The sequence below is a fragment of the Nannobrachium achirus genome (genome assembly GCF_963921795.1).
Source record: "Nannobrachium achirus genome assembly, chromosome: 10".
In the NCBI taxonomy this organism is placed as follows: domain Eukaryota; kingdom Metazoa; phylum Chordata; class Actinopteri; order Myctophiformes; family Myctophidae; genus Nannobrachium; species Nannobrachium achirus.
Window position 1 is genome coordinate 56,080,799 of NC_137819.1, and position 130,369 is coordinate 56,211,167.

General features: G+C 42.3%; 8 protein-coding genes across 14 annotated transcripts; 5 read left to right on the forward strand and 3 right to left on the reverse strand.

Moving 5' to 3' along the window:
* Positions 1-1,829: 1,829 nt before the first annotated feature.
* vars2 (valyl-tRNA synthetase 2, mitochondrial) lies at positions 1,830-23,691 on the reverse strand. Of its 3 annotated transcripts, XM_080734922.1 has the most exons (30): positions 23,554-23,691; positions 22,683-22,890; positions 22,491-22,572; positions 21,802-21,902; positions 21,512-21,633; positions 20,960-21,026; positions 20,711-20,808; positions 20,537-20,618; positions 19,338-19,457; positions 18,551-18,659; positions 17,545-17,633; positions 17,319-17,409; positions 17,006-17,133; positions 16,315-16,418; positions 14,401-14,482; positions 14,195-14,271; positions 13,392-13,479; positions 11,594-11,687; positions 10,084-10,154; positions 9,057-9,182; positions 8,360-8,464; positions 7,243-7,311; positions 7,037-7,115; positions 5,958-6,088; positions 5,571-5,723; positions 4,747-5,004; positions 4,409-4,520; positions 3,803-3,993; positions 2,332-2,481; positions 1,830-2,094 (listed from the first exon to the last, which is right to left on the reverse strand). In XM_080734922.1, the coding sequence occupies exons 2-30, from the start codon at positions 22,863-22,865 to the stop codon at positions 2,020-2,022; spliced, it is 3,237 nt and encodes a 1,078-aa protein (XP_080591048.1). In that variant the 5' UTR covers positions 22,866-22,890; positions 23,554-23,691; the 3' UTR covers positions 1,830-2,019. The 3 variants fall into 3 exon arrangements, with proteins under 3 accessions (XP_080591048.1, XP_080591047.1, XP_080591046.1); XM_080734921.1 differs by having other exon boundaries at positions 14,195-14,482; positions 22,683-22,868; XM_080734920.1 differs by having other exon boundaries at positions 14,195-14,482.
* Positions 23,692-23,892: 201 nt separating this feature from the next.
* On the forward strand, positions 23,893-27,531 carry ppp1r11 (protein phosphatase 1, regulatory (inhibitor) subunit 11). The gene is made up of 3 exons (XM_080735116.1): positions 23,893-24,209; positions 25,070-25,178; positions 25,963-27,531. The coding sequence occupies exons 1-3, from the start codon at positions 24,120-24,122 to the stop codon at positions 26,154-26,156; spliced, it is 393 nt and encodes a 130-aa protein (XP_080591242.1). The 5' UTR covers positions 23,893-24,119; the 3' UTR covers positions 26,157-27,531.
* A 2,680-nt stretch (positions 27,532-30,211) lies between these two features.
* On the reverse strand, positions 30,212-32,190 carry cUnh6orf47 (chromosome Un C6orf47 homolog; the record flags this gene model as incomplete). The annotated part of the gene is made up of 2 exons (XM_080735614.1): positions 31,992-32,190; positions 30,212-31,698 (listed from the first exon to the last, which is right to left on the reverse strand). The coding sequence occupies exon 2, from the start codon at positions 31,148-31,150 to the stop codon at positions 30,212-30,214; it is 939 nt and encodes a 312-aa protein (XP_080591740.1). The 5' UTR covers positions 31,151-31,698; positions 31,992-32,190.
* Positions 32,191-32,896: 706 nt separating this feature from the next.
* Positions 32,897-36,987, reverse strand: LOC308292186 (uncharacterized protein). Of its 2 annotated transcripts, XM_080734475.1 has the most exons (12): positions 36,636-36,987; positions 36,490-36,550; positions 35,694-35,749; positions 35,463-35,514; positions 35,206-35,264; positions 34,952-35,001; positions 34,723-34,773; positions 34,472-34,530; positions 34,226-34,272; positions 33,995-34,046; positions 33,740-33,797; positions 32,897-33,146 (listed from the first exon to the last, which is right to left on the reverse strand). In XM_080734475.1, the coding sequence occupies exons 4-11, from the start codon at positions 35,473-35,475 to the stop codon at positions 33,763-33,765; spliced, it is 366 nt and encodes a 121-aa protein (XP_080590601.1). In that variant the 5' UTR covers positions 35,476-35,514; positions 35,694-35,749; positions 36,490-36,550; positions 36,636-36,987; the 3' UTR covers positions 32,897-33,146; positions 33,740-33,762. The 2 variants fall into 2 exon arrangements, with proteins under 2 accessions (XP_080590601.1, XP_080590600.1); XM_080734474.1 differs by lacking the exons at positions 32,897-33,146; positions 33,740-33,797 and having other exon boundaries at positions 33,832-34,046.
* A 652-nt stretch (positions 36,988-37,639) lies between these two features.
* On the forward strand, positions 37,640-67,810 carry sacm1la (SAC1 like phosphatidylinositide phosphatase a). Of its 2 annotated transcripts, none has more exons than XM_080735032.1 (20): positions 37,640-37,678; positions 39,621-39,718; positions 40,244-40,318; positions 40,652-40,779; positions 42,190-42,339; positions 45,125-45,184; positions 45,273-45,306; positions 46,251-46,352; positions 46,458-46,543; positions 46,747-46,833; positions 46,942-47,010; positions 47,174-47,253; positions 47,772-47,870; positions 49,048-49,186; positions 50,356-50,425; positions 63,294-63,366; positions 63,865-63,958; positions 65,037-65,129; positions 65,456-65,513; positions 66,704-67,810. In XM_080735032.1, exons 1-20 carry the CDS (start codon positions 37,650-37,652, stop codon positions 66,838-66,840), a joined length of 1,761 nt encoding a protein of 586 aa, XP_080591158.1. In that variant the 5' UTR covers positions 37,640-37,649; the 3' UTR covers positions 66,841-67,810. The 2 variants fall into 2 exon arrangements, with proteins under 2 accessions (XP_080591158.1, XP_080591157.1); XM_080735031.1 differs by lacking the exons at positions 63,294-63,366; positions 63,865-63,958; positions 65,037-65,129; positions 65,456-65,513; positions 66,704-67,810 and adding exons at positions 50,562-50,634; positions 51,112-51,205; positions 52,284-52,376; positions 53,126-53,183; positions 54,365-56,317.
* LOC308293394 (tRNA selenocysteine 1-associated protein 1-like) lies at positions 60,398-62,513 on the forward strand (the record flags this gene model as incomplete). The annotated part of the gene is made up of 5 exons (XM_080735882.1): positions 60,398-60,538; positions 61,401-61,498; positions 61,624-61,723; positions 61,831-61,883; positions 62,378-62,513. Exons 1-5 carry the CDS (start codon positions 60,515-60,517, stop codon positions 62,511-62,513), a joined length of 411 nt encoding a protein of 136 aa, XP_080592008.1. The 5' UTR covers positions 60,398-60,514.
* Positions 67,811-71,797: 3,987 nt separating the features above from the next.
* LOC308292160 (tRNA selenocysteine 1-associated protein 1-like) lies at positions 71,798-78,604 on the forward strand. Of its 2 annotated transcripts, none has more exons than XM_080734437.1 (9): positions 71,798-71,942; positions 73,142-73,239; positions 73,365-73,464; positions 73,572-73,624; positions 73,841-73,972; positions 74,616-74,732; positions 75,391-75,595; positions 76,094-76,124; positions 76,933-78,604. In XM_080734437.1, the coding sequence occupies exons 1-9, from the start codon at positions 71,919-71,921 to the stop codon at positions 77,094-77,096; spliced, it is 924 nt and encodes a 307-aa protein (XP_080590563.1). In that variant the 5' UTR covers positions 71,798-71,918; the 3' UTR covers positions 77,097-78,604. The 2 variants fall into 2 exon arrangements, with proteins under 2 accessions (XP_080590563.1, XP_080590564.1); XM_080734438.1 differs by having other exon boundaries at positions 75,397-75,595.
* A 429-nt stretch (positions 78,605-79,033) lies between these two features.
* Positions 79,034-87,102, forward strand: stx12 (syntaxin 12). Of its 2 annotated transcripts, none has more exons than XM_080734725.1 (10): positions 79,034-79,126; positions 80,550-80,742; positions 80,877-80,946; positions 81,047-81,146; positions 82,563-82,700; positions 82,845-82,888; positions 83,842-83,950; positions 85,275-85,347; positions 85,498-85,580; positions 86,212-87,102. In XM_080734725.1, exons 2-10 carry the CDS (start codon positions 80,640-80,642, stop codon positions 86,302-86,304), a joined length of 813 nt encoding a protein of 270 aa, XP_080590851.1. In that variant the 5' UTR covers positions 79,034-79,126; positions 80,550-80,639; the 3' UTR covers positions 86,305-87,102. The 2 variants fall into 2 exon arrangements, with proteins under 2 accessions (XP_080590851.1, XP_080590852.1); XM_080734726.1 differs by having other exon boundaries at positions 82,572-82,700.
* Positions 87,103-130,369: the final 43,267 nt, after the last annotated feature.

Sequence of the window (130,369 nt, forward strand, 5' to 3'; positions counted from 1 at the left end):
GATTCTCTCATCAAATGTGTATCTCCATAGATAAGCCTGTTCCACCGGTCCGTGACGCGTATTTGGAATTGACACCAGGCCTCCAGGGAAACCCCGCCCACCGAAGCTTTTGATTGGCTGAAGCGGAGCTAGGGAGCGCTCAATTGTAGTCGCTTGGACAGGGCGTTTATCGTGGGCTTGCCCAGGCCTTACGGCCTGGGCATAAACGTGACACTTTGTTTGGAACTGCAGACGTGTCGTTAGCAATGTGATGTTCCTCGGTCTCCATACACCAAGTGGCTGGGATTCTTTAGTCTCGTGATGATGCAGGTTGACGGCGGCATTTTTTTCATTTGACACACTGTTGTCCACACTTCCGGATTGATTTATTAATTAATCCAAACTGTAGTGTTCATCTCCTCTGTCCTCATCCTCCTTTATTTACTTTAACATTATGACTAATCGCGGCTTGCAGCGATTCCAGTAAGATAATCAAATACGAGTTAATTACCTATACTTGATGATGGTATCGTCATCTGTTGCTATGGGAAACCGTAACGCAGCATAATATACACCAGTACGTGCTGTCGTTATACTTCCTCAATCCTCCTCCTAGTTGGTGAGCTGAAGCCCAGCGGGTATCTGTTAGTGCTGACGCACCACCACCACAGTCGGATTCTAATGGACTGAAAGAAGCGCAGCTGGACAGAAAACTGCTGCAGAGGAGCCAGCCATGCATACAAGTTAACTACACTGTAATACGCAACACACACAGCTCCACACAGAGCCAGTTCGGGATTAGTTATTACACTAGCTGGTGCAGTCCGAAGAAAGAGAGATTTGGAGAAAAACATAGAAGACAAAGAAGACTAGACTAGCCAGGACAACAAGGACAGTCACACACTGTCAGTCAGTCTCAACAGGAGGGAGTGGAAAACTAAACCGTAAACAACTAAATTACAAAAACAGCTGCACATGGGCCCCTACACAAAATATTAATTTGTTGAAGGGTAGGCTACACCTGGGCCTACTTGCCAATAAGGCACACATATTGCTGGCATATTAGGCGATAATAAATCTTAGTTTATAGTAAGTGAATATAAATTCCCACTGTTTTTTTGTTGTTTTTTTCTACACAGCTTGCCTTTTATTTATTTCTCCAACTGCCAGATCAGGTTTATTTCCCTCTTTCATGTTAATGGCTTATTTTTTTCCAGCACACGTCATTTCTGGTGTCCAACATCATTTGGTAGAGGCATCCAGCTACATACTGTCTTCTTGAACATTTTCAAACAGCTCAAACATGTTCATGTCAAGGACCCCCAAATGGGTATGTAATAGGCCACAGACCCCTATTTGAAAATGCTTTATGCCAAGGACCACCATAAGAGAGGACTGTCTATTACAGAATTTTTCAATCGTCTTCTAGGTGGTGAGATAACCGTGGAGAGTGATCATAATTGGTATTCTTTCATTGGGCAACATCTATCCGGTTAAATAGTGAAATTAAAGCTACAATCCAAGACTTAACCAATCTGTATGGTAATTGTAATACAATATAATTAGCACGTATCCCTACTCTTCCATTGAGACTGCAGTGCCACCTTTACTGTAGAATGGACATTGTTTCAATTAACACTGTTCTTGAAGACATTCGTTGTAATGTTCAAGCTGCTTTGGCTCTGTGATTGCTGAACACCACATTTATATCAGTAATTGATCACATGCCTCACTTCAAAGCATTTATCCTGCACATGAAGCGTGCATGATGTAACATAAGAAAGAAAACCCTAAACTACTCAGAAACGGTTCCAACATTTCACTTTTCTTCATCAAGTGCTGGATTTTGGAATTATTTGCCATGACTTCTCCATCACTGTATTCAAACATTTCACTGGTGACGGAAAAAAAAATGTTCACCCCGTGACCATAAGGTCAAAAAGTTCCATTGTCTTGTTCACTTTAGTGGTCCAATCTCTTCATCAGTTTCAGCTCTGATATGATCTAGTCAGTGAAATCCGGTGAATGTCTGTTTCTAAATTACTGCTGTCTGAGTCCCTGCAGTGCCATCAGCTGGTCCTCAATAGTCTTCAACTCCTGCTCCAAAGCTGCAATCTGAAAAGGCACAAGTTTAGAATGAGAAAATATCCTAGGTTTTATGTATCAATTTATCTAGCAATTTTAAACAACTTTTAGAAACTTAAGTGTTTGTAAGCTCGCTGGCTGCAACACAACATGTGTTCTGTTTGTTGTGATTGTTGTAAGTACAGTATGTGAGGATAATGATAATGTTAATAAGGCCTTGGAGAGTTGATCCCCAGACGCCGCTCCAGGCCAGTCCCCTTTGTTCACCTTGTTATCTGTGTCCTGCCTCACACGCTCTGGGACATTCTCCAAGTATCTTGGGACTCGGGTTCGAGAGAGGAATTCCTCCAGCTTGGGAAGGAGCCTCTCTTTGCGCTGGGACAGCCGAAGGATGTGTTTGTCAACATTCATTACCGTCTAGTGGAGGACAGACAGTACAGTACAGACAAAAAACATTCAATTCAATTCAATGGGCTTTATTGTGAGAGAAACATGAGAAAACATACGTTTACATTGCCGAAGCAGAAGTGTACACAGTACAATACAATCAATCAAAATATTACAATCAAAATAAAATATGTACAATTTGAAGGGATGGAACAGTTTTCATGTATGGAGATTACTCGATGCAGACACTGCAAGGATGATCGGTAGTCTAAGGTGGTTGTGTTCCATTTGATATCCTTCTCCTATCACAGCAGCTCACAAATCTTGCTGCTGTGTTTGCACATTGTCGTACTTCACCCAGTAGATAAGGGAGTTTTTCATCATTGGTCATGTTTTCAAACTCTCCTTGTGTGGTTATGATCTGTGGGAAGTATGTGTCTCTGATGTCTTGGTACAGTGGGCAGGCCAAGACAAAAACATTCAACTCACCCTCATTGTTGTTGTACTGATTATCAATCTCCCATCTCTCTCAAATCTCAGATAACATTCCAGACAATCACAGAGAGCATTGTACAACACAATCAGTGACTTCAACCCCCAGCTAGCCCAATCTATATACAGTATGTGTTGAAGTGTCCCTGGACCCTGAGCTAGACACTTAACCCCTAACCGCTCCCTGAGTGGGTGCTGTATTAATAGAATTCATGTATTATTAGTATCCTCTGCTCCTAATACAAGGGTGCCTGACTTTCATCAAACATGGAGGGGCAAACGTTTAGGTTGGAGGTATAACCCGTTATTAACCCCCTACCCAAAACAAGGTTTCAATGATATACAACAGAAACCTACAATGCTTGAAGGCAAACAAAGTGCACATCAGCAATAAAATAACTTGCCTGTGCGCTGCCGAACTGCACAGTACAGGAGCAACTATTTATTGATGACCTTCTTCATGGTCATCAGTGACAGAAACGTTGCTTCTTTAAATGAATCGTTGCTCCTGTACCATGCAGTTTGGCAGTGTGCAAGCGTATTTTCTAATGTTGAGATGAAAATAAAACACAAATGTAGGTCTGAAATAGGAAAAACTGGATCATCCAAAAGCCAAGGGTAAACATACTTTCAAGTATCAGCTGCTGATTCACTAGGGTAACCTTTTGTATCTATAATTATAGTTTCTAGTGAGTTTGATTATCCATTTGATAAGAACATAAACGGTTGGAGTTAGTTTGCGCCAGACCAATTGGCTACTTCTCTATGTGGTGAAATGCCTCTACAGCCGTTCACTGACCTACTTCCATGTTACTTTGCATTGAAGCAATAGTAATTGAACTGCATTTGTGAGCGTTACCTGAACGTTAAGGTGTAGCTGACATGAGTGGTCCACCACACCCACTAGGCTTCCTTTAGTGGGAGGAGAGGTGGTGCCGTCAGCCTCCTGTGGACAGTGGAGGTGGAGGCTGGAGGTACGACTTAAGGTCTGAACAGCTGAGCCAAAGTGACGGAGAGTCTGTGCTTGGCTGGGGGAACAGACTGCCCACACTGAGGCACAGAGCAAAGAAAAAAGGACCAATAAGACATTAGAATTTGTTAGAAATGACCTTTTCATGTCTGAAATATATTACGTAAACCAGAAATATATAAGACATGCTCAACTCTTTATATTAATAGCTACAGGGTGCCCCATCCTACCAAAAATGCTAGAATTACACAGTAGAAGAAAGTACAAGAAAAAGGGTTTACTACGTCTACTTAGTCTTGTTATTGAAAATGCTATAACACAAAATGTTTTCGGCTGTAAGGCACACACTGATGAATGGCCGAATGGCAAACATTTTACTTTTGTGTTATGGCATATTGAATAGTTAAACTCACTAAAAAGACCTTTTTGAGTTTGCACCTTTTCCTTATATAGCTGTGTTTTGTTACCCGTGCAGATTTCAAAGGACAAACTTACTATCAGGCTTTTCTTTGGTCATGCCACACTGGGCCCTCAGGGACCTGGCCACTCTGACCACTTCCTGTATGAGGGTAAAATCTGTTTCCTCTTCTGGGAAGTGCCAGTGTGCCTGGAACGATGGAGTGGTTGGAAAACAGAGTCAGACAAAGGAATGGAGGAAGGGAGGGGAAATAACTTGTTTTTTAAATATAAAAATAATAATCCCAGGACCAGGACTCACATTACCAATAACAATGACTGTAAAGATGATGCAAACATGGCCAAAACTATAAACCTCTCTCATATCTGATTATTGTCTTTTATTTCTAAAGTAAGCACACTTTACTATCTCCTACCAGTTGAGAGGACGTTGGGTAAGGCTGCAAACACAAGCTGTCCTTGGCGTTGTCGCCAGCCTTGCTTATGAACGGGCGAAGCCTCTGCCATAGCTCCTCGGTGAGGAAGGGCATGAACGGCGAGAGCAGGGCCAAAGAGACGGACAAACAGTGATACAGAACGCTCCGGGCCACCTGCCTCTCACGCTCGCTGTGCCCTGTACACATCTGGCCGGCTGCCCCGGAGTCCTGCTGACTCAGCACCGGCTTTATGCACTCCTACAACACAAATATGCAGAGAGAGAGAGAGAGAGAGAGAGAGAGAGAGAGAGATGTGGGGGGTTGAGTACAAGATTGTAAATAAATTGCATTTGTTTAGCGTTTTACCAAAAGTCCTTCATGAAGAATGCCTCGCATTCACACTTCACACACAGGGCAGAGGCAGCCATGCAAGGCGCCAACCTGCTCGTCAGGAGCAGTCTGGGGACCGGAGTCTTGCTCAAGGACAAGGACACGTTGCAATATGTAGTGCCAGGGGTTGAGACAGGAACCTTCCGGTTCCCACTTGACCTCTCATTACCTCCTGAGCCACTTCCACACAGAAAGGCTACTAAACTTTGTGAGAGAAAAACCAAAAAACAAGACACGCACGCACGCGCACACACGCACACACGCACACGCACACACACACACACACACATAACCTTTATGCATTTATACTTTGTTGCGTCTCAAAAAACAGCTGATCTACAAGCTGAAGAGGTTGTAAGTCGGCTATTTTCACCAGCAACAAAGTATACCTATGGCTTTACAAAGCCATGTTCTGCGGCAGCAGTTCCTCTCACCAAGTAAACATCGCAGAGATTGTGCACCCAGAAAGAATAGACGGCGGACGTGACTGTATGGAGCTCGTATGCCTCGAAGCCTTGCTCACACTGACGGACAGTGCTGTAGAGTCTGGAACACACCCAGCGGTCCATGCTGCTCATAGGAGACGTCTGGAAGCAAGTGAAAGTAAAAAGGCTACAGTAAACACTTTATGTCTGGCATGCTAAGTGGTCCTCACTGGCAGGTGAATCAGTAGGATACTTTTTACTTTTGAGCCGAACGCGAATGAAAAGAAAAACCTGGAAAAGAAAAACAACAGAAACACACAATTGTGTGTGGGGAGGAATTATTTGGCATAATGACATAAATTGGAAAAAAAAGGGGGGGGGGGGGACCTCCATTACCTCTGCCAGCACCGTCAGCTCTGTCCCGTTGTTAGCCAACACTCCCAGTGTGAATCTCACTGTCTGCCACATCTTATTGCAGAAGTGCCTGCAGCTCAGCACCTGGGACACAGACAGACTGATGTCCTCTCCTGGTGATGAGGCAGACAGATAAATGAACCCACCAACAGTTCCACGCATGGTTCACAATCATATGGCAATTGTTCCAAGCAGATAACATCCCTGATATACTGTATACTGTATATTTGCCGGTGTTATGAAGTTATTTGAAATGAACCAGTAAGACTCCCTAATCGGGAGATAAGCGACCGTCACGTCGCATACACAAACTTTAGAAGGCAATCGTAGCCAATAAGGAGGGACTATGGGAAATGGGTCAGATCCATGTTGATGACATGACTTTAGAGATACTGTGTACCACTTTGCGAGATTTTAGGCCAAAATCTGTAGGAGCAGTGTCAAAAAATATGTTTTGCAAAAATCGGCCTGATGGTGGCGCGAGAAGAGGGCCATGTGATTGTGGAGGTTGTGATTTGCCATCCAAGGAGTGTGTGTGCAAAGTTTGGCATGGATAGGGGCAATGGTGCCGGAGATAAGAGTAGGGGCAAAAGTGTGACGTTACGTGACGGACAGCCGGTGTAGCTTTTCATAGTAACTTGCGACCTGACGGTTGCAATTAAATTACATTCTGGCTTAAGGTTAGAGCACGGGTTCTCACAGTGGGGCCCAGGGACCCCCAGGGGTCCTTGAGAGGTTTCCAGCTAATTTTTTAAGTGTATAGAGGGTATCTGCACATTTCTATAGTGACAATTTAAGGATTTTTTAAATGCCAATGAAATTACAAATTAAACATTGGCCAAATGGCCAAATTGTCAAATATTAGAAGTAAAAATTGTGAAAATAGACGATCTACATGCTCACAACGCCTCGCAACATGCTCACAATAGAACTGTCCTATACAAAATGTAATGCCTCAACTCTTAGTGCTCGTCAGGGTGGGAGGGTCCCCCGTTAAAATATGATTATTTTGGGGGTCGCGCCCAGAAAAGGTTGAGAACCACTGGGTTAGAGTCACTCACCCTGTGCCTTGTAAGAGCATAGAGCAAAGCGCAGGGCATCTGTCCCACACTCTGGTATCCCCTTGGGGAAGTCTTTCCTCTGTCAACAGGGAGATGAGGCAGAGAGAGAGATGGGAGTGGATGTAATGAGTACACTCAGTCAGGCAGAACCACCACAAATTACTGATGGGACAGAGAGAGATAGCAGCAGAAAGCAAGGGGCTAACCTGCGCTTCCATGGCAACTGTGGTCTCCCTTGGGTCAATGTTTCCCTGTCTGACTTTCTCCTGAAGACTCTGGGCCGAGACAGGAAAATAAGCAGACACGTTTTATGAGCAGGTGGTATTTATCTTCTCCTTGAGCGGGGGGCTGAATCACAGCGGATGAGGGCATCAAACGCAGCGTTTCCCTGAGAGCTTTTCTTGTTAGATTTGCTGTAAAGTTCAAGGCACTGATGCATGCTTACCTCCTGCTCTATCCTAGAACAAAGACATTGTCGCTGTCGGGTGGAAACCTTGTATGTCCAAAAACCATTACTTTTCAGGATATGGAGAAAATAACCGGTGTTCATATGGATCCAATGTAGTTAGCTGCTATTGTTAGGTAACATGTCATTGGGTCGAACACCCTTTGGATCGACCACCAAACTCTAACACAACCCCTAATCCTAACCTCAGTAAAACTATGCCTAACTCTAACCCTAACCCTAAACCTAACCTCAGTAACCGTGACGCGGGTGATTATCTAACCTGCCGACGCTCGCGGGTGATTATCTATCCTGCTGTTCAACCCAACGGGAGTTCGACCTATTAATACTTTTCATTGGTTAAATATTTATAGAACCCCCAGACAGACTTAGCCATTCTCACTTTCAAATTAGTTTTCAAAAACATCTAAAACAGATCTATAAGTTCAAAACACATCACACCACATTTTGAGCTTGAGGATCGGCTATTTTAGCTACCGCGCAACACTCGAAAAAGGTCAATCATTTAAATAAAAAATATTTAAATTCAAAAGTAAAAAGTTGTAATATGGAGATACAAGGTTTCTGCCCGACAGCAGCGACATGAAGGATAGGACATTGAAGTCTCAAACAATCCTTAGTGTGTGTTCAGCCTGTAGTTCCATACGGCCCTATCTAAGATATGTCATTTCTGTTGAGCCAAAGTGTTGTGCAACGAACCATAAATCAGCCTTAACGTGAAGCCACCAGCCAGAACAAGCTGATCAATTCACTGACAGTAGCCTCCTTCCAGCAGTCCAACAGGATTTAGTGGCTTGGCCCTTCAATGTGATAAATAATAGTGAGTCATAAAAAGGATGAGCCCACAGGCCACGTACCTCCAGAGAGACGCCAGAAATGATGTCCAAAGGGTCAATGACATTCCCCAACGACTTGCTCATCTTCCTCCCGTGTTTATCTCTCACCAGGGAGTGGAGGAGCACCTGAGAAAGATAAAGAGGCCAAGAGAGAGAGAGAGAGACAAACACAGATGACAGGGAAAGTTTACGATTCAGCGTGTGTGACCTGACCATGTCTGTGTTTCATGTTCTGCTTCAGTGATTTGAATTTGCCATTAAGGCTATGTTCAAAAACAGCCCATTTTTTTTTGACAATCCAGATTGGAATCAGATTGTTTATTCAAGTCTGTACAGAAAAACTAAAAACAAACAAACTTGATTTTGCTAAACTAATTTTAATCACTTTCTTAGCTTGAAATGCAATTCTGATTTCTAAAGATGTGTCTCAGTCGGACAATGTAGCCGATTGATACTCCATGCTACGTACAACGTTTAGTAAGCAGATCTACAACCTCACAAAGCTTTGCCACATATTGTGAACTTTTAGACATGCTATTAGCGAGCAATACTGTTATACGACGAGTTGCATTACTCACGCCTATGTCGTAACCACACCAACCAAAGCAAAGAGATCGCCAATATGTCTGAATACACAATTCCGAGTTCAGATAACTTGTAAATAACAGTGTGTGCGCAGTCAGTCCTAAAGATGATGTATATGATGAGACAAATGTACCTGTTTAAAGGGCAACTGGCCAGTCAGCTCTGTGCCCAGCATAACCATCCGCGCCACCCAGAAGAAAATGAGGTCACTTCCCGTCTCCAAAACAGAGTTAGGGTAGTACATCTGTAGGTCGCTAGTCTATGGGAAATCAAAGTGTAGTTATACAGTGAGCAACATACTCAATGTCAGTCCTTAAGTCAAAGTATAGATCAACGTTTTCAGGCCAAGGACCCCTTAGTCGAGAGAGAGATGAAGCAGGGACCCCCACAACCTTTTCATAGATTCCATATAGTTTCATCGTTTGACAGCACGATCATCAGTGTATTTTGGATTCATGTCAATTTGCGTTTTCAGATATTTAACCACTTGAACTGTCAATACTTAATAAACGTGACCTTTCACCCCGTAATTAGTCGTCTCTTTTCCCCCTCTACACCAAAGCTCTTTGCCAAAAATAGCTGATCTACAAGCTCACAACGCCTCGTAGATCTGCTATTTTTGGCTAAGGTTCTCAGAATATTAACACAGTTAAAGGATATGGTTCAAGTTGTTAATATAAAAAAGGGTAAAATGTTTCTATCACACAAAGATTTGGAGGACCACCTATAGTAACTCTGAGGACCCCCTAGGGGTCCTGGACCCCTTGTTGAAGACCCCTGGTATAGATACTCCTGGTCAAATATTACTCAACTGAAAGTTGCTCTGTCAAGTTTGTACTTGAATTAAAGTACTGGAGAAGGGGAAAAATGTATTCAAAAGTACAAATTGCAAAGTGAAATTTATTTTGAATAATATTCAATAAAAATAAAAATTGCAGATCTACAATAGATCTGTTATTTTCCACCACATCTGAAATAGGTGGAGTAATTTCAAAAGTACAATGTTTGTCTTTGAAATGTAGCAGAGTTAGGTATCCAAAAACTCAAGTAAAGTACACAATCTACTTTGTTACTGTCCACCACAGACGAAGAGACACTCTACAGTATATCTGCGAGGGCTCTTCAGCTGATGAAATGACAACCTGGAGAAAGGCCATTACCTGCTGTGGCCAGCCCAGCATGGCAAAAGGGAAAAGGCCGGATGAGAACCACGTGTCCAACACATCTGAGTCTGGGAGGAGACATAACATAACGAGATGCAACATAATGTCAATGTTCATTTGTGTAATCAATTTTGTACATTTATTTTATCCATCCGTTTTCTTCCTGTTTCTTACTGTAAATGCCTGTTTTATCTTTTGGTAACAGTTAACAAACAGCAAAGCAAATTGTATGAAAACCTTACAAAAATACATGTGTCAGATCATATGAACTGGGAGCTTCTCCCCACCTCAGCAATCCATCTCCCAGAGGTTTTCAACTGGTTGTTCATTTTGTTTTGTTTCATTTTGGAGAAACGTTGGCATTTGTGTGATATGAGAACAGTGAAATTAAAAACATTATCATCTGTAATTGGAGGAGGTTTGTGTTTCAATAACGAAAGTACTTCAAGCTTACAAGAAGAAGATAAGCTCGATGTCCACAGACTCTTTCAAGAGACGACTGTATGAAACAGTCCCTTGTAGTTCTGGATGATGACAGAAAAAGCTAAATGTAATGTACTTTTAGTAAGGATGTATCTCTGTGAAAGTGGTATTGCCACAATGGAATACCTGAAGAATATTAGTATTACATAACAGTATTATGTACAGGACAAGGTTGGAGACAGAAAATGACATGAGACTGTCCCTGACCACTACATAATAGCCAAGAAAAGACAAATATGGACCACCTGTAATCATGCAATGGACCATTTGTGGGCCATGGAAAACGGGGAAATCTCGCTCTTTCGATGGGTCATTCTTTCAACAATGAGAGTCGGCAGGTTAGCTACTCTCCCGCGTCACGGTTACTGTGCTTAGGGTTAGGGTTTGGGTTAGGTTTAGTCATAGAGGTTAACATTCACCCACGTTGGCAGGTTAGCTTTTCACCAGGTCAACATTCACCCGTGTCGAAAGAATGAACCGTCGAACAGATGCTATGTCGCAATATCGACACGCTCCCATGGACAACTACTTGAGAAGCAGCGTACTAAATGACCTGGTGACCTACGATGAGTCAGTTACTGAGAAGTCTCAGGTCAAGAAGTTTCACACAGAAAAGGGAGTTAGAATCTCAAGGAGGGAAAGTGTCATCATTATTAGGAAATGTGGCCTTTTAATGGCATGTGTTTGCTCACTCATAAATGTTACAAATCAGTGGTTTGTTGTCAACCTTTTCTGAGCTTTTGGGGCACTAGCATGTTTAGAGCAATCTTCAATGGCCACCTCAACCCACCTTTAACTAATCTTAGCCTACATATCCCCACCCAATACAACACTGGTCCCCATGTTGAATCTTTAATCAGGGTGGTGGTCCCTGGGATAGACTCCCGCACTCTGGCTGATACCGACAATAAGCCTCTATGACCTACTTACTTAATCACTCACACTCACCTATATAAGACATTATTAAACATAATCAAGGGTAAAATAAGCAATTGGTGGTGACAGGTTCAGATGAGGAACCCACCCTGAGTCAAGGTCACAGAGTCGGCCGGAACTCCATATTTGACAGCAGCTCTCTGTCTGGCCTCCTCCTGGCTCCGGCCCCACACCCAGCGCTCCTACCAGGGACAACACAACACAGACACAGTGTGGGTTATCAGTTATCACACCCACCGCTCCAAGCAGGGCCAACACACAGGGGTGTCGCACCAAATTCTGGGCCCTGGGTACAAGGATTCACTGCGGGCCCCCCATGAATGTTCTTCATTGGGGGAAGGGGTTTAACCCATTATTTACACTGGGAACGCATTATTTTGTGCTTTAACTATTGGAAAATAGCAGATCTACAAGCTCACAGCGTGGCACCGAGTGCCGCTCTGCAAGCTTGTAAATCTGCTATTTTTCTTCTTTGAATATTTCAAATCCTTCTATGGTTTTTTGAAAAACCTATGTTTGTGGTGCTCAAACCTTTTCATGTGAAGGACCTCCAAAATGATAAGTATTTGGCCACGGACCCCCATCTCAAAACATTTAGTTCCAGGGACCCCCCAGAAGCAGAATTTGAGTTACAAACGTTCGCTTAAAAAAACACATATATTCAAAGATTTGCACACATTTTCACGACTTTTCAAAAAATAGCAGATCTACAAGCTCGCAGCGCGGCACTCGGTGCCGCAATGTGAGCTTGTATATCTGCTATTTTTCAATAGCTAAAGTATAATTAAGGCCCCTCCACCTTGGGCCCTAGTAACTCAGTCCCACTCCCCCCACCCCCTTGTGAGTGACGCCCCTGCCAACACAAAACAGACGCAGTGTGGGTTATCACACCCGGCGCTGCTACCAGGGACAACACTAAACAGACACAATGTGGGTTATCACACCCGCTCCGCTCCTGCCAGGGAGAACACACAACAGAGACCGTGTGTGGGTTATGCCATTATAACAACAGTGGAAGACTGAACCAGCTCTTCAGAGAACGTGTTCTCTTTCAAGACAGAGGCTTTTCAATACAGAAATGAACAGTAACATAATATCAAAGCTCTTTTGTAGTTTTATATTATGTGTTATCCTTTACCTTAGGGTGACCATATTTTCAGCCGCTCAAACTGGTACGCAAACCACTGTTGCTTAAAACCGGGACCCTCAAAGCAATGCGCACGTTACCGCGCACGCCCATTCTCTAACGTTTGTGCACGCGCACACATGCACCACAGGGTTGCATGCAGGCAGTGAGTGATTGACAAAAAGCCTCAGTGTTGAATTCAGACACGCAATGAATTTGTTCATGTTTTCTGATTGGTTAGGTGAGCATGTTTTCGTGAGAAGAACATGATAAATGCCTATGCAACCACTAAAAACAGCTACTATTATTTTATTTCTGGCGAAAACCGGGACAATTTTGCAGTGAATGTTGAAAACCGGGACATATTAGTGTTTTAGAGATATTTGTCGGGACACTGGGACACGCAGCTTGAAAACGGGACTGTCCCGGGTAAAACGGGACTGTCCTGGGTAAACCGGGACGTCTGGTCACCCTACTTTACCTAGATATATTTTTGGGTGACCTAAGGGTGAATATTATTTTGTAGCTACTTGTCTGTCTGTCTATTACAACGCAACGATAATTGGTTCTAACAAGTCACAATCCTCATTCTGTAGGTGTGAATGTATTTGGCAAAATAAAGAATTCCGGATTCTATCCTTCAGGGCATTTTTATTCAAGAGAACCGTCAACAAATGGTGTCTGTGTTTTGAAAGTTTACAAACCTAACTGTCCATTTGTGGATCGATTAAAGTACATTCTTGATACACACAAGCCTGACCTCTTGGCTGTTAGGAGAGTTGGGAAGTGTCACTTGATAAGCAGGAATCTGATGGCCCCACCAAAGCTGCCTGGAAATGCACCAATCGCTGAGAGGGGGGAGAACAAACAGAGGTGCATTGTTGACATCCCATAAGTCATAACAACGAGTCTTTTATCTCATCTTGACACCAGGCAAATAAAAGAAAACAGAGACACCGATAACGATAGATGGCTGCTGTCCCAAATCTCAGAGCCTGTCAGTGTCACTCAGTACTGATGTCAGTCAAGCTAGGATGAGAACACAAGACATCACTGTTTGCGACCGAAGGTCGCAGTTTACCATGAGAAATGTCATAGCTTGTCCGCGTGTAGACGTGTGTGTACACATTTTTACAGTCTATCACAGGTGATATCACAGGTGGCATCACCGATGTGAAAGTCCATATATGGGTTTTCCCCAGAATCCCCTTTTATGCCCATATATGAAGATCCCTGATGTCATCGATCACTGGCCAGATGTCCAAGACATGGCCCATATCTGTGTGGCTGATTCAGATAGGAATCTCCATGTATGGGCAATAAAATATTAAATATATTGAATGTTGTGATGTCATGGGAACCACTCTAACAGAATCCATTTTATAGATAACATTTCTCGAAGCTGTATTTCAATTGTACACAACCTTTGCTGCCTAACTCTGTCTCTCATTACTGCCAGAAGTTATGGCTTTGGGGGGTCTTTATCATGATAACGTTTGGAAACCGCAGTCACAGAGGATCCAGTGTATTTCTTCAAGAATCGTGTGAAGCATAACAGGGTACCTGATGTTGGACAGCCAGTTCTTCCAGGTTTTAGTGTAGAAGTGGGGGATGATCTCCAACTGGCCGTCCTCCACTGCCTGAGGCAGAGAAAGTGAGAGTTGAGCATGGTATTCGAGTCCACAATCCACATCATTCACAACTTCAATGGCTACATAGATAAAGGCTGACCTAGAAAGCACAACGTCACAATGATCAACTCCAATTACCTGGATGGCCCGTTTAGCCATTTGATCACAGCGCACAAACCACTGCTTCTTCAACAGAGGCTCAATGATGTCCCCCGAACGACTGAAAGGATGGATGGATGGATGGATGGATGGAAGGGAGGGAGGAAGGGAAAGTAGGTTATTAGAAAATAAAAGACAAAGAGCTTTATGGGGATATAGTGGGTGTGGCCACTATTGTCAAGTATCAGGAAGGGACAGAGGAGCCAAATACTGTATAACAAAGAACATGACAATCGTCAGCTGATATTGGGAACACGAAGACCAGGTCTATTGTCAACTGAAATTCGCAACATGATCACATTTCTTGTGACATCATTAGAAAGGTCACTTGAGAGCTTCCTCAGTGAATAATGGCATACATGAAATAATACAACATTTCTCTTTTCCATTCACTGTTTGTCTTTTTGAATTTCCCTTCAGGGGAAGGTGTAGTCACCTTAGCTGGAGTCCATGGACCAGCAATGGTGACTACATTACCCATGATGCAACTTGGCACCACCGTGCAGCTGGAAGCCCCTTTCCCAATAATGAGGTGTAAAGAAGCTACAAATTCCCAGCAGCACAGAAGATGTATACTGTATACATATAATCTCCACAGTACCCCCTTCTGTTCCTGAGTTCCATGGTGTTAAAAAAGAAAGAAAGGTGTTTCTGATAAACATTGTCACACCGAAGTTGACCTTTCGGATATAATTAGCTTATGAATTCTTTAGTTATGGCCTAAAACGTATTTTGTGAGATCACCTTTGACCACCAAAATCAAATCAAATCATTCAGGAGTCCAGCTGGACATTTGTGCCAGTTGTAATGAAATTCCCTTCAGGCGGCCGTGAGGTTATACAGTGACCTTGACCTTTCAATAATTTACAGCTTGATAAATGTACATTGAAAGGCTCTTTTAAAAGATGGGCTGCCTTTCTTTGGCTACAGTATGCAGAGAGAATGACCTTCCTGGTTGTCCCCAAATAGAATTCAATTATATTTACTTATTTGTATTTATTTATTTTTATTCTGACCTGAAGGTTGAGGCTATTGTGTCAAATATAAACCAAGCAGAATGTTTGTGTTCCTTGTCTCGACATGTTGTTTTTTCTACTGCACAATTATAATATACTGTATGACAGTGTCACTGCCAGTGTGCTTAAATGCCCCTTAACTGGAAAAGCATTAACAGGCCGAATACTGGCCAATGGCTGAGAGAAATGTCATCTTCTCTAACAACGGAAAGGATCACTTGTACTCAGGCACGTGCACACATAGACATCAAATGGGGCTTTAGCCCTTTTATCTGCCTGTAAAAAGTGCCATCTCCAGACAATGAATGCAGTTTTTACTGTGGTGAAAGAAATGCAAATGTCCTCTTTCCATGCCATAAGGCAGCATTCATGAGAATTACCTTGTCCAAACTGACCTGAACTTGATGCAGCATCTTATTTGCCCTCTCTGTATATAAATCCATGCCGTTAGGTCACATCTCCGGTATTCACTCGCTTATGCTAAGTTCAGTGTGGTATCAAGCACCGAAAATAGCCGACCTCCAAGCTTAGCGCGATGCGTTGTGAGCTTGGAGGTCTGCTATTTCCGATATTATAATAATCTCAGCCCCTGCCTCTCTAACATTCTCTGCACGTCCCTGCTTGTACTGTCAGGGGAAAATAAGATATCTTTAAAGAGTTTGTCGACCATTTGTGGAATATGTTGAGCAAAGTGATGTGGGTGATAATACGGGTATATATTGGTCACAGGCCGGTGTCGGTATTTGTATTTTTGAGTGTTGTTGGAGAGCTTTTGCTTGCTTTTTTAATTTGAATTAATACACAAAATGCATTGAAAAATTACTAGCAATTTTATATTAGCACATGTACATGTAAGTGGAATGACACTTTGCCATACCTGCAGACAGGCAAAGACATGGCATGATCCTGCTTCCCCCTGAATAACTTTTTCTCTACAAGGGCATTCAGGACTCGTTCTCTGGCATCAAAGCGCTTCAACCCCTGAAAAAAAGAGAACACATTTATGAATAAGCCATTGGATATATTGGACAACATTGGTAAATTAAACCCTATTAAGCCATCAGTCGTTCTTAACGCCCTTCAAGTCAAGCCAAATTTAGTCATAAAGCACATTTAAAAACATCTGTCACTGACCAAAGTGCTGCACAAAATCACAGAATACAGAAGTCAATGACAAACAAGGACTTACTGCTCAAGTACTGCAATAGTAAATTCCCAAATCCTTATGCTGACCAAACACGTCTAAATGTATTATAACAGTATACTGCCAAGAGTGCAAAACCAGCTGCAAGCAATAACTATGTAATGTTATGTTATGTAAGAATATATAAGTAAGAGCTTAAAAAAGAGGTGGCTCTGTATTGTGAAATGAGTGCACATAGTACTGATATAGTCAATTAAAAAGATAATTGCACTAATGGTTTGTCTTTGTCACAAAATCCCACGGCACACCACCTGGGAACCACTGCACTACATAACTGTAATGAATCACAGATCAATCATTTTCTTAAGTAAACGTCTGTCAGATCAGAGACAATGGTACATTTCTCTGGGATTGCAGCATGCACCTCCAACCACTGGCCACAAAGAGGGGTCATTGTCCCATCTCCTCCAATCACAGTAAGACGTGGTAGCGAGTGCCTCTGGGAGAGCAGGAAGTCAGTGTGGTCATGAGCTGGAGTAACCTTTACTGCCCCTGTGACCATACACACACAGAGCCAAAATAAGAAAAGGACACAGGCTAAACAGCTAGGTCTATCTCTCAAGATATACATGTTTTTAAACCATGTAAAAAGAACAATAACATATTTATTACAAATGATAATCAGCTCATGGGTATGCAGTGATATTATGTTAAAATATCTCCTTTAGTTATATTACCCGTGCCAAGCTCCATGTTCACCACTGGATCAGTGACAATAGGTATGAGTCTGTCGATGAAAGGGTGTCTACACTGCTTGCCATGAATATCCTAGAAGAAAATGATGACAGGAGAAAATAAGTAATAGGGCATATGATTCTAGACACAACATATGAGCTTGTTCTTCTCAGTGAGTAAAAAAACAAACAATCATGAATGCAAGCGATGTTGTCATTTTGTACGAGCCTGGTATCGAGGATCATCTGGATGCACAGCGATGGCCACGTCTCCCAGCATGGTCTCAGGACGGGTGGTTGACACGGCCACCTCTCCACCTGACAACAAACACCACGTTAACACCTTCACAAACAGGGAAACTACGCAGAATTCAGAAGAGAATATCCATATTTCTTTTAAATTTGTTATGTCTGTTTACAATTTAGATATTTGGTAGATGTTTTTTAAATTACATGTATGGTCATTAAGGATAGGCAAGTGCTACGGTAAGTGCTATGGGGCCGTGACATCATTTTGTAGTCAGACCTCCAAGCAGATTTATTATCAATATCTGTCCCTCGCTATTTCAACAGATCCGAGACAAAAATAACGACTAAAGTATAATTCTACCACTTTCTTTTCAACAACAAAGAGAAGAAAAATTTGTAAATAGTAAAAATTGTAAAAAGATTCACGGGCGCTGGGGGCAGTTGGCCCCAAAAGTTCTCCTCTGCCTACAAAATGTCAGACTTAACAGCCCCATAATGGGCCAAGGTGGAGTCTGAAGATGTGAGTCTTCAAACCACGGAGGAACCTAGGGAGTGAGTCTGCAGTTCTAAGTGCAACAGAGAGTCTATTCCACAGTTTGGGGGCCAGGAGGGCGAAGAGTCTAGGACGAGTGGATCGTTGTCCTGGGATTTTGACTAATTTCTTTTCTTCATAAATTCATGCCTTAGAGAAGACAGCCAATCTACAGCATTGCTATGTGCAAGCTCGTAGATCTACTATTTTTGCCTATTTTCAAAAACAAAAACCTTTAAAGTCAAAGTGGTTAATTCTCTCTGTGGGTTTTATGAATATTTAATCAATGAAAAGTATTAATAAGATCTTGTGACTAAATAACAACTACAATGGATGCTTTGGAACACAGGTTCTTTTTTTTCTTTCCATGAAAAGTAAGGGCTTTGTAAATACTCAGTGTCCACCTGATGGCAACTAATAGATCACATCATTTAGGCCAGTTAGGATGACTCACCACCGCCCTCTATAGGATACACAAAGGTCACCATAGATCCAAATTCCACCTTCTTCTCATAACCAGGAACAGACAGCATAGTCCTCCCAGACAGCTCCTTTGACTCAACCTAAGATCAAAATTGCAACTTTAAAATGAAATTCATTAGCTGCTCAAACCCACAAGCTATGAGATGATGAATATCAATGACACAACGAATACCTCAGTACAGCAAAGTAGACAGAGCAAAAATGCACAATATTCCTGCCTAACTAAGACTATGAAAACACAGACTGCACTCTGGACCATTCTGTTTTATCTTTGCTGTCGGGCAGAAACCTCCTAACTCCAAAATGTTCATTTCGGGAAAATGAGCTCAAGTGGATTTAGGAGGTTTTGACCGAAGGGCTTTTTACTACTTTTCATTGGTTCAATATTATTTGAACCAACACACAGACGTAAAGGTTGTTCAATAGCAGCACATATTTATGAAAAAAAGAGAGGGCCAATCGGGTGGAGTTAGCTGGCTTGGCAGAAAGTGTGGAGTTAGGAGGTTTTGTCCCAAGCACTTTGTATTACTTTCCATTGGTTCAATATTATTTTAACCAACACTCAGATGTAAAGGGTGTTCAATAGCCCTAATTTATGCCACAAAATCAAAAACCTCAACAATGGAGTCAAGAGGTTTTGGCCAGACAGTGACGATATTCAAGATGAACAAAAAACAAAGACAGCCAAACATCTTTTGGTGCAAAAACATTGCCCAAGTCCCTGCATAAGAGACAAACGAAGATAAAAGATGAGATACCTCTATGTCAGAGATGGCAGACTCAAGAGCACAGCTCCAGTTGACCAGTCCCTCTGAGCGGTAGATCAGGCCAGAGTCACAGAGCCTCACAAAGGCCTCAGTCACAGCACTGCTGAATCCCTGAAACACACCAACACAATACCACCACCACACCCCTTCCATTAGGCACAGCTAGGAGTGCTACAGTTTATCAAACAAATCGATGTAATCGATTATAACAAACTATTATTTTATTAACAAAATAATGGATTTGCAAATATAGTAAAAATAGTGGATCTATCTAAAATAGGTCTCAAGTGGTTAATCTGACTAACCGATTTAGTCTATTATAATCAACACATTGATTTGTTGATGTATTAAAGAAATATATATATTATAATTATAGTTCCATCCAAATGGCATGCAAAAAATAATGCAATACATGGACTCATTTGAATAAATGGACTACCTAAACATAGAACATACTGTATGCCTAGTTAAGTAAAGCACAAACACTAGTGATAATAAAAACAATTCTGGTGACTGACAGGCTGACAGCATGAAAAATGGCAGTCAATTTCACAAAACCTTTTCCAGCCCTGTTTACAGTAATAACATTTCCACCTCAAGTGAGTTCTTTGCAATTATAGATTTATTTAACCCATACAGTATGGTACTATGTTTCTGTTTCCCTTCAGCCCTTTTCTACTTTTAACATAATTGGCATAAAAACAAACTGTAAGTCTCAGTCAAACATAGTTCTACTATTGTTGTATACCAGTGGTTCTCAACCTTTTCAGGCCGCGACCCCCAAAATAATCATATTTTAACTGGGGACCCCCCACCCTGACGAGCACTATGAGTTGAGGCATTACATTTTGTATATCACGGTTCTATTGTGAAAATAGCAGATCTACATGCTCACAACGCCTCGCAACGCGAGGCGTTGTGAGCATGTAGATCGGCTATTTTCACAATTTCTATCTCTAATATTTGACAATTTGGCCAATGTTTAATCATTTTAGAAGTATAAAAAAGTCCTTAAATTGTCGCTTTAGAAATGTGCATAAACTTTATGTTGGTTTGTTCACTGTTGAGTGAGAAAACAATGTTGCACCTTAAGTTATTCATTTTGGGACCCCCCAAAATAATTTGTGGACCCCCCTGGGGGTCCCGACCCACAGGTTGAGAACCACTGTTGTATACGACTGCTGACTTACCGAGTCCATAGTGAAGCAGGCTCTGCTCCAGTCCAGAGAAGAACCAAGCTTCCTCAGCTGGTAATAGATCTCATCTCCTTTACTGTAAACACACAGGCGCAAAGCCCCATGAGAGAGTGTCCATAGATACCATACCACAGACTGTATGACCAAGAACAAGCACACTGTACTCACTCATTCTTCCATTTCCACACCTCCTGTAAAAAGTCATCCCTGCTGAGATCTCGTCTCCGTTTCCCTTGTTCCCTGAGCAATCTCCTTTCTACCACGGTCTGATAGAAACACAAAAGACAAATAACACATGCACACATTCTTGACGTTTTAGTCACATTTTATCACTGAAATCTCAGTTGACAAACATTGGTTTAATAAGTATTTCTATAATATGGTTGGCTAGGTCAGTGTGAATAATAGACTCAGTACCTGTGTAGCGATTCCTGCATGGTCACAACCAGGTACCCAGAGCACTCTGTAACCTTGCATTCTCCTCCTGAGAGTAAAATAGTAAATTACCATCTGTTTGTTGAAAAGTTTGCACGATCTCAGTCAGTTCTGGACCACATGTTTCATATTTCACCCACAGATTATTCTCAAGCAAAGAGATTACACCATTAAGACTCAGATAAGATAAGCGACCGTCAGGTCACCTGTATACACAAATAGGCCTCTAAGTGCCATTGGTTCAAATATGTGTTTGAAAAAATCAGCCTGATGGTGATTTTAGGGCAAATCTGTAAGCAGTGTCCAAAAATGTGTTTTGCTAAAATCGGCCTCATGGTGGCGCTAGAAGAGGGCCATGTGAGAAATGAAGGGTGGAGGTTGTGGTTTGGCAGCCAAGGAGTGTGTGTGTGTGCAAATTTGGCATGGATATATGAGTAGGGGAAAAGTGTGACGTGACTGACTGACTGACTGACAGACTGTCAGACAGCCAGTGGAGGTTTTGATAGTAAGTACAATAATGTAAACTGTAGTTACCATCGAACCAAGGCGTCTTCTATAGCTACAGTCAGGGCATGGCCAAGATGCAGAGTACCAGTAACATTTGGTGGAGGGATGCACAGAGTGAAGGATTGATCCACAGCATGTTCTTGTTCTTCCTAAAGATATACAAAGGTCTACATCTTACAATGCCACATTATGGTAATTTGCAATGACATTTATTGAAGGCAGAAAGAAATCTGTGGTATCAACACTGTTATGAAACTATTGCAGTGAAAACTAATTATGAAATCACAGTATTCAAGGGAAATTCTCTAATTTCTTACATTGATTTCTGGCCTGAAGAATCCCTCCTTCTCCCACCACTGATACCAGCTTGCTTCCACATATTCCGGGCTGTAGGTTGGAGGGAAGGGCACTGTCGTGTCTATCAGCGATGCAAAGATACTTCTGTCAGGACCACTCTCATCAAAATAAAACATTTAAATGGCATGGATAAAACATTGTAACCCTAAAGGATTATTTTCGACAGTATGGCTCTGCTCTCCCTGCCCTTCATGGCAGAGAGAACATCAAGCAAAGACCCACCGGGTACTACGGAACAGAGCAGCAGCAACAATGACATCAAATAATGACATTAGTAAGTATATACGAGCATAGGAAATATGGTGCTGGAGTAGAGGTGGGTTTAACAAAGAGCGTGCGGGCTTGCTCCAATCACAGACTGACAGCTGAGCATCAGTGGAGGACTTGACAGGAATCAGTTGACGCTAAGTGGGTGAGGTAAAGACTTGACTAATTATGTCCAGCCAACACTAACGCTGTGACAATAGCAGATACACAAGCTACAGTACAGGAGATTTGGTCAAGAGGGGGAAATTACAGGGCCTAGTATAGACCCCTGGGGGGCCCTGGTCAACGAAGTATATCATTTTTAAGTGGTTATATAACAAGCCATACATAAAGTGTCCACAATCTGGAAAGAATTAGCAAATAAGTGCAAGTGGTATATTACCCTTCTTTGCCCCAGGAGCAGTTGAGACAGTGTATGAAATCCTTTCTTTATCGCTCCATTTCATACCTTGGTCTTCCACACTCTGTAAAGGAGACCAACCTAATTGTATCAGCTTAAAGTATGAAAACAGCCCAATCTCCAGCCCCAAAAATTTACAGAGCGTGATCTCATGATCGATGAAAACGTGCATACTTGTTTATTGGCTAATATGGCCATCTCCTTCTCTCGTTTCCTCTTCAGCTTCTCTGCCTTCGTCCGCAGAGGCTGTGGTGGCGACGAGGAGGGAGAGGAGCACTGTCTGCACGACCATACCCTCCATGGTGACGTTCTCCTCTCTGTGGACCTCACAGAGAGGCGACAAACGCTCCTCCACATTCTCTCAACACCAGGAGACAAGAGGCTGGGTTAGAGTTACTGTTCAAAACGACAAAACATTGTCATGCCTTTATGAAATGAAGCTGACACTGTGTAGGCTAAGCCACCGGTTCTTAATCTTTTCAGGCCACGACCTCCAAAATAATCATGGGGACCCCCCCCCCCCCCCCCCCCCCCACCCCACCCTGACGAGCACTGAGTTGAGGCATTACAATTTATATAACACAAATCTATTGTGAAAATAGAAAATCTGCATGCTCATGTTGTGAGCATGTAGATCTGCTATTTTCACAATTTCTGCCTCTAATATGTGACAATTTGACCAATGTTTAATTTGTCATTTTAGAGGTATTAACAAGTCCTTAAATTGTCACTAGAAATGTGCAGATACCCTCTATACACTTAAACTTTATGTTGGTTTGTTTACTGTTGAGAGAGAAAACAATGTTGCACATTAATTTAATCACTGGGGACCTCCCAAAATAATTTGGGGACCCCTCTGGAGGGTCTCGAACCACAGGTTGAGAACCACTGGAGTGTAGGCTAAGCATTATGAACCCTGTAAACCTTTTTGTATTTAGGATGGCAGTCCCATTGTCCAAAATACAAAAACGTACACAGGGTTCCGAAAGGGTCTATAAGAAATATATTGATGAACATGAACAGATGAGTAATATTTTCAACTTACTGTCTGTGACGTTAATTTCAATATATTATCCTGGACCTGTGGGCAGACATGCTCGCTACGACCTTTCCACTATTATAAAACCTCCTGAAAAGCTGAGCCAAGAAAAGCATTTAAATAATCTCTCTCACATGTTACATCACATTTAGTTAGATCTTAGATCTATCTTTAGTTAGAAATCATCGTAGGGACCGTAATATGTGTTTGCTGCTGAAATAATCAACTACCCTCTAATATTATGGCTCTGCAGTTCAATGGACGGCATGCTTTGATGGACGGACCCCCGGATGTGACCGGAAAGGGTCCACCTGGAATGATCTTCCCCGTAAACAACACAGCAAAACAACACTTGTGTGTGTCGGGCAGCTCTTCCCACCACGACAGCGACAATCACACAAAACCCACACTTTTCACGACAGGAACGCTGCGCGTTTGATCAGATTCGCGATTTTACGAAACAAGGACAATATTAATAACCACTATTGTTATTAATTGTTACGATCGCCTGTGTGTTGATACGAGGCAGCGCCCTCCCTGCCGTTAGCCGCCTAGCCTAGTGTCTGTCAGGGATGGCGGAGGTTCAGGTTCCCGGGACTTCCAGTGAGACGATAACGGAGACTGTGACTGTAGAAGTCAGCACGCCGCCACCACCACAACAGGTAATACATTAATGCAATGTCCCAGAAACTGTCGACCCACCGATCCTCTTTTTTGTCGTCCTGTAATAAAGGAGAAATAGCATCAGCTTCTTTTGACACTGTTGCTATTAACGACGAGGCCGCGCCTTCCTGGGCATTTATTTCATCATCATTGGTGGGGGGAAAGTACTCGCGTGTTTTACTTGAGTAAAAGGTTCAAGACTGCAATGCAGAAATACTTTGTTACAAGTATAATACATACATAATTAGTAAGTAGAGTAAAAGTACAAAAGTATTGTTATGAAAATGTACTTTTATGGTACCAAAAACTGAAAGTACTCATTGTGCAGAATTTCCCATTTCTCAAGTTCAAAATGTATAAATAATCTTTTGTTTGTATACACAACAAGCTCGAATGCATTGTGAGGCTTGTGAGCTTGTAGATCGGCTATTTTCAAATGGCCGAAATGTATATGGCTGAAGTTGTTTAATAGTGTGTTTAGTAATAATAATCACAAAATCTACAAAGTAAGTAGTTTTCATATAATTGTAGTGGAGTAAAAGTACAATATTTGCCTCTGAGATCTAGTGGACTAGAAGTAAAAATAACTGAAAATTCAAAAGTAAATGTACTTAATTACTTTACAGTACACCACTCCTGAGACGACTTTTAGTTATTGATCCTCCCCTGATGCAATGTTTAGAACACAATTACATACAAACATGGCAATCTAGTAAATGTTTTCTTTTTGACCTTGCTTCCATGGAGTGTGTTGCTGAAAAGAATTAAGATGGGTCTGCTTACTACAGAAAAATTGAACACCTCATTGCATGTTGCAATATTGCATAGGAGCTCTTATGTACTGTAACGTGTGTCACAGGAGGGACGCAGCCTCACAATCAAGCTGAGAAAGAGAAAGACTGAGAAGAAGGTGGAGTTTTCCAGTGACACGGTCGACAATGAGCACCTGGGAAGGAGGTCTTCGAAATGTGAGCATTAATCTTATTCTACCCGACATTTTGGCCAGAGTCCAGACTTGTGTTCATCGTCCATGTTCTGATTGCAGGTAGAACACGTAGCATGTAGATACCGGAGGATTTTATAACCATTTATTATTCTTTAGGTTATTTGGTGGAGTCATTTAAGTCTTTAATGATAGTGGAGAGTGAGAGACAGGAAATGCACTTGGCTATTTGGTCACCCCTGGATGCATATTCATTTATTTATTTTGAATATTTTTTTTACATCTTTACTTCTTTAATTTAGTCGTTGTCAATTCTCCTCATGTTTATAGTCCCTGTCACTGCCTGTCACTGCCAACTCCTACTATTAGTCTTGGGAAGGGTGTAGACAATCACAATAGGCAGTTTAAGCAGCCCATTTCTACAACCGTGACGCGAGGCAGGACTACGTCTGCTATGACGTAATCACTGTAGCAGTCAAAATCGTTAAGAAAACAGCCGTCGGAGAAGGGGTCCCACCCCTTTAACTGAACTCTTTGATTCCCATGGCGACGCGTATACGCAACAGACGTTCTAGCCACTACGTGTGAAGGGAGCCTCTGACGTTATAGAGATGGCCGCGGCAGGTTTATCTATCGAGCGCTGATCATTTCCGTTTGCCGTTGTCATCTGCCGTAGCCGCCAAAAGCTTAAAGTCTCTATTGTCTACATGACGGATCATACTTCCCACCTGTGAACACAGCCAACTGTAACAACTTAATTTCCTACTGTGGAATTAATCAAATGCAATCTCCTTTCATACCTGTTCTAGGTTGCTGTGTCTATGAGAAGCCAAGACAGTTCGGGCAGTCTTCTTCTGAAAGCGAGGGGGATGATGACGACGAGGGGTGTGGAAGTGCACACTGCATTTTGGGGCACAGCAGAGGAGGGCATGTAGTCCATGGACAAAGGGGAGGTGGTGGGACAACAGTGCCCCCAAACTCTGGAGGATCAGCTGCCCACTAATATTCACTGCTAGCATATACTGGGGTCAAGGGATTTCTCTTGATGACAACACATTGCAAAACTACACTCACTCTTTGTTTAATTCCGTCACTGAGGTCCTGGGAGGCAGGCCTAAAAGATAAAGAGGAGCTGTGAAAAGTTTTGGACAGAGAGGGCACAGAAAAAAGGCACTATTTGGCAATATATTACATTTCTTCTTTTTAGCAATGTGGCAGAGTATATTGTACATAATACACCAGTTTAACTTCTCTTTTTTATGATTATCGTATTTATTTGTCTGTCTTAATGCTTGATTTGGTAATACTTGACATGCAGTTGGCTATTATCTGTGTAGTAATATTACAATTGCAAGATGCTTGTGTAAGCATTGAGTTTTTATTATGTTCATTTATATATATATATATATATATATATATATATATAAAAGAAATAACATACATCCCTTTTTATTGATATAGGGTGACCGTTTCAAACATGCATTTTCATGCAGGGTAGGCGCATGATCATGCACGCAGTTGTGCACGTTAATGCACGTGGCATCAATTAGTGCAATTATATTATTACTACACAGTCAGTTGGGAACCTAAATATAATCTGCTATTCTGAATGTATCAAGGTATATAGCCCTGTTACCAATCAGTTTCAGTGGGCTAAAGCGGCACTGTTATTTCTGCCCTCCCTAAAACGTCAGCATAACTGTACTAACCAATTGTTAGTTGTGTTATCACTTTGCTGTATCGATTGATTTCAGAATGACTGCACCTTTAGTCTTACTTTCTTTTGACAGGGATGGTTTTGTTTGGAAAAGTAACAGATTATAAGGTTGATACACTTTTCTTTTTAAACAAAAAAATAAAACACCAAATCCAACATCCTAGACAATCGTAAAAGGTTCTAAATACAAATCACAGATTCTGTCAAGGAATTTATGGCCATCATATATTGATCAAATTCTTTTCAGGAACTTCAATCATAATAGAAATCATATTCTCATCTAGACATTTTTTGTTTCCGTGTGTTGGCTTGAGTGAATTTGCATAGGAAAGAAGGGAAGCTACCGTATTGAGCGTGAAGATGAGTATAGGGGAAGAAAAGAGTTGTCAAAATGATTAATTAATGAAGCTAGTGCGGGAGAATGAGAACAATCCTTTTTGTAAGTGTATTCATTTACTTCGCTCCAACAGATAATGCACCTAAGTATTACTATTCAAATCAGCTGCATGTCAGTTATGAAAAGCTGCAATTAAATCGAGACTAAGGCTTTCTATCATACTCAAAGCCCATGGGTATTGTGCTTTTACTGCTGTGCTCTCTGCAGAGACTCAAGTGTGAGGTGAGATGAATAAATAAACGTCACTCTTTGGTGTTAGGTACATTCCTTACTTCGTTGTACATATGTAACTGGCTAAAACTATGTGGCATTCACTTGACTATAGAAGTTGAAGGTGCATGATTGCTGGTTCAGGCTTTGTATTTGTGAGTGTCTCATGACCAAGTATCACACTATCAGTATAGTGTCATCTTTTCAAATAGCACCAACAACTCGTGTTCCATGTGTATAACAACGCTGTGGACTACACAAAGTCCATTCACATGCCACCAGTTTCTTTTTTTTACAACAACACACGTTACGTATGTACATTGTTTTCGTACTGGTAATGCACCTTTCTGTATATACTACAAAGCATATGAGAGCAGATTTAATGTGAATAAAACTTTTGAACTGTGATCACTCTTATAAAATGTGACTTGTGGGAATTAGGGGAGGGGCTGTTTTGACAAAACGGTTACTGGATGAAAAAACATTGGTCAAGTCATTATCCACTCATAAACCAAATCCCAAGTCGGACTACCTAGCATTACCAGAAGGCCAAGATGGTGGTGGAAACCATCATGATGGACGTACAACCCTTCGCTTTATGTCAAATAGCTAAATGTATTGACCATTTTCACCAAATGCCTGTGATGCAGAACAGGGATAAAAGGGTGGGTGGGTAAAAATAAGGGTTAAATGGCTACATTAGGGTCCCTGGCTGGCAGTAAGTTTATTCTTGCTACTCGAAACAGCTCCTGCCACATGCATCTGCCCTTTGACAAGAGAGATTGCCATTCCTTGAATGACAAATGGAAGGAAAGAGCAGGTGTTCTTTCCATCAAAGGTCACAGGCCAAGGTGCAGACATTTGTCTTGTGTAGCACACAAGTGTGTGGGTTATAAATAGATGTAAAAACAAAGTACTTTAGTGTAGAATTTGGAGAAATAGTCATAAATTCCAGAAAAACAAATGCCACAGCTTTATTTACCCAGTGGAACTATTTTCAGCTCAGTGTACAGTGAAGGGTTCACAACAGCCATTAATACATTGACAGTTACAGGTCTGGGCTCCTTTCCCTGCAGATATATATTCTCTTCACCTGTGCACAAATAAACCATTGATGTATTGTAGCGGTGGTCTTTCATCCAACAGCATTGAAGGCTCGTTTTAAGAATCAGATCTAGCCATTTGCTAAAGTGATCCAGCACTTATTGCACTAATCGTAACTCATTACAAAAATAGCTTTCTTTACAAGAGGTTATCGTCTGTTAAGACCAAGCGGTAAAAGCTCAACACGAGCATAAAGGAGTAAAAGGCAAAAGTAAAATGTAGATAATATTGTAACAGATCTTCACGACCCATTATCAATATGTTTGTGTGGTTAGCCTTATAAAAATACTAGACTTATATAAATACAATGACCTACTTTTGAAATTTCTTAAAATATCTGATGCCGGTATTAAGGATATTCAAAAGCATAATGTCTATGAAGACATAAGTTGGACATGCTGTGGAGTGGAGCCTGGAAACGCTTATCTTGGAGTTATGCTTGGCATCATGAGGTTCACTGTAGCCAACATTGAAATGTACTGTGCAAAACGTGCTACTGGGCTATAAGACCAATCAATCATAGTTAGGTAACATTTACAGTATAGTCTTATAATGTGTGCCTCTGCAAATGTGATCGGAATATGATATGACAAGGCAGAAATGTGTAACATTTACACACAATATACATTAGCAAGACAGTGAAAAACTATCATTGCAGAAAAGACAACAGGCTATATACTTAAAACATTAAAACATGCTGGTACAGATGACAAGGCAAATTGAGAACATAATCAGAAACTGCTGGTATTATTCTGAGTGGATATTCAAACTATCCAAACAAACATCAAACACAAGGGACATTGATATTGCCATGTTCTCTATGCCTTGATATGTGATGAATGTTTTAATTTTGAATATTAAAAAATCTCAGATTTTCCTTTTATAAAGGTCAGTAAGGAACGTTTTCAAAAGGCAGAGCAATAGTGTTGAACATTAAGAAAAATAAGTAGCCTATTACTTAGTGTATAGTGAATGTGCAATGCAATGGCTAATCTCCATTGTAAGTCTGTCCTGCAGGACTAGGTTTGTGGTTTGATCCGACTTGGATCTTCTTTGCATTGAAGACTGAGTTGTTTTCTGCACAAACCTTTTGCAGGCATTCGTAGACCGGTGATCAGCAACTAAATTAAGCTGCCTGTGGAAACAGAAACATCCTTAATAATAAAGCACCAAACATTTCAAAATACAATATACACTGCATTCTAGATCTTTTATTTTGCATTACTTCTAATAGCAGAAAGCAAATGCAGTTGTGGCAGATTTCAAAGATATATAGAATAAATGTGTGATTCTACACTCTCTTACTTCCCATGCCTTTCAATTATGATTACATACAGCACAGAAGATGTTTTATAAGTTTTGTCAGTGGAAGTTGGTTTCACAGTTCACACCACTTGGAGAATGTCACAGTTCAAATACTTTATCTCTGGTTGCAAAACTAAAAGTAACACCGAGCTGTGCTCGCTGGCTTGTTCTGCTCACTGAGAGCAAGGAATGTGATTCTTACAGGAAGTTCTTATATCGTTTAATCATTTTCTCTAAACCAGGACAACAGTGATCAGTCCACATTCTTGTTAACTTGCTGGGAAATGACATCAACTTACCCTAAACTCCACCTTCAATTCAGGGCTTAATCTTGTCCGCTGTAGACATGTGCTTCTCCTTGTTCCCCATTATCCTTAATTCTTTCCCCTTCCAGGGCCTCATCCTCCTTTTCCTCCTTCTCGTCCTCCTCCCCTCCCAGAAGCACACTCTGCCGCACACTGACAGAGATCACCAACATCTGTATGATGCCGTAGATCAGAGCAACCAGTGGAAGATACTCCTGGATCAACCACAGCAACCCTGCCATCCCAACAGTGGACACGAAAAACATGGCCATCCCATGCAACCACAGCCGCATGGCTCCTTGGACCCCCAAAACCTCTAGAATGAGCTTCGAGGGCGGCGATACAGTCCAGAGGAACCCCACCACGACCAGGTCAAACAAGTGGCGGAGTAAGTTGAAGCAGATCTCGTAGTGCTCTGGTAAAATGTCCCCCTTCCAGCTGCGAGCCAAGAGCTGAAAGGTAGACGAAAATGGAGAGGAACCAGGCGTGGGTGATGGTGGCGGGGTTCCATAGTCTGAAAAGTCCCCATCATTTTCAGTGTCCCAGGTGCTTTGGTTCCAACTGGCACATTTCCTTTGCCTCAGCTCGTAGGATTCTGTTTTGCTCGGCCAAAAAGTATACGAGGAAGGAAGAATCTTATTCCACCATCTGGGAGCATATTCTGCTTTCGGCTCAGCCCCCTGTTTCCCAGCACCGAGGTCTTCGATTTCCATGGGTTGCAGTTTCTCCTCTGCCTCCCAAAACTCCTCAACCAGTTTTGTTTGGTCACTTTGGACACTTTTGTGGCCGCCCCAAACCCAGGATGTTAACACCCTGAAGCCCCAGCCACCTGTTTTTTGGCCCTCGTCTGTCACAGTCTCCACAGGGGCATTCACAGAACTGCTCCCAGACCCCAGCCAGGGGCGGTATGAGAGAGCTGGGCGCACCCACCCCCAAACTCTGCCTACTACAGCTGACATGTTTTTCCTGTGGTCTTGTTTCAGCTTATTTCTGTCTGTACAAAATCTACAGATGTGTAATTACATGTATGCTGGTGTGAGTGAGCAGTAGACTGTTGAGTGAGTTGGAAACCAGCCTTCAATGACTTCACTTAAAAACCTGGAGGAGATTGCAATGACTTCAGTTTTAAGATGGCAAATGCTTCAGGGGAGTAGAGCCACAGGCCAGGGACAGACACACCTCTGGGTGTGTGTTTACAATACAGATCAACTGAACAAATAAGTCAGGTGCCCTACCAAAAAATACCAACGCCCCAAATTTCTAGCAGGTCTACATGCCTCTCCGTGGAAAAATCGAAACTCTGATTTCCCTATCAGTGATTCAGTTCAAATCTATGAAAACATGTTCCGGTTAAACAATGGACTGTCACATAGCCACAACTTTAGGTTTGGGTTCCAATACAGCTAGCTAGTTGAAAGTTCTCCATAGAAAAGTGAGAAAATAGTGTTTTTCCCATTTGGAATGTCCCGTTCCAGAACGTGTTTTTCCAGAGTGGCCCTCCTCGTACCTGACAAGGAAAAACAAAACAGCATTTGTATTTATTTCCTCATCATGCTATTTCCATCATCCATTGTAGTAGAAGATGATCCGCTAACATTAGCTATTATTTGTATTGTCTTTGTCTGCCAACTAGCAGGTAAAAGCTTTAGCGAGCACCAACTAGCTCCAAGCTACTTAATAACACATGTAATATATCTATTCGTGTAAACTAGCTTAATAATGCTACGTTAAGGTCGTTTCTTGCTAATTACATGGACAATTATCATATTAGAAATGTACATGTAGCCAAGTGTATCTTACCTTGGGCTCAGGCTAACAATGATCCGTGCTAGCCGAACGTAGATCAGATAAGATAGTCCAAAATGATCTAACGCCTAATGTCCAACTTCAGACAACAGCGGTAAAGCATCGCGTCTCTAAAATGCCATCCGGCGTCTTCTTTCCCATACATGTGCAAAAATATATCGGCCACGTTGACAAAGCAAGCAGAGGAAAAGTTGTTCCCTTAGTTCCAACACTGGAAACGAGTACAGTACAGGTCAGGAGAACGAGAAGAACGGGATGGTTGGACTGTTACACCGAAATCGGCAACCCATCGAATTATGTGACCAGTGGTATGTTAAGCGTCAGTAGAAATGTAATATATATAAAATATATCATTCATGTGTACGTTTGTTAATCGTCAGTAGAAATATATAGAATTGCCTGACATAACATGTCAGACTCATGTATAAGTTTTGGTTCGGCTCTTCTGCTTTCAAAAACAGTAACCTCTGCTGGAGAAACTTACTTTAATGGGTCGCCAATTTAGGTGTAACACCGGAAATAAAGATTGGGAATTTTTGGAGGAGTTATCCAAGTTTCAAATCCAAGCTCCCATAACAAAACCCAGCAGCCTTCTGTTTATCCAGACTTTACTATGGGGAAAAAAAATATATAGGCCTACATATCTTGAATTGTTTGCATTTCCAAAGCAATTCATTTCACATAACATTTAGTGTGATTGCCATTTGGTACCATAAGAACCAATTGACACCCATTAGCTTCATTACAACAAGTAGATGTGGATACAAGAACCATAACCCATATTTTGACATTAGCTTTATTAACAGTTTGCAAAGAGTACAGAGGTACAGTCAGTTGTACAATATGCTAAGGAGAACAGCCCTGCCTGAGGACTCTTTTCCATTGTGGTCACTCCTTGTATTCGATTCAAAGACATACAAATTATACTAGGCAAATAGAACCAAATGAGGGTCCATCTGTAATTACAGATGTTTTGAAATTAAAACATCACTGGTCCAGAACACAACAGCCCCAACTGTGTCAGGGTTCATCGAGGGGTTCTAAATGGTTTATTACAGTCTGTAACATTCCTGTGCAAATTGAACCAAATGAGGGTCTATTCGGTTAGGAACATAGAGCCCCAACTGCGTCAATACCAAGTTGTAGTTCCTATAAAAGAAAGGAAGGCATCATCAGCACAATGAGTCAATAACAGTGCGATGTGTAATTCACAGCTCACACTGAGTAAGCTTCAGTTAGGAATCAGTAGAACCGTACAACTGAAGAACACAGGTCAGAGACGTCACTACTTGCAGCAGTAGCCCTGTGACTACAAGTACATAGCTACTTACACATGCTAAACATTAAGGTGGTGGGTCTGTGAGACAATAGATTGGCCATCCAATTGCCAGGTAATGACAGGTTATGTGGTCAGTGCACTGTGAAGTAATCTTCATTTTATTCAGAGACTCTAGTCAATGAATCGTCATCATTCCACATAACTGCACAGAACTTGAGGAATTGTTGGAAAATGCTAGATAGCTGTCTTGTCCCTACATTTAAAGGCTGCAGTCTGACAATATTTGTACATCAAATTACGCTGCAAGCTTTTAAGTTACCAGGCTAGTATACATTTTAACATGACATTGTAATCTGAGCAACTTTTGTAGTATGCTCTTCAGTGCAGTGAGAACGTCATTGCTATCAGACTAGAAGCAAATATAGCAAAGTGTAGTTTATATTCAAGAAATCATAATACCAACCTGTAACATACACTGGGATTTTATCAAGACATCAGCACAGCCAGACTCGCCAACATGCCTGAAAAGTTACAGAACATCCCATTACAAATCTGGCATAGTTTTTATAGATAACACAGGTGGAATTCACTGTCTCAGTGCGCTGCGAGTAAACTTCATTAGAAATCAGGAACCGAAAACTGAATCATCATCGACAGGTCAGAAATGTAACTACATACAACAGTAACCCCAAGACAATGCATTCATTTAGACACTTACACATGCTTAACATGAAGGTGGTTCCAAGGTGGGGTGTCTGTGAGATGGGTTGCTGAAAGAGGGAAAATAGCCGTTAGATTAGAACCATCCAAATGCCAAGCAATGGGTAATATACAGGTGTGTGGTCAGTGCACTGTGAAGTAATCTTCATGTTTTTTACTCGGAGACTCTAGTCAATGAATCATCATTCCACAACAGTACAAAGAAAAAAAGGAATTGGATAATACTTACTGACTGCAGCATTGAAAAATATGAGTCCTCCACCTTACTATCCACACCTAGAATACAATTTAACAGCCATGCTTTAGCATGAAATATAATGCTTAAATAGCTTGACTGGTACTGTATGCTTCATCAGTTCAGTGTCATCGTCATGTTGTTAAAAAGAAGCAATCCATTATCAGAGACTCTTTGGAATGTATCAGTCATCATCGAAGCCTAAGAGTTGATTGGATTTAACAAATCTGAAGTACCAACCTGTCCAATTTTCTGGGATTTTATGAGTGTATCCAGCACAGCCAGACTCGCCAACATGCCTGAAAAGTTACAGAACATCCCATTACAAATCCAGCATTGTTTTTATAGATAAGTGAATTGTGGAATTCACTTGTCTCAGTGCGCTGCGAGTAAACTTCATTAGAAGTCAGGAACCGAAAACTGAATCATCATTGACAGGTTGTCACGACAACCAACAGTATTCAAGACAAGTCATTCATTTAGCCACTTACACATGCTCAACATGAAGGTGGTATAAGGTGGCATGTCCGTGAGATGGATTGCTGAAAGAGGGAAAATAGCTGTTAGATTAGAACCATCCAAATGCCGAGCAATGGGTAATATACCTGTAGGTGTGTGGTCAGTGCACTGTGAAGTAATCTTCATGTTTTACTCTGAGACTCTAGTCAATGAATCATCATCCCACATAACCTTACAGAGAAAAGGAATTACAATACTTACTAGATAACTGCAGCATTGAAATATAGAGTCCTCAACTTTACAATCCACACCTAGAATAAGAAAATAAATAAACAGACATGCTTTAGCATGTGATGCTCAACTAGCTTGCGTAGTACTGGGAGTACGCTTCCTCAGTTCAGTGTCATCTTCATATTGTTAAAAAGAAGCAATCCATAATCAGAGACTCTTTGGAATGTATCGGTCATCATCGAAGCTCAAAGGTTGATTGGATTTACAAAATCTGAAGTACCAACCTGTCCAATTTTCTGGGATTTTATCAAAGTATCCAGCACTGCCAGACTCGCCAACATGCCTGAAAAGTTACAGAACATCCCATTACAAATCCAGCATTGTTTTAATAGACAACACAGGTGGAATTTGCTTGTCTCAGTGCGCTGCGAGTAAACTTCATTAGAAATCAGGAACCGAAAACTGAATCATCATAGACAGGTCAGTAAAGTCACTACATACAACAGTAGCCCCAAGACAATACATTCATTTAGACACTTACACATGCTTAACATGAAGGTGGTTCCAAGGTGGCGTGTTCGTGAGATGGGTTGCTGAAAGGGAAAATAACCATTTAGAACCATCCAAATGCCAAACAATGGGTAATATCATGACAGGTGTGGTCAGTGCACTGTGAAGTAATCTCTCATGCTTTTGCTCAGAGACTCTAGTCTAATGAATCATCATCCCACATAACATGCAGAGAACAGAGGAACAGTTGGAAAACACTTACTAGATAACTTCAGGGAAATATAGGGCCTCAACTCCCTGCCAGCTTACCATCCAAACCTAGAATATGAGAAATAAGATTTAAAAATATATATATTTTAAATGCAATCTTGTACTTCTGTATGATGCAATTCACGGCTCGCACTGCGAATAAGCTTCAGTTAGGAATCATTAGTAGAACCGAACAAATGACTCACACAGGTCAGATGTCACTACTTAACTTGAAACAGTAGCCCTGAGACAATGCAAGCACATAGCTACTTACACATGCTAAACATTAAAGGGCCACTTCACCTCTGGGACAACCCTATCTTATTTTATATGTACTGGTGATGCGTTTTGCATCATCCAGTGATGCGTTTTGCATCATATGATGCAAAATGCATCACTAGCACATGCTGAATACTAAAATATCTCAAAAAACAGACTGAATACATAAAATAACTCAGGATTGTGTTGATCGTGTCCCAAACAACAATAAAATAAGATAGGGTTGTCCCAGGGGTGAAGGGCCCTTTAAGGTGGTGTGTCTGACTGAGACTGACAATATATTATATTAGAGCCATGATCCAATAGGCCAAGCAATGGGTATGAGTACAGGTTATGTGGTCAGTGCACTGTGAAGTAATCTCTTCATGCTTTTATTCAGAGACTCTAGTCTATGAATCATCATCCCACATAATAGTACAAAGAAAAGGAATTAAACTACTAGATAGCTGCAGTAACTAGATTGCCCTTTTGCCTTCGGAAATGTATCATTCATAGAAGCCTATGGATAGAATTACGAAATCTTTACCAACCTTTTTTCAGGGATTTCCATATAGAAGCACCAATCACGGACAGCCATGTGAGCCAACATGCCTGAAAGTACAGGAACATTCCGATTAGACCCATTGAAAACAACCGATGCAGTGCAACATTCTCGGCCTAGCTACTAGCCACTTACCTCAAATGTAGCTTTGCCCTTGTCGCCACGCCCGGACGTTCCAACTTTCAGATGAATTAAGTGGACCGAGACTCGGTTAACTACAGCCATGCACTCAGTTAAACCAGGACACAAACAGAGTCTTTCCATCATGTGCTCAAGTTTCTTCGCCACGTGTCTGCCATGCCTTGCAGGAGAACTGCAAGTAGGCCTAGTAGGTATTCTGCTCTGCGGACTGCATTGCGACTAGTTTCCTGTACAACATAAATAGATTCCCTACGTCACCTCGGTAGAAACAAGTTGAAACTTAACCGTGCCATTCAATATGCTCTTGGTGAACATAGTTAAACTCTTGCCACTCAGTATAAGCTAAGCTAACGCTATGGGTCGTTCGCCACGTCTGAACATGAAAGACTCTACGACAGCGCGCATGCTGGCTTTATATGGTGGGTCCTCCGTCGCGATATGGGTGTTTCTCTTAGTGCCTTTCGATATATTGTCAAATAAAATGTAGATTTTTTTTATACGGTTCTACTGCTTCAACCTGCTTTTACAATTTTACTTGTTATAATCTGTTAATATTGTGATCCCCTCCGTGGCTCCGTCAATTAATAAACAAAATAATAATGCGGCCCTTCTCTCTGCATTGCGGGTGCGTGGGTTTTATATATTTACAATAATGAAAGGGACTGCTTATCGATGCACCAACGTTTATTGAACTGTTAAATGTGGAAATGTAATTATTTTTTATCATTATTATCAACAACTCACACAGCACTGTGAGCTTGTAGACCAAAGTATAAATCAGACGCAACTGTGGTTTTCGCCAGTAGGTGGCATAGTTTGTCTTATTATATTTTAAGCCAATCCATCGCCACGCCTCCTGTGGTTGCCATGTTGGAGAGTTAAGTTGGATTGAAGCACAAGGGTTTTATAAACCCATATTGGGGGATATTACAACCTGTATCTGGCGCCTCCACATCCCACACAATGTATTATTCTTACGTCACCCAGGGTCAGGTACACGAAGTGAAGATGGCGACCGCCTACGAGAGATATAATTTGTAAGTACTGCGAAATGAGTTGCCATTAGCCAGCATATCTATCTTTACAGCTGTATCTAATCCGATCCATGCCTCACGACGTGTTACATTTGCAGACACCGAGGTGTGTTGTGTGATCTGTGATCGCGTGCTGCTGGTGGTCAGAAAGTCGGTGTCTGACACATCATCCGACTGAAGTTGTACGTACGTCTGTCAGGCTGACAGCTCCAGGAAGACAGATGCCCACCCTTATAGATTGCACCATATCATTGGATCTTGTACATTTGTTTTTAAAGCCAAAGCATGATATGGTACCGTGCTGTGAGTGTGTATTATTTGGAGTATGGGGGCGACCAGGTGGCATTATGCAATAGCATCATTGATATTCTCCTAATATTCTAGCCTTATTATAATCCCCCATGGTGCCCCTCCTCAGGTGATTTGGCTTTGTCAGCAAGTGATGTTAAGTGTTAACGTGGGGTGACTGGTTATCTAGCTCGGCCTGTTTGGCAGGAGGGTGTGGAGCTGGAATACATGAATGCTGCCATACCCAGCACTTGTCAGATCACACACTTGTACAAACTGTGAGACATCACTATGCTATGCTCTGAATCATGGTTTGACACCTTGATTCATTCACAGATATGATGTGTTTGAACATGTGGCTCTAATGTCTAAGGTCTGGACTGGCCTCTGGTGTGTGAACTTGGACTTATTTAATGTTGTCACTGCACGCTGATATGTCGTCATGAGTGTGTTTTGAAAGGTTTTGCTTATTTGGAACCCAACAAAGGACTGTTTTGTGTCGCTCTGGGTTGCTTCTTCTCATACATACATCTACAAGCCAGGTCACTTTATAGTATTTCTCTATACTGTGTCCCATACTACAAACTGTAGTTTGGAGTACACATTTTTAAAGCACAACTTGTCCATACAGTGGCTCAATAAAACACGAGAGATTGAAGGGTTCAATTTAATGGTTTAGTTCAGTCATTCATTCCGTACAGTATTCTACCATGCAAAGAATGCAAAGCTCAGCTTATCTCTTATTCAACGGCTACTTGCTGAAGTTGCTGCAATGTCCAGACTCCCAGGCATTGAAAACTCATATAGGATTGTCTTGCCGCAGTAGATCCACTATGGGACAAGTGTTCATTAAACGCCAATAGCTGTACTTACTGAGTACTTACATGACTATCTTTTGACAATGGGAACATACTTTTGCAATAGTTTCCTCTTCCATCTTGGATATGGCTTGGCTAGTTGGCTTTAGTGTTTTATATACCCGCCCTGACATGAATTACAGGGTTATTACTGTCACTGTCATGTGCTAGTTAAGTTAGTTTTTCCTTCTGAGCCTCATCTGTAATAGGGCTGAAACAGCGAATCGATTTAATCAATTATAAAAAATAAAAGGTAATTTAATTGTGAAAATAGCAGATATTCAAGCTCGACATCTTAGATTACTTCTATGCAGTTGATGTATTGATGTTGATGTATTAAGGTAATATTACATTGATTAACTATTGTAAATACTCTGGATTAAGAGTGTCTGCTAAATGTCTAAATTGTAATTGTAAATTGACACGTTGAGAGCTTGTACTGTATACAGTAGATCTGCTGTTTTCACTATTTTTGCACGATGACACCATTGTGCAATGAAGCATAAAAAATAATGGGTAAGTGGTTAATCGAATTGTTTATATATTATAAAAAATAAGAAAAAACTAAAAACACACTTATCGATTAATTGAAAAAGGAATCAATAGAATAATCATTAAGAAATAATTGATAGGTGCAGCCCTAATCTGTAACATGCAGGTTTTACTATCAAACTGAGAAACAATCAATTTCGAGGTTCAATACAGATTACAGAGGGTCAGAGACAGTTGGATCGATCACTATTCTTAACTGAACCCCTATAAGAAGGCTAGTAAACAACATGTCCCTTGTTCTCTCTCAGGCACACCACCCCAGAGAAGTTCTTCATCGAGGCTTGTGATGAGGGGGCTGACGCTGTCCTGGCCATTGACAGGGTGTCGAATGAGATGACCCTCACAGGTTGAGAAGGCTTGAGATTCATGATTGTGGATACGTTTGCGCTTTAAGCTATTTAGGCCTAGAATTATTGAATGCTTTAACTATTGAAAAATAGCAGATATACAAGCTCACAGCACGATACCAAGTGCTGCGCTGCGAGCTCGTAGATCTGCTATTTTTGAAAAAGTCCTTCACATGCAAAACGTTTGAGAACCACTGACATAGAAACGTGTTTTTCAAAAAACCTTAGAAGGATTCAAAAGACACTTATAGAATCGGGTCAAAATCGGGTCAAAATTCAAATGTTCACGATTTTTCAAAAATAGCAGATCTACAGGCTTGCAGCGCTGCACTCGGTGCCACGCTGTGAGCTTGTAGATCTGCTATTTTTCAATAGTTAAAGCATAAAATAATAATAATACACAATAATGCGTACCCGGTCTAAATGGCTTTAATGGGAATGCTGTTGAAGGACGGCAACATACAGTAGGCCAGTAAGGCCACAGTAGTCATTATTTTCTTTTGCTGGTGTGTTTTTCTTTGCAGTGAAAAAAGATGTTCCACCCTCGGCACTCACCAGGCCCATCTGTGGTGTGATGGGAACCATTCGTCTGGTAGCAGGTAGGTACCATGACACACCGTATTGGCACACACACTGCAGCGCTGTTGTTGCTGTCCTGCTTCAGTTACACTTAAATAACGGAAAAGAAAAACGGAAATACAATGAATAAAAGTGTTTGTAATGATAGTGCATAGAAAAAATAATTGGCAGGTTTGGCAGGTTTATGGATGTTTGCGGTTTACAACTGCGCGTGTGTGTGTGTGTGTGTGTGTGTGTGTGTGTGTGTGTGTGTGTGTGTGTGTGTGTGTGTGTGTTTTTACATTGTTACACGTACAGATGACTGCAGGTTTATTACTGATAGATTAGTTAATGCGACCCTTGCATGCACACAGGAATGTACCTCATTGTCATAACCAAGAAGAGGAATGTGGGCAGCCTCCTTGGCCATGCTGTGTGGAAGGCTGTCGATTTTGACATTATCTCCTATAAGAAGACAGTGCTGCACCTCACAGAGATCCAGGTGACCAATACTAATCCCACCCATTCATTTAAAACCAACAACAACTAACCAGGGTTTTGGTCACTCTAAATGCCCATTTAGCCTGAACACCTACTGTGTTCCATCAGGTGGGATGGAACTTTAGGAAGACGTGTGTGGAACTTTGGCAGAAATGGCAGCTTTAAGAGTTACTGTACCCCCTGAGTGAGAGATGATGCCTTGGCTGTCTGGAATCACACAATGCTATCTAATTTCAGTGGAGCAAGTGGTCTACATTATTAATCAATGCTGCTATTCTAGTAGCGCTAATTGAAATAGCAGCCTTGCCTTGTTGTGACGCTGTACTTCACTATCAACCGCCACTACAGAAATTTTGGGGCATCGTCAGAGATCTGACCTTCTGCTAAACAGTGGACTCTCTTAAAAAATCTCATGAGTAATACAAAGCATATATGGATCCATAAAAAGCGCCCTGTGTTTTTTGCCCTCCCATTTATTGTAACCATAGGGGCTTTGAAAGTAGATTGGTTGTATTAACAGTCAGGGAACAGGCTGCTCAAAGACAACCTCTGATATTGGTAAAAACAGGAAAGCTAAGTGCTGATGAAGCAAGAGTCCTGGAGGCCTTTCCAGGGAACAGAAGGAGTGTTGTGTAGTGTGCAGAGTGGAGAGAGTGCTAAGAGAATGCAACTGCTCTTAACACTAGTAGGCTATGTAATTACTGTCCATTACTGTATATGACGGCGGATGTTATTGACGGGTCTGCTATGGTGAAACTACAATATTCTGAAGATGGACTGCAAAATAGTCGTTTCTTTCTGGCCTCGTAATCAGTTGACAGGCATTTACAGCCAAGTATCCATTAAATGGTCTTGTCTGTGTATCATTTTCTACCTAACAAGCACGAACAGACACACACACACACACACACACGCACACACACACACACACACACACACACACACACACACACACACACACACACACACACACACACACACACACACACACACACACACACTCACACACACACACACACTCACTCACTCACTCACTCACTCACTCACTCACTCACTCACTCACTCACTCACTCACTCTCACTCCTCCCTCCCCCTTTCTCTCATACACACAGAATCCATTGCCACACAGGTATCAAATGCAAGCAGAACCTATTGGAAACCAAAAGTGCATCTCAGCATAAATACTTTGCTTTGTGCATTCATTCAGTGCCATATCATATAGGTTCTATACATTTGGCCAACCCACTGAAAAATCTTACTTCATACCAGGAATTGAGAAAAGAATCAGATGCCCGTAATCACCCCAGAGGTGCTTGTCATTGTGATATAAAGCCCAAAGATATCTGTGCCCAGGATTCACATTCAACTAATGCCTGATGAGCTAAAAGCCTGTCTTTCTCTCCTCCTCTAGACTCAGGAGAATAAGACCTTGCTGTCTATGATTAACAACGTGCTGAACACGGACGGCTTCTACTTCTGCACTGACTATGACCTGACCCACACCCTGCAGAGGCTGGCCAACACCAGCCCTGACTTCCAGGAGATGAGTCTGCTGGAGAGGGTAAGACGTGTGTGTGTGTTTAGGGGTGGGCGATATGGTGATAATTATCGTTGAGACGATACAATGTCTCCACGATACAATGTCTCCACGATACAATGTCTCCACGATACAATGTCTCCACGATACAATGTCTCCACGATATGCCTTTTCAGATGTATCGTATGAGAGAGCCTTGTCAAAAATCCTGTTTAATCGTTAATACAGAGATTCATTGCAGAATTCAATTTAAACATGCATTTTGGTCTAAATCAGTAGTTCTCAGACTTTAAAATGTCAAGGTCTCCACTTAAAGCTATACTGTGTAAGTTGCTCAACTAGTGGTCAGTAGCTCTATAGCAAACCGCGGTCGCGTCCGCGTCTTTCGGCTATTTTCTGCCGCGGACCGGGCCGCACACCCCCGCGTCTGCCTCCTCCTCGCCGAGATCTATCTTTGGAGGGGTCCCTGGTTCCTGTGCGTTCAGGCATTCCGGAGAAACTGACACTTTCACCCGAGTATATGCTGTTGTTTTGTTGAGGCAAGCTACTTCCTGAGAAGTCAGCAAGATGCGCTGTGAATGGCCGGCAGTGTATAACCCTCGCTGTGATTGGCCGGTAGTGTATGATGACGTAATTTTTCCGCGAAAACCGGACCCCGGTCAGGATCATAGAAAACATATAAAGAGAAGGCTTTAGAAGCTGAAAATAACGGAGTGGGTGTTCTAAAACTTTAGCGATTTAACAGTTAGGACAATTTTAAGATTTGTTTTATAAAAAAGTTACATGGTATAACTTTAACTGACAATATACAAATTAAACCAAATGGACGCTTACGGGTTTACATACTTGTAAAGTTCAATTTAGACCTCCCAAAAGGAACCCAGAGAGTCTAGTTTTTGTCAAGTAACTTGAAAAATAACCACAAAAACCAATGTGAAAAAGAATCGTGATACAGCTTGGGAAATATTGTGATATTGTATTTTTCCATATCGCCCACCCCTATGTGTGTGTCTCTCTCAGAGACACACCTGAGCCTGCAGATTGGCTATTTTCACAGAATGTTATTTTCACATGCAGAATGGAGACTGCAGAGTTCATGTGGTTAACGGATCAGATGTGTGACCCAGGTCCCAATTAGAAAATTATCTGTCATCTAAGGGTGACAATGACATTTTAGCCATTCTATTCTTGGCATGTTGTAATAGGTAAACATGCAGTGAAAAATTGTCAAACATTTGCCAAGAATAGCAGATCTACAAGCTTAAAATGTGTCAATCAAAGAGATTGGGTGTAGAGGGGGAAAAGGAGTGGACAAAGTATAAACCCTTCCCTGAGCGGACCCTAGTCAACGAAGTTCATGGGGTTTAAGTAGTAAATGGACACATGTGCTGTACAGAACAAAGACTTACTTAGTTAGCTTGGTGCTGCATTGCACCACCACAGATTCTGAGGTTTCATCATCAGAATAGCCAATAATTCGTGCTCTTTACCTTAACCAGCATTCCTGCTTTTAGCTGCACACCCACACAAACACTGAACTATTCTTTAGTAAGGCACACTGTACTTTTTTTAGTCTACTACACTACAGTCTATTATTGTACAGTAGTTAAACTGGTTTGACTGGGATCAAGGTATTGCAGAACCTTTTGTCATCTGATATCTGCAAAACTATTTACAACTCTTGCCTTTGTTGGCTTATAATGCTTTAAAATGTATATAATTGAGTTGACTTTCTCTTTTTGTATTCTTGCTATTACTTTTATTTTGACCTTGTAAAACCTGAAGCATAAATTATAACGATGATTAAGATTATTACTGCTTGGTGTGTTCAGTACTAGGTGTGAAGGTTCACAGTGAAGATAATTAACTTCTTAAACCCTATATACCGGTACCTTGTTGAACGGTGTCCACCAGGGGTTTACTCTTGGTCCCCAACTTGTTTCCCTCTACACCAAATCAGTTCGCAAAAACTATTTTGACATGCCGGGAATAGAGACACTAGGGCTCATCTATACTTATACTATAATTTTGCGAATGTCTGTCTGTCTGTCTGTCTGTCTGAGTGTCTGTCTGAAACCGCGTTTCTCCTCAGTGGCTGGAGCAATTGATCTGAAATCGCATCACCATCAGCATATGAACACACCTGACATAACTGTGAAGCCCGTTTGTCACTTTCACAAATCGTATGCTGTATAATTGCATTTTTATGGTGTATCTATATCTATTTAGCCTACAGTACCTTTTGTGACCACACATGTTAAGGGAGGGGCGCTGTTGTTCAGGCCATGCACAATCACACACAAACCCACACACACACACACACACACACACACACGGGGGGGGGGGGGGGGGGGAGTGTGTGTGTGCAGGCGGGCAGGCGGGCGGGCGGGCGGGGGGGGGGGGGGTTCTGGCCCTGTTACAGATGTTGTCCAAAATCATGCAGATCGGTACACAGTATCTCTGTAGCCGTTAAATGGAACGGGTATTTCTTACATTGATGCTCCTACATATTAGCATGCAAGCACCAGTTAAAGTTACTTTCCATCCCTCATATACTGTGTGCACAATGCACATCCCATAATCCACACACTGCACATCATTTCGGAGCTCATATCTTTGAACGGGTAAGGGCTAGTGTGATTAACAGGTCAGATGGCTAGTTATGCTTTGTTGATGATGGTTCTACTTCAGTGCATCGTGGGTAAATAAGAGACAAATTTCAGTGTGAACTGACAAAGTACCATATCATATCATATCATATCATATCATATCATATCAATATGCCTAACCATGATTCCTCTACTTTCAGGCAGATCAGAGGTTTGTGTGGAACGGGAACCTCCTGAGAGAGTTGGCTGCACAGCCAGAGGTGACTGATAGAACATCACTTTTGTCTTTCAGACATGGCTTTGTTTTATCACTGATATTAACTGCGTCTTCCTTATCGTTGTTCGCAGCTTCACCGATTTGCACTTCCCGTTGTCCATGGCTGTATCCTTTCCACTCAATGTCTGGTTCTTTTCTGGATTGTCTGGCAGAGCCTTCTACTGTCTGTGTAAGGCTTCATTTATACTTGGTTGCCTTTCTGTGTCATGCACTGAAAATAGGCAAGCTCAAAACACCTCACAGTTTGACGCGTTGTGAGCTTGTAGATCGACTCTTTTCAGTGTGGGGCACCAGTGCACAGCCGAGTATAACGGGGCTTTAAGTGTGTGTGTGTGTGTGTGTGTGTGTGTGTGTGTGTGTGTGTGTGTGTGTGTGTGTGTGTGTGTGTGTGTGTGTGTGTGTGTGTGTGTGTGTGTGTGTGTGTGTGTGTGTGTGTGTGTGTGTGTGTGTGTGTGTGTGTGTGTGTCCAGAGCTAATCTTGCAATCCGCTAGAGGGCCCTGGACCACATTTCTTGTGCACACTTCAAGTTGGCCAATTAGTACCTTCATGCATGTTCTACCACTTACTGTATGTTTTTACATAGATTTTTTTTATATTTGATAAAAAATATGTTTTAATGGATGGAAGTCAATTGGGCTCTGATCAGGTTGAAACCGAGCCCAAATTGGAGTCATGCGTCATAGACGACTGACTTCAAAGACAAATGACGTCGTTGGCTTGCCACTTGAAATCTGAGATCCATATTGAAGCCACACCGTTCCTATGTGGATACCAAGAACCATGTTCAATATATCGTGAGTTACCTGACTGAAATATAATAATTGCACATACATAAAAAATAAAAAAGCCAGTCTGGAGCCGTGTGGAAGTCCATATTCAGGATTTTTTGTGGGACATATAAATTAAGTTCCATAGGCATTGCCCCTTCAGGACCACACTGTAAAAAAAAGACTAGCCATAGACTAGAGTTCATGGACATAGACAGACAGAATGTTGTACTCTGGATGATTCACCCCCATAGGGATTGTCCTTGACTCTTACCCTCCAGTCATTGTGATGAAACCATGCCGGATCAATGGAAAGATCTTTGAATGGATCCTTATATCCAGGAGGAGCTGTTTCCGAGCCGGAGTCCGTTACTATGTCAGAGGTAAGGGAACACTACAGACACAGCAGCCCATTAGTGGGGCACTGACAGCTTTAGATAATGGCGGTGGGAAGAAGTTAATCGCCTTGCTAACCGTGTTTTCTATAGGCATTGATTCAGAGGGTCATGCTGCTAATTTTGTGGAGACTGAGCAGATTGTTCTGTATGAAGGAGCCCGGGCTTCATTTGTACAGGCAAGTGTAAAGTCTAATTTATTTACTCCCTAGCAGGTTCCGTGTCACTTGCCAAAAGGAACAGATGTACGAGCATCTGTTCTTCTAGGCAAGAGACAGTGTTCTGCGACAGGGTATGAATTCATTGTCAGAGCTGTTCAACAATTTCACTGTATTAAAGCAAAGGCCCAGAAACTTCTGATGGTTTTGTTTTGCTCTAACAGACGCGAGGGTCCATGCCATTCTTCTGGTCTCAGAGGCCCAACCTCAAATACAAACCTAAACCTCTAATCAGCTCATCCACCAACCAAGTAAGTTCATGCATATTTTTATATCAGCTCCTCACTATTCAATGAAACGCACCAGTGAGCCTTAAAGTGATGGTAACAATGTACCAATATTTTGAAAATAATTTCTAGATGGATGGTTTCCAAAGGCATTTTGACTCTCAGCTGCTTATCTATGGGAAGCAAACCATTCTCAATCTGGTAAGTTCTACTGTTTATAGCCTGATTTATACTCTGTCGTGATGTTGTCTGGCGAAGACAAGACAATCTAGCTAGTAGATCAGCTTGTGTGCCTTGTTTGTATTGGCCTTGAAGTAAACCATGGAAAATATAAAATGGGATAATTCTTTGACACTGTATGCAGGTCAACCAGAAGGGTTCAGAGAAGCCTCTAGAGAAGGAGTTTGCTAAGATGGTAAATGAAATGGCTAATGGAATGCTCAAGTAAGTTGTCAACCCCGTTTTTCATATTAGTTCAATAGTCATCGGTGGCATCGATTCGTTTTTGACCAATTCATTGCATTTTAAATAGCATTTCGGTAATATTTGCTAATCTATGCATACTATGTCTATAATGCATTACAGTCATAATTAGAATGCATTATAATCTGCTTATAGCACCGTATAACTAGAAAGGTGCAATTCTTTGAGAAATTGTAAGTGTGGTTGCACTGACACAAGTCGCAAGGAATCCGCTGGGAACTGAATTCCGTCTTACCATTTATTATATTATATATCGTAATGTCATGTGAAGCATGACAACAGTGTGTGAAGCGTGACCAAAAGCTTCACCTTTCCGTTGTACAAAAAGCAGGTTCACTTTGCTGGCAAAAACCTCTCAGACCGAGAACAGTGGTGTGTTGCTTATAGAAACCACACTAATTACAGTTGTAAGCATTCATACATACTCATAATGCAATCATAACACGTTATACCTTTACCTCTGTCTTACTACTTTGTAGTTATATACCGTTTGACTTCCACAAAGAGTGCAGTCGTATGAGATGGGATCGCCTCCAGATCTTGGTGGATGCCGTAGCTGCGGCGCAGGATGAATACAGGTAATCAAACTGTATTTATGTAGCACATTGTGCACATTGAAATGCAATACAATGTGAAGTCAATCCCATTTTTAGTTGTTTAACCCTGTCGTCTACCCTAGGCTAGCAAAGTGTGTGGGAGAAACGTGGGTCATGGGCCCCAGGTTAAGAAGTAGTCGAATCAGTTTGTTTTGGGAGGTTTGGAGTTTAGTCTTTAATGGCATTTTGGTGTTGGAGTACCAGGAGGTGCAGGCATAGAGTAACTGAATGAGGGCCCCAGCAAGAGTCCTGAGGGCACTCTTATTGATTAAAGTGGACATTCTGCCCAGGAATCACGTTCTTTGAATCTCTTACCTTTTGTATCACCATTGCTGTATTTATCCAGAATACAGCCTAAATAGGTAGATTACTGTGTCCTCAACTTTGATCTTGAAATCGTTTACATTTATCTCTCTTAGAGAAGGGTCCCAAAAAGAATGGATTCTGTTTTACCAAGGTTTGGGTGTGGCACAGAAATGGCAATTTTTCACTTAACTGCATGCTATTTGCGATGCACTGTGAGCTTGTAGATCAGCTGTTTTCGATCTGTGACGCCTGCTCGCACCCATGAATTTATTTACATCGTTTTTTTTTTTTTTTTTTTACAATATGTTTATTTTCGTTTTTTTCCCTTTTATATACATACAATCAATAACAAAAGAAAAGCACAGACAAAACAAACAAAAACCCCACAAAAAACAAAAACCCCAAAAATACAAAATAATCATCATGACACAGAGCACGCACATCACATGAACATCACGATTCATAAGCCACAAGGCCAGACAAATGAACGTAGAGAGAAAACAAAACAAAGAAACAACAAACAACTACCCCACTCCTGGTTCCTCCATCAGATAGGAAAGGTCGTTTCCCTTAACATACTGAATAAAACTTCCCCATATTTTCTCAAATAGCTCTTGTTTGTTTTTGAGAGTGTATGTAATTCTTTCTAAAGGAAGGCATAAAGATAGTTCCTTAAACCACTGAGCGATGCTAGGTTTCCCTGTCTTTTTCCATGAAAGATTTACATAGTTTTTATTCAGTTTTTGTCTGTGAAAAAAGGTAGTCGTCAAAGTAGTGGTTGTTTCTGTTGACAAAATCAATATTGGGCTAAACGTGTGCATTCACAGCATCTCTTGTGTGCTCATCTCTGCAGCTACTTCATGGTGAACGCAGTGGGAACGACTGTCACCCAGCAGAAGGGAACGTTCCGCAGTAACTGCATGGACTGCCTGGACAGAACCAATGTCATCCAGAGCTTGCTGGCACGCCGCTCACTCCAGTCCCAACTACAGGTGAAATACACACAGATGATGATGATGTGTTAAGCTTCCACCGAGTTGGGGCTGTAATAACATCTATCGTTTGGTCAGTGTATGTCGAATTGTAATGACCGGAACACCATGAAAGTTTCACCAGCCAAAGCTTTTTTTTACATACAATACATAAAAATATAAAGACACTCACATTCACACACATTCACACACATACCACCTGCACATGTCTATTTAAAGTAGTAATATTAATAATAATACATAGTTCCCATGCATTATAATTTACAAAAAATGTCTTTAACCATATATTGTTATTACATTAGGTAGTTATTTCCATGTTATTCATATACGTCTCCCACAGCTGTTCAAAATCCCTCTGTCTACCCCAAACTTTATATGTAAACCTCTCCAGTAGAGTTCATGAGCTCCCTATGCCACATCCTCAATGTTGGGGCTTCAACACTTTTCCAGCATAATGCCACAGCTCTTCTAGCTTGGAGAAGTCCAAAGTCAAAGATTTTACATTTATAGTCCTTGGTGGAGGTCTGCACTTTTTATGGAGTGAACTCTGTAGGGTTCCGAGCTGTTTAGAAGAGGGTCTGTGTCTGTAAATCCAGGGATAATCTCACAAACTAAGCGCATATTACCTTTTTAGAACTTTAATGTTATTCTGAAGTGAGTGAAGGTCGGAATAGCCTGAATCTTTGCCCAAATAGAGAGCTGGCTATCGTCATAATACTGTAGGGATGCAACAGTCAATCGAATAATCGATTGAATCAATAGTCGATCATTTAATGAACTAATCCCTATTTTGGACTTGTCATTATTGGGCAGAAATGTCCAAAAACAAGCTCAAAGGTTTAGAGCATGTGGCTCTGCTATTGTCACTATTTGTGACAATAGCTATTTGTGTATTGTTTTGCGACAAAGAATAAAATGGGGCTAAAGTCGCTAATAGATTTGTTGATTTATAAAATAAAAAATGTATATATGTATATGTATATAAAAAATATAACTTTTTATTATTATTATTTGATTAATCGAAAAAGTACCGGTAATCGTTAGAGTAATCACTAAGAATATAATCGATTGTTGCAGTCCTATAGTATTAAAACCATTATTATAACCTGGGTGTCTTGTTTATATACCGTAATTACACTTCACTCTGATTGTTTTCTAAATGTCCACAGAGGATGGGGGTTCTGAATGTGGGCCAGCGAATTGAAGAACAGGCCGACTTTGAGAAAATCTATAAAAACGGTAAGAAGTTAACAAACCACTTGTTTGATATTTAGCATGACTTGCACTGTGAGTAGTTCTACTGTGAAAACCAAACCTAGTGTTTCTTACCCCTCACTGTTTTCTGTGTGTGCGTGTGTGCTCTCTCTCTAACTAGCATGGGCTGACAATGCTAATGCATGCGCTGTACAGTATGCAGGAACTGGAGCCTTGAAAACAGACTTCACAAGGTACTGAAATGCATCACCACAACACACATACCGCCAGACGAATCATTTGTACCACGCCTAATTGTCATGAAGGTGTCTACGCTATTTACAGCGACCGCCACTGGCATTACATTTTGTATAACACGGTTCTATTGTGAAAATAGCAGATCTACATGCTCACAACGCCTCGCGTTGTGAGCATGTAGATTGGCTATTTTCACAATTTCTGCCTCTAATATTTGACAATTTGGCCAATGTTTAATTTGTCATTTTAGAAGTATTAAAAAGTCTGTAAACTGTCTCTAAAAATGTGTAGATACACTTAAACCTTATGCAGGTGTGTTTACTGTTGAGTGAGAAAACAATGTTGCACATTAAGTAAATAATCTGGGGACCCCCCAAAATAATTTGGGGACCCCCTGGGGGTCCCGACCCACAGGTTGAGAACCACTGACCTAGATAGATAGACAGAGGTTGATCTGATGTCTCATCCATTAGGACGGGGAAGAGGACTCAATGGGGTCTCGTAATGGATGGCTGGAACTCCATGATCCGCTACTACAAGAACAACTTCTCAGATGGCTTCAGACAAGTACGTGAACGGTTTTCACACACGCAGTAGAACATTGGCGTCACTTGTAAAGGTGTCATCATTTTTATTAAGACATCTCCAGAAATCATTATCAAGTGCTAATAACACATACGTGAGATTCATTTAAACTACCTAAACCATTTACCATTATTTACCGGTAGCTGAGCGTAATTCGAAGGCCTCTGCCCTCTATCCTACAGAGTTGTCATTCTTCTTTAAATATCTTGGCTCAAAACAGCAGATCTGCAAGCTCATAACAAGTTGCAGTTCGAAGCATTGTGTGCTTGTAGATCTTCTATTTTGGCTGAATGAATGTGAATGTTTCTCGGCTGATGCCGACAATAAGCCTCTCCGACCGACTTACTTAGTCCCAGAATAAGGCTACTCGGGTTCAAGTGTAACGCAACATTTCTTATTGCAGTCTAAACAAACAGGAAAGATTAAGAGGACAAGTGTAATGAACACGTTGCACATTTTAACTCTTTAAATCATTAAAAATGTTCAACTCCAGATACAGTACTGTTTGGAGCTCCAATTTTACTTTGATCATCACAAAGATAGCACTTATTTGTGGGCTTGAAAATCAGGGAATTGCTATATTGTCCTGGAAGTTACAGATGTAACAGTTTGTGCCTTTCAGATAATTTATGATTTTGGTACGCATTTTGCACAAGATGCTGCTTTAACCGATAAATCTGTGATGGTTTGGCATTTCTGCAAACAAAAAACTATTTCATCACAAGACATATTCTACTCAGAGGATAACATGTGAAAGTGTAATTAAATGCATTTCCTACATGGTTTTCAAAGTAAGACAAAGTTACAAATAACTACACCATTCATTAAAAAAACACCCTAACACCTAAAGAAAATCCTAGCTAACTAAATTTGGAGCAGGCTCCAAATCTTTATTTTGTTGGAGATATATTGGTAAATTATTCCACAGCTCACAACATGTCGCATCGCGAGCTTGTATGGGTATTTCGGTTTTCATTAATACCTTTGTAAGGAAACACAGCCATGCTAAGAACTTTTTGTTTTAATTCCACCTGCCAGCTGACGTTGTCATTTCTTCTAGGATTCCATTGACCTGTTTCTGGGTAACTATGCTTTAGATGAAAGCGACGGGCCGACTCCGCTACGTGTGCAGAAGGACTGGAAATTCCTGGCGGTCAGTATTTATTCAGTGTTAACATTTAGGGCTGCAACTATCGATTATTAGATTATTATTAAGGCTGGGACTTTAACTGATTAATTGCGATTAATTAATTACAGAAAATTAACGCGATTAAAAAATATTACGCATTTTAATCGCACTTAGTTTTTGCACCACAGAACCTTCAGTTTCGGGCATACCGATCATAGCGATGCACCAACCAAGAAGAGACAACAAACGCAAAGGGAGAAGTAGCCGATCAGAGCACTTTGCTTGGCCCAGTGGATGCGAAATTTAGATTTAAAAAACTCACTCGTTGATTCACTCGTACAAAAAAATGTGTTTTACTTGAAAGAAAAAATTCTTCTCAGGTCAAATATCGATGTGCGATTAAAATGCGATTAATTGCGATTAATTAATCACAGAGCCTGTAATTAATTAGATTAAAAATTTTAATCGCATCCCAGCCCTAATTATTATTCATTATTATTATTCATTCAGCTGTGTCCCACAATACTGTCGCACATATAGTTGCACAATAAATCTACAGGCAGCTTGAAGATAGGCTATTTTTGGATACTTTTGGAAATGTCGATTAACAAGTACATTTTTATAATAAATTACACTATTTACATTGTTAGTGTTACTGTGATATGGAGGGCCTGAAACTGTGGATTTCTTTTTTGGCAGGCGAAACTGTTGACAAATAATGAATTACACTTAATTGTACGTCTCTGATCATTTTGATCTTTTTCCCTGTGCAGCTGCCAGCTATTATGGTGGTGGCCTTTTCCATGTGTGTCATCTGCCTTCTCATGGCTGGTAAGACGTCATCTTCTGTGTCCCTGAATCTTAACTCACATACTTTAGGGTGAAATGATTAATTGATCGACAGAAGTTCAATTTAATTTGATTTTACTTTAATCAAATAACCTGTTCAGTGGTGTATAGTGTGAAAATGTCTAATATCTGCTATGTACAACTCACTGGTTGTCATATTATGAAATTATACATCAGGTTTTTTGATTTTACATCACAACATTTTAAGATCTGAAGTCAGTTCAGTTCCCGGCGGTAGTGCCAGTGTTCACGGGTGAGAAGCCAAGTGAGTGATCATGTAACTTCACTAGCCTATTAATCTGTTGATTATCTTTTAAATTATTCAATTGTGGCAGCAAGGAGGGGATGGGGGAAATGGCATAATCCTCTGAATGCATTAACGTTCTTCTGGTTAGACTCCTCACTGTCGGGCCAAAGATAATAAATGTCTGTTTGCGTTCAGATAATATGTGATGAGTATTTTTACTATAGTTTCTAACTTTTTACCCAGTTATGTTTCTTATTCTATGTATGTTTGTGAAACTGCTCATTAACGGACTTCTACCAAACCGACAAGAATAATGCTGAGATGGTCTCTCAGAGTGCAATATGTTTCATTATAAAGGACCAAAAAGCATGGCATTGTACGGAATGGAACAGGATGCAGGCACTCTAATACAATGTGGTTGCTAGGGGCTGTTGCTAAGGGGGTGGAGGAAGGACCAAGGGTACGCAGCCTCAGTCAGACAGGTTAACGATGACAGGATGTAGGATTGACACTCTCACCCGCTAATATTAAACTCGTCTTGAGAAATTAAAGAAGTTAAATTCTCAGGGTACAAGGAACAACTAAAGGACAAATTTGTTTTTTTACAACAAGGGTTCATATTTTAGATTGTAATTAGAGAAAAGAAAAAGTCAGTGTTAAAATGTTTTCATTCGCTTCGTTCTATTGTTTTATCGCGTTTACCGTGCTAAAATGTGGGGCATGCGTATGCATGGGAGCATGCGTACAAGTGGCTAAATATGTATTTTTAGACACAATAAGCCAGCAGTTTCTTTATTGCTATTTACAGTAACACTTCTATCCCCCATAAGTCACGCGTGCGTGCGTGCGTGCGTGCGTGCGTGCGTGCGTGCGTGTGTTATGCGGTCTTGGACACTGATGTCTGTCTCTCTGCCAGGCGACACCTGGACAGAAACCCTGGCGTACATCCTGTTCTGGGGCCTGGCGGGTGCAGTCACAGCTGCCATCATCATGTTCTACGGCCGGGACTTTGTGGACGCCCCCAAGCTGGTCCAGAAGGAGAAGATGGATTGAGCCTGTGCAGCCATGCTCGTCTGAGGAGCCGCTCTCGGACCAGGCAGACTCGTATACCTCCATTCTGCTCTTCCTCCTCCTGTCTGCTGCAGGCCTGGACTCTGTACTGATTTCTGTTTCGATTTTCTAATCTGCAACGGTTCTTTTCTTCCTTAATGCAAGAGATTACATACCATCTCCTCAGAACACTTCTCCCTCTGTACTGGAGTCAGCCCTCCGTCACATGGTCCACATTTTACTTCTTCATGTACATTTTATGGACCTTATCTCAATACGGATGTTTGTTTGTGTGTGTGGTGGTGGAGAGGGTTTCCAGCAATCTGTGTTGCCGGTTTGCAGCCACTAGAGGGCACAATTTAATTACAGTGGATCTTTGATAGCACTTTAGTGATGGCTTCAGCATTTGTGGGATTCCACAGTTGTGCACTTTAGTGCATTACTGCTAATTTCTCCAGATATTTGTTTACTGTTGTTTGAAGTAAGATGTGAAGCATATTTTAAGGGGGATTTCCTAGGCACTGGCTAGATTCTGGTCAATATTGAAAGTTGAAACTTCTTATAGATCTTACACTTAAGTCCAAATTGGTAAAGGTAATAGGGCCATAGATATTGACATTTTAAAGGAGTCTCTCGCTTTTATGTGCACATACTGAAACACATTGGAGCTTTCCCGAAATGGCCAGGAAAGCAATCTATATGCACACGAACAAGTTGTCATCTTGAATGTAACAAGCCTTACAGAACTTGTAATTAAATTAGTCCAAATGTATGTCTAATTTAATCGGCTCATGTAGAGGCAAAAGTCTTCCTAATAACCTCATCACGGAAAGTATCTATGATAGCTATCTTTTTGTAAGGGCTTTATGGTAGTCTCTTGGTGTCTCTGTTTCGCACTTTTAGAAACCATGAAATGAGTTTCCTGCATACAGTACTGTATGGAATGCTGGTTGGTGATGAGAGCTTTACATTTCCATTTGATTGGGAGTCATGGACCAGTTGTCTTTTATTCTGTCATTCTGCTATGAAGTGGTTCTCAAAGTGGGGTGCAGGGACCCTCAGGGTTCCTTGGGGCAGGGGTTTTCAAAGTGGGTGACGGGGCACCCTGGGGTGCCGTGACGGCAGTCCAGGGGTGCCGCTTTGGACACTTAAAAAAATATTTAGTATCATTTTAAACTTGGAAGTACAAAGTTATTTTCAATCAGTTCTAACCAAAATGGCTATTATCTCAACGTTTTCCACGCAACATAATCACTAAAATATCGTCACTGCCGGGCAGAAACCTTGTATTTCCAAGTTTCAAATGTGTATGTCTTTTGGTAAAGCAAAGCCCTGCTTCATCATACAAGACGGTCGCACAAAACTACTAGTGAAAACAGCCGATCTACAAGCACACTCGCGAGGCGTTGTGTCCTTGTAGATCTGCTGAGACAAAAAGGTTTGGGAACCCCTGCCTTGGGGGGTTCCAAATGAACTCTTTAACAGGTCTGTAACTCTGGGAGTATATGGATCTGATTCTGGTCACTCTCAGAGTCGTGGGGGTCCTTGAAATTAAAAGGTTTGAGAACCACTGCCATGAACCATCATTCTGTTTCATAATGGCATTCCTAAACAGTCACTAACTGTTTCCTTACTGTCATTGGGATTGTCCATGAATCCATATTAATTTAGTTCTACTGTGCATTTGGATCACTGTGTTAAGGCCCCACCCCATTATTATTGTTTTCATTTCACATTCCATTGCATTCAGATGTCATGTTGTTGGGTATCAATTTAGTCATAGATGATTCGTGAACTTTCAATAAATGATGGAACCATGTTTATCTAGTGGTACTGACACCAAACTAGTTTTTAAAACGTGATAGAAACCGTGATGACCAACTTAATCTGAAGTACTGTGCAGCCGATATATTTGTGTACCTTTTGGTCTTTACATTGTGCGCTTAATGAACTGTGTGAATATGGCATTTTACTTATGATTAAAGTAATTGATGGAAAGGGGTGACCATAATCTGAAAATCAGTGGGAAAAAGAATGCACAGTGCATCAAGTAGTAGTTTTACTTTGAACCTCTTCTGACTTATTGTTTGAACATTGTACTCATTCTCTGACTTATTATTTGAACATTGTACTCATTCTAACAAAGTGGATTGGGTCAGTTTGAGGAATGAAGCAGTTAGGCCCTCAGGACATTACATTACGTGTGTGTCCACCGCTGAAGCACAGGTAATGGCTAAAACCACTTGATGATGAGGTTACCAGACAAGCACTAACATAGATTAACTACACAGCCTGAAGTGTATAATAGTATAATTTAATTCAGTATAATGTAATCAGTATATATATACACCTGTCTTAGTTTTGTTGACACAACAGCATAGTGGATAGGATTTATTCGTTATACAATTTTACCTTCTGCAATTTCTTGATCCAGGTATTTGAGAGCATTATCACATGATTTGTTTGCTGTGGAATGAGTGAATTTAATTGTTTCTCTTCAGCACACACAGATCTCTGATCCCTTGAGATGATTTTATTCAGTGCATTATTTGATTGTCAATAAACTTGAATGAACATAATTGAATGGCCTTTTTATTTGTAAGGTGGTGTCTATCTAGAGCCAGTGAGCCTGACATTAGCTGTGTACAGTAGTCATGGAATATTATTGGGAAAGTGGACAGTCTTGGAATACATTCCTTACTAAGGGTTTTCACCAATGTTTTTGTAAAGGTGTCAAATACATTTCCATTGATTGAATACTTATTGGTCAGAAATGTAAACAGCAAGAGGTACAGTCAGACATTTAGGCTAAAATGTATTTGTACATCACTGATGATAGGTGACGTCCCATGTTGTTCAGCAAACCGCTTCAATCTCCACTGGGAACTGAAGGACATTTCTTTGTGATGATTATTATAGACTTTCCTTCCCTCTCAGGCTATGTGCTAAATTTGTGTATAGGCCCCAATGTGTCAAATATATAGCCTGGCGGGCCATCCCACATACTGCGTTCACTCACTCATTCCTTGGAAGTTGAGTGAACGCAGTATGTGGGATGGCCCCGCCAGGCTATCAAATATATACTGTATGAGAACCAAAATGAAATGAGCTGCTATTAGAAGTTTTACAATACTCTGTGAAACAATGAGAACTGAACACCCTTTGTCAAGTCCCGCCCATTGTCCTGCCCCTCTCCACACCCATTGGTTGCTTTGACTTGGAGGGACATTCAGTGGGACATTCCATCCACTGCCATGTTAATTCAGTTGCTTCATATTGTTATTCTGTGCGCTCAATTCTAATTTCAAACTTTGTTTCAGTCAATTGGAGCTGCTCAGTGGCAGCATAGTGAATCAGCATGTTTTCATGTCTCCAAAAATTATGTTTTAGCTAATTCAACATAAAAAAGGCGGAACCAGGGCGGGACAAGGCAGATAGAGCCTGCTGGTTGGTCAGTCAGGGACCAACCAGGAGGCTAACAAAGGAACAATATGTCAATAGATTAATTACGTTTTATAAGAATCAGACACAGGACACAGTTGACAGGATATAATACAGGATACATTTATTTACACAAAAAAACATTACCAAACATAAACAACAACAACAACAATAATAATAATAATAAAATGGTAATAACATTTGATGATTGATAGACTATACACAAAGGTTGAACTATTTACAATGTGGTATTTAGGTGTGTGTGTGTGTGTGTGTGTGTGTGTGTGTGTGTGTGTGTGTGTGTGTGTGTGTGTGTGTCTCAGCTTGAAACCCTGGCACTTGACCGATCAGCATGGCAGGTCACCTGTACCAGAGCAATCACACAAATAAACAACAGCAACCAACAACGAAGGTTCGAGAGACGTGCCCAGCGACACCAGAGGGAAGCCGGCATTCTCCCAACGACGGGGCTCCCCTGCCCTACCTGTGGACGGATGTGCGGCTCGGGCATCGGCCTCGACAGCCACACCAAGTGGCATCAGCGGCAACAACGCTGAACCCCCCCCCTTCCCCATCGTGAAGCAAGCGTCATCATCATCTACGATGGACGGCTAAAATGATGGGAGATGGAGATGTGTGTGTGTGTGTGTGTGTGTGTGTGTGTGTGTGGGGGGGGGGGGGGGGGGGGGGGGATCCTTCGTTGGCTGGAGGGATTGGGATTGGGTCGCTGCAGGGAGCGGGAGCCGTTATAAACCCTCGTCGATGTCATCATCTTCATACGGCTTGTCCGCTTCGTAGAAGACGTAGTCGACGTAGTGGGTCACCAATACGTGCGGTTCTGTACGGTCCAGCCACTCAGCCAGGCGTGATGAGAAGGTGCCGGTGGTCGTGTGGCTGTCAGTTGAACGGGCTTTGCGGATGAGTTTGCTCCCAAGTTGACCCATGATTCCTCCAAAAAAACTGCTGTCCGCTCGCTGCCTTTAAAAGTCTCTGGTCTGGAACGTTGGAACCAAAACGCAGGCTGTAGGTAGCCAGGTAAGTAGTGTAAACAAGGGGTTGGGTCGTCGTCGTCGTCGATCTGATGTTGGTGATGAAGCTTGTAATGTCGATGAAGAGTAGTAAGAATAGTAGTAAAACAATTGATCCAAGGAGCAGGTGTCGAGTGTTGCACTTTGCCGGTAGGTTCAGAGAACACTGAAGATTGAACCGCGCGCCGCTACTTATCAACGTCCAGCGGCACAACGGTTGACCAATCAGCGAGGCCGACAGGTTTGGGTTGGCCAATCACATTTTTGGTGTCCTAATAAGGCGTTGGATGATGCAACCGTTCAACAGACCTGAAATCGCGTGTGATCCCGCAAGCTTTTTAAAGTCACCCGAGATTTCTTTTCAGCGGGCGTTTGTTTTTATGGAAATCTGCACATTATGAATGTGTGTGTGTGTGTGTGTGTGTGTGTGTGTGTGTGTGTGTGTGTGTGTGTGTGTGTGTGTGTGTGTGTGTGTGTGTGTGTGTGTGTGTCAGTGTGTGTGTGTGTGTGTGTGTGTGTGTGTGTGTGTGTGTGTGTGTGTGTGTGTGTGTGTGTGTGTGTGTGTGTGTTGTGCATGTGTGTGCGTGCGTGTGTGTGTGACTGTGCGTGCGTGTGCGACTGTGCGTGCGTGTCTGCAAACGTCAACCACCGGTAGTCATAAATCATAACACCTGTAGAGGTCGCTAATCTTCGGACGTAACGTCCAAATATTAGCGACCTCTACAGGTGTTATGATTTATGGCTAAACCACCGTCACCATCACCGCTCCAGAACGCTCCCAGAGCTCCCATAACATGTACCTAACACTGAGTGGCCCATTATTTATACTGTACAGAGTATTTATTTATTTATTGTAGTATTGATACGTTTACAAAAAACGTAGAAATGTTTCCACCACTGTGTGTTTTCCTTTATTTCGTGTCCTCATTTGTACAGCAACTTCTCTCTGGAGTCACACAATTTGACGGGTCACCAATTTCGGTGTTCCTTGCGTGACGTTTATTTGAAGCGCCCCGACGCTGTGCCGTGTGCGAGTATTCCTACCGTAGGAGAGTTCGTTGAGGCGCGGCTTGTGATTGGCTGGAGCGGAGGTCTGGAGCGCTCGGCTGTGGTCACCTGGACTGCGCGGGCGGGTGTGAATGCGTTTATCGTGGGCTTGCCCAGGCCTTACGGCCTGGGCATAAATATAACGATTGCATTCACCACGGCTTCGTAACTCGCGCGGCGCTCCGCCGGCCGCGCGGCCCTGGCCCGCTCTTCGCGGCCACTCGCGCCTGCGGCGCTCGGGGGCGAAGAGCAGGACCAAGGTCCGCTGGCCTTCGCGCCGCTTGCAATGTCGTGGACAATAACTGTGACATATAACCATAAAACGAGCGCTCCTTCAAACGAAGTCTCCTACGTTTGGAACAATAGCGTGCCGCGAACTGTGTGCGACGTTTCACGTTAAGAGACTTATCAAAGATTGTTTTGGGCTTTACGTTAACTTGCAAGGATTCTTTTCTTTTTTCGAAAACATATTTTAAGTTATCGATCTCCAGAGCTACACCATGAGCACACTGTGGATGGGGAACGTGAGTTATATAATATATACCTACCGGTCTAAAAAATAAGTTTATCTAGCGTTGCTAGCTGAGCTAGCTACAGTAGCTAGCTCCCAACAGTGGTGGGAAAAGTACTCAAGTGTTTTACTTAAAAACAGTATCAATACTGCAACGTACAAACACTCTGTTACTCTGTCACTCTGTAAGTTGAAGTCCGGAATTCAAAAGTAAAAGTCCAAAAGTATTGGTATAAATAAAAGTTTACTGTCTCAAAAGTACCAAAAGTAAAAGTACTCATCATTATGCAGAATGTATTTCAAGTTTTCAAATTTTTAAAAATAGCCCGAATGAAGTGGTTACTGTCAGCGGCTGCCTCTCTTAGTTACTTTGTAGATTTTGATTTACAAAACATACAGTAACCACTTCATTCGGGCTATTTTTAAAAATTTGAAAACTTGAAATACATTCTGCGTAATGATGAGTACTTTTACTTTTGGTACTTTAAGACAGTAAACTTTTATTTATACCAATACTTTTGGACTTTTACTTTTGAATTTTGAATTCATGCTGGAGTGTTCAAATAAATGTAGTGGATGTATTTGGATCCGAAATGTAGTGGGGAGTAGAAGTAAAATAATTGGAAATACTCCAGTAAAGTAGAAGTACCTCAAAATACATTATTTAGGTAAATCTACTTCATTACTTTACACCACTGCCAACTACCACACACGTTATAAATGATAACAAACTATGAAAACATTACAAACATTGCTGCCATCAATGCTTAAAAATGGTACCAAGTGGTAAATCTGCACTGTAATTGTACTCAGAAACACTGTAATTGTACTCAGAAATGTTACTTTATTCCACATGATTTTCCTTTCCCTGTTAGTTGGAGCCCTACATGGACGAGAAGTTTGTCACCCGAGCTTTTGGGACCATGGGTGAACAGGTTATAAGTGTGAGGATCATACGGAACAAAGTGACAGGGTGAGTACAGATTTTCATTCGATTTGTACTTGAGTGGCCCAGAACCTCTCTTACAGTCATAAAATGGTATAGCTTCTATATATTTACTGTATTTCATCTCTATCTTTGTTTTTTAAACAACCCAGGGGTGCGTTGGGTTACTGCTTTGTGGAACTGTCGGATGAAGGAACAGCTGAAAGATGTCTGCGTAAAATCAACGGAAAGCCCCTGCCGGGATCCAATCCAGTAAACGTCCATTTTCCAAAATGTTAGATTTGTCCGCATTTCAGTCGACAGACGCAACGAGACAGAAGTCATGCTTTCATTGTAACATCTCGTTTGATTTCATGCAGGCTAGAAGATTCAAGTTAAACCGATCCACATTTGGGAAACAAGGGGAAAGCAGGTGAGTGCTGCTATGTGAAAGAAAATTTACTGATTGATCCTGTAAGAAAGGTATGATGCGGATGTGAAGTTTTAGTAGTAATAATAGTCCTCAGTCACAGTTCAAGGAATAAACAGGAACGAACAGGAATGATAGAGACGGCTCGAAGTCGGGACAAAATAATCATCAACATGGATGATTGAGACAACTGTTGCCAGTCTTTTCTTGGGGGCGGCATAGCCCAGGGGTAGAGAAACCGTTATTAGAGCACGAAGGGTTCCCAGTTCGAATCCGGGCTCCCCCTGAGTTAATGTCGAAGAGTCCTTAAGCAAGACTCTGAACCCCTAATTGCTCCCGGTGAGTAGTTGGTGCCTTGCATGGTTTCCTCCGCCACCGGTGTATGAATGTGTGCGTGAATGGGTGAATGTAATGCACATTCACCCAATCTATGTAAAGCGCCTTGGATAAAAGCGCTATATAAATGCACCATTTACCATTTCTTCTCCCCATCACAGTCAGATGTTCTCCCTGTTTGTTGGAGATCTCACGCCAGAAGTGGATGACGGCATGCTGTATGAGTTCTTCTACAACCGCTACCCCTCCTGTCGCGGCGGGAAGGTGGTCCTCGACAGCACGGGGAACTCAAAGTGAGTCCACAACTTGACATAATCGCGTAACTCTCACTTAATGCTTAGCCACATTCATCCTGATCTGAGTTACCAGAAATGTTTTGCCACGCATACGTTCATCCCGGTGTCCCTATTTTGGGTATGTTATTATAGGTCAGTGGTTCTCAACCTTTGGCCCCCAAAATAATCATATTTGTACTAGGGATCTCCCCCCACCCTGACAAGCATTAAGAGTTGAGGAATTATATTTGGTATAACACGCGTTGCGAGGTGGTATAACACGCGTTGCGAGGTGTTGTAAGCATGTAGATCTGCTATTTTCACAATTTCTGTCTCTAATATTTGACAATTTGGCCAATGTTTAATTAGTCATTTTAGAGGTATTAAAAAGTCCTTAAATTGTCACTTGAGAAATATGCAGATACCCTCTTTAGTATACGCTTTCTGTTGGTTTGTTTACTGTTGAGTGAGAAAAGAATGTTTCACATTAAGCTAATCATCTGGGGACCCCCAAAATAATTTGGGGACCCCCCTGGGGACCCCCCTAGTTGCGATTTTGGGGCAATTTGCCCAACCAATCAGTCAACGTTACATTGTTAGGTAATTAGCCCCAAAATTGCACTAAAATGTTTTATTAATTTTCTATGGCAATGTAATTTTCATAGAAAAAATATTTATAGAGGGGTCCCACCAAGTAGATTTTTATGAAACCAACTACTGTGAAAACCAAACCTAGTGTTTCTTACCCCTCACTGTTTTCTGTGTGCGTGTGTGTGTGCGTGTGTGCTCTCTCTCTAACTAGCATGGGCTGACAATGCTAATGCATGCGCTGTACAGTATGCAGGAACTGGAGCCTTGAAAACAGACTTCACAAGGTACAGAAATGCATCACCACAACACACATACCGCCAGACGAATCATTTGTACCACGCCTAATTGTCATCAAGGTGTCTATGCTATTTACAGCGACCGCCACTGGCATTACATTTTGTATAACACGGTTCTATTGTGAAAATAGCAGATCTACATGCTCACAACGCCTCGCGTTTGCAAGGCGTTGTGAGCATGTAGATTGGCTATTTTCACAATTTCTGCCTCTAATATTTGACAATTTGGCCAATGTTTAATTTGTCATTTTAGAAGTATTAAAAAGTCCTTAAACTGTCACTAAAAATGTTTAGATACCCTCTATACACTTAAACCGTATGCAGGTTTGTTTACTGTTGAGTGAGAAAACAATGTTGCACATTAAGTAAATAATCTGGGGACCCCCCCAAAATAATTTGGGGACCCCCTGGGGGTCCCGACCCACAGGTTAAGAACCACTGACCTAGATAGATAGACAGAGGTTGATCTGATGTCTCATCCATTAGGACGGGGAAGAGGACTCAATGGGGTCTCGTAATGGACGGCTGGAACTCCATGATCCGCTACTACAAGAACAACTTCTCAGATGGCTTCAGACAAGTACGTGAACGGTTTTCACACACGCAGTAGAACATTGGCGTCACTTGTAAAGGTGTCATCATTTTTATTAAGACATCTCCAGAAATCATTATCAAGTGCTAATAACACATACGTGAGATTCATTTAAACTACCTAAACCATTTACCATTATTTACCGGTAGCTGAGCGTAATTCGAAGGCCTCTGCCCTCTATCCTACAGAGTTGTCATTCTTCTTTAAATATCTTGGCTCAAAACAGCAGATCTGCAAGCTCATAACAAGTTGCAGTTCGAAGCATTGTGTGCTTGTAGATCTTCTATTTTGGCTGAATGAATGTGAATGTTTCTCGGCTGATGCCGACAATAAGCCTCTCCGACCGACTTACTTAGTCCCAGAATAAGGCTACTCGGGTTCAAGTGTAACGCAACATTTCTTATTGCAGTCTAAACAAACAGGAAAGATTAAGAGGACAAGTGTAATGAACACGTTGCACATTTTAACTCTTTAAATCATTAAAAATGTTCAACTCCAGATACAGTACTGTTTGGAGCTCCAATTTTACTTTGATCATCACAAAGATAGCACTTATTTGTGGGCTTGAAAATCAGGGAATTGCTATATTGTCCTGGAAGTTACAGATGTAACAGTTTGTGCCTTTCAGATAATTTATGATTTTGGTACGCATTTTGCACAAGATGCTGCTTTAACCGATAAATCTGTGATGGTTTGGCATTTCTGCAAACAAAAAACTATTTCATCACAAGACATATTCTACTCAGAGGATAACATGTGAAAGTGTAATTAAATGCATTTCCTACATGGTTTTCAAAGTAAGACAAAGTTACAAATAACTACACCATTCATTAAAAAAACACCCTAACACCTAAAGAAAATCCTAGCTAACTAAATTTGGAGCCGGCTCCAAATCTTTATTTTGTTGGAGATATATTGGTAAATTATTCCACAGCTCACAACATGTCGCATCGCGAGCTTGTATGGGTATCTCGGTTTTCATTAATACCTTTGTAAGTAAACACAGCCATGCTAAGAACCTTTTGTTTTAATTACACCTGCCAGCTGACGTTGTCATTTCTTCTAGGATTCCATTGACCTGTTTCTGGGTAACTATGCTTTAGATGAAAGCGACGGGCCTACTCCACTGCGTGTGCAGAAGGACTGGAAATTCCTGGCGGTCAGTATTCAGTATTAACATTTAGGGCTGCAACTATCGATTATTAGATTATTATTCATTATTATTATTCATTCAGCTGTGTCACACAATACTGTCGCACATATAGTTGCACAATAAATCTACAGGCAGCTTGAAGATACTTTTGGAAATGTCGATTAACAAGTACATTTTTATAATAAATTACACTATTTACATTGTTAGTGTTACTGTGTGATATGGAGGACCTGAAACTGTGGATTTCTTTTTTGGCAGGCGAAACTGTTGACAAATAATGAATTACACTTAATTGTACGTCTCTGATCATTTTGATCTTTTTCCCCGTGCAGCTGCCAGCTATTATGGTGGTGGCCTTTTCCATGTGTGTCATCTGCCTTCTCATGGCTGGTAAGACGTCATCTTCTGTGTCCCTGAATCTTAACTCACATACTTTAGGGTGAAATGATTAATTGATCGACAGAAGTTCAATTTAATTTGATTTTACTTTAATCAAATAACCTGTTCAGTGGTGTATCGTGTGAAAATGTCTAATATCTGCTATGTACAACTCACTGGTTGTCATATTATGAAATTATACATCAGGTTTTTTGATTTTACATCACAACATTTTAAGATCTGAAGTCAGTTCAGTTCCCGGCGGTAGTGCCAGTGTTCACGGGTGAGAAGCCAAGTGAGTGATCATGTAACTTCACTAGCCTATTAATCTGTTGATTATCTTTTAAATTATTCAATTGTGGCAGCAAGGAGGGGATGGGGGAAATGGCATAATCCTCTGAATGCATTAACGTTCTTCTGGTTAGACTCCTCACTGTCGGGCCAAAGATAATAAATGTCTGTTTGCGTTCAGATAATATGTGATGAGTATTTTTACCATAGTTTCTAACTTTTTACCCAGTTATGTTTTTTATTCTATGTATGTTTGTGAAACTGCTCATTAACGGACTTCTACCAAACCGACAAGAATAATGCTGAGATGGTCTCTCAGAGTACAATATGTTTCATTATAAAGGACCAAAAAGCATGGCATTGTACGGAATGGAACAGGATGCAGGCACTCTAATACAATGTGGTTGCTAGGGGCTGTTGCTAAGGGGGTGGAGGAAGGACCAAGGGTACGCAGCCTCAGTCAGACAGGTTAACGATGACAGGATGTAGGATTGACACTCTCACACGCTAATATTAAACTCGTCTTGAGAAATTAAAGAAGTTAAATTCTCAGGGTACAAGGAACAACTAAAGGACAAATTTGTTTTTTTTACAACAAGGGTTCATATTTTAGATTGTAATTAGAGAAAAGAAAAAGTCGGTGTTAAAATGTTTTCATTCGCTTCGTTCTATTGTTTTATCGCGTTTACCGTGCTAAAATGTGGGGCATGCGTATGCATGGGAGCATGCGTACAAGTGGCTAAATATGTATTTTTAGACACAATAAGCCAGCAGTTTCTTTATTGCTATTTACAGTAACACTTCTATCCCCCATAAGTCATGCGTGCGTGCGTGCGTGCGTGCGTGCGTGCGTGCGTGCGTGCGTGCGTGTGTTATGCGGTCTTGGACACTGATGTCTGTCTCTCTGCCAGGCGACACCTGGACAGAAACCCTGGCGTACATCCTGTTCTGGGGCCTGGCGGGTGCAGTCACAGCTGCCATCATCATGTTCTACGGCCGGGACTTTGTGGACGCCCCCAAGCTGGTCCAGAAGGAGAAGATGGATTGAGCCTGTGCAGCCATGCTCGTCTGAGGAACCGCTCTCGGACCAGGCAGACTCGTATACCTCCATTCTGCTCTTCCTCCTCCTGTCTGCTGCAGGCCTGGACTCTGTACTGATTTCTGTTAGATTTTCTAATCTGCAACGGTTCTTTTCTTCCTTAATGCAAGAGATTACATACCATCTCCTCAGAACACTTCTCCCTCTGTACTGGAGTCAGCCCTCCGTCACATGGTCCACATTTTACTTCTTCATGTACATTTTATGGACCTTATCTCAATACGGATGTTTGTTTGTTTGCGTGGTGGTGGAGAGGGTTTCCAGCAATCTGTGTTGCCGGTTTGCAGCCACTAGAGGGCACAATTTAATTACAGTGGATCTTTGATAGCACTTTAGTGATGGCTTCAGCATTTGTGGGATTCCACAGTTGTGCACTTTAGTGCATTACTGCTAATTTCTCCAGATATTTGTTTACTGTTGTTTGAAGTAAGATGTGAAGCATATTTTAAGGGGGATTTCCTAGGCACTGGCTAGATTCTGGTCAATATTGAAAGTTGAAACTTCTTATAGATCTTACACTTAAGTCCAAATTGGTAAAGGTAATAGGGCCATAGATATTGACATTTTAAAGGAGTCTCTCGCTTTTATGTGCACATACTGAAACACATTGGAGCATTCCTGAAATGGCCAGGAAAGCAATCTATATGCACACGAACAAGTTGTCATCTTGAATGTAACAAGCCTTACAGAACTTGTAATTAAATTAGTCCAAATGTATGTCTAATTTAATCAGCTCGTGTAGAGGCAAAAGTCTTCCTAATAACCTCATCACGGAAAGTATCTATGATAGCTATCTTTTTGTAAGGGCTTTATGGTAGTCTCTTGGTGTCTCTGTTTCGCACTTTTAGAAACCATGAAATGAGTTTCCTGCATACAGTACTGTATGGAATGCTGGTTGGTGATGAGAGCTTTACATTTCCATTTGATTGGCAGGCATGGACCAGTTGTCCTTTATTCTGTCATTCTGCTATGAAGTGGTTCTCAAAGTGGGGTGCAGGGACCCTCAGGGTTCCTTGGGGCAGGGGTTTTCAAAGTGGGTGACGGGGCACCCTGGGGTGCCGTGACGGCAGTCCAGGGGTGCCGCTTTGGACACTTGAAAAAATATTTAGTATCATTTTAAACTTGAAGTACAAAGTTATTTTCAATCAGTTCTAACCAAAATGGCTATTATCTCAACGTTTTCCTCGCAACATAATCACTAAAATATCGTCACTGCCGGGCAGAAACCTTGTATTTCCAAGTTTCAAATGTGTATGTCTTTTGGTAAAGCAAAGCCCTGCTTCATCATACAAGACCGTCGCACAAAACTAGTGAAAACAGCCGATCTACAAGCACACTCGCGGGGCGTTGTGTCCTTGTAGATCTGCTGAGACAAAAAGGTTTGGGAACCCCTGCCTTGGGGGGTTCCAAATGAACTCTTTAACAGGTCTGTAACTCTGGGAGTATATGGATCAGATTCTGTTCACTCTCAGAGTCGTGGGGGTCCTTGAAATTAAAAGGTTTGAGAACCACTGCCATGAATCATCATTCTGTTTCATAATGGCATTCCTAAACAGTCACTAACTGTTTCCTTACTGTCATTGGGATTGTCCATGAATCCATATTAATTTAGTTATACTGTGCATTTGGATCACTGTGTTAAGGCCCCACCCCATTATTATTATTATTATTTTCATTTCACATTCCATTGCATTCAGATGTCATGTTGTTGGGTATCAATTTAGTCATAGATGATTCGTGAACTTTCAATAAATGATGGAACCATGTTTATCTAGTGGTACTGACACCAAACTAGTTTTTAAAACGTGATAGAAACCATGATGACCAACTTAATCTGAAGTACTGTGCAGCCGATATATTTGTGTACCTTTTGGTTTTTACATTGTGCACTTAATGAACTGTGTGAATATGGCATTTTACTTATGATTTAAAGTAATTGATGGAAAGGGGTGACTGTATAATCTGAAAATCAGTGGGAAAAAGAATGCACAGTGCATCAAGAGCACCGTAGTAGTTTTACTTTGAACCTCCGACTTATTGTTTGAACATTGTACTCATTCTAACAAAGTGGATTGGGTCAGTTTGAGGAATGAAGAAGTTAGGCCCTCAGGACATTACATTATGTGTGTGTCCAGTGTCCACCGCTGAAGCACAGGTAATGGCTAAAACCACTTGATGATGAGGTTACCAGACAAGCACTAACATAGATTAACTACACAGCCTGAAGTGTATAATAGTATAATTTAATTCAGTATAATGTAATCAGTATATATATATACACCTGTCTTAGTTTTGTTGACACAACAGTATAGTGGATAAGATTTATTCGTTATACAATTACCTTCTGCAATTTCTTGATCCAGGTATTTGAGAGCATTATCACATGATTTGTTTGCTGTGGAATGAGTGAATTTAATTGTTTCTCTTCAGCACACGCAGATCTCTGATCCCTTGAGATGATTTTATTCAGTGCATTATTTGATTGTCAATAAACTTGAATGAACATAATTGAATGACCTTTTTATTTGTAAGGTGGTGTCTATCTAGAGCCAGTGAGCCTGACATTAGCTGTGTACAGTAGTAGTCATGGAATATTATTGGGAAAGTGGACAGTCTTGGAATACATTCCTTACTAAGGGTTTTCACCAATGTTTTTGTAAAGGTGTCAAATACATTTCCATTGATTGAATACTTATTGGTCAGAAATGTAAACAGCAAGAGGTACAGTCAGACATTTAGGCTAAAATGTATTTGTACATCACTGATGATAGGTGACGTCCCATGTTGTTCAGCAAACCGCTTCAATCTCCACCGGGAACTGAAGGACATTTCTTTGTGATGATTATTATAGACTTTCCTTCCCTCTCAGGCTATGTGCTAAATTTGTGTATAGGCCCCAATATGTCAAATATATAGCCTGGCGGGCCATCCCACATACTGCGTTCACACACTCATTCCTTGGAAGTTGAGTGAACGCAGTATGTGGGATGGCCCCGCCAGGCTATCAAATATATACTGTATGAGAACCAAAATGAAATGAGCTGCTATTAGAAGTTTTACAATACTCTGTGAAACAATGAGAACTGAACGAATTGAACAATATGTCAATAGATTAATTACGTTTTATAAGAATCAGACACAGGACACAGTTGACAGGATATAATACAGGATACATTTATTTACACAAAAAAACATTACCAAACATAAACAACAACAATAATAATAATAAAATGGTAATAACATTTGATGATTGATAGACTGTACACAAAGGTTGAACTATTTACAAGTGGTATTTAGGTGTGTGTGTGTGTGTGTGTGTGTGTGTGTGTGTGTGTGTGTGTGTGTGTGTGTGTGTGTGTGTGTGTGTGTGTGTGTGTGTGTGTGTGCGTGCGTGCGCGTGTGTGTGTGTGTGTGTGTGTGTGTGTGTGTCAGCTTGAAACCAACCCTGGCACTTGACCGATCAGCATGGCAGGTCACCTGTACCAGAGCAATCACACAAATAAACAACAGCAACCAACAACGAAGGTTCGAGAGACGTGCCCAGCGACACCAGAGGGAAGCCGGCATTCTCCCAACGACGGGGCTCCCCTGCCCTACCTGTGGACGGATGTGCGGCTCGGGCATCGGCCTCGACAGCCACACCAAGTGGCATCAGCGGCAACAACGCTGAACCCCCCCTTCCCCATCGTGAAGCAAGCGTCATCATCATCTACGTTGGCTGGAGGGATTGGGATTGGGTCGCTGCAGGGAGCGGGAGCCGTTATAAACCCTCGTCGATGTCATCATCTTCATACGGCTTGTCCGCTTCGTAGAAGACGTAGTCGACGTAGTGGGTCACCAATACGTGCGGTTCTGTACGGTCCAGCCACTCAGCCAGGCGTGATGAGAAGGTGCCGGTGGTCGTGTGGCTGGCAGTTGAACGGGCTTTGCGGATGAGTTTGCTCCCAAGTTGACCCATGATTCCTCCAAAAAAACTGCTGTCCGCTCGCTGCCTTTAAAAGTCTCTGGTCTGGAACAGTTGGAACCAAAACGCAGGCTGTAGGTAGCGTAGCCAGGTAAGTAGTAGGTAAGTAAACAAGGGGTTGGTCGTCGTCGTCGATCTGATGTTGGTGATGAAGCTTGTAATGTCGATGAAGAGTAGTAAGAATAGTAGTAAAACAACTGATCCAAGGAGCAGGTGTCGAGTGTTGCACTTTGCCGGTAGGTTTAGAAAACACTGAAGGTTGAACCGCGCGCCGCTACTTATCAACGTCCAGCGGCACAACGGTTGACCAATCAGCGAGGCCGACAGGTTTGGGTTGGCCAATCACATTTTTGGTGTCCTAATAAGGCGTTGGATGATGCAACCCAGATGCAACCGTTCAACAGACCTGAAATCGCGTGTGATCCCGCAAGCTTTTTAATGTCACCCGAGATTTCTTTTCAGCGGGCGTTTGTTTTTATGTAACATTATGAATGTGTGTGCGTGTGCGACTGTGCGTGCGTGTCTGCAAACGTCAACCACCGGTAGTCATAAATCATAACACCTGTAGAGGTCGCTAATATTCGGACGTTAACGTCCGAATATTAGCGACCTCTACAGGTGTTATGATTTATGGCTAAACCACCGTCACCATCACCGCTCCAGAACGCTCCCAGAGCTCCCATAACATGTACCTAACACTGAGTGGCCCATTATTTATAATAACTGTACAGAGTATTTCTTTATTTATTGTAGTATTTATACGTTTACAAAAAACGTAGAAATGTTTCCACCACTGTGTGTTTACCTTTATTTCGTGTCCTCATTTGTACAGCAACTTCTCTCTGGAGTCACACAATTTGACGGGTCACCAATTTCGGTGTTCCTTGCGTGACGTTTATTTGAAGCGCCCCGACGCTGTGCCGTGTACTGTGTGCGACGTGCGTTGCGTGCGTTTCACGTTAAGAGATTTATCAAAGATTGTTTTGGGCTTTACGTTAACTTGCAAGGATTCTTTTCTTTTTTCGAAAACATATTTTAAGTTATCGATCTCCAGAGCTACACCATGAGCACACTGTGGATGGGGAACGTGAGTTATATAATATATACCTACCGGTCTAAAAAATAAGTTTATCTAGCGTTGCTAGCTGAGCTAGCTACAGTAGCTAGCTCCCAACAGTGGTGGGAAAAGTACTCGAGTGTTTTACTTAAAAACAGTATCAATACTGCAACGTACAAACACTCTGTTACTCTGTTCAAAATTCAAAAGTAAAAGTCCAAAAGTATTGGTATAAATAAAAGTTTACTGTCTTAAAGTACCAAAAGTAAAAGTACTCATCATTATGCAGAATGTATTTCAAGTTTTCAAATTTTTGAAAATAGCCCGAATGAAGTGGTTACTGTATGTTTTGTAATGATAATCAAAATCTACAAAGTAACTAAAGTGTTCAAATAAATGTAGTGGATGTATTTGGATCCGAAATGTAGTGGGGAGTAGAAGTAAAATAATTGGAAATACTCCAGTAAAGTAGAAGTACCTCAAAATACATTATTTAGGTAAATCTACTTAATTACTTTACACCACTGCCAACTACCACCAGGGTTGTCAACATTGGACTGTCAGAATCCAGGAGATTTATTTTTAGGGGGTAAGAAATGACCCCCCAGGGGGGCCCTCTCCCCAAAACCTATTAATAGATATATTTTCCTGTGTTCTGGTGAATTTTCTGCATGTTTGATACCTTTATAAGGCTTGCTTTACTAGCATGGGTACAATTTCAGCCTTAAAATGCCAAATGTTGGTGTACAGATTTGATGACTGAAGCAAAAGGACATCTTTAATACTGATTTCTCATCTTTAAGTCATTACTTGAGTGAATATCTGTATGATCTTTCTTGCATGCATTGCCCCCACCCCTAAAGCGGGGGGTCTGGGGGTCCTCCCCCATAAAGTTTTTAACATAGTAGATGTCATTTCCTGTGTTCTGGTGAATTTGGGGAGTTTGATACAAAATCCAGGAGAAATCCAGGAGATTTGCCAATCCAGGAGACTCCCAGGAGAGGGGTTCAAAATCCAGGAGACTCCTGGCAAATCCAGGAGAGTTGACAAGCCTGACTACCACACACGTTATAAATGATAACAAACTATGAAAACATTACAAACATTGCTGCCATCAATGCTTAAAAATGGTACCAAGTGGTAAATCTGCACTGTAATTGTACTCAGAAACACTGTAATTGTACTCAGAAATGTTACTTTATTCCACATGATTTTCCTTTCCCTGTTAGTTGGAGCCCTACATGGACGAGAAGTTTGTCACCCGAGCTTTTGGGACCATGGGTGAACAGGTTATAAGTGTGAGGATCATACGGAACAAAGTGACAGGGTGAGTACAGATTTTCATTCGATTTGTACTTGAGTGGCCCAGAACCTCTCTTACAGTCATAAAATGGTATAGCTTCTATATATTTACTGTATTTCATCTCTATCTTTGTTTTTTAAACAACCCAGGGGTGCGTTGGGTTACTGCTTTGTGGAACTGTCGGATGAAGGAACAGCTGAAAGATGTCTGCGTAAAATCAACGGAAAGCCCCTGCCGGGATCCAATCCAGTAAACGTCCATTTTCCAAAATGTTAGATTTGTCCGCATTTCAGTCGACAGACGCAACGAGACAGAAGTCATGCTTTCATTGTAACATCTCGTTTGATTTCATGCAGGCTAGAAGATTCAAGTTAAACCGATCCACATTTGGGAAACAAGGGGAAAGCAGGTGAGTGCTGCTATGTGAAAGAAAATGTACTGATTGATCCTGAAAGAAAGGTATGATGCGGAGGTGAAGTTTTAGTAGTAATAGTCCTCAGTCACAGTTCAAGGAATAAACAGGAACAAACAGGAATGATAGAGACAGCTCGAAGTCGGGACAAAATAATCATCAACATGGATGATTGAGACAACTGTTGCCAGTCTTTTCTTCTCCCCATCACAGTCAGATGTTCTCCCTGTTTGTTGGTGATCTCACGCCAGAAGTGGATGACGGCATGCTGTATGAGTTCTTCTACAACCGCTACCCCTCCTGTCGCGGCGGGAAGGTGGTCCTCGACAGCACGGGGAACTCAAAGTGAGTCGACAACTTGACGTAATCGCGTAACTCTCACTTAATGCTTAGCCACATTTATCCTAATCTGAGTTACCAGAAATGTTTCGCCACGCATACGTTCATCCTGGTGTCCTTATTTTGGGTATGTTATAGGTGACAATTTTTCTAAATGTTTTAAACAACAAGACGAACAACAAGCTTTTTCAAAATGTTCAGAAAATGGCAGATCTATAATCTCACAATATGTCACAATGCGACGCAAATTATAAAATGGGGTTCAAGTGGTTAAGGTTCCAGTTGTGTCTTATTTACAGTATATGACATGTATCCACTCCGTGATTTTGGTCACTGAACTGTTGTCACATCATTAGGGAAATAACTCAAACAAAAAATGTATTTAGGCAATGCCAACAAAAAAGGTTTTAGTTGTGATTTTGGGGCAATTTGCCCAACCAATCAGTCAACGTTACATTGTTAGGTAATTGGCCCCAAAATTACACTAAAATGTTTTATTAATTTTCTATGGCAATGTAATTTTCAGAGAAAAAATATTTATAGAGGGGTCCCACCAAGTAGATGAAAGCATTTTTATGAAACCAAAAGGTTGAATGCTCTATATAATGGCTCTAATAGTTTTTTTGTGCATCTGACTGCCTGTGTCCAGAGGGTGTGGGTTTGTACAGTTCCCAGATGAGAGGCTGCAGAAGAAGGCATTGGAGGAGTGTCAGGGGGCATTGGGTCTCGGTGGAAAACCGCTCCGACTGAGTCTAGCTGCAAACAAGTACGTTTCTCTACAGAAATATATCATCATAACTCTTCTCAATAACCTCCACTCTCAAACCTTATCTGTATTTTTTTTAAATCTTCCAAATGGAATAACTGGCACAGAACTCGCCAAGATGTCAGTTATTTTGACTGATATAACTTCATTATGCATTACTTTACACATGAAAGATACCAACACTTAGTTAGCCTGGCATTAGCCAGACTGATAACGTGGATGCACTCACACACATCCATGGTATCAGTCTGGCCTTCGGCCCATAGGCAGAGAGTATGAGAAATCCTAAAATTACCAGTGATGATCAGTGACTGCTTTAATTTCAACTGCTGAAATGCAGTAACTGATTGGCCTCTGGACTTTCACAACAAAACAGTGAACAGATAACCCGTTCTTCATTGGTCCATGATAACTCTTTATTTTATTTTGTATTTTTTATTTTATCTGTTCACACTTTGATGGGCTATTCCCACTGCCACGCCCCCATTTGGTCAATTATTATGAAAGGTTAATCATCTATTCCTCTCTCCTCAAAGTTCTGTGTGAATCCGTTCATAATCATACAAGATATCCAGATAATAGAAATATGGACTAAGTGGGGTTGACTTGAGCACGTCCTGTCATGTGAAACATTCAATGTGTTCTTTGTTCTCCTGAGTTTTAGGAACAGACAACCTCAAGCAGACAGATCATGGCAGTCAAACTCTGGAGGATACAGAGAAAACTACCAACAGTACCAACAGCAGCCCTATTCTGGTAACGGGTACTATGCAAACTGGGGTTATGACCAGACTGGAGGAAACTATGGCTACAACGGCTACAACCACTATGATTACACACAATATCCTCCCCCACAGTCTCAGGTAAGTTCCCTCATACTACGGTTGCATTGCGTTCACACAGCTCAATACACGTCTCTTCACTGCTTACACATTCATAAACACGTCGAATAGCAACCTGGCAGAAAACTTTCTTATGTCTTTTTAAAAAACTTTCTGTACAGAGTATTGAGTATCTAACGGCCTTAATCGTTCAGAAATAGTGTTTGTTTATAAGCTGGTCCATGCATTCCATCGACCTCCCTGCAGTTTGCCCCGCCAGTGTACAGAGTCTGCCAGCTGGAATCGCTGGATAGAAAAGATGCCGTTAAATGACTGTACATTCTTTTATAAATTACCTTGCTCTTCTCGTTTCCTACATACTTCCCTGTGGGAGGGATTAAGATGGAAGGAAAGGATGTAAGTGTAGGAAATGAGAATTTAAATAAAGGACTTGAGACTGTTCTCCTTGCTTAATTGTTAATCCTTATATGAATGATACCTTGTTATTATAACCTCATATGCTTTACTATTGTTTTTTAGGAAACGGTTGCTGAGGATGAAGGCCTAGAAGGTTAGTATATTCAGTGTCCACACCATAGTAAGAATTATGGACGGTGGGAATCCATTGGTTTCTATGCTGCGAAAATTAAGCTTTTTTTTTTTCTTTTTTTTTTTCCTTGTATGGGTGTAGCCACTAGCCAGCATTGTTTTAATGGATACCATTAAATGCTATTGGCTGCCAATGGTCACGTGCAACCGTAGGGATACTTGGGTAAATGTGTTGAGCCTGCTGAGAATAAAGCACATGAAGAAGAATCATCACAAGCCTATGATCACAAGCCCCTCCTACAGCATACCCTGCTTTAACATCAATAATAACATAAATTGGACCATATTTTCACAAAACTCATATAATGGTAATTGAAACGAGGTTTTAAACTAGTGGCAGTAACCATACATTATTTATGACAATGTTTATTAAGGTAAGAAAATCAAATGTAAAGGTTCAGGGGAAATGAATGGAATCCTATGGAGAACATGTTGCTTCTGGTACCAGAACAGCGCAACTAGCGGCCAACCATAGGAACCTTTACTTCTGTGTTTGCTTCATTTTAAATCCGGACAACTGGCCCCCTGGTCCACACACACTTTGACTTTGGCAAGAAGGTGAAAAAGCTTCACACCCCACTCTCTGGGCTGATTGGCCTATTTTGTTCCCCAGCACGGACTGACGTGACAAACACAATAGACATCCAAAATCACACTGTTAACAACTTTTAAGTTAAATATTCCCAATTTGATGCCCATTTGTCTGACATTATTGCTGTGTTTGTCAATACTGTGTAATGAATTTTCATGAAACTGTCCATTTATTACAGACCCCAACTCGGAGCTGAATGTGATAGAAGCCAACAAGAAGTTTATGGAACTCAGTGAAGAGCTGTATGATGCTCTTATTGAGTGTCACTGGCAGCCATTGGACAGTGCTACAGGACAGGACTTTAAATCAACTTCAGGCATACCAGAAATTGTTTATTGTTGAGCCTCAAAGGACTCTTGCCATGTTTTCCCCTATATGGTACACTGTAAAATTCTGAGTACGGGTCTGTTCGGTTTCATTTGTACATTCTGAGTTAAATGAACACTTGAGGATTTTACTGTGTAATTTATTTTTTCTTTGGCTTTTTTCTTTCCTTCAATTTGAACAAATTAATTGAATCCAAAGTACAAATACCAAACCATTCTGTTAACTGTTATATTATTAACATATTATTCTAGTACATCATATGGCAATAGTATATGCAATGAGTCTGATTCATTTCTGTAATACATAATGGTGTTGTGAGTGATATCTTTTGTTAAAATAAGTGTTAAATCAGACCTGCCGACCTTCCTGGATTCTCAGGGAGACTCCTTGATTTTAACCATTTCTCCTTGACGACTCCTTGACAGTCATTTCTCCTTGATTTCTAATTGGTTTGGGTGATTTCAGCTGTTTTGCGTGGCATCCCCTTGTGTCAAAAGGCCCATACAAGACAAGACCGCAGCCGCCCCTCCGCTCAGTACACCGGTACATACCCCACTGATATGTGAATATACTGCAGAGCTATTTAAGTTTAATTGCTCATTCAGGTAGTAAATGGAAAATGGGATTTTCAGGTCAGGATACCAATGTCATCCAATCAGGAGAGAGAACTCTACAGGATGAACAAGTGTATTTGGAAGTGTTGAAACAAAAGTGAGCGGACATTAAAGCTGAAAATTTTGATTTCTGTATTGATTTGATGAAACTGGTGTTTTCTATTTACTAAAGAGATGAGACCACCTGTTACTGAACAAACACTAGAATCAGAATCATATTTTCACAACTTATTTGTTCTTACCCATACCAACATTCCCCACATTTTAATCTGATGTCACTTAATTGTGTTTTTCACTGTTAAAACCATTGTCTATTTCCCTCCCCTATATTTTTTATTTTACGTTTTTGTTTTAACAAAGAAATGTCACTGCACCTTTTTAACAAGGAGGTATTACATTTAGGTGGTAAGGCAGTGTAAATTCTAAAATGTACACATTTAATGTACAAAGAGTGCAAGTGAGTGTCACTTTTATGGTATATACCAATGTTTTCTTTCCAACTGAAATTACACCTTGTTGAATCCGAGTGAAATGGGCAATTATATATGAGATTTGTTTTTTCCTGCTCTGGTCATCTTGGATGTAACCAACTGGTTGCCTGGAATTCTTAAGGAAAATTTTACAAATATTGGCACATTATTGGGCAACACTTATGTCACTTGCTGGAACTGTTTGTAACGAATTACTTTGGCACCTTACATGTGTATACTTTGTCGTTACATTTTGTCATTAGTTCTTTTATGAAAAATGATCTTACTATCATAACTCTATGCAATGAGGTCTTTACAGTATCTTGTACTACTACTATTACAAGTTTTATTTACTGGCTCATGTAGACAGTTCACCCAATCTGGCCCAATAAATTATATTGTTTTCTTCCTCTCTTGTATGTAATTAGAAGAAGATAATGTTTCATTCCCTCTGAATAAATTGATGTGTGAAGCCTTGTCATTGTATCATTATTCTTTGTGTTTAGCATTTTGCAAACACAAATATTTGGCTTTTATTAGACCCAGTGGAAGCAAGCAGCCAGCAACCTCATGACAGTCACAAGGTATTTTTATGGCCAAAGTGGGGGGGTAGCCATTCATGAGCTGGTAACAGTTAATAACGTGGCTTCCATTTAATTCCTCAGCAAGGATTTATCTATAACAAAAGTTGAAAGGTTTCAACAATTCACTAGAGTACATTTAATTGGACAAAATAAGTTGTGTTTGTACATTGTATCGTGTATGTACAGTATAATGTACTGTTTCACATTTGCAGGTTATTTTATTAGAGTAGTATTTTTATTATGATGTTTTTCAGTCACGTGACTTTGCGTGATGACGTCAGACTAGGAAGTCTAGCATTTTTCTCAGTGGGGTGGAGGAACAACCATAGGGAACAACAGGAACTGAAGACGGAATTTTCATTTAAACAGACGAATAGGCAAGTATTTTCCTTTGTCACATCCATCATACGTTTAGTGGAAGCTGTTGCTATGACATTTGTTTTTACCCTATGAGTAACTGTTTACCATCTAATTCTGACTGACATTATCCTGTACAGTACAGCTCGAAGCTAATCGCTAAAACCGTTAGCTATCAGATGTGATCCTTGTCATTCTTGCATTGTACCGTCACACAGCTCACAACAAGGCATTGATTATCTGTCCGTTGACAACTATCTAACTGCTATCTGGACAGATAACCAATGCCTTGTTGGCAGTACGATGTTGCCAAGCTAGCATGAGCTAACATTATTTAATTAGGTTGAAAGGTTCGACGTTATCAGTGACCAATGCTGACCATAGAGGTAATAAGTCAGTGACACGTACCCGCCGGGCTTTGGTAGTTAGGTAATTTACTTTCTCTGCCCCTTTTTAACCAGCAAGTTATAGTTGAAGAACTGTCTGTAACACTACAGTCGTTTGTTAGTTAGTTCATACTTAGCTGTTTGCATTGCTATGTGTGTATTACTTTGTAGCTAGTTCTGAGTAATTATTATGCAGGGGGAGTCGAGGACTTGCAAAGTAAATCAGTAGATGTTATATGAACCCTAGTTTCTAGTAAATAAACGACAGGGTAAATGATTTGATCACATAAGTGTATAGATAAAACTTTGGTAAACCAAGTTGCAATTGCAAGCACCTTAATTTAATCTGTAGATGGCATCTGTTGTTCTAAAAGTAACTGGTCAGGATACCAGGAAAAGAAACCTAACAAGTACAACATGTTATCTGAATAACATTTTTAGCATTTGTGTTCAAGCAAAACTCTAAACTACATACATATGTGAATAACTCTTAATAACCAACATGTACTGTTACCTACATAGTATAACTAGCATCTATCAAAAGAAGTCATTTAGAGAATAAACAATGCTAGGACTAGGGAGTTGGAAGAGGTAATCTTTTAGACTGCGATAGAAAATGGGGAGTGAAGGGAAGTCACCAGTCTGACCGGGAGGGCATTCCATAGCTTTGGAGACAGGAGGGAGTAGTAGCATGCTTGGAGTGATGGAATGGCCAGGGTGACGTAGGGAAGGGAGGAGCAAATGTAGGAAGGGAGGAGGCCTGTGTTAGCTGTGTGGGGAAGGGTCTGTAGGGTGGATCATGTCATGAAGGTAAGGGAGTACCTTGCCCTTGAACATCATCTTCATCATCACCAGTGCTTTGAATTGGTTGTGGGCAGTGGAGGGAATGGGGAGACATTAAACATTTGAGAGGTTGAAGACAGGTGTGCTGTGCCAAGCTTAGGCCTCAGTGATTCTGCGGCCTTCACATGTTTTGCATGTTTTAGTTCATCACAGGTCAAGTATGGCCTTTGATCGGGATCTGTCTCCTATCCTAACAATATTTTACGTTCCACAGCATTGTCTTCAGGTCAAGCCTCTCCAGACGTCCGCCTTCATCTAAGACCCCGACTCTCCAATCCAAGGCTCGCAAACCCTTCCACCAGCCATGTCCTACGGAAACACAGAAAGCTACCGCGCAGCGGTGCCGCGGGACTTCAACACTCTCATTCAGACATGCAGTTCCAACATCCAAAAGATTACACAGAATAGTATGTGTATTTCCTCAACCCAATTTCTCCTTATACTGTACAGTAGCGCTTTGTCTTGACTATCTGTCGCTGTGTTGTGTTTGTACATCAATTCAGTCTCACCTATGTTGGTTTATTGATTTATTTCCTAACAGCTGCTCAGATCAAGTCTATTGTGAACCAAGTGGGGACCAGACAGGATAATAGCGAACTTCAGGACCGACTGTAAGTGTCAACACGTCTTGTTATCATTGCACACTGTTTTGTGTCGCTCTTCCTTCTGTACAACCTCAAGCTCCTTTCACTCCTGTTTGTAATCTCACAGGCAGCAGATACAACACTATACCAACCAACTTGCAAAAGAAACAAATAAGCACCTGAAAGACTTAGGCTCCATTCCTTTGCCTTTATCATCCTCTGAACAGGTATGTGTTTGCATTTAACCATGTCCAGGAATATACCAGCCGGCCCAGTATACAGTCAAATCCTCTGTGTTAACTCTAATCAAATTGTAATTTGACTCTGAGTTAGCTGTGTTGTAATAACTAGGGCTGCACAATATATTATGTATCATATTTTTGGTTCCACAATAAACTATCATTAGGCCTGCACAATTTAGATTCGAGGTTTGATTATTGAATTTATGTCCACGATTATGTTAATTTTTAAACTTAAGCAATTCATTCAAACATCTTGTTTGATTAGCTGTTGGACCTTGCCCTCTCTCCTCAACTGTACACAAAGGGTTAATAATCAGAATACTGTACAACCCATCTTCCCATCCACCAGGCTCACAGAGGCATAATAAAATCACAGAGGCCATTACATACAGAAAAGATATGGCACAATGAGCAACAAAGACACTAACTAGAGGTTCCTGCACTCAGTGCAGGGCATACTGTATCTCCACCTGACCCAGTGTGACAACTGTATCTATAATGCATGACTCCACATTGTCATGGTGCTGAGACTGACATCATAGGCCGGCATTGAACTACCTATACCACCCAATGACCTGGGTAACGCTAGGACCAGGCGGGGCAGCAATTTCATGGAGGCCATGAAAGCCATGGCTGCCGTTGCCCCTCAGTTTGGCCTTGAGCCCCTCAAACCAATGGCATGACCTGAGGCCACAGTGGCCTTAATGCCCCAGCTGACTGTAGCACCTTCTCCTCTGTCTCTGTCTTATCAATATATAGACACCAGTGTCTCTTTCTTGTCATGTAGTGTCTTTTGTTGAGTCTCCATTTTTAAACCAATCCAGACATTGATTGGCACAGGGCTGAGCATGGATCAGATTGTAAATAGCATAATTTATTTCACAGCAGATAGTCTACATTGAATTTAAAATCATCCTTAACCCTTACATTCAATTAATTATTTCAATGGACTAAAATCGTGTTTTATTTGATGGCCTTTCGACCTGGCATTTGGCCTTTGTGCCCTCAAACAATGGACAACACCAAAGGCCAAGTGGCCTTGCACTAAAATGACGAAATTCACTCAGTACTGCCTTTATATTACTGATGTGATAGTACTGATGTCATAGACTGGTCTCCAAGTACTTTGTGCCTCTTCATCAACAGGTACCAATATAGACAGACAGAGACAAACATTGCTGACATCATAGTACTACCTTAACATCATAGATTGGCCTCCAACTACGGCTACTGAAGAGATTGTCAAGCTGACAACACATTGTGAAACAAACGGGAGCTGATGATATCCCAGCTGATATTTCCCCTCTTTTTCTCATTCCCCCTTTCCCTCTCATTTTCTGCCCATCTTATTCTTGTGTCTCCTCCTGACCTCAACCCCCTCAACTCTCCTCTGACCTGCAGAGACAACAGAAGCTCCAGAGGGAACGTCTCATGAATGACTTCTCTGCAGCGCTCAACAACTTCCAGGCCGTGCAGCGCCACGCAGCAGACAAAGAGAAGGAGACTGTCGCCCGAGCGAGAGCCGGCTCCCGCCTCTCGGTACGTTTTTTTACATGAAGGTGTCTTGACCCTTCGATCCACGAAAGAGTGGACTAATGATTCTAACAGAAATTCAGATTCCCGGACCATTTTGGTCATCAAGGCTTTATCTTAATGCACATTGGGCTGATCTTTCTCTTTCAGGCTGAAGATGGCGCTCACGATGAACAGCTTGTGTCCTTTGACAAGTAAGTTCAGCATCATTCATTGTTTTACTGAGGTTAAGGTTATATAACTTTAGGGTTAAGCATAGTTTTACCGAGGTTAAGATCAGGAAAGGGGTTAGGTTTTGGCACCGTTTTACTGAGGTTAAGGTTAGGAATAAGGTTAGGTTTAACCGATTAGGCATAGTTTACCACGGTTGCGTTTAGGAATACCAGGCATACCGTTCCGCCGGATAGACGCCCAAGGCGACTGGGTTTTAGGAAGAGCATTCTAGTGTTCCTGTCTAATCATTCTGTGTCTCAGTGGAGGGCTTTGCCCAGTTTAGAAACCCACCTATCAGTGACATCGTCTACGTTTAGATGTGGACGTTTCAAACAAATATTTATGTATCTCTAATTAATGCAAGAACAATTTTTTTGCCAACATTCCAGGAAGAGAAATGGTTTAGTTTATACTAGCTTGAAATCCTCATAGATGATGTCCATGCTGGTAGGCAGGTTTCTGGAACAGTCCACAGCCCACCAATTAGACACAGAGTTAGTAGACAGAAATTGTGTGCTATCTATAAGGAGCGTTAGTCAGGAACAATTACTCTATATGAAGAGGAACAATTACTGTATATAAAGAAAAGGTTGAGGTTAAGTGCTCCTTTAATTGGGACCATAATAATATGGTAATAAAGTACAAAATGCTCATGTGAACCCCAGCTGACAACGATTTCATTTTATAATATGGGACAAAGACAAGCATCATCTTGCGTTTTCTTTAAGCAGTAAATGCAAAATTACATTTATACCTCACTAAGCCACATTTGACTGCTAAAATGTTATTCAATACATTTTCTGTAAGTTGATGAATCTATGACTCGGTTTCACCCTGCTACTGTAACCAACTCCCAAACCTAATGTCACTCACACTACTCCAAGCGTCCGTCCTGTGTCCATGTGTTTGAACTTTTCATGGTTTGTGTGTGAAGTCAAGATGACTGGGGTCAGACCACGACCACCCAGATGGAGGAAGCCGCCATAACAGAGGAAGACCTGGAGCTCATCAAGGAGAGAGAGACAAACATAAGACAGCTGGAGGTGACTCATTTCTCTTTTTTTGATTGAAGAATTTATTAGAAGTTTGCAATAGAAAAAAGTACAGTTTCATGACAGTACAAATCACTGGTACAAGGTCAACTAAAAGGAGATCCTAGAAAGCCAAGGCTTATTTCCACAGGAACCACACTTTAAGTATCTCATATAACATTGAAAGACAGACGGATAGAACATAGTACTTTATCTAGGATAATATCAGTTTCTTTCTTTTTAGAGCCAGACCGACATATTGATCAGGCAAATATATCGGCCATTATTTGACCTTATTTACAAAATGTTTCCGGATTTTTAATCACCTTCAATCTAGTGTCTTTGGGCATGTCGTTATAGGCGAAGGTTTGTTCAACAATAGCAAATCTGCAGCCCACACAGACGAATCTCATTACAATGCAACTCATTGTGAGCTTGTAGATTGGCTATTTTTTCAAAGTTCTCAAAACAAAATTTCAATTTAGACTTTGACAAAATATCGGTCGAAACATCAGTTATCAGTGGTCTACGACTCTCCGAAATAGGGATCCGATCGGCATTGCTCCCAAAAATGTGGCATCGGTCAAGCTCTGTTTCTTTGAGTCTAAACTTCTCTTCAACTATTTAGATAGACGCTAGGTATATTGTTAAAAACTATTTAAAAAAATCATCCAAACTTAGAGGACCACCCAATCTGCCCACCCAATCTGCTTTTAAAACACAGAATTGACTGGATATGTTTGGTGACATTTGAGTGTCTGTTGTGAGGTGGTACAGTACCATGAAATGTAAATGGTGTAGGATGGCATCAACGTGACCTAAACACATTCATGAATGATGTTATTCACAACGGAGCTTGCACGTTTGTGTCGACTGGCTACTAAGAATCAAACTTTATTTTCTTAGTCCAAAATATTGTCATCTCTCTCACTTTTCTATACACATTTTAAAGCCTGGATCCTATCATTCTGTTGTGAGTAGGTTAAAAGTGAGCTTCCTCTGTATGCACTGACAAAACACCAGTCTAAAAATTCTCTCATTTAGTATAAGATTGAGTTTCAAAAGGCTCTAGTAAAATGACAGCAACCTAACCCACCAATTGTAAGCTGTGGTTTTGTTTCTCTAAATTGTGTGTTGGAGTGTTGCGTCCAATTTACACTTCATCGCATGACCCTTGCAATGAAGTAAGTGTAAATTGACTTTAAACACTCACTCATAGGACAAAAAAATACGGCTAACCAATGTTTGGTCGCTGTCATTCTATTTTTGATGAGTTTGGTGCAAATCCAAAACCCTGTCTCACACACATCTTGTACGTTTTCATGGTCTGTTTCAGTCGGATATCTTGGATGTAAACCAGATCTTCAAGGACCTGGCAGTGATGATTCACGATCAGGGAGAGATGATCGGTGAGTCGTTTGTAATTTTTCAACTTGTAAAATATGAGGTTTAGACTCCGGAAGGATATATTGTATTCAATGCTTGTATGGAAGCTCGGTGTCCTTACAACAGTCAAGTGGAGCCAGCCTGATGACCTTGACGTTTCTCTTGTCCTGCAGACAGCATTGAAGCAAACGTGGAGAACGCCGAGGTGCACGTGGAACGAGGAACGGAACAGCTGCAGAGAGCAGCCCACTACCAGGTGAGTGAACAAACGTGCAAGGCCGACAAGCCTCCCGTTTTAGCACCTCAGTAGTCGGTACCCTTTGAGTAACACTTAAAGCTATACTGTGTAAGTTGCTCAACTAGTGGTCAGTAGCGTTATAGCAAACCGCGGTCGCGTCTGCTTTTTTTGTCCGTTTTTCGCCGCGGACCGGGCCTTCAGACCACCGCGTCCGGCTCGCCCGCCTCGCCACGCATCCGTGGAGGTGTCTCGTGTCCCTCTGCGGACCGGCGTTGGGGAGTTACAGGCTAGACTTCTAGACCAGCGTAAACAAAGCTGTTGAAGCAAGCTATTTCCTGAAGAGACGCAAGATGCACTGTGATTGGCCGGTAGTGTATCATGTGTGTATGATCTGCAATGTGATTGGCCAACGTATACACAACGTATACGGATGATGCAGATGACGTCATTTTGCCGGGAAATCCCGCCCCTGTCACGGCTAAGTAGAAAACATATAAAGAAAAGGCTTTTGGGGCTGAAATTAACGGAGTGGGGTCTAAAACTTTAGCGATTTAATAGTTAGGACAATTTTAAGATGTTTTATAAAAAAAAGTTACATAGTATAACTTTAAGCATCATTACCTACCTGACTTCAACTTCTATCCCACAGCAAAAGTCACGTAAGAAGATGTGCATCTTAGCTCTGGTTGTCTCCGTAGTGCTCACCATACTTGGCATCATCATCTGGAAAGCATCTACATGAAGAGAGTGCAAATCCATCCTTTCTCACACTGCTATATATTTATTTTATCACCCCCACCCTTCCTGAAGTCAAGTGCTTGTGTGGGATTAAGAGTAATAAGAGTGTGAAAAGATCTTTGAAAAGGGCCATCCATTAACCACTTTCAACCTGCTATCCCTACTTTTGGCACGTCATCATAGGTGAGAGTTTTTCCGAAATGTCCGAAAGATTTCAAAACATTTCAGAAATGTTAAAAAAATATCCCAACAGGCCAAACTGCCGATCTATAAGCTCACAATGCGTGGCATCGCAGCACATTGTGTAGTCTGGGATCACTTCACTTTTCGGGGCTTGTAACCGGTCTGGAGCGGAAACCACAAAACGTCATGTTGTAGTACTCAAAGGACTACAATTTACCGGAAAGATCAAACCGGATTCAGTTTTAACCCAAAATATTCCCCTGCGCTCAAGGACAAACTTTCAGAGCCTACCTAATAAACTCTTTGATGCGGAGTAGTTTTGCTTTTGAAAAATAAGTTTGGTATATGCATCTTTTAGTCCACCTTTTAGCGACTGGCAAGACTACACTAGGATACTCGAGCAGTTTAATAGGGATTGGGGAAACAAACGGGGAGGAACCAAATCAAAGTGACGCAGCTTCTTCTAGTGGTTTCCGCGCTTTAGGCGGAAACCAAACGGCCTGTTGTGAACGAACACCAGGCTTTCTCTCAGAAAGCCTGGTAGGCGAGGTTACACATTGTGAGCTTGTATAGTGGCATGTTGATGGATGTGGTTAATGGCAGCAGAGCGCTACATGGGTTGAAGGATGTTTGGTGGTGGGGGGTCGGAGAGGGGGGGATAATGACATCTATCTGAGCTTAAAGGGGAAGACCACCCATTTTCAATATTGAACTATGTCATTAATATACCTTAGAGGAGTTGTGTGGAAATAGAAAAAAAGTTCCCGCTCTTCTGTTTTGCCTAGAACTGGAAGATTGATTTTGGCGTTTGTGTTGTAAAGTACAACTTGATGACATCACACATTGTACTTTACAATACAAACCCCAAAATCAATCCTCCAGTTCTAGGCAACACAAAGGGGGGGAACTTTTTTTCTATTTCCACACAACTCCTCTAAGTTATATTAATGACATAGTTCAATATTGAAAATGGGTGGTCTTCCCCTTTAAGCAAAGCCTCTGCTGTAAAGGCCCATTCCCACTGGGCCAGATAACAGATATCTGGAGATATTTCTCCAGATATTTTTCCATGCAAAGTGGATGGTAGATACAGATAAAAAAAAAGTCTACCACAGATATTTGCCACAGATACTTTTATCTGTGGCAAATATTTTTTGTATCTGTATCTACCATCCACTTTGCATGGAAAAATATCTGGAGAAATATCTCCAGATATCTGTTATCTGGCCCAGTGGGAATGGGCCTTTATTCGTGGCTGGACAAATTCATATTATTATATTGTTATTTCTTATGAAGAATGTTGGAAGGAGTTGGGGAAATATGAGATGCCTTCTATCCTTTAATTTAATTTGTTTCCATGTCTTATTTACTGCACTAACACTAACATTGCAATTTCTAAATTAAATGTATTATTATTACTACTACTATTGCTAGTAACATTATGAATGATTTAAAAAATGGGAACTTGTATATGAACTATGAACCCAATACAAGGCTCACCGTTGGTGTAAATGCACCTCTGGCTTTTTAGGGACTGTAAATGAATTATTTTCTGTTTTTGTTAATTACCTTGTACAGCACACTTCGTTAGAACATGAAAGGTATAAACTGCCACAATGTGATTCTTCTGGTCCTTGCATTTCTCAGGTAATGTGAGGTTTCGATAGCATTGTTTTACAAAAAAATGTATTGTCAGCCTGTGAACACAGTGATCTCTAGATGTAATAAGAAAAAGAATCAACATCTTTGCAAAAGCTGTATTCTTGCGTTAGCATAGCAGCGAAAACGCACTCCATCCTTGGCGTTCCTTTTTTTATTATTTCCCTGAAGCAGTAGGACCAATGTTTGTACTGGTGGCGATGCTTTGGGATGATGACTGTACTTGTGTGATACGTGCAGTTAAATGGAATGGGATGATTTCCATTATGGATTGAAACATCTTTGTATATATATAAATATATATAAAACAAAGTCCTGTATTATAAACCATCGTGAATATTCTGGACTGAGTATCTGTAAAATGTAACCAGTTTTAAAATGATTATCTGCCGTTTGTTTCTTTTTTCAGTATGCGTAAATAAATGTGCGGACCTTTCATTTTCTACTTGTTTTATGTATGGGCTCTGCAGTAACATTCATAAAACAGCAGGTGTCAGAGTCAGAGCTCAAACTGGGAGGATTTTGTATTTCCCAGTGACTGCTCATTTTAGTGAGTCTTATTTCCAACTTGGATGTTGGAAACATGGTCCTGGTAGACTATTCACATGGCAAAGTGTGATTTCAAATGTAGTTTTAATTCCTAGGACACAATATGGGTCTAAAGCTCTGCCAAAGTCTTTGTTAGCAGTAAAACCTTATAGCACTGTTGCTGATGAACAACATTTATATCCTGTTCATTGGTTTGGCGCAGTACCTGATAATGTATGCTGGTTCTGTTCTATTGCTGCCATTCATTGCTCTTGCGGGTACACATTATTGTGTCTCATTATTTTATGCTTTAACTATTAAAAAATAGCAGATCTACAAGCTCACAGCGCGGCTGCGAGCTTGTAGATCTGCTATTTTTGAAAAATCTTGAAAATTAGAATTTTGACCCGATTCTATAAGTGTCTTTTGAACCCTTCTAAGACTTTTTGAAAAACCTATGTTTCTATGTTAGCAATCTGGCTAGCCATTGTCAAAGAGAAGGTCCTTTTCACTTAACTGGAGCTCAGTTAGTCTATTCTTGAGAGACTGCTATGTCAGTGGTTCTCAAACCTTTTCATGTGAAAGACCCCTGTAAAAAAATATTCATATCTCAAAATATTATAGTTCCTAGGACCATCCAGAAGCAAAATCTGAGTTACAAACGTTCGCTCTAAAAATACATATATTCAAAGATTTGCACACATTTTCACGACTTTTTCAAAAATAGCAGATCTACAAGCTCGAAGCGCGGCACCTGTGAGCTTGTATATCTGCTATTTTTCAACAGTTAAAGCAGTCAATAATTCTAGGCCTAGAAGTGAAAGGACTGAGCTTGTATATCTGCTATTTTTCAACAGTTAAAGCAGTCAATAATTCTAGGCCTAGAAGTGAAAGGACTGACTCCAGTCTCCATGAGGCTTACAGCACTTCAGTCACACTGTTACTGGATAAGGCACCATATGAAAAGCTTCTTGACATGGCCACAGGATGGAATTTGATATGCTCACTTAATGTTAGAATTGTCTGCCCAGCAGCCCCCAGAATAACTGGAGATTCCTTGCTATGTGGACACTGACCAAGTCATATTGAATCTATTTCTATGCATAATGCCTTGCCTCTGGCCAAGCCATGGGATGACCCTTACACACGTCACGTGTGACCTGATACACATGTTATTAGCAGCCATTATGATTTGTCATGACCACTGCTAATAGCGCCAGTCTCTTGGACTAAGTCAGTGGTTCTCAACCTGTGGGTCGGGACCCTCTGGGGGGTCCCCAGATTATTACCTTAATGCGCAACATTGTTTTCTCACTCAACAGTAAACAAACCAGCAAAGTTTAAGTGTATAGAGGATATCTGCACATTTCTAAAGTGACAATTTAAGGACATTTTAATACCTCTAAAATTACGAATTAAACCTTGGCCAAATTGTCTAATACTAGAGGCAGAAATTGTGAAAATAGCCGATCTACATGATCTCGCGTTGTGAGGCGTTGTGAGCATGTAGATCTGCTGTTTTCACAACCGTGTTATACAAAATGTAATTCCTCAACTCTTAGTGCTCGTCAGGGTGGGGGGGGTCCCCAGTTAAACTATGGTTATTTTGGCTGTTGCGGCCTGAAAAGGTTGAGGACCACTGGACTAAGTCATTGAAGAACAGGCCTTTTATCAGGAACACAAGCTACGCACACAAATATTTCCTCATGAGTGTGTTCATCCCTGCATCTTTTACTATGTGAGCAGTTATTTTATTTATCCACTTCTTTATTGCACAATTAGATTTAATTGTCCCTTTAACAGCAGAGTACAGGTCTTCTGCGTAGATTGATTCCAGATGATGGAGGTCATGGAGTGGGGCCACTGGGGAATCCCTTCAGCCATCTCCTGGAGTGAAAGACGGGGTGTTGAGGGATGGGAATGAAACGGTACAGTAGCCTACACTCCAGCCTAGCCAGTTAGTACTGAAAAGGCCCCCAAGTCGCAATGGGCCTAGAATTATTGAATGCTTTAACCAGTGAAAAATAGCAGATATACAAGCTCACAGCGCGGCACCGAGTGCCGCGCTGCGAGCTTGTAGATCTGCTATTTTTGAAAAAAGTCGTGAAAATGTGTGCAAATCTTTGAATACATTTATTTTCAAAGTGAACGTTTGTAACTCAAATTTTGCTTCTGGGTGGTCCCTGGAACTAAATATTTTGAGATGGGGGGTCTGTGGACAAAAACATATCATTTTGGGGGTCCTTCACATGAAAAGGTTTGAGAACCACTGACATAGTAGTGTCTCAAGAACAAACTAACTGAGATCCAGTTAAGTGAAAAGGACATTTTCTTTGACGATGGCGAGCCAGATTGCTGACATAGAAACATAGGTTTTTCAAAAAGTCTTAGAAGGATTCAAAAGACACTTCGGGTCAAAATTAGTTAAAGCATAAAATAATGATACACAAAATGTGTACCCCTTCTAAATGGGTTAACATCTTCAGATATAGCCTACACATTTGGACCACTTACGAAGTTCAGCGTTATGCAACAGGCCTTGTGCTCCTGCACTGTGTTGGCCCCTTTAGAGCGAAAGGCGTCCAAGTCCCCTCTCACTTCCCATATATCAATGTCTCTTGAGCAGAGCCGTCCAACCTTGAAAGTCATTAAAGTTTATACTCAGTAGGGGTGTAACGATACATTTTAACAACGATACGCATCACAATACATGGTTAACGATGCGATACATGGACGATATTGGTTCATTCATGGCGATACTATTATGATTCAATTCAATGATTTTAAAATCGATTTAGTAAGAAATTAAATCTGTGTAAAACGTTTAAAAAATCTATTATTATGGAAGTAAATTCTGATTCTCTAGCAAATATTATACAGTATAACAAATTATATTTCAACACATAGACAAACCTGCACCTTGACATGAACACAGAGATTACACACATTTATCGATAGACCAATAGTAGCAATATGGAATGGAAAGGTAATTGGACCCCTCTTTAATTTTCCCTCTTAAAATTGCCAAATACAAGGCACAAATACTTAGTTTCCATACAATCAATTATTTGCATTGCAAAACTATTCAATACCAATTACTGCATTGTAAAACGATACGATACAAAGCCAAAACGGTACGATATTTTGCTTTTGCAAAGGATATAGTAGATCATTACAAATTAAAATCGATTTTTCTATTCAGTTACTATATCGTTACACCCCTAATACTCAGAGCTGTATGTCAATTATGGCAACATATGTGACCCAATTGTTGTGAGTGTACCCCTCCTTCACGCTCGCGAAGTTTTGACGCACGTGGAAATGGAGGGGCCCCCTTTTCTCTCAGTTGTGGTGCAAAAGGGAGGCCCCAGTGCAACTGTCCCATCCAGGGGAATTTGAACAGCGTTTTGGTTTCCTTTTAATTAGGATGGATATCACGTTACTACACCCCCTTTTTTCTTTTCATATGGGGAAGGTGTTCAAACAGCGGAGGGGGAACCAGCCCGGGCGTTACCACAGTGCTCAGTGGCACTGTTGCATTATGTCACATCCTGGTCTGGGAACCATTTCAGCCTTTATGAAGGTGTCGTGTAATGTTTTTACACTCGCTTTGTTTGAGGTTACATGCTGATGCGTGTCAAGTGGGATTGAAAACTGTAAATCTGTGTGGGCTGGAGAGGTGGAGGTTAAAGCTAAATTAATACCCCATCACACGAAGGTGTTGCTTGCTAAAAAAGAACTGATCTTGAAGATCTGTATCTTTCGGTAAGCGACACAGCAGTAGGATAGATAGGCTACTACGGCTTTCACTGTTTCAGATCTACATCTGCATATTGATGTAGCTTATGAAATGGATATAGCATCTTTGGTACCAACTGTCATCACTTACTCCAGAATTGGCACTGCAGATGTGATAATATGAAACAGAGGTTCCGCACAAATGTCTACTATATCTGTTGTTTGATTTGTTGTGTTATCTTTGCACATTAGCCTGGCTTTCCACTTTGGTCGACATGCAGACCAGCTAATGGTAGCCACTTAGAGCTGCCAGTTTCGATAATCCTGTTGACTTTGTCTAGCGTCGGTGTGCGTGAGAAGTCAGATCGAAGAAGGAGAGTGTAACATAGTTGTTCAGTACTCGTGGGAGCTCACATGTCTTGGAAGTGACTTGCACAGCGCACACGTTTTTGGTGTCCTGTGCAGCAGTGGTGGAAGAAGTACTCTGATATAAGTACCAATACCACCATGTAGAAACACTCTGTTTAGGGGTGGCCGAGATGGTGATAACTATCGTTGAGACAATACAGTGTGTCCACGATATGCCTTTTCAGAGGTATCGTATGTATCGTGATACAATTGAGGGAGCCTTGTAAATAAATACAGAGATTCATTACAGAATTCATTTTAAACCTGCATTTTGGTCAAAATCATCAGTTCTCAAACTTTAAAATGTCAAGGTCTCCACTTAACTCTGACAGTATACAAATGAAACCAAATGGACCCGTAAGGGTCCATTTGTATACTGTCAGAGTTAGATACTTCAATTTAGACCTCCCAAAAGGAACCCAGAGAGTCTAGTTTTTGTCAAATAACTTGAGAAATAACCATAAAAACCAACGTGAAAAAGAATCATGATAAAATCGTGTATCGTGATACAGCTTGGGAAAATATCGTGATATTGTATTTTTCCATATCGCCCACCCCTAACTCTGTTACAAATAGAAGTCCTGCATTCAAAATGCTGTCTTTTTATTGTTATAAAATGACCCATTTCAAAGTAATATTATTGGACAATGCATTAATGTGTTCGTCATCACTTGCAACTGGTAAAGGGCCTCAATTAAATTGCTTCATGTCCTTCTATTGCTCAAAGTGAAAATATTTGAAAGTTGTACTTGAGTAATTGTAGTTACTTTCTACCACTACTCCCCAACACAGAACACACACACACGCACGCACACACCACACACACACACACACACACACACACACACACACACACACACACACACACACACACACACACACACACACTTGCCGTCTGGTTAGGTTAGGGGTGTATATGGTTGACTCAGAACAGAGCGGTGGCTTGCCAGACACAGGGTTCCCTCTGCATGGTAGAACACGGGAGGGGTGAGGGCCACTGCTGCTGCAGCTTTCTGCAAAAAGTCTGTCCTAGAATGAAATCCAGCTGCTGTCCCCATTTCAACACCAATCCCACAGTCTGGAACTAAAACGTTACATACATGTAAAAATGTAAAACATAAGTTACAATACACAAAGTGTAATTTCATCTCTTAGCGTGTAGGAAAGTCCTGGGAACCTCTACGGGTCAGTTTTTGTTTTACACCCATGATTAAATTAACCCATGGGCTTTACTGTGCAACAAAGAGATTCATTATGGAAACTGAAATGAACATTTTGCAAACCTGTAGCACTTATTACATTACTAGTAAGCCTCTGTGGGTCGTATGTTCTCCAATGTAGCCAATTCATGAAAGGGTGTGCCTGCCAAAAATGTACCGCAGTCTCAATGCAACCTCATCACATCCATCCAAGTGGATTTGGTCAATTGCCAGAAGGCCTGACCTATATTTCCTCACCTGTTCTTTTCCATTTTAAAGAAAACGTTCAATCACTGACTAAATATATGACTAGGTTGGGTCTCTGTCATGGGCCCAATTTTCTGATAGCAGCTTCTGCAGCTCCTTTGACTCACCATAATTGCTTCACAGTGTTTGGATATTTGTTGCACGCATTCTTACTGATTTGCTTGTCTTGCATGACGGGAAGATTCTGGCAGCGTTTTAAAAAATCAGTAGCTTATTGCTGGTGCGGAGATGATTCTCTTTAGGCCTATAGCACAATCAACAATTGTGTTGCGTGCTTGCATGACGCAGGGTTTTGCCCACGGGTGCATGCACACATGCACTGTAACCTTTAGTTTAGTGGTAACATATGATATTTCTTGTGTTTGTGAGCTATGACCTAACTCTTCACAAAGTGGACATGATGTTTCCCATTACTTTAACACGCATTGCTGAAATGGAATAATAACATGAAAAAAACTAAACAGAAACACAGAAATCACATAATGTGCAGAATCACAACAGCAGATACATACTGTACTGTTAAAACTGAGAGGTTTGTCCAATTCAGATTCAACCCTTGCTGCACATGACTGACAGGAGCTAATGTAAAATGGATTCTATACTGGGAGTTCCCTCTCTCTGGGTTGTGTTTACATTCCAATGCCGTGTGTCGCATTTTCCATAAGGTTCACCCCAGGATAATTAAGATGAGCAATGGATTGCAGATGTCGGCCATGTTTGGGATGCTGTGTGTGTGTGTGTGTGTGTGTGTGTGTGTGTGTGTGTGTGTGTGTGTGTGTGTGTGTGTGTGTGTGTGTGTGTGTGTGTGTGTGTGTGTGTGTGTGTGTGTGTGTGTGTGTGTGTGTGGGCGAGGCTGTAGTGTGTAGACAGACTGGACAGCTAAAATCAGCGTGCATACCAGATTGGTTGAAGACATAACAAGGCTACCAACGCCCTGAATCCCCCCTAGTCCACAGCTCTCAGGGTCGCACGACGGCTTGCAAATAATGTAGGTACCTGTGAGACCAGGCACGTGCACACACATAGACATCAAAGGGGGCTTGAGCCCCTGCCCTTTTATCCGTCTGTAAAAAGTGCCCTCTCCAGACCATGAATGCAGGTTTTACTATCGTGAAAGAAATACAAATGCCCTCTTTCCATGCCATACCTGAAGGCAGCGTTCAAGAGAATTGCCTTGTCCAAACTCTCCTGAACTTGCAGCATCTTATGTTGAAAGAATAGCCATCTCTGTGTAAAGATCCATGCCTTACGCCACTTCTCCAGTAGGCCTATTGACTTGATTATGCTTGGTTCAGTGTGGTATTAAGCACCGAGAATAGCCGACCTCCAACTGCGACGCGTTGTGAGCTTGGAGGTCTGCCATTTTCTATTTGCTATTTTCGATATTTTCACAAGGCCCTTTTAGAAATTTCAGCCCCTTCCTCTCTAACATTCTCTGCACGTCCCTGCATGAGACTTTGCATCCCTGTTCTGGAGGAAATGTTCTTGCAACACATTGTGAGCTTGTAGATCGGCTCTTTTCAGCGTAGATACTTGGTGTAGAGGGGAAAAGAAGGGGACTAAGGTTCAAGGTTTCCTAGTATAGACCAAACAAATATATCATAGGGTTCTACTGTAGGTTGTTATAGGGTTTAACTGGTTGAACTTCATGCTGGACACTCTTGTTATTGCTGACATAGATAGACCTTTATTGATCCCACAGGGGAGATAACATTTGTCATGGCATTACAGCAGTGATGAAACACAGGACAGATACAGAGCTGAAAGAGCTATCCCTGAGTGTGTTCACACGCAGGGCTACACTCAAGTCAAGAGTATCCCTGAGTGTTGCCCTGCACAGGTTTTCTTCTTTTTCATGCCAAGGACCTGAGCTGAGAGAGAGAGAGGAAGCAGGGACCCAAAACATACTGTATAAAATTAGACAACTTTTTCATAGATTTCACAGATATCATCATAGACTTGTTTGACAGCACTACCATTAGTGCATGTTGGATTCCTGTAATGTGACTTTTCAGACCATTTAACCATTTAAACTTTCAAGTAGTAAACTTGACCTTTGACTCTGTGCTTGGTCTGGTCTTTTTTTCCCCACTACACCAAACCTCTTTGCCGAAAACCGATCTATGGAGTAGATCTGCTATTTTCAGCTAATGTTCTCCTCAGAATAGGGATGCTAGGGTGCTAAGTGGTTAAAGTTCTTATCACACAAAGATGTGGTGGCCCCCTGTAGTAACTGAGGACGCCCTGTTGAAGACCCCTGGCCTAGTGGGTATCTGTTGTCTCTGACTATTCCTTCAGTGCACGCGGTGTGACAGTATATGAGGGGATCTTGGTTTTCACTGAGGAATAAAGGGGGGAAAATGTTTCAATTTAACATTTGACATAAATTTCTATCGCCAGCTCCACCCTGGGTCTCAGGAGAAATTCCAGGGAGTTGGATGAATATGAAAACCTCCTGTTTTCCCCCACTCCCTGACTCCTCTGCTATCTTTTCATTTCTCTCATTACAGATTTAATTTATCTTTTGGTCCCCCCATTCCATTTGGTGGACTCAACATTACCACACCTTTCAGCGCAGAGGTTCTGCGAACGCATGTCTTGAACACACAGCGTGTTCCAACCCGCCTTCTAAAGGTCAAAAGAACATCACTGACCGTCCGACTCAACCAGATGACAAATGGACGATGTCTAAATGGTTTTGATCAAGAGGTTTCGCTTCCCTGCCGTCGCTGGGAAATAGGTTATCAAAACACAACAGAGAGCTATGCTTTTTTTCTCTCTTTTTTTCTTTCTTCTTGCAGTCGTCCATCTTCATCCCTGATTCCTCCGTTATTCTTGTCACCGCGCCCGCGGGACTCGCCAACACTGTCAGTGTTTCCAGTGAGAGCTGGAACGGGGAGAGATCAACTGTACCCGGCCGAGGCCAACTCTCCCTTCGCTTTGACCCCCACACACAAAGGGGTGTTTCCATTGTTTTCATCGCATCTTCCAGGACAACACTGCATGCCCTGACCCCCTGTTTTCCTCTGGCCTTTGCTGCCCCGCCACAGTGGAAACAATTGTAACAATGTCCAGCTCTTCAATAATCCCTTGGTATGTTGGCATATGAGACAGTGAGGAAGTCCCCAGGCTCCCTTAAACCAGGGCGATGGTCCACCAGCCTAGTGGTCACTTATAGGCTGATTTTTGTGCCTTGTTTTCCATGCTGGATCAACATGGATCCACTCTTAACACGATCCAGATGCCAGGCTTCCCTGTTGAGGAAGCAGCACTGCATAGAATAGAATATTCCCCATCTCTCCATTGTAAGGCAGTGATGAGAGGGAGGAACCTTAGAAGATGGAGAGAGGACGGCTTGAACCCTTGCATCTCCATTCTAGCTAAAATAGTCAATCTACAAGTAGCCTCGGGAACCCAGGCATTTCATTCAAGAAAGAAAAGCCTAGGTAAAGCCCTCAGTAACTGTGGCTCAGCCAATCACAAGCCTCGGTCGTCAAGGCATCGCCTACGGACTCTATAGTGTGGGCGGGCACACAAAGACAGACAGATCAAAGATCAAATAGGGAGCTGCCGTTTGGAGCTGCCGTTGTATCCCCGCCCTTCTAGACCTTGGAATGCACAGGCCCTTCTAGTCTAATCTGCAAGTGAGTTGTGAGTTTGTAGATCGGCTATATTTCGTGTAGCCCATGGGAATATGATCAACTAAGTAGCGGGTTTAAGAGGTTAAGGCTCATGCAGGTTCTTCTTCATTCCATGCTCATCTCTTCCATCTCGATCCCCTTCATTGCCTTTATGGCATTGTATCTATACCGCTCTGTTATTTAATCTCTAAGGCCAACTTCGGACGACCTTCGACCGTTCTGTCACTCACGCTTCTTTTTCTGTAAACAATATCTTGTTGGCATTCATACCATTTCAAATGGTATGTTCACAGTAAAGGGCGAGGTCGTGCCAATTCTTGGCCATCTGGCCAGTGATGTATATCGGACCAGTTACCCATATATGGAGACCCCTGGTAGCCATAAATGGAGATACATGTACTGTATATGGAGTTATGCTGTGAGAGCCCAAACATGCTTACTCAGTTATTCGTTATGTGAAAGTCCCATGATGTCTATGACATCTGACATCATACCCTTTTATGCCCATACATGGAGATCCCTGTCTGTAGAACCAGCCACACAGATATGGGCTCTCTTGGCCATCTGTCTTGGCCATATATTGATTCTGTTAGTGTGGTATGTGGCTGATGTGGCCTCCATATATGGGCATTTCCATATGAAGTCCTGTTAGATATGGGCTTAATATTGATGACATCAGGGAACACCATATATATGGGCATAAAAGTGATTCTGTTAGTGTGACATCACAGTGAAGCCCGAGCGTGATGTCAGAGCGGCAAACCCATTCTGTTAAGAGTGGTTCCCCTGACATTACAGTGACATCAGAGCATGATGTCAGAGCGACAGACCCATAGAACCTTACCCCCGGCTCCACCGATGAAGGGTGCTCCACTGCCGACGTCAAAGTCAACGTCGGACGCTCAAATTCGCCGGTTCATTTTTTGACGCCGGCACGACGCTGTCATTTTGGTGGAGCCCTAGCCTTAGTGTCAGGCATGACAGAGATACATACATTCTACGGACAAGCTGTGACCGTTTACATAATAATCTGCGACCTACGGTCGCAAACACAATATACATCATACACATATAGTTTGAAAAAATAGTAAAGTTATAGTAATAAAACATAATTATTTAGTTAAAAATCGAATCGAAATGAAGTTAAATGGAATACAGTGCACCTTATTGTATCCAGACCGTTTACCTTGAAAGTACATGCAAGTGGTTTGGGCTCCAGCAAGGTGAGTGCATTCCTTGCCAGCTAAATCATTTGTACCATTGAAGCCATGCAGAAGGTTTTGTTTTCGTGTGGCTAGTGGTATGTAATGACTACTGCTGTGGGATACGCTGTTGTTAGCACGTGCTCGCAAAGGCCAAGGCTGTCTCTAAATCATCTCCTGCTGATCTTAGAAAGCCTTTTCCAGGTAACGTTGAGACAATCCTGGGATACCATCCAAGTGTTAACAGCCTCTCTCTGTTTCTCACACACACACACACACACACACACACACACACACACACACACACACACACACACACGTGCACGCGCACATGTGCACGTACAGATGCCCTTCTTTGCTGAGAGTAAGAATTGCACAATTGATGGATGCAGTGTGAATGTGCAGTGCTTTTGCACGGCGGTGAATGTGATCCTTAGCCCCGGCATTCATGTCTGAATCTGAAATCCAAGACCAGTGCTCGTTCATCACATCACTCCTGTTGGGTAAGATAAGGAAAGAAGGACAGGGAAAGTAATGTCCAATATGGACCCCCAGAACCGTAAAACATACTTATTTTTTCTGTACAATCCTGATGGGATGTTTCTTCCTCCTGCTCTGTAAAGAGACCTCTTTTTACAGTCTATGAAAGAGACACAAAATAATAATAAGCCTGGCAAGGATACTAAAATGAATGCATTATACTAATTTCCTTGGAAGGTTGTTGTGATACGTGCCTTGAGTCTTGACAGCATTTATGCTGTGTTGTTGCTGCATCTCACGCGTTGCCATGTGATGTCACATGCAAATGTGCTTAACATTCTGTTTATCTCGTAACGTCTCCGAACTCTGACCTCATGCGGTCTCCTTCTGGCCCCGGCACGTCCTTTAAAGACAATTCTGGTGCTTTTTGGAAGAACCTCACGGGTCAATGCTCTTCCCACAACACGTTCTGAAGATTTCCCCCAAGAGACCCTCCTTCATCCCAAAATAGCTTGAAAGGTGAAAGTTCAAGGCTTCTTCCTACTGACAGATGCTAACATGGCCTCTGTAATTTGACAATTTTGCCTTAACCACTCAAAAATATAAAAAGATAGACGATCTACAGCTCACAATGTGGCGCGTGGTGAGCTTGTAGATCTGCCATTTTTGATTAGATAAATGGATGTTAACCTATAATTAAATGCCCCAAATAGGACTGCTAGGTTGAAAATGGTTAAAGAATGCATCTTCTGTGATTGTATGTCAGTCGGTGTCTGATTTCTCTTTTCTTTTGTGCATTTATAATTCTCTGTGTTTATCTTGTGAACATCCAGTATTATGACTGTGAATATACTCCATAGCCACACATGTAATACATACACTTGACATCTGCTGCAACTGTAAATTATGTCTCTTACTTGCACAAGAGGTACTTAACTCAAGTTATTTTGTCATTTGACATGAGCCATTTTCTTGCAGTTATCTTTTGAGCTGAAATTTGTGAGAGCTTGCACTGAAAAGAATTTCACACCTGTCACAATAAACTTGAAGTTGAATTAATCAGCGCAGAGACACAACAGACAATAAACTAAGCTTCCTGTGGACTTTCACAGGCCCCAGTGCCACTCTTCTGCTTGGTAACGACGCTGCAGCCAACATGAAAGACCAGTAGTGCATATTTTCCTATTTTCTTTCTTTTTTTTTTACCCTTTGAGAGTGTGCCTTCCCACCCTGTGCAGTGCAGGAGTGCCTTGACATTCATTGTACTTAATAATGGCATTCACCCACAGTGTGGTATTCACCCAGAGCGCTTGGAGCTCAGACTCACCATTGTGTGGATTCTGGAGCTTAACACGGGCTCCATTACCTCCCCTCAGCAATGTGCACTCTCACCTTCAATCAGATATGGAGGACATTGTGTCGACAGAAATAAAACCACAGCGCTGGGGCCTTTTCTCTTTTTTTTCCCTTCTTTCTTTCTTTCCTTCCCTGCAACAACAGCATTCTTTTTTCCATCATTTGCCCGTGTCAATAAGCCACGGATGGCCCAGCAGCGCCAGGCGGCCTCACAGCTGGTGTCAGCTCCTCTGATGGGCCTCGCCCACATTTTACCACAGGATGGCAGCCACACCGCAGCCCCTGGAGCCAAGCAGCACTGACAAATAATAGAAACGATTAATCTCGGAGGTCAAGCATCGAGAGAGAAAAGGTGTGTGTGTGTGTGTGTGTGTGTGTGTGTGTGTGTGTGTGTGTGTGTGTGTGTGTGTGTGTGTGTGTGTGTGTGTGTGTGTGTGTGTGTGTGCATGTACTGTATGTTTTGCACGGTAAATGAGAGGGGGGCTGCAGAGAAATAGGCAGAGGCGTCAATTGGGTATGGACTACAGGGGGAAAAAAATAAATGTACTTCTTAAAATAAATTCATCGTTCCTGTTGCTAAGGTATGGCAACATGACTGGTGACTTGCACGCGCGCCAGACACCAGTCATGTTGCCATACCTTAGCTTTTGCTGAACTGACACCACTGGAAATAGGCACACAAAAAAAGACCATGCGGAAATGCATACGTAAAACTCAAAATGTTCTTGATGTTATCTAGCAGTGCGTGGGTCAATGGTGTGGGCAGCCAGCTGGCCTCTTACTGTTACAATCTGGCCCCTGTAGACAGAGCTCCTCTGGGACCAGCGAGAGAGAGAGACTTACCGTAATGGAGCAGGAGCCGCGCTGACTCCCTGTCCCAGCCCCGGGCTCCAGCCAATACGCCACATCTGAATGAGAACAACCTTTTGATGTGAATCTGCTGTGCAAGTTAAGGGAGCTAAGGATAGCTACAGACAATTACAGAGTTGAGTAGTTGACAATATGTTTCGCGAAGGAGCTTAGCCTGTGTGAATCGAAAACGGCGTGAGATGGCGTGATGCTGGGTGGGGGGGCGGGCCGGACTAAAACGAGAAGGAATGGTGTCACAGGGGGATTGTGGGGAGAGAACTCGGGGTACCGACGGTGCAGAGTTTGGGTGGGTCTCCCTGACTCTGGGAAAATTGGTCCAACCACCTCATCCACCTTTTTCCCCTCTTAATTCCTTCCAGACGGGCCAAATGTTGAAGCTGGAATGCCTTCAAGGGTCTCTCCTGTCTGGGTGTGTGTGAATGCACTCAGAGGAAACTGTGAGATGGCTAGGAGAGGAGAACGGGAGTGGGGAGGGGGGGGCAATGTGATATGCCACCCCAGCCTCTGCAGAGTACCTTTGGGAGCAGTATGAAAAATCCCCTCCCTTGTCCTTGAGGGGGCTGTCAGCTCACAGCAACACACGCTGTCCTCCACCACCACCTATACTCTCCGCTTTCCACTCAACGCTGGCCCCATCGGATCAGAGCTGCACTGTCGTGTTTTATCACAGGCCCACCTCCGAGCCTGCTCCCCCCACACACTCTCTCTCTCTCCCTCTCTCTCTCTCCCTTTCTCTCTGCCAGCGGTATTTCCTCTCAGATCTGTTCCAGTTAAAACCCAAGGGGGCGCCTCTACCTCTGCCAACTCCTAGCAGTCAAAACAGCTCTCTCCTCCAGCCAGCCACTTCTGATGAGGTCCCTCTGACTTGGCAGCCCGCGGGAAGGCTATTCTGTCCGCATCCTGCGGGAGCAATCCCTCTTTAGCTCCGTGGGCCTTTTTTAGAGCACGCTGCATGTCGCCATAGTAGGCCTACACATTCCAACTCGACACTCGTCTTGGTATGATAACTCTCGACAGTGGCACACCGTCAAGAATGCTCAGTGTTAATTACAGGTCATTTGGTTACATTTGTACACCCTGTGTTACAAATGGATAGGTCAACACTGAGTATGTTAACAGAGTTCAGAAGTAAATTGATTCAATAGTGAAGACCTTTTCACATGGGCCATTTTCACGTGTGAAGTTGAAGAAATATCACACTGTTTCAATATGTTCATATCCAGCACCTGGCCTATGTAGATTTTTGATCCACACATGCCACACAAATATTCTTCTCGTACCATTTCACAGTTGGCCAGATTCAACTAAATCAAGGATTCTCCCCAGTCCCTGTATTAAAAAACACCAACAGTGGCCTCTTACTTCTTGGTAAGTGGAATCTTTTGTCTGTGTGACTTGTATCTTCCAGTTAACTCATGGCGATGTCAGTATCGGTGTCGGTGTGTCTGAAACTTATGTAAGAAGCATGATAATGATTATAATCTCAGCAAGGGGGCTCTGAGGCGACAGGGAACTCCCTGGCCGCGTCCGCCTTGTGAGAGCTGTGAAGATGTTTTTATTGTCAGAAAGGCTTCTAACTCATACAGATGTTTCTCAACTGTTGGCATTTGTTCAAGACGTTGCTGGCTCTCGATCTGAGATATGGCCCCGTCGTCTCACCCATTGTGAATGATGAGCATTCATTAGCGCCGACATGATGACCCTGATGAGTCAGCACTTCTCCGTGGATGCTTTCTATGTTGATGACACCTGTTTCTCACAATGCATTCCGGTTGGTACTGCACAGTAAGATCCTCAGTTGTTCATTGAACTACAGCGAGTGTAAAAATGTGAAAGAAAATGACTCTGCAAGTTACAGTAACACTGCAGATTTTACTGTGGATTCTGAGAAGGGTCTGGGCCAATGAAGACTCTACAATCCAACATCCAGAAATTATAACCGAAGGCAGTTGCGGAAGCACAGGTGAAATAAAGGTATGTTATATAGTATATAATAAATATAATTACGTTTTTTTTTCTTTGCTGTTTTAAAAGTATCAGTTTCTAGCATCACGACGGTCTGTCTGTCTGTCCATCACTGTCTGTCTGCCTGCCTGTATGATTGCCTGTCTGTTTATCCCCTCACTCTGTCTTCGTCACACACACACACACACACACACACACTCCCTCTCCTCTTGGTTCTCATGTGGAAAGCCGTGTCTGCTGTAGTGCTTTGCATTCCTGTGGTTTGACTGGCACTTCCTGCCGTGAACGAGGAGCGCGGCTGCAGTGGAGAACATTCCTCAGCTCTTGTAGATTTTTTCTGTTTTTCTCTTTTTTTCCCTCTCTTCTTCTTCTCCTTCTGTTTTCTTTTGCCTTTTATTAGCTTTGCTTGTCTTTGTTATTAACCAAATAATAATAAAGAAATAAGGTTTAAATATCACGCTCATATTTTGAGAAAGAGAGCATCGGTAATGTGTCTTCTGCTGGAGTTTGTCTAAAAAGCTATGTTTGTGATATAATTCACATGACGGAAAGAATAATACACACAGTGCGATGGTGGCCATAGCTTGGTGAATAAAGAGGCCATCTGGTAATCAGAAGGTCAAAGGGGTTTTCCCAGGGGACCATCTGAGCAGCCATCAGCTGGATGAAGCTGAACATGTGCAGGAAAGTGGGACTGAGTTACCAGGGCCCAAGGTGGAGGGGCCCTAGTAACTTTAGCTATTGAAAAATAGCAGATATACAAGCTCACAGCGCGGCACCGAGTGCCGCGCTGCGAGCTTGTAGATCTGCTATTTGTGAAAAGTCGTGAAAATGTGCGCAAATCTTTGAATATATGTATTTTTCAAGTGAACATTTGTAACTAAAATTTTGCTTCTGGGGGGTCCCTGGAACTAAATATTTTGAGATGGGGGGTCCTTCACATGAAAAAGTTTGAGCATCACTGACATGGAAACATAGGTTTCTTGGCACACATTTTCACGATTTTTCAAAAATAGCAGATCTACAAGCTCGCAGCGCGGCACTCGGTGCCGCGCTGTGAGCTTGTATATCTTCTATTTTTCAATAGTTAACATTCATGGGGGGCCCGCAGTGAATCCTTGTACCCAGGGCCCAGAATTTGGTGCGACGCCCCTGGTGGGACTAATAAGGTCTACAAAACAATTCATAAATGTTCAATGAGGAACAGGAAGTACAAACACACACACACACACACACACACACATGCAGTAGGCGTACCTGTTACATGCAGTACAGACTCGCACATCAGTGTCGACCACATATTTACAATTTGCTCACAAAAACCACCCACAAAGGGACGGTTGTATCACTCACATGAAGCTCCTTTACAAGCCTCAGGAAGCCACTTAGACTCTTTTTCCAGTTCTTGTTTGTCATGCACCTGCCTCTAAACCCTGCTTTGTTCTCGACTTAACGCTTGACTTTCTTTTCCATTGCAAGCATGCACACTCTGTGTTCCATTTATACAGCTGTAGGTTTTTCTGGAATAGGGCACGACAGCCTGTGTATCACCCAGGTTGTTTTTTTCTTTCTTTTTTTGAGAGACAGACATCACGGCAGGCTAGTATTCAGCCAGAACCTCTAAATTTAGCTGGCCATGGCCCCGGGCTTATTGAATGAAAAACAAACCATCAACAACAATGAAGAGTGAACTGCTAATAGATTTTCGCCAGCTGCCACAACTTTTGAATTCTGTTTCAAGTTCTTCTCATTTGACTTGACTCTCAATGACTACCACCTGTAGCACGTTCGCTGCTCCGTTTAATTGAACATGGTGTTCGCTCTGAATTTCAACTTTTTATGTTTTTCTTTTTCTTAAATGAATGCCCTACTTCGTCATACGAGATGTAGATCTGTTATTTCGCTATTGTGATCTGCTATTTTTCTGGTGACTATAACAACTACACATGATTGGAACGCAGGTTTCCTTTTTTAGTTTTTTACATTTGCTGAAAGGTAATGGTTTTAGACATATACAATGTTTCCACCCGACAGCAATCTAACTATTAATTTAGCAATGTCTGTCCGTCCGCCGTCTGACCGCCTGTCTGCATGCTGACATCACTGATGCTAAACAGTGTCGCCACCATGGTAACAGCCGCATGCTGAAACAATGCCCAAATGACATCACTCACTGACATCACTGTCTGACATCACTACAGTGCCCAGATTTGGAGATGACATCACAGACTGGTCTGGACACAGAACACCATATATGGGCATAAAAGAGAGCCAGACACACAGACAGACGGCAAAACAATGCCCAATTGACATCACTGACTGACATCACTACAGTGCCCAAATTTGGAGATTACATCACAGATTGGCCTGGACACGGATCACCTAGCCTCGTGTAGCCATGCTTACTCATCTGCGAAGAGAAAAGCCTGGTTACGACTATAGGCTTACGGCATAGAACGGTACTACGTCCGCCGGGAGAATTTCACCGGATGTTATTGTTTTTTCACAGAGTGGTGTATTCCCAGTGGGCAAAGAAAAACTGTTCTACTTCTCCCGACCCTTCGGTTGCGCTCGTAATAAACAATATCCAAACAAAAACATGGATTCTGACAAAGGACACCTAAGAGTGAGTTAAGAGCTACAATCTATTTAGGTTTGTTTCGCTGGTGTATGGAAACAGACTGCAACGCATGACTTATCTTCCGTTAACCGCAGCACTTCCGGTGTCTACAGGTTCATGCCATTCACATCGCATATTGTGGCCAGGGTGCGGATCACCATATATGGGCATAAAAGAGAGCCAGACAGACAGACAGACGGATACAACGGGTGTTGCACAACTGGAGATCAAGGGTGACTATATATTTTGCCCAACTTGCAAAGGTCTGGGTTCTCCAACATTAATTCTGAGACTCCCAAATTCAATCTCTATATACTGTGCACACCCCCGGGCACAGGACTAGTGTTATGTAAGAATGGAACAGTGAGAGTTGCCCCCTGCTGAGAGTGCATACACAACAGACTGACTGACAGACAGACCCAAAATAGTTGGACACAGAGATAATAATAATGATAATAATAATAATAGCTGGAATTTATATAGGCCTAGCGCTTTTCTATGCCTTTATTATTGATAGGACTGTATAGGCTGACAGGAAATGGGGAAAGATGTCAGGCTATATTGTAGCCTATCCACCTGTTTCCGTGAGAATTTACTGTAGAATTATATGTGGGACACTTCTGGAGAACAGCAGACATACAAGCTCACGTCCCGGAACTGCCACACACCTTCTGCGCAATGCACAATGGGACGTTGGAAACTTGTGGATAGGTGCCCAGACCGCTACACCAGCAGTCCGGGCCCAGTAATAGGATTTATAATTATAGGTACCAAATAGGGGTCCGTAACTCTGAGTAAAGTCTTACAGTGTAGATTGGGTTCCTGTAGAGAAAACAATTCTATCAAATACTGGTCTTTGATTTAAAAAAAGGTTGAGAATCACTGGTCAATTCACATGAATGCAGTTGTACACCTAAACACAGGAACACACAGACACACACAAACACGCATGCACGCACGCACGCACGCACACACGCACACACTCTCTCTCTCTCTCTCTCTCTCTCTCTCTCTTTCACACACACACACACACACATACACACACACACACACACACACACACACACACACACACACACACACACACACACACACACACACACAGCACCTGCTATGCTATTCCAGGTGGAAAATGAAATGTGAAAAGTTATATATGCATATTAAGACAAACTGCTTGATGGCTGGATGCTGTAACAGTCTGACCCTGCTGCCTATGAGACATGACCCCATTGGTATAGGCTACAATAACACTTGCAGGCGGGAGGGGCATTTACTGGTGATCAGAGAGCGCTTTACTGGAAATGGACGCTTTTCCACCTGCACACATTTTCCTGTCTTGTTTTTCTTCCTTGAATGAATAAAAAAAAGTAACATTGAGCCATTCTGGCTTGCAGCGTTGCTGCAGTTAACCACTTAAACCTTATATAATTTGTTGTATGACACATGGCGAAAATTGCCAATCTACAAGCTCACAGCGTGTCACATTGGGATGCACAGTGAGCTTGTAGATTGTAGCCATTTCTTTCTTTTTCTTTACAAGATGAAAATCACACCGGTGTGAAGTGAGCGGTGCTGCTGCTGCTGATGATCATGATAGACCCATGACATCACAGATCAAATCAGTATTTGATACTATATTTGAGCACAGTATAGTATCAATGTAGTAGTAGTAGTAGTCAATATAGTATCCAATGTCCATCTCAAGGTTTAAAGGTGCTGTAAGTGATAGATTTTGTTAAAATATGTGTTAAATATCTGTATTCCCATATCAATCATTGCTATAGAATGAAGTATTGTGTTAGTTCATGAAGGGCATACAGTAAGAGACATACAATCTGTTTTCAATCAGCCACACTTTCCTACTCTCCAATCACAGCTCTGCTGGTAATTACCAAAGCAGTCACACTTTTCTATATTCCAATCAGAGCTCAGGCTCTCAACTCCTTTAAATATGGCTTCTTCATCCATTGGATCTCTGCTCCTCTCGCTGCTTGCTACACTTCTGCTGCTGCTCTAGCTGCCTCCTCCACCCCAGCCTCCACCTTTTGTTCAGAGTCTAGCATAGGCTCAAATACTTTTGTTGTTGTATGTCTGCTGAAGTCAATTTGCCAAAGTATTGCTTAGGCCTTCCCTTTTATACCTGTGGGTTTTACTTAGCGTTTTCTTTAGGGAACATAAACCATTAACACCAAGTAATTCCATTTGTTGCAGTACACGGTTAAATCTACTTTGACGTGAGTGTTCCGGTCTCCCCCGCTCTCTTCAGCTCTTTATTAAACTGAAAATAAATCTTCAGGTCGGGATACCAATTTCATCCAATCAAGGGAGAAAACTACAGAGAACAGGCTACTGGATAATCAAACAAACAAAACAGAAATGTGTTGAATTGGAACGCTATACAGTTGAAGCTGAAATCATTTCTCAATGTAAGAGGTTTAAAGACCCCCTCAGAGACCACCCCCAACCACTGCTGATGTGCTACTGTATATTGTATTAACATACTCTACCACACTGATTGGTCAAAACAACGTTTGAGTCATTCAAATAAGTTCCAGATTGCAGCTCTAATACAGAGGATTTTACTTTGTAGGATCAGGCCGTGCCTTTGATCTTATGTGATTTTCTTTTTCCTTTAAGGTTATTTCCCCTTGCTTTAATAGCATTATAGAGGCCCATTTACACCACTGAATACCAATGAAAAGGCCTGAATTGCCTGAATTGTTGTGTTGGTTTTTGATCAGTGTGGTCTCTGTGAACAGACCATGCTCAAGAATAACCTATTATCAAACATGGCCATTTCTTATTTATTTAGATATAATAAAAACATACAGTATTATATTGTCAACGCACTAACCAATTAGCTATTGTTGCACGCCACACAGGCCCAATTTCGACAGATTCTGTAACAGTGTTTTGTCGACTAAACTAATACTAAAACTTTGATATTTTGTATTTTTAAGACTAGACTAGACTAAAATAATTTCAGAAGACCAGAACTAAGACTATTATTTGTGTTAGTCAAAAGACTAAGACTAAATCTAAGTCTAATGTCTGTAAAAATTAACTGAACTGGCTGTAAAGTAACTGCAATGAAATTAAAGCCAAATACATCTTTTTTGTATGGTTTATTTTGACCAAGTAACAGGCAGTAGAAGAAAATGACTTGTTCAGAATTATGTGGTTATATTTAGCCAAAAAACCTCTCCTAAAAGACGTAGACTAAAAGTCTAAGACTAATCCCAAAAGACTAAGATGTATTGATATTTAGTCGACAAACGATTTCAGAAGACTAAATGGTGTGTTAATCAAAAGACTAAGACTGATAAATGTGATAAAACCACCGTGTGCAGCAAACATCATCCATCCTTATCCCGAGGGGATGGCCTTCCATTAAGCCTCCGTTCATTCAGCAATTCTAATCCTGATTCCACTGGGTTTATGTGAGCTCATGTACAGGTTCTGCGGTTCTTCAGGACTGCCTGTTCTCGACCCCCACAGAGACAGCTTCTGATGTCCTTGGCACTCTCTGCTGCGATGAAGCTCAGATTGAGCCGCGCTCTCTTTCAACGACTGGAGCCCGGATTTATAAACCAGCGTACGACGAAGCAGACATTAGGCCAGTTGTCCTCAAACATTTTAACGTCAAGGATCCCCAAAATGATATATACAGTACTGTATATTTGGCCGCAGACCCCAATCTGAAAAGATATCTATGCCAGGGACCCCAGAAGAGAAGATTTGAGTTATGGTAAAACAATGTATTAAATTGCCAAAGTATATAAGTAGGTGGTTAAAGTGGTTAAACCAATTGTGATGCTACATTTATATGAACACATTTCGCTGGGGACCCCCTGGAACCCTTTCAAGGACCCCCACTTTGAGAACCACTACATTAGGCATGAGTCCTTCGTAAGTCACGTACCCCACCGGGACCCCACTTTGAGAACCACTGCATTAGGCATGAGTCCTTCGTAAGTCACGTAATTGTCACCAGAGAGGAGCATGGATCATTCCCCACTGATTGCATCTCACCACCGCCACCAAAGCAGCACCAGACACTGGAAATGCACACCTCCCCAAACGCTGACTTCGCCATCGACCTCCCAGAGCAGCTGGGATTAAAGGGGACCGTTGGAGAGCTGGGATGGAGCAGCATTCCAACCTCAGGGAGGAGACATTAAAGCTGCAATCCGTTGTGTCATGTCCTAGCTATTTGAACCCCGGTCTCCCGCGCGGGAGACCAAACTTCCAGCGGAGACACGGTGAGCCTCAGGCGGCGTCAACCAGTAGATCGGTAGGTTTACCCGACACCATTGTCTAAAATGTCTCCGTGGAAGATTAGGGAGGTGATCTCCGACCACTGCACCACGTGGCAGTTATATTGTATTAACTAACACTATCATAGAGATTGGTTAAATAAATGTTTCATTCATTAAAATAGGTTTCGGATAGCAGCTTTAACGCAAGCTCCCATCCCCCCCCCCCAACACACACACACTCCAAATCTGATTGCTATTAGAGTCGAGTCAATCTCAGGTCAAGCGATGCTGAGTTATGCACTTTTTTTTCTGGCAATTCGGAGACGAACACACCCGAGAAAATTTGCAGTTATCCTTTTCCACTTATGAAGGGCAGAGGATGTCCTATAAATCAGACCATGTCAGGCCGTTCCGTGGCCTGATGTACCTTAGAGAGAGAGGTCCATGGAGCCCAGAGGCCTCCTGACCCAAACCGGGAGGGATTGGAAGGAGGCAACCGAAAGGATTGAGAGCTCTGTGACCACAGGCATTTTAGCATGCGTGACGTCACCACATGTTTTTGTACGGGCCTAAAAGGACCGGGACCACCCCGGAGCCTTTGGTGCGGCTCCTCCACAGGAATACAACATAAAGTTCCAAGCCCTATAATTCACACATATCTCGTGTTCAAATGAAAGCCTATGCAATCCAAATTCCAGAGTGCTCATTCAACTCCCAGAGTGGAAAAGAATGGACCCGTAAGGGTGTTCCCCAGGTCAGTGGGCTGGGAACCGCTGGTAGGCCACGGCGGTATTGCAAGCGGGCCCCAAAAGAATTGGCAAAACACTAAGATTTACTGTGAACACTTTCAAGATTTCCTTCTCCAACCAATGGCACTGGCTATAGCTGTCGATGACACAGCATCTGTTGAAAATTAAGGCTAAATTATTCCTCTATTTAAGTGTAACTCGATGAAAACAATAGACCTACTTCAACTGAACAAGTTCTAGGGCAGTGTTTCTCAAACTTTTAAATCTCAAGGTCTCCCCTTAACTCTGGCAGTGTACAACGGGTCCATTTGGTTCCATTTGTACACTGTCAGAGTTGCAGACTTGTATGGGTCAATTTAGACCCCCATAAAGGAACCCAGGAATCCACTTTAAGAACCACTGTTCTAGGGTCTTGGCTTCGATGTGGATCTCGGACGTCATATGGCCGGTCTGTGATGTCAGTCATCTTATCTATGACATCAGTATTGTGATGTCATTTTGGTTTCAGCCCAATCTGACCTCCATGTAAAATGTAAAAGTTCTGTAAAGTAAAATGAATATTTGCAATAGGTGGAAAAATATTTGGGGATTTACTTCCTTGACTTACTGACAGCATCCACATGAAATGTGGCGCCGATCAGTCCAGTGGATTGTGAGATTAGCCGTATACACAGACAGACACAGACCCTCTTCTAGACGGCTCAGCCCTTCAGAGCCACACAGTGAAAACATGTTATACGACACTTTCTTCATTTGAAATTATGTATTTTTTGTAATAATAACTAGTAAGACGCCTCAGGGCGACATGCGAGGTCACGCCAATTCTTGGCCATCTGGCCATGGTGATGTATATCGGACCAGTTACCCATATATGGAGACCCCTGGTACCCATATATGGAGATCCATGTACTGTATATGGAGATATACTGTGAGAGCCCAAACATGCTTACTCAGTTATTCGTTATGTGAAAGTCCTATGACGTTGATGGCGATGACATCATACCCTTTATGCCCATACATGGAGATCCCTGTCTGTAGAACCAGCCACACATACCGTATATGGGCGATCTTGGCCATCTGTCTTGACCATATGGTTTCTCCATATAATATGGAGAATCCATATTATGGGCATTCCCACATGAAGTCCTGTTAGATATGGGCTTAATATTGATGACATCAGGGAACTCCATATATGGGCATAAAAGGGATTCTGTTAGTGTGACATCACAGTGAAGCCAGAGCGTGATGTCAGAGCGGCAAACCGTTTATGTTAAGAGTGGTTCCCCTGACATCACAGTGACATCAGAGCATGATGTCAGAGCGACAAACCCATAGAACTACAGCGTTACAGACAGAGATACATACATACGGACAAGCTGTGACCGTTCACATACTAATCTGCGACCTACGGTCGCAATATTAATAATAATAAAACCACACTTGTCAAAAGGATACACGGTGTACGCGAGGAAGTATAAATTTGCCATAACACGCTACCAGGAGCCTTGCTATCAACATGGCTGCCCTGAATTAATTGAATCCATAATACAGCAGCATATTTCATATCCCATAGCTCGGATGTAAAAGGTGATGTTCTGGTTCAATTCAAACAGTGTAAGTGTAAGAGAATAAGCCGGTGAAAGCGTTTGGCGCCCGCCGGGCGACCTGGCCATCCGACTGACTGATTGATGTTTTAACAAGGTGGTCAGATATACAGCTGGTGAAACAGAGGTTTACTGGAAGTTCTGGGAATGTACGAATGGGGCAAGGTGGAATTCTTGTATCCACTGGCCCATTCCAGCACAGGGGTCAGTGGCTGGGTAAACAGGGGAAAATATGTACGTATATACCGTAGCAAGAGGTCACTCTGGGACAAAGGTGGGACACCGAACGCCAAAGGCCTCGCTGGTTTGAAGGGCAGGAAGACGAAGCTGCAGGTCAGCTGTGGAAACGTGCGCGAATGTGTGTGTGCGTGCGTGTGTGTGTGTGGGGATGGGACGATACCAAAGTTTCATATCACGATTATTGTGACAAAAGAAATCGTGATTTACGATATTATCGCGATAATCAAAATCAAAATAAAAAAATAGCCGATCTACAAGCTCACAACGCGTCGCAAGAGCTTGTAGATCTGCTATTTTGTGGCAAAGACATTTGATAGAGAGTGGAAAAAAAGACAAGTTTGTATATTATAAGCACCTTTTTGAGTTTAAATCCGGCTTAAGTGGTACCGGATATGCAGCTCGGCAAATAAAAGGGGAATTGATCCCAGTACATGGCGGAGGACGATATCACAATAAATTCAATCTCCATTCTCCACGATATGATTATCGTGAGTGTTTTTTATCGCGATAAACGATAATATCGCTTATTGTCCCATCCCTATGTGTGTGTGTGCGTGTGTGTGTGCGTGCGTGCGTGCGTGCGTGCGTGCGTGCGTGCGTGCGTGCGTGCGTGCGTGCGTGCGTGCGTGTGTGTGTGTGTGTGTGTGTGTGTGTGTGTGTGTGAGATAGGGGGAACATATGTGCAGCAGACTGGGGATCATGTCTTTCATTCATGCTTCCTGTGACAGGCCTGCACGGAAGGGCAGGCAGATGTTCTGCGCCGATCGGACATCACCTCAACATTGGGTTTCCCCCTCCAGAGGGGCAAACGGGAGGAGGATACGCAGAGACAGCTTTGCACGTGGCCTTAATTGCGAGAGCATGCGTTCTTGACTAGGGATGGGACGATAAGCGGTATTATCGTTTATCGTGATAAAAAAAAAAAACACTCGCGATAATCGTATCGTGGAGATTTAGTTTATCGTGAAAACGTCCTCCGTCATGCACTGGGATCAATTCAACTTTTCATTTGCCGAGCTTCATATCCGGTAGGCTACCATTTAAACCCATATTGATAAAACATACTAATAATAGGCCTATATTACTTGATACAGTCTTTTTTTTCACTCTCAAACAAATCTCTTTGCCAAAAAATAGCCATCACAGCTTGTAGATCTGCTATTTTTTGGCAAGTGTTCTGCCTCGGCCAGGATAATCGATGTTTGGGATATTTTGATTATTGCGATAATATCGGAAATCGTGATTTGTTTGGTCACAATAATAGTTATATGGGGCACCTGCTGGACTACTGGTCCAGGCGCATACCACATAGGCTTTGAATAGCCTGCAGCGGGTCGCTGGTTCGATTCCCGAGCCCGACCAGATTTGCTGCGTGTCGCTCCCCATCTCTCTCCCTGTTTTCCATCAGTCTACTGTCCTGTCAATAAAGGCATAAAAGCCCAAAAATTATCGTGATATAACATTATCATATCGTCCCATTCCTATTCTTGACTTGAGGTACATTGGCACTGTGTGCGAGCACAGAACGTGCATGTGTCGTGTCAGCAGCAGCAACAAAAAAAAAGGTTCTACGTGAGAGTTTGAAGCACACTGGCCCAGCCAGCACGCCCACATGGGTCCCGCATGGGTACAGGGTGGGCTTCCCTACATGGGCCCCATGTGGGAATGTCCGCGGTTTCCACAAGGGTCCCTCGTGGGTTAGCCCACGTGGGCTCTGTGTGGGTTCTACATGGGCCCTGGGTGGGCCCCACCTCGGCTAATTTATATGGGACCCAGGTGGGAACCACTTGGGCTAGCCCACGTGGGCTCAACGTGGGTTCTACGTGGGCGCTGGGTGGGCCCCACCTCGGCAAATTTATATGGGACCCATGTGGGAACCGCCTGGGCTAGCCCACGTGGGTTCTATGTGGGAATGTCCGCGGTTTCCACAAGGGTCCCTCGTGGGTTAGCCCACGTGGGCTCTGTGTGGGTTCTGTATGGGCCCTGGGTGGGCCCCACCTCGGCTAATTTATATGGGACCCAGGTGGGAACCACTTGGGCTAGCCCACGTGGGCTCAACGTGGGTTCTACATGGGTCCTGGGTGGGCCCCACCTCGGCAAATTTATATGGGACCCAAGTGGGAACCACTTGGGCTAGCCCACGTGGGATCAACGTGGGTTCTGCAGGGGCCCTGGGTGGGCCCCACATCGGCAAATTTATATGGGACCCAAGTGGGACCCACTTGGGCTAGCCCACGTGGGCTCTGGGTGGGTTCTGCATGGGTCCTGGGTGGGCCCCACCTCGGCAAATGTATATGGGACCCAGGTGGGAGCCGCTTGGGCTAGCCTGTGTGGGCTCTAGGTGGGTTCTACATGGGCCCTGGTTGGGCCCCACCTAGGCAATTCTATGCGGGAACCATAGGGGATAAACGTGGGATCCAAGTGGGCTCAACCTTGCTCCTAGGAAGATTTTAATGGTAGACTAAAACAGTGTTTGACATGAACTGTGTTAATTATTGAAACACCTAAAATACATTTTGGATGAAATAGACAATATACTGTATATTTGACAACGTTTATTACAAAAATAAACAAGATAATAAAATACAATATAAATAAAGATAGCAGCAGCATGAAGGCAAACAGATCAAATGTGCAAGTGTACATACAGTACATTAAAAAAAACACTTGAAATGCAAAAAGAGATATTCCCATAATGCTCCACAGACTGCTAACAGAACAAAATAAAGGATAAAAAAATGTCCAAAAACATAAATTGTGTAAGAGGTGCATCAAAATCTTGAATTTTGTAACAAAACTGTTTTAGGGCATAGGTTTTCTGGAATCCACTGTTCATTCATGTTGCATTCATCAATCTGGGTCCGCTGTGCTTGTGGGTGTTTTTTTTAGCCAACCACAGGGGGGAGAGAGAGAGAGTTTGTCTAGGGGTGGCACATCATCCAGATCTTTTTCTGTTGTATGTCCTTACACTCCGTTGCAGCAATCCAGTCGAGTGTGTCATTGTCTAGGTCATGATCATTCTCGGCCACGATCACCATTCAGTGGCTGGTATATAGGGCAGCTGGTCATCACATGCTACACAGTCTGTGATGGATCCTGTGCTGCACTGAAACGTCCCACACCTGTCCTCAGGTGATTGAGGGTTGTCCACTCCTTACGGGGGAGGTGCTGGTCAGGAACATCTGTGAGATCCTTGATGAATTGGTGAAGCCTGGATGGTTCTGCTGCGTTCCACTGGTCTGTCCATCTTGCCTTCACCCAGGAAGCCTTAACCTTAGATATCTCCGACATGGCAATTCCTGAGTTTATGGCAAAAGTCAAAGAAAGGATTAGCCACAAGATATGAATGTAAAGTAGTCATTCTATCTTTAAACACACTTACACTGGCGTCACCAGGAATGAGATTTTAGTAGGCGAAATGCCAGCCGAAATGCCAGTGAAGTGCATTGCGACGCATTGTGAGCTTGTAGATCGGCTATTTTCAAATAGACAAAATGTATAGGGCTGAAGAGATTAATGTAGGCCTATGTTTTATAGCCTAATAATATTCTAAATAAGTAACTAGTAACTAAAGTCCAATAGTGTAGTACACAGGAGACAGACCATTTGGCGAGCGTGTGCACATTTGATTCTTTGTAAAGCCAGGTGACGATGACCCAAAGTAAACCCCCGTCACCCAATGAAAACAATAGCAAAGATTTGCATCTCTATAAGCAAGTTGAGTAGGCCTATGCTATCAGCTGCCTACTGTCTACGTGCCTGCTGACTGTGGACAAACTGGTTTTGAATGTTCAATGTTTTCAGGCCACGGACCCCTTTGTTGAGAGAGATGAAGCAGGGACCACCAAAACCTTTACATAGATTCCATATAGTTTCATCATGACAGGAAAATCATCATTGTATTTTGGATCCATGTCGATTTGTGTTTCAGATATTTAACCACTTGAACAGTCAATACTTAATAAAGTTGACATTTCACTCATTACTTGGTCTGCTCTTTTCCCTCTCTACAAAACCTCTTTGCCCAAATGTCTGATCTACAAGCTCACAACGCCTCGCAGTGCAAGGCGTTGTGAGCTTGTAGATCTGCTATTTTTGGCTCATGTTCTCAGAATATGGACGCTAGGGTTCAAGTGGTTAATATAAAAAATGAGAAAATAAGGTTTCTATCACACAAATATTTGGAGGACCCCCTTTAGTGACTCTGAGGACCCCCTAGGTGTCCCGGACCCCCTGTTGAAGACCCTTGATGTAGAATAAAAATGTAACTGCCAACCGTGATCTCTTCAACAAATCTGCCCCTTCCACTAGTTAGCTGCAGCCGTATGCTGTCACATTCAACTTCCGTTTTTTCCACACAACATTAAAGTTAGCCAAGATCAATATCCCAACAAAATCACAAACATTATGTAAGTTTATATTACCATTGTCACTTATGGGGTACTTCATTGTCTGTCTGTAGATTGAAGCCTCTGCTTTTCAGGTTTGGGTTGAGCACATTATTTGTCTTCAAGAAAGAGGGGACAAATGAGATTTCAAAAGTTAAAGCAATGTAAATTTCAATGTAGGCACACATATTTCAATCTGGCTTGATTTACAAGCTCATAACGTGCTGTGATGCTTTATTAGCTAGTAGAGCTGCTGTTTTTGTGGGTTTGCCCAGACTAGGAACACATTGGGTACATTAACCAACATATACAGTACATACGGTAAACCAACATACATTGTAATCTAGGGATTTAAAACATAATATATAACAATATTGGCCTGCCTAAATCCATGGTTTGAAATAATTTGTTACAATGTGATAACATAACATTACATCTAGAGCATAAAACATGTAACTTGTTGTTTAAAGATAATGTCCTTAGTTAAGTTGACAAAATCAACAAACCGTGAGTTAAAACTAGCCTGTATCTAGGCTAGTCTAGAACATTTTAGAATATAGATTAGACAATGAGGCTACTTACCATATACTTTTGGATTGTTTAAGGTCCATTCGTGGAAGCAAGTCCTGTCATGAAGTTCCTCACTCTCAAATGACAAAGAAAAAGTGATTCAGTTTCAAAAAAGTCTGGGAAGCACAGTGATTGGTTAGACGGTCAATAACACCTACATGTGAAATCACCCTGTATTCACATGGTAATGAGAGGCTTGGTTTGGTCTACTCACTGTGTGTGTCTGTCTGTCTGTCTGTCTGTCTGTCTGTCTGTCTGTCTGTCTGCCTGCCTGCCTGCCTGCCTGCCTGCCTGCCTGCCTGCCTGCCTGCCTGCCTGCCTGCCTGCCTGTCTGTCTGTCTGTCTGTCTGTCTGTCTTGTTGAACAAAATGAATGTGGTGTTGTAGCCTAACGTAGCCAGACTATATACTAATGCAGCTAACTAACTGCAGTATTGGGTGGATTGTTTAGCTCTGCTAGGCTAGTGGTGTTGTACAAAGCAGCTAGGTAAACTAACTAGCAGCACATAAAGCAAAGTCCAAAGTCTGGCCAATCGTGGGAACACAGACAGATTGTGTATGGCCTGAGGCCCACTTCCATGTTATTTTGATCAACATTTTGCCTGTTATCTCTCCTATTGGTACAGCATGGAATTGTTATAGCATCAAAGCCACGGATATTATTACTATTATTACCCAGGCCTAATTAGCCCACATGTAGCCCATGCAGAAACCGCGTGGGCCAGCCCACTTCCATCCCATGCCCAGTTAGCCCACATTTAGCCCATGCGGGAACCACGTGGGCCAGCCCACTTCCATCCCAGGCCCAGTTAGCCCACATGTAGCCCATGCGGAAACCACGTGGGCAGCCCACTTCCAACCCATGCCCAGTTAGCCCATATGTAGCCCATGCGGGAACCACGTGGGCCAGCCCATGTCCATCCCATGCCCAGTTAGCCCACATGTAGCCCTTGCGGGAACCACGTGGGCCAACCCACTTCCATCCCATGCCCAGTTAGCCCACATGTAGCCCACGCGGGAACCACCTGGGCCAGCCCACTTCCATCCCATGCCCACTTAGCCCACATGTAGCCCATGCGGGAACCACGTGGGCCAACCCACTTCCATCCCATGCCCAGTTAGCCCACATGTAGCCCACGTGGGAACCACCTGGGCCAGCCCACTTCCATCCCATGCCCACTTAGCCCACATGTAGCCCATGCGGGAACCACGTGGGCCAGCCCATGTCCATCCCATGCCCAGTTAGCCCACATGTAGCCCATGCAGGAACCTCGTGCCCCAGCCCACTTCCATCCCATGCCCAGTTAGCCCACATGTAGCCCATGCGGGAACCACGTGGGCCAGCCCACTTCCATCCCATGCCCAGTTAGCCCACATGTAGCCCACGCGGGAACCACCTGGGCCAGCCCACTTCCATCCCATGCCCACTTAGCCCACATGTAGCCCACGCGGGAACCACGTGGGCCAGCCCACTTCCATCCCATGCCCAGTTAGCCCACATGTAGCCCATGCGGGAACCACGTGGGCCAACCCACTTCCATCCCATGCCCAGTTAGCCCACATGTAGCCCATGTGGGAACCACTTGGGCCAGCCCACCTCCATCCCATGCCCAGTTATCCCACATGTAGCCCACGTGGGATCCACTTGGGCCAGCCCACTTCAATCCCATGCCCAGTTAGCCCACATGTAGCCCATGTGGGAACCATGTGGGAAAGCCCACTTCCAACCCATGCCCAGGTATCCCACATGTATCCCACGTGGGACCCATGTAATTTGCCCACATCAAGCCCATGCCCACGTGGTACCCAAGTAGCCCAACTCGTACCCATGCGGGACCCATGTGGGCGTGCTGGCTGGGGGGGGACATTCAATGTTCACCAATCACAGTTATGAAACAGCCAGGGCAATTTGGTGCTGCGGTCCCTTGGACAAAATATGAAAAGTAAATAAAACCTGAAATGACAGCAAACCAGCTGTGTTCAAGATCACGGCTGCCCAACATAACTAGACGATGCTTCAGAAGAGCAGCTAACCACAGCTATGGTACAAAGCGTCCTTCTTCCAAATTCTTCTTCAGTGCATTGAGAAGGTGGATTGGGGGGTGGGGGTGGGCCAGTGGTGGAAAGTAATTTACTCAAGAACTGTACTTTTGGGGTACTTTTACTTTTCAGTATTTTGATTCATAGCCTACTTCTACTGCAAATACTGTACATTTTACTCCACTACAATTATTTGAGAACAGATTTACATTATTTATTACAAAATAGTAATTATTATTATTACAAAATATACATTAACCCATTAAGCCTGTTTATAATAGCAGATCAACACTTACAACGCATTGCGGTGTGTGTGTGTGTGTAGATCTGCTATTTTCAAAGAAGTTTAACAAAGTTTGAAAACCATACGCACTTTTACTTTGGTACTTTTGGGAATATTTGGATGATGCAGTACTTTTGGACTTTTACTCAAGGACACATTTTGAATGCAGGACTTTTACTTGTAACAGAGTATTTCTATATTGTGGTATTGCTACTTTTACTTTACAAAAAAATCAGACTACTTCTTCCACCGGTGGGGTGGGGGGGGCAAAAAAATGCAGCCTGGCCAAGCGTGCGAGGAATGTACCAGACGTTCAACAACATCCTGAGGGAACAGAGAAGGAAAGCAGCGGTGCAGCTCTGTCCAGGAGCCGTGGCTATTTTTAGTCCACCCACCTCTCCTCATTAAAGAAGAGGTGCTTTTGTAACCCCAGCAGGTCTCCTTGAGGCCTCTTTTGGGCAAAATACCCAGAAGCCTGCAGGATAAGAGGGCTTCACCATAGCAAAGAGTCTTGAAAGTCATATCTATTTCTGCACTCTTTGACCGCATGCATGACACAAATTATGCAATGTAGGCATTGGCGTTTCGTCAAACTCTCACTCAGGAAATGGTAGACTTTTTTCTCTCATTAGCCTTTTTGAGGAGGCCAAAAATTCTCTGCAGCTCTCTTTCTTGAGCTGCCGAGTAGAAAATAGCACCACCTTTCATCGTGTTTTTCAGCATCTGACTGAAGTCAACTTTGTTGTGCAGAACTGCAGAGTCTGTCAAAGTATTTGCACTGAGGCAAACCTCGTCGCTCTTCTATCTCACCGAAACCTTGGCTAAAAGCAAAGTCTTTGTGTCACCAGCAGAAAGAGAGCCTTGTATGTGAAAAATGAGACAATATCACAAGCATTTTATTTCTATGATCCACCCATCTCTTCCAAACTATACATTTGGACCTGGACTTTATGAGCTTTGCTCTCATTAAAACTAGGTGGGACTTGGGTAGATCCGCCTGCAGTAAAAGTTCTTTTCGGCCATTGATAAAAGACTGGGTAAAAAGAGAAAGCATCAGCGGCTATAAGGTATAAAATGACATGCATGTTGAATGCATGTTTGCCAACTAAGTACAAAATGTTAAAGCGCTTCTGACAAAGGTGACAGAACTCAAACAGAGAAGATGATGGCCCAACACCAGCTGGAGAAAAGTTCCACGAATGACCTCTGCTGCCCAAAAGAGCAAAGGGGTTTAAGGGTTAAGTCAAAGTAAAGTCATGACAAAGGTGTGGTATCGTCACTGTCGGGACAGAAACCTCGTATCTCCACGTTTCAAATGTGTACTTTTTTTTTTTCGCGAAGTAAAGCCCCGCTTCATCATTCAAGGCCGTCGCACAAAAGTAGTGAAAACAGCGGATCTACAAGCACACAACGCCTCACGGTGCGAGGCGTTGTGTGCTTGTAGATCGGCTGTTTTCACTAGTCTAAATCATTTTCAAAATGATAAATACAAAATGAACGGTATTTGGACATACAAGGTTTCCACACGACAACAACGCTGTGCAAATGCTTTCCATCACTTGTTCGACCTACGGTGCGTTACTCGTATGATTGTGGGAACAGGTGCTCACATCAGCACCGTCGTCAACAACATTCTCACCAGAGGATCAACCCTTTGGGGAGACGCCTGTGGGAGCCATGTTTTCATTTGTAGGCACAAAAACAGCAGAAAAGCCCCGTGCCAGGGAACCTACTTTGATGTCAGAGGATATGAGATGGGCAAGGGTTGAACAGCACTAATGCTGAACCAGGGACTTGAGAGCAAAGGGGGTTAACAGTGCAACTCTCCCGCGGGAAAAGACTGCAAGATAATAAATATGAGGATATAACGTCAGATTAAAGTGTTGAACTAATGTCTGGGACAGAAGAGAAGGCCAAACCTAGCACTTTGTAACAGGGATGTGATTATATAACCTCAGCAGTAACTAAATCCCGGCCCATATTGGCCTACGTGTTTTTCACGTCCTTTAAATGCTGCCCTTATTGTCTCCGCCAGGCCGAAGGCATTGGCCGAGACTATGTTTCACACGCTGTCCGTCCGTCCGTCCGCGTGTGTGACCTTCTGTGGACAGCTAATCTCCGGCACCGTTGGCTTGATCGCAGCGAGACCCTGTATGCCAGACCAGAACTTCTATAATATAGAGATACACAGTCTATACACAGTCATTAAACTAAAAGGGTCTTTCAGATTTTACATATTCCATTATGATTGGCTAAGATTGGCTTCTAAAGTTTGCAGGAGTGCACCGTTTTGAACAAAAAGCCTCAAATCATGAACACAACGTTCATTTCCATTACATTTTGCACGCAAATTCCCACTAGGCAGAGAAAGAAATGCCACTTGAAATTCTCCAACCAGCCTCATGGTCAGATTCTATCCAACTTTCACGTAAATCGGTACACATTATCTCTATAGTTAAGTGATCAAGATCAAGACCCGTCCGATTTTTCATATTCCATCCTGATTGGCGAATTCCGAACATTGCTGGCCCACAATGACCTGACCTGGCGGAGACCTGTGCTCCGCGCAGCACTTTTTCTAGCTTTTTCTTTTTTTTCTCTTTTTTTTGCAGTCCTATGTTTGCAGCCTTGTACAGTTTAAACTCATTCGCAATAATATTGACATAAACTTGAGTTCAAAGAGTTTGCACGTGTCTGAGCAACTGCTCTTGATCCATACTGAATGAGATGTTTTTTCTCCGCTGGGTAGCAGAGGATGGCTGGGGGTAGTGGTGAGGGGCATGCTGGGGGTCATGGATGAGGAGAGGGGCCCCACGAAAAGTAATGGACCGTGTTGTTGTCTCGGTCTTCCCTGATCTGTGAAGTCACAGATAAAACACCATAAAACAAAACAATGTATCCCACAGTAACCTCATTGATCTTGGATTATTTCATTATCCCAGCTACATTCACTGATAACACAACGACAAAAAGTTTTTTTTGTGTAGCTTATCGTCGTTGTCGGGTGGAAATGTCCAAAACCGTTGGTTTTGCATTTTGAATTTTAAACTAGTGAAAACAGCCGATCTACAAGCACACAACGCCTCGCGGTGCAAGGTGTTGTGTGCTTGTAGATCGGCTGTTTTCACTACTTTTGTGCGACGGCCTTGTATGATGAAGCAGGGCTTTACTTTGCAAAAAGAATGTACACATTTGAAACTTGGAGATACAAGGTTTCCACCCGACAACGACATTATATACCTGTTGTGTTATTGCGACCGAAGGTCGCAGTTAAGTATGTAAACCGACACATCTTGTCAGTAGGTCCGTAACACCTCAATGTCTATAGCTGACCTCAATGCCTATGGATGACCTGCTCATATATGGAAGCTGACCAGCCCAGATATAGAGATCCCTGATGTCATCCTGCCCACATATGGAGGCTGACCTGCCCATATATGGATTATGGAGATCCCTGATAACTAGTCAGATATGTCCCAGTCCCAGAATATAATCTTATATGTTCATATTTCAACCAACATTACAAACAATAACAATAATCCTGTCAAACTAAAAAGTCCATATGATGTTGTGGTAATGACGTCAAGATCATCCCCATATGGGCTGTGATCTGGCCTAGTTCTGAACGTCATCATGACGTCATTTGGATTGCAGGGAAGATAAAAGTCCATACATGGGTATTCCCAGATGATGCCCTGTTAGGGGAACCACACTAACAGAAACCATACTACTGTATATGGCCAAGACAGATGGTTTTCGCCCTTAGGTGTCTTACTGGTTATATTTGTAGCAGCAAAAAGGATATTAGTTATATGACTTCTGTGGATCTATTCATATGACTTATTTCCAATTCATAATCAGAGAGAGAATTCATAATTAGTTTTAAAGCTCTTGTAATTAGAAATTAAATCATACAAAGATCTGTAATCAAAAATGAACTAGCGTGGGGTGCCCGCTTGCCTAGCGGTCCAGGCGCATACCACATGGGATCTGATGCCTGACAGTGTGTTGCAGGTTCGAATCCCAATCCCGACGACCTTTGCTGCGTGTCACTCCCTGTTTCTCTCCCCATTTCCTGTCAGACTATTGTCCTATCAATAAAGGCATAAATGCCCCCCCACCCTAAATAATAAGTAGTGGTTTACTTTGCAACATCTAGAAGGACGAGGAATTGAACATACTGTATTACAGGAATACACATCACAATTGGTGGAGATGTTTCAAATGAACCCCAAATCTTTTGACAGTAAACTATAAACATCTTTGGTCCCAAGAGCATTGTCCTCTTCCAAGCATGTGGCTAACTATAATGGTACGCCAAAGTTCAAGGAAAATGTGCTGTAAATATCGGCAATATCTTCTCATCTCTGGATGACAAACCCTGAAGGAAACCCACAGTCACGGGCCCTCCTCTGCATTTGTACAATCTCAGCAGGAATGTTACCCTGTGCAATCAGTTTGTCTGGGCCCATCACGGGGCACCTTGCCTGGGCTCTCCACCCTTCTGAGGGTCTAATAGCGCTGGTCAGCGCACTAACAGGTGAGGTCATTGGACAGGAAACGCAAGTCAGCTGAGGTAAAAGAATGCCATGAAGGAGAGCAGGGACGTGCAGAGAATGTTAGAGACGCAGGGGCTGACATTTCTAAAAGTGGCCTTTTGGTGAAAATATTGAAAATAGCAGACCTCCAAGCTCACAACGCGTCGCAGCGCGACGCGTTGTGAGCTTGGAGGTCAGCTATTTTCGGTGCTTGATACCACACTAAATAAACGAAGCATAAAAAAGGCAATACTGGAGATGTGGCCAGTGAGGCCAATTCTTTCAGCATAAGATGCTGCATTCAAAGACAAGGTATTTCTCTTGAATGCTGCCTTCAGGTATGGCATGGAAAGAGGGCATTTGCATTTCTTTCACCCAGAGGCGTCAATTGGGTATGGCAAGCTATGGCAGCTGCCATACCTTGGCTACAGGGGAAAACAAATAAAATGTACTTCTTAAAATCACGCCTGTTGCTAAGATATGGCAACATGACTGGTGTCTTGGCGCGCGTGCAAGACACCAGTCATGTTGCCATACCTTAGCTTTTTCTGAACTGACGCCACTGCTTTCACCATAGTGAAAACTGCGTTCGCGATCTGGAGAGGGCACTTTTTTACAGACGGATAAAAGGGCAGGGGCTCAAGCCCCCTTTGACGTCTATGTGTGCACGTGCCCGAAGGAGAGGTTCTCAAACTGCGTAAGGTCATGGCCTATCCTCTCCTCTGTCTCCGTGCTCAGCAGGCGGTCCAGGAAGCGGACGATAAGCCGCTTGGCCCTCACAAGTCGTCCATGATACGAGAGCAGGGAGTCGACGCAGGCCCGGGAATCTCACAGGATGTTGATGTCTGACATCTTGGTGTTACGGGAAGAAGAGTGCTTCTCTCTGAAACCGCAGTGGCTGAGCACCGACCAGGGGCGTCACAAGGGGGGCGGAGGGGGGGGGAGTGGGACTGAGTTACTGGGGCCCAAGGTGGAGGGGCCCTAAGTATTTTATGCTTTAACTATTGAGAAATAGCAGATATACAAGCTCACAGCGCGGCACCGAGTGCTGCACTGCGAGCTTGTAGATCTGCTACTTTTGAAAGTCTGTGCAAATCTTTGAATATGTGTATTTTTTAGGCAAACTAGAACTAAATATTTTGAGATGGGGTCCGTGGCCAAATACATATCATTTTGGGGGTCCTTCACATGAAAAAGTTTGAGCACCACTGACATAGAAACAGGTTTTTCAAAGAGTGGGAGACGGAGTTATAGGGCCCAAGGTGGAGAGGCCTTAAGTATTTTATGCTTTAACTATTGAGAAATAGCAGATATACAAGCTCGCAGCGCGGCACCGAGTGCTGCACTGTAGATCTGCTACTTTTGAAAAGCCGTGAAAGTTTGTGCAAATCTTTGAATATATGTATTTTTTAGGCGAACTGGAACTACATATTTTGAGATGGGGGTCCGTGGCCAAATACATATCATTTTGGGGGTCCTTCACATGAAAGAGTTTGAGCACCACTGACAATAGAAACAGGTTTATCAAAAAACCTTCAAAAGAGTTGCACAAACTTTCACGATTTGCCAAAGATAGCAGATCTACAAGCTCGCAGCGCGGCACTCGGTGCCGCGCTGTGAGCTTGTATATCTGCTATTTTTCAATAGTTAAAGCACAAAATAACGCAGTGAATCCTTGTACCCAGGGGGGCCCAGAATTTTGGTGCGACGCCCCTGGCACACAGACTAGCGCCGAGTCCCTGTGCTCTGACTGTACTCTTTTGCAGCACGGGAGTGTGAGAGGGAGTTTGGGGAAGTGTTGACTTTGTGATGAGGATTCTTAATTCCAGGGATCTGAGCACCGGACTGTGGTCGGTGACTTCATGGCTGGGACTACTACTGGCTGGAGTGAGTCACCGGAGCAGGCTTCAGTACAGCAGCACCAGGCCAAAAGCACCAAGCTGAGCTGTCATTCCGATTCAAACACCTTTAGCCATTTCCACTGTTTTGAGCACAACACAGGATGTAGTTAATTTCCGAGTATCCTGCTGTGTGCGTAACAACCTGTTGAGTCAGGTGGCTTGTTTTCACTCAAGGTGCCCGTGAACACCAAAAGGCACTTAGGTCAAGGAATCATTATTCAATGAAGCACAACATCCACTGAATTATTTTAATCACACCTTCCTCTTCAGCTCCACCTTCCTTGTTCCTCGCCACCTGCAGACGTTTAGTGACCTAACTATTGCAGGAAACAGTCATATTTGCTGTGTGATGAAACAACAAACAGCTCGACACCTCACACAAACCTCACTGTTGCTTTTTTTTGGAGCGGTGAAAGCGCTCCCAATGAACAGGTATATCCGTGGGTATGTGGCTGGCTGGCTGGGTGGGTGGGTGGCTGGCTGGCCCTGTCCGTAGCCTGGGCAATACCTTGAGTGGCCACACACAACACACTAGTTAAAGGAGGGGCGCTGTTTTGTGCAGGCCAGGCACACTCACCACTCACTCACAGGCACAGTTTACACTCACTCACTCACTCACATAGGGTACAGCTGCTCAAATTCACCGCTCCACTTCGAACCGAGGTTTGATTTTTTAACTAGCATTTTGTTACTGGCCTCCCAGTGGACATACATGGTACCACAACAACATGCCAGTTGTTTAACAGCCTCACTGAACATCGCAGTGACATACAGTATTCACTGGCTTTCTCACTGGCTCACACATTGATATTATTGTAATACCAATGTAAATCTTTGGAGCGGTGAAAGCGCTCCCAATAAACAGGTATGTCCGTGGGTATGTGGGTGGCTGGCTGGGTGGCTGGCTGGCCCTGTCCGTAGCCTGGCAATACCTTGAGTGGCCACACACAACACACTAGTTAAAGGAGGGGCGCTGTTGGCACACTCACCACTCACTCACAGGCACAGTTTACACTCACTCACTCACTCACATAGGGTACAGCTGCTCAAATTCACCGCTCCACTTCGAACCGAGGTTTGATTTTTTACACAAGAAACAGATATCTTAATGTAAATTCCAAGCACTTGGACAGTGATTGTCAACCTTTTTTATTTCAAGGACCCCCAGTTTGATACGCATTAGGCCACAGACCCTTATTTGATGCATTTCTGAGCGTTACTTTGTCTGGTTCCTCAAAAATATCGGTGCCATGGCATTGCTCCGAAGGTTCATTAGTCCGAATTTGTTAAGAATACTATGCCCAACTCTAACCTTAACCCTAACCTTAACCTCAGTAACTCCAACTAAATTCGGACTAATGAACCTTCGGACTAATGAACCTCGGACTAATGAACCTTCGGACTATGGGCAGTCCCCAAAATCTCCGGTCCCCAAAAAATGTCCGGGGCTCTGAAGCATAGCATAGGCCTACTGTACATCTGATATGGCCTACATCTTGGCACAAACGGCTCAAAGTTTGTTGTACACCCAGGGTCCCATTGGCCAGCTTCGATCGCAGGACGCGCTTCTTCTTCTTCTTTCGTGTAACATCGTCCTCGATGATTGGTTGGCGACATTTTATTTCGCAAGATTTCCTGTTACTTGGGGGAGGCCATGAGGTGGCTGCCGTCAATCAAATTTTACGTTAAAATCAATCGATCAATCAGACAGGCTTAGTCATTTCAAACAATATTTATGTACGTGTATGTTTTATTAATGTAAGAGCATAGGAACCGAAGAAATTGCTCTTGGATTAATAAAGAAATAATAAAAAAGCTTGAAAACTGTTTCTGAACTGTCCACAGCACGCCTCTTCTTAGACACAGAGTGATCAAACCTAAATGGTGCCAACTTATCATGAACATTAGCGGGGACCTTCTTTTTTCCTTTTAACTAAATTCAAATGTCCTTTTATAATGTATTTCCTCTGCTTAAGGTTTTATAGCAATTGCTTTGTTGTTTAAATGTGCTATATAAATAAACTTGCCTTAGCTGTGGACTCCCTGTAAACCCTTCAAGGGCCCTTGGGGGTCCCTGGACCCCATGTTGAGAACAAGTGCAGTGGGATCATAGACACAAGTCAGAATGCAAGGGTGGTGAGGTCAGCTGAGCGCACCACAGGGAGCTCTCTCCTACGCCTGCACTGCACATGCAGGACAGCAGGTGCTTAAGTAGGGCAAAAATAATTATGAAGGGGCAAACGCCATCCCAGTAATGGAAAAAAAATCTATTGTGAAATAGATTGTGAAAATATCAGATCTACACAACGCCTCTCGTTGCGAGGCGTAGTGAGCATGTAGGTCAGCTATTTTCACAATTTCTGCCTCTATTATTTGACAATTTGGACAATATGTTTAATTTGTCATTTTAGAGGTATTAAAAAGTCCTTAAATTGGCACTTTAGAAATGTGAAGACACCCTCCATACACTTAAACTTTGTGTTGGATTGTTTACAGTTGAGTGAGAAAACATTGTTTCACATTAAGTTAATCATCTGGGGACCCCCCAAAATAATTGGGGGGTCGTGTGTGATGTGATGACATCATCAAACGATAAAGTCGACTTCAACTCAACATTTTACTGAGTCGAGTCGACTTGCAAAAATCACAAGTCGTTAATGCCCTAGCGTGCAAGCGTGCGTGCGGGTGTTTGTGTGTGCACGTGTGTGTACAGTATGTCTATGTACTGTATCTGTCCGTCCGTCCATCCAACATTCTCTGTGGAACATGATGTCCCATCAACATTTCACTGCTTGTACCTGTATGGGTAACTAAGTGACAAATAAAGAATTCCTGGTTCTTGACAGAGGCATCTGTGATGGGAAGTAGCCCCATTTGATAACCCCAGTGATGAACCCGCCCTCACCAACCCCACTGTCCTCGGATGTTCAAGTGCTTTCACTACAGAACATCCCAAGGAAATTACACCACATCCGGTGTACAGTATTGTTATGCATATAAATACATACATTATGCCTTTGAACCCAAGCTTCTAAGCATGACTTAGGTGGTCTAAGACTGAGGATTTGGGGCTTTCCATCCTGCTTACATCGGCTATGCATGTACAACTTATATAGCCAAAGTAAGCAGGATGGAAAGTATCCTTCTTACTTATACTTACTATAGGCCCATTATATTCCCTGGGGAACATAGGCCATGGATGAAACTCTTCCATCCTCTTCTCTCTTTGCCCTGCAATTATCCAGTTGCTGCCATGACAGCCCTTCTGTCTTTGTCTCCTGTTCTGCGTTTCTTCACCACGCTGGTGGCTCTATAGGTCTTCCTCTCTATCACCTGCCGGTGACTGCTCTCCATTCCGACATGTCGCTACTCCGACATTGAC

What these genes read in the sequence shown, in the direction of transcription:
- vars2 (XM_080734921.1), bottom strand. Translation starts at nt 22,865, where the DNA reads ATGTGGAGGAGCGTTTGTCGCCTCTCTGTGAGGTCCACAGAGAGGAGA. An exon ending in ACTCTCCTAACAGCCAAGAG is followed by an intron (nt 11,688 to 13,391) that starts GTCAGGCTTGTG and finishes TGTCCCTGGTAG; the next exon opens with GAGCGCTGGGTGTGGGGCCG. An exon ending in TGCTGGGCTGGCCACAGCAG is followed by an intron (nt 9,183 to 10,083) that starts GTAATGGCCTTT and finishes GATTTCCCATAG; the next exon opens with ACTAGCGACCTACAGATGTA.
- ppp1r11 (XM_080735116.1), top strand. Translation starts at nt 24,120, where the DNA reads ATGGCGGAGGTTCAGGTTCCCGGGACTTCCAGTGAGACGATAACGGAG. An exon ending in CGCCGCCACCACCACAACAG is followed by an intron (nt 24,210 to 25,069) that starts GTAATACATTAA and finishes CGTGTGTCACAG; the next exon opens with GAGGGACGCAGCCTCACAAT. An exon ending in GGGAAGGAGGTCTTCGAAAT is followed by an intron (nt 25,179 to 25,962) that starts GTGAGCATTAAT and finishes TACCTGTTCTAG; the next exon opens with GTTGCTGTGTCTATGAGAAG.
- LOC308292186 (XM_080734474.1), bottom strand. An exon ending in AATCCCAGAAAATTGGACAG is followed by an intron (nt 35,002 to 35,205) that starts GTTGGTACTTCA and finishes TTCTTATTCTAG; the next exon opens with GTGTGGATTGTAAAGTTGAG. An exon ending in ATTTTTCAATGCTGCAGTCA is followed by an intron (nt 34,047 to 34,225) that starts GTAAGTATTATC and finishes TCCCTCTTTCAG; the next exon opens with CAACCCATCTCACAGACACC.
- sacm1la (XM_080735032.1), top strand. Translation starts at nt 37,650, where the DNA reads ATGGCGACCGCCTACGAGAGATATAATTT. An exon ending in GAATGAGATGACCCTCACAG is followed by an intron (nt 39,719 to 40,243) that starts GTTGAGAAGGCT and finishes TTTTCTTTGCAG; the next exon opens with TGAAAAAAGATGTTCCACCC. An exon ending in GCGGCGCAGGATGAATACAG is followed by an intron (nt 47,871 to 49,047) that starts GTAATCAAACTG and finishes TCATCTCTGCAG; the next exon opens with CTACTTCATGGTGAACGCAG.
- LOC308292160 (XM_080734437.1), top strand. Translation starts at nt 71,919, where the DNA reads ATGAGCACACTGTGGATGGGGAAC. An exon ending in ATACGGAACAAAGTGACAGG is followed by an intron (nt 73,240 to 73,364) that starts GTGAGTACAGAT and finishes TAAACAACCCAG; the next exon opens with GGGTGCGTTGGGTTACTGCT. An exon ending in CCCTGCCGGGATCCAATCCA is followed by an intron (nt 73,465 to 73,571) that starts GTAAACGTCCAT and finishes GATTTCATGCAG; the next exon opens with GCTAGAAGATTCAAGTTAAA.
- stx12 (XM_080734725.1), top strand. Translation starts at nt 80,640, where the DNA reads ATGTCCTACGGAAACACAGAAAGCTACCGCGCAGCGGTGCCGCGGGAC. An exon ending in AGCGAACTTCAGGACCGACT is followed by an intron (nt 80,947 to 81,046) that starts GTAAGTGTCAAC and finishes GTAATCTCACAG; the next exon opens with GCAGCAGATACAACACTATA. An exon ending in CAGCTTGTGTCCTTTGACAA is followed by an intron (nt 82,889 to 83,841) that starts GTAAGTTCAGCA and finishes TTGTGTGTGAAG; the next exon opens with TCAAGATGACTGGGGTCAGA.